The sequence below is a fragment of the Oryctolagus cuniculus genome, chromosome 12, assembly GCF_964237555.1.
Source record: "Oryctolagus cuniculus chromosome 12, mOryCun1.1, whole genome shotgun sequence".
NCBI lineage: Eukaryota > Metazoa > Chordata > Mammalia > Lagomorpha > Leporidae > Oryctolagus > Oryctolagus cuniculus.
Genome location: NC_091443.1, coordinates 80,438,112 through 80,570,767, shown reverse-complemented (window position 1 = coordinate 80,570,767; position 132,656 = coordinate 80,438,112). Strand labels below are relative to the sequence as shown.

At 45.3% G+C, this 132,656-nt stretch overlaps 1 protein-coding gene across 4 annotated transcripts; it reads right to left on the bottom strand.

The window, feature by feature from the left end:
* Nucleotides 1–31,246: 31,246 nt before the first annotated feature.
* MYZAP (myocardial zonula adherens protein) lies at nucleotides 31,247–131,986 on the bottom strand. 4 transcript variants are annotated; one of them, XM_008268955.3, is made up of 14 exons: nucleotides 131,775–131,986; nucleotides 125,486–125,563; nucleotides 121,421–121,507; nucleotides 102,089–102,244; nucleotides 97,751–97,843; nucleotides 94,356–94,469; nucleotides 91,172–91,324; nucleotides 88,222–88,347; nucleotides 86,767–86,895; nucleotides 83,707–83,786; nucleotides 78,507–78,612; nucleotides 54,292–54,375; nucleotides 40,735–40,835; nucleotides 31,247–32,213 (listed from the first exon to the last, which is right to left on the bottom strand). In XM_008268955.3, exons 1-14 carry the CDS (start codon nucleotides 131,847–131,849, stop codon nucleotides 32,117–32,119), a joined length of 1,479 nt encoding a protein of 492 aa, XP_008267177.1. In that variant the 5' UTR covers nucleotides 131,850–131,986; the 3' UTR covers nucleotides 31,247–32,116. The 4 variants fall into 4 exon arrangements, with proteins under 4 accessions (XP_008267177.1, XP_002717753.1, XP_008267178.1 ...); XM_002717707.5 differs by lacking the exon at nucleotides 125,486–125,563; XM_008268956.4 differs by lacking the exons at nucleotides 31,247–32,213; nucleotides 40,735–40,835; nucleotides 54,292–54,375 and adding an exon at nucleotides 67,616–71,568.
* Nucleotides 131,987–132,656: the final 670 nt, after the last annotated feature.

Here is a 132,656-nt window from a genome sequence, read left to right as displayed (position 1 = left end):
GCAACAGCCAGAGCTGGGCCAATCTGAAGCCAGGAGACTGGAGCTTCTTCTGGGTCTCCCATGCAGGTCAGGGGCCCAAGCACTTGTGCCATCTTTTGCTGCCTTCCCAGACCATAGCAGACAGCTGGATTGGAAGTAGAGCAGCCAGGACTCAAACCAGCATCCATATGAGATGCCGGTACTGCAGGCAGCGTCTTTACCAGCTACACCACTGCGCCGGCCCCGGAATTGAAGTTTTCAAATGCTCAGATGAAGATTTCAAAATAACTGTTTTAAGGACACTCAGTGAACTTTGGGGAGAACAAAGAACTTTTAATACTCTAACAGAGAGATTTGACAGATAAATGGAAGTAATTAAAGTAAATCAAATAGAAATCCTTTAACTGAGCGGTACACTGAATGAAATTATGAATGTGATGAAAGGCATCAGTAGCAGAATAGATCAAACAGAAAATAGAATCAGTGAGCCCAAAGACAGGCTATTTGAAAATGCACCGTTGGAGGAGAAAAAAATGAAAAAAAAATAATCAGAGGAATTAAAAAAGCTGAGCAGGAAATTTGAGATAACATGAAGAGGGCAAATATCTGAACTATTGGAATTCAAGAGAAACTTGAGAATGACAAAGGGGTAGAAGCATCTTCAAAGAAACAATCACAGAAAACCTTCCAAACCTACAGAAAGACACACCTATCCAGGTACAGGAAAATCAAAGGTCACCAGTCACATATACAACGCAGCCAGGGTTACCCCATGTCATACAATAATCAAGCTCTAAAAGGTTAAAGATACAGAGTGTTCTTAAAGCTGCAAGACAAAAGAACCAAATGATGGATGCATGAAAAGGTCTTAATTCGCCTGACAGCATACTTCTTAGTGAAAATCTTACGGGCCAGGAAGGAGTTAAATGAGACTTTCATGGTCCTGAAGGGAAAACATTGCCAGGGGCTGGTGCCTTGGCATTAGCAGGTAAAGCCGCTGCCTGCAGTGCCTGCAGAGCCCCAGCTGCTCCGCTTCCAATCCAGCTCTCTGCTGTGGCCTGGGAAAGCAGTAGAAGATGGCCCAGCTGCTTAGGCCCCTGCACCTACCTGCATGGGAGACTCAGAAGAAGCTCCTGGCACCTGGTTTCAGATAGGCTCAGCTCTGGCCATTGTGGCCACCTGGGGAGTGAACAAGCAAATGGAGGACATGTGTGTCTCTCTCTCTCTCTACCTCTGCTTCTCTGTAACTCTCCTTTCAAGTAAATAAATAAATCTTAAAAAAAAAAAAAAAAAAGGAAAACATTGCCACCCAAGAATGTTGTACCCAGCAAAGCTGTCCTTCAGATGTGAGGAAGAGATAAAGACATTACCAGACAAACAAAAGCTGAGAAAATTTATCACCACCACACCTTGCTTACAAGAAATACTGTAAGTGGTTCTTCAGACTAAAAGAAAGATGTTAATAGTAAGGAAAAAATAGCAAAAGGTAGAAAAATTGTTGGTAAGAATAATTATACAAACAAGTTCAGAATGCTCTAATACTGTGCATAAATCTTTCATATATTTACTGTTAAGGCTAAAAACAAGACAATTAAGAAAATAATAACTACATTAAGATGTTAAGAGACAGGCAATATAGAAATAGGTAAATTGAAATTTGGAAATTCAAAAAATCAAAATGTGGAGGAGAATGGAGTGCGAGTATAGTGTTCTTTATTCACATCTCTTGTCTCTTTCTGGCTTTTTTGTTTCTCTTTTTTTTATTTTTTTATTTTTTGACAGGCAGAGTTAGACAGTGAGAGAGAGAGAGAGACAGAGAGAAAGGTCTTCCTTTTTCAATTGGTTCACCCCCCAAGTGGCTGCTATGAAGCCAGGAGCCAGGTGCTTCCTCCTGGTCTCCCATGCAGGTGCAAGGCCCAAGGACTTGGGCCATCCTCCACTGCCTTCCCGGGCCACAGCAGAGACCTGGACTGGAAGAGGAGCAACTAGGACAGAATCTGGCATCCCAACCAGAACTAGAACCCAGGGTGCCAGCGCCACAGGCGGAGGATTAGCCTAGTGAGCCACGGTGCCGACCTGTTTCTCTATTTTTATAATCAATGACAAGTTGCTCTCATTTCAAAATAGCTTGTTAAAACCAAAATAAGATTTTTGTAAGCATCATGGTAGTCACAAAGCAAAAATCTATAACTGACTTGCCAAAAATAATAAGCAAAGAACCAAAAACATGCTACTAGGGAAAAAAAATCACTTAATTATGAAGGAAAGTGTGTGTTTGTGTGAGAGAGAGAGAGAGAGAGAAATTACAATAAACTAGAAAACAAGTATCAAAATGCCAGTAGTAAGACTTTACCTACAACTAAATACCTAAAATAGAAATGATTAAATTCTCCAGTTAAATAAGAACTAACTATATGCTGCTTATAAGAAACTCATCACACCTCTAAGGACACTTATAGACTGAAAGTAAAGGATATAATTATAACCCAAAAGAAACAAGAAGTAGCTGTAATTCCTTTGGATAAAATATATTTTAAATAAAAAGCAGTAAAAAGAGACAAAGAATATCATAATATAAACATAAAGTGTTCAGCTCAGTTAGAAAAAATAACAATTATATATATATATATATATATATATATGCAGCCACTATTAGAGATCCCAAATACATAAAGTAAATATTAATAGACCAACAGGGAGAGATAGATTCCAATAAAAATAGTAGAGGACTTTAACAACCCACTTTCAGAAATGAACAGACCATTTTGACAGAAAATCAAGGAAGACACAGTGGAGTTAAATCACACCCTCGTTCAATTGGATACTTGATACTTGATACGTTTTGATACTTGCTTGGAACTACCAAACACACAGTAACAGAACATTCACTCCAGCAGCTGCAGAATACACATTCTGCTCCCTAGCACATGGAATATTCTCTAGGATCCAGCATCTGGTAGGGTACAAAACCAATCTCATCAAATTCAAAGGAATAAAAATTATATCTAATAACTTTTCTGATCACAATGCAAGGAAACTAGAGATTAATAACAAAGGAAAATCTTAAAATTACATATAAATGTAAACTAAACAACTCACTCCTGAAGAACCAATAGATCAAGGGGGAAAAGGAGGAAATTAAAAAATGTCTTGAAACAAGTGAAAATGGAAACCCAACACATCTATGGAATATAGCAGAAGCAGTCCCAAGAGGGAAGTATGTAGCAATCAATGTGTGCATAAAAATGCAGAAAGATCTCAAATAAACAACTTATCACTGCATCTCAAGGAATTAGAAAAATAAGAACAAATCAAATCCAAAATTAGTAGAAGGAAAAAGTAATAAAACTCAAACCATAAATAAATGACATAGAGATTTTTGAAAAGTAGAGTAGCTAATTTTTTGAAAAGATGAATAAAATTGAAACTCTCAGCTAAACTAACAAAGAAGATTCAAATATATAAAATCAGAAATGAAAATGGAGATATTATGACTAACACCACAGAAATAAAGAGAATTGTTAGAGTTTACTAAGAACAAGTATCTAACAACAAATTTGATCAAATAAAATAAGTGGACGAATTCCTGCATACATACAGTTTACAAAAATGAAATCAAGAAGAAATAGAATACCTGAACAGATCAATAATGAGCAGCAAATTAAAATCATCAAACAAAATCTCCCTTTAAAGGAAAGCTCAGGGCCAGGTGGTTTCATTGCAGAATATTACCAAACATTTAAAGAAAAATACCAGTTCTTCTTAAATTATTTCAAAAAAAAAAAAAAAAAAAAAAAGAGGAAGGAACTCTGCCAAACTCATTTTGTGAGGTCAACATAACCTTGATATCAAAGCGAAGAAACAACAAAAAAAGAAAGGTACTGGGGCTGGTGCTGTGGTGTAGCGGGTGAAGCTCTGCCTGCAGTGCCTGCATCCCATGTGGGCACTGGATCGAGCCCTGGCTGCTCCACTTCCGACCCAGCTCTCTGCTATGGCCTGGGATAGCAGTAGAAGATGGCCCAAGTCCTTGGGCGCCTGCACCCATGTGGGAGACCCGGAAGAGGATCCTGGCTCCTGGCTTCGGAGCTCTGGCCGTTGCAGCCAACTGGGGAGTGAACCAGTGGATGGAAGACCTCTCTTTCTCTCTTTCTCTCTCTCTACCTCTCCTCTCTCTGTGTAACTCTTACTTTCAAGTAAATAAATAAACGTTTTTTTTAAAAGATTTTATTTATTTATTTGACAGGTAGAGTTACAGACAGTGAGAGAGAGAGAGACAGAGAGAAAGGTCTTCCTTCCGTTGGTTCACTCCTCAGGTGGCCGCAATGGCAGGAGCTGCGCCAATCCAAAGCCGGGAGCCAGGTGCTTCCTCCTGGTCTCCCAAGCACTTGGGCCATCCTCCACTGCCTTCCCGGGCCACAGCAGAGAGCTGGACTGGAAGAAGAACAACTGGGACTAGAACCAGCACCCATGTGGGATGCCGGTGCCGCAGGCAGAGGATTAACCTAATGCACCACTGCACCGGCCCCAATAAATAAACCTTTAAAAAAAATGGGGAAAAAAGAGGTACTGGCCAGTATCCTTCATAAACATATATGCAAAAATTCTTGACAAAATACTAGAAGATCAAATCCAACATCACAATAAGAAGAATATTCATATGAGACCAGGTACTTTCAGGATGGTATGGCTGTAGACTCAATAAGAATATTCACCATGATCAAGTGGGATTCAGCCCTAGAATCCAAGGATGGTTCAGCATAATTAAATCAATAATCATAATACATCAAATGAACAAAATGAATGGTAAAAAAAAAATCATGTGTATCAACAGCTAGATGATAAATGACATTTGATAAAGTCCAATATTCCTTCATGATAAAAACTGGGCAAATTAGGCCTACAAGAAATGTACCTAAACATAAAAAAGCAAATATACAACAAGCTAACAGTTAACATATACTGAATGGGAAAAAACAAGATAAGGATGCCCAACTTTACCACTTTTACTCAGCATAGTACTTGCAACTCCTAAGCTGAGCAGCTAGGCAGGAGAAAGAAAAAATGAAATAAAGAGCATGCAAATTGAAAGGGAAGAAGTCAAATTGTCCCTGTTTGCAGATGACATGATCTTATATATAGAAAAACTCACATATTCCACCAACAAGCTGTTAGAACTAATTAATGAATTCAGCAACATTGCAAGAAAGGGGTCAGCACTGTGGCGTAGTGGGTAAAGCTGCTGCCTGCAGTGCCAGCATCCCACAGGGTGCTGGTTCAAGTCCCAGCTGCTCTACTTCCAACCCAGCTCTCTGCTATGGCCTGAGAAAGCAGTAGAAGACGGCCCAAGTCCTTGGGCCCCTGCACCCACGTGGGAGACCCAGAAGAAGCTCCTGGCTCCTGGCTTTGGATCGGCACAGCTCTGAACCAGTGGGTGGAAGACTTTCTCTCTCTCTCTCTCTCTCTCTCTCTCTCTCTCTCTCTCTCTGCCTCTCCTTCTCTCTGTGTGTGTAATTCTGACTTTCAAATAAATAAATAAATCTTTAAAAAAAAGTTGGAGGAAACAAAATCAACAGCAAAAATCAGTAGCATAGAATATACCAATAGCAAATTATGTGAGAAAGTAAATCAAGAAAGCAAACGCATTTCCATAGCTACAAAAATAATAAAATGAAATAAAATACCTAGGAATAAATTTAACCAAACAGGTGAAAAGATTTCTACAATAAAAAACATGAATCACTGGGGCCAACACTGTGGCATGGCAGGTTAAAATCCCAGCCTGCAGCACCAGCACCCCATATGGGTGCCAGCACAGGTCCTGGCTGTTCCTCTTCCAATCCAACTCCCTGCCAATGGCCTGGGAAAGCAGCAGAAGATGGCCAAAGTGCTTGGGACCCTGCACCCACATGGGAGACTCAGAAGAAGTTCCTGGCTTCAGATCAGCTCAGCTCCAGCAGTTGCGGCCAGCTGGGGAGTGAACCAGCGGATGGAAGCTCTTTGTCTCTTCCTCTCGCTGTAACTCTTTCAAATAAATAAAATAAATCTTAAATATATATAAATAATTGAAAAATTGAAGATGACATAAAGAAATGGAAAGACATCTGTGTTCATCGATTGAAAAAATTAATATCATTAAAATGTTCATATACCCAAAGTGATGTATAGATTCAAAGCAATGTTTGAAAGAATTCAGCAGTGAAACTGTCTGGTTCCACACTTTTCTTTGGTGGGAGACTTTTACTACTTAATCAATGACATTTTTCACAGAACTAGAAAAAAGAGAACTTTAAAACATATTATCAAGCTTCAGTACATAAAACAGTATGACTGGCTGGCGCCGCAGCTCACTAGACTAATCCTCTGCCTGTGGCGCCGGCACTCTGGGTTCTAGTCCCGGTCGGGGCGCCAGATTCCGTCCCGTTTGCTCCTCTTCCAGTCTAGCTCTCTGCTGTGGCCTGGGAAGGCAGTGGAGGATGGCCCAAGTGCTTGGGCCCTGCACCCCATGGGAGACCAGGAGGAAGCACGTGGCTCCTGGCTTTGGATCAGCGCAGCGCTGGCTGTAGCAGCCATTTGGGGGGTGAACCTGCAGAAGGAAGACCTTTCTCTCTGTCTCTCTCTCACTGGCTAACTCTGCCTGTCCAAAAAAAAAAAAAAAAAAAAAAAAACAAAAAACAACAACAACAAAAACAGCATGACATTGGTATAAAAACAGAGCCATAGACCAATGAAACAGAGACCCTATAAATAAACTCATACACCTACATCCAACTGATCTTTAACAAAGGTAGTAAGAACATATATTAGAAAAGAGACAACCTTTTATGATTTACTTATTTATTTGAAAGGCAGAATTATAGACAGAAAGAGGAAAGAGAGAGAGGTCTTGCATCCACTGGTTCACTCCCCAGATGTCCACAATAGCCGGAGCCGAACTGATCTGAAGCCAGAAGCCAGGAGATTCTTCTGGGTCTCCCACATGGGTACAGGGGCCCATGCACTTGGGCCATCTTCTACTGCTTTCCCAGGCCTGGACAGAGTGCTGGATCAGAATAGGAGCAGCCGAGACACAAACCAGTGCCCAAATGGGATGTAGACACCACAGACGGGGGGCTTAACCTACTACTATACCACAGTGCCGGCTTCGGCTTTTATTTTCCAATGCTCAGTAGAAGATTTAAAAATCTAAATCACTTTGCCAGTGGTACTGGGAATGGCTTCCATTTGTCTTTACACAGTTGAAGAGAAATGTTTGTAACCTGGACACAGTGCTGCAGAGTAGTGGGTAACTGCACTGCCAGTATCACAGATGGGCACAGGTTTGAGTCCGGGCTGTAACACTTCCATTCCAGCTCTCTGCTATCATGCCTGAGAAAACAATGGAAGATGGCCCAAGTATTTGGGTCCCTGCCACCCATGTGGGAGACCTGGAAGAATTTCCTGGCTCCTGGCTTCAGCCTGGCCCACCCCTGGCTGTTGCGGTCACTTGGGCAGTGAACCAGTAGATGGGAAATCTCTCTGTCTCTCTGTCTCTGTAACTCTGCCTTTCCTAAAAATAAATAAAACTTAAAAATACAAAAGTTGGCACCTATTGTAATCTTCAGTTTCCAAGTCATTTTTCTGTTTTCTTAAGTTGGTTCTCAGTGTTGAGGCATGAGTGGCCCCAAAACTGGCCATGATGTATCTGGGGTTGACCAGGTGGCAACAAAAGTATTTCCCATTCTACATGTTCTTCTTACTATGTAAGTTTTAATATTCTACCTATCAAGAAATGGAACAAGTCTTCTCTATCCTGGAATCTAGACATGTTTATAACTAGAGCAAAAATGATTTTTCCAGCATTAGTGATAAAAGGTCATACAGTTTCTAACTTTCATGGAGTACTTATTCTTGGAACTCAACAAGCAAATCACAAAGAAGCCTGAGTTTGTGAGGTGTTTTGGCTGGCAGCCCAAGCTGTAGTCTGAACCAACAAGACACATTAACCACCAGACATGGGTGAACAGACCTATAGATAATTCCAGGCCCCAACTGTTGAGAACGTCCAAGATTTCAAAACTTTCAAGCTGAGGCACCAGACACTGTGGAGCAGAGGAAGCCTCAATAATACCTTTTCTGAATTGCTGACCTATAGTATCTGAAGCATAACAAATACAGTAAGTTCGTATCTTTAAGTTTGAAGAATTTATTTTATTTTATTTTATTTTTTTGACAGGCAGAGTGGACAGTGAGAGAGAGAGACAGAGAGAAAGGTCTTCCTTTGCCGTTGGTTCACCCTTCAATGGCCGCCACAGCCGGCGCATCACGCTGATCCGAAGGCAGGAGCCAGGTACTTATCCTGGTCTCCCATGGGGTGCAGGGCCCAAGCACTTGGGCCATCCTCCACTGCACTCCCTGGCCACAGCAGAGGGCTGGCCTGGAAGAGGGGCAACCGGGACAGAATCCGGCGTCCCGACCAGGACTAGAACCGGGTGTGCCAGCACCACAAGGCGAAGGATTAGCCTATTGAGCCATGGTGCCGGCTGAAGTAATTTATTAAACATGAATAGTCACAGGAACATTACCCAAGATTAATCCCTCTAACTATGTTCTGGATCCCATTTGTCTTTGCCTCCTTGGAGATCTTATTCATTGTTCATCCAATAAATACTTATTGAGTGCCTTTAATATGCAAAACATTGTTCCAGGCAGGGGAGATACATCGATGAATGAGACAAACATGTTTCCTGCCACACTGAAACATACATCCTAACAGATAGTACTAAGTGTCACATAGAAAATTTAAACAGGTGATGCGTTAAGGAGTGACTGGGAGAGGTTATTCTGATTGATTGGGTGCTTATGGTTGTTTTTCCAAAGAGATAACTTGTAAACTGAGACCTGAATGACAAGAAGTATTCAGCCATGGGAAAGTCTAATGGAAAAACATCCCAAGAAGAAAGGGAAAATACTAAGTTCCTTAAAGGAGAAGCAGCTCAGCATATTTAACAAAAAGGCTGGGACTAGATCTTGGAGGGCTTTATAGACCAAGACATGGGGTTTGGATTTTATGCTAAGACAAATAGGAATCTATCAGTGATAGGAAACCTCTAAGATGGTCCCTAGTTCTCCTACTCCAAGCTAATTTCCTCCAACTGAACGTGAACTGCACTTATTGACTCATTTCCAATAAATCGAATATGGCAGAAGTGATGGGATGTCACTTCCAAGATTAGGTTATAAAATATTTGAACGTCCATCTCACCAAAGAAGATGTATAGATGAAAATAATCACATGAAAAGATGATTAATGTTATCATCCACTAGGAAAATGCAAATTAAGCACCAGAAGGTACTAATACACATTTATCAGATTTTCTGAAATTAGGAAGACTTGCCATACCAAGTGTTGGAAAGGATGTAGATCAACTAGAACTCTTCTGCACTGCTATTTGGAATGCAAAATAGTATAGCCACACTGAAAACTAGTTTGGCAGTTACTTACAATACACCATATGACCTAGCCATTCTTCTAGGTATTTACCCAAAAGAAACAAAAGCATACATCCATATACAAATGTTCCTATAAGCTTTATTTGTAACAGTGAAGACGTATAAATGACCCAATGTCATTTATTTATACCCAATGTCAAAAGTGAAAGGATAAACAAATTGTGGTATATCCATACAAAGATAATGATGCATGTGACTCCAGTGAAAATCAATGATACTGAGAAAGCAGACAGAAAAAAAAGAGTATACACTCTGATTCCATCTATATAAAGTTGTAAAAATGTACAAATTCATCTACAATGACAGAAAGCAGGTCAGTTATTCTAGGTGACATGAGTTGTAGGAAGGGCTGAGGGGAAATAAAATACAGGGCAAGAGAAAGTATTTTTGGCTCATCAAATAAAATCATTACCAAGGTAATGCCTTGGTTATGGCAATGATTTTATTTGATAAGTCAAAAAATATTTTAAGTAATACAGTGTCGCTCCCCCTCTTCGTGGAGGAACGACACAGGACCCTGCGCTGTTCTTTTGTCTGCTTGGCCCTTCCCGGGTTTGCTGCTGGTTCTTCCTGGGTTGGCTGCCGACCCTTCCACCTCCGTGGAGGGGCGGGCCCCCCTGCCACTTTCCCCACTTCCGCGGGGGAGCGGCACACCGCCAGCCGGCTCTCTCGGGAGCTGCTCAGATGTTATCCGGATGTTCCCCTTAGATGTTCCTGGTGCATGTTGTCTCTCTCCTCTTTTATAGTCCTCTTCCACCAATCCCAACTCTGCTACCCAGACGCCGAGCACGCTGCTCTCCTCCAATCAGGAGCAGGATCAGCTCCTGCAGGTTATTGGTCGAACTGGAGGCAGCTGTGTGAAAGTTGTTTACTCCTCTCCCAGCGCCATATTGTGGGAGAGCAGATGCATAGAATAAGTCTTAATTCCAGTAACTTAGTCTAGTCCGAGTTGCTCCCCACAATACAGTGAATAGCATATCAATTATACTCTCACAGCATTCCCCTTTTGCTTCTCTCCCCCTTCTTTCTCAGATATAAGCTTCCTAAAAGAATTGTCCACACTCTGGCTCCATTTCTTCACCATTCTTACCAGTGCCATGTGTCTTCTCCTGGCTGTCAAACTCAAGAAATGCTGTTTAATCTTTCTCCTTCTCACTGTACCTGACTTTGTTACCCACTGTGTCTTGCTACGAATTCCAAGACACAAATCTCTCCAGGCTTTTGAGTTTTTGCTGTCAACTGGAGTTAGAGTAGACTAAAAGCCGTACTACCTAGACTTCCCAAAGACTTCTCAAACTCAACTTATCCTGAACCAAACTTACATTTCTTTCTGCCTACCTCACTCACCTTTTTTTTTTTTTTTTTTAATTCCCACTCTTTAAGTGGCATTGCCATCCACTTAACTACTCAGGTCAGAGACTAAGAATCTAAGCCTAACTATTCTTTTCCCTTCCACCTAACAAGTCATGAAATCCTGCAGCCCAAAAACCTTTCATATCTTTCCCTTCCTCTCTGTATGCTCTTCCTTCTGCCACCTCTTTCAGCATCTCCGTATATTCTCATCGTTGTTGCCATTGCTTTTGTCCAAGCCCTTGACTGAAATATTACAATAGCCTAAGTGGTCTCCCTACCTGTAATGTAATCTGCCTTTTCCCTCTAAACTGCTGACAGATGGCCTTTTTCTTTAAGAAATCTAATTTTGCCTCCTTCACTTGGACTACTGATGCAGGAAGTTGATGTAACAAAGACTGAAAGTGTTCAGTTCCACACTTGTTGGGTCCCTCAGTACAAAGAGATGGCCCTGCCCCCTACATGGGATCACTGGAGAGTGGGGGTGGGAGGGTGGGAGTGCTGCAGGTGGACATGCATGCTCAGTTTCTGCACCAGACTTGGCCAAAGCAACAGTGGACAAAGGGGCAGGAAGTTGGGCAGCAGAATACTGACTAGTAGGTAATTTGTACCAAAGGATAGCTGAGAATAAGACTTGGAACAGATAGGGTCACAGAGGAACCCAACAACATCTTTCCATTAGGAAAATCAAGACTTGATGTATGATTAGACTAGGGTTAGAGAACTGACTGAGGAGAGAGAATGTTGGTTTTCACTTTCCCCTATTGTGTGCTGTGCCTTTTAATTACAGTTTATTAATTTCATATGATCTTCACAACAAACAGACCAATTAAACAGAATAGAGAACACCAAAATAGACCCATGTATACGTAAAAACTTGACATTTGTCAGAATTGAGACTTAAGATTATGAGGAAAGACTGAATTTTCATAATTCATGCTAGGGAAATTGATTGCCCACATGGAAAAAAAATAACTTATAACACATGTGAGAATTAGTTCCAGATGGATTAACAAACTACTGTTAAAAACTCTAAAAAAAAGTTCACAGAAAAATATCTTAATGATCACAAGTTATGAAGAATTTCCTAAGGCACACATTAGAAGTTTGTTGCAGAGGCTGGCGCCGTGGCTCACTAGGTTAATCCTCCACCTGCAACACCGGCACCCCAGGTTCTAGCCCTGGTCAGGCACCGGTTTCTGTCCCGGTTGCTCCTCTTCCAGTCCATCTCTCTGCTGTGGCCCGGGAAGGCAGTGAAGGATGGCCCAAGTGCTTTGTCCCTGCACCCGCATGGGAGACCAGGAGAAGCACCTGGCTCCTGGCTTCGGATCAGCACAGTGCGCCGGCCGTAGTGGCCATTGAGGGGTGAACCAACAGAAAAAGAAGACCTTTCTCTCTGTCTCTCTCTCTCTCACTGTCCACTTGCCTGTCAAAAAAAAAAAAAAAAAAAAAAAAAAAAGAGACTTCCCAAGAGAAGAAGAGTAAAGGACCGTACAGTATGCAGTTGGGGGTTAGAGGTGCATGTTCGGCTCATTTGCAGGTGTTGGTTTGTCTGCAGTGCTCATTGTCTCCCTTTGATTGGTCAATGATAGGACAGCCATTGTGTTCTGTTGGAAATTTTGATGACGGCATAGTGGGCTCCATTCACTCTTGGGGCCAGTGCAGGTGACTATTCTATTGTTTGCTTAGGGCCTGTGGTTTCTGTTAAAAAAATTAAATAAAAACTCCAGGATGAAGTCTAATAGCAAGATGTTACCCATAGAGGAGATCTGGTGCTCTGGAACCCCATTGGGCCAACTGGACCTAACCCGTCACTTCCTCCATTCAGTAAGTTAGTCTTTAGAAAGAGATTGATTTGGAATTATCAAAGCAGGGCAAAGAAACTTTAGGGCCGGAAAAGGTCTGCTACCAAGGCACTGTATTGGAGTTCAGTTTCAAGCTCTCTGGGAACTAACTCATAAATCCAATTACATTTAGGCAAAAACATCTGTAGTGTAAAAGGGGGAAAGTTCCTATGTATATAATCAGCAAAGTAGTGCCTAGAATATAAAAAGAGCTCTTACCAATCAATAGGCAAAACAAACAATTCAGTGAGAAAACAGATGAGAACATGCACAGTTCATAAAAGAGGAAACTGGAAAAGTCAGGAGACTTCATAGCAATGCAAAATAAAACAAAAATCTTTGAAATTTTTAAATCTTTATGATAGGAGAAATGGAAACTTATGTATTACAATGAAGACTGAATTGACAGAATCTTTGAAAAGGAATCCAACCAAATCTAGTAAATTTGAAGATGTTCCCACCTTACAATCCAACACACAGCCTTTATGTATGTAGACTTCCTAAAGAAAATCTATATCTACATCAAATCAGATGTGTGTCAGAAAATCCATTACTGTATTATTTGTGCTAGTAAATAAAACTGAAAATGACATCAATTAAAATGAAGAGGGCAGGCTCTGTGGCATAGTGGGTAAAGCTGCCACCTGCAGTGCTGGCATCCCTATGGGCGCCAGTTCATGTCCCAGCTGCTCCACTTCCGATCTAGTTCTCTGCTATGGCCTGGGAAAGCAGTGGCAGATGTCCCAAGTCCTTGGGCCCATGCACCCATGTGGGAGCTCTGGAAGAAGCTCCTGGCTCCTGGCTCCTGGCTTCAGATAGGCGCAGCTCCAGCAGTTGAGGCCAACTGGGGAGTGAACCAGTAGATGGAAGATTTCTCTCTCTCTGTGCCTCTCCTTCTCTCTGTGTGTAACTCTGACTTTCAAATAAATAAATAAATCTTTAAATAAATAAAATGAAGGAACTAGGCCTACATGAGTTCAGTACAGTTTAATCTCCAAAGCTTAAAGTCAAGTGAAAAAAACAAGTTGGAGAAGAATTCCATTTATTTTAAGATGAGTGACATGCCAAATAATTCTGTATATTACTTTTTTTTTTTTTTTGACAGGCAGAGTTAGACAGTGAGAGAGAGAGAGAGACAGAGAGAAAGGTCTTCCTTTGCTACGGCCGGTGCGTTGGCGGCTGGTGTGCTGCGCTGATCTGAAGCCAGGAGCCAGGAGCTCCCTCCTGATCCCCCATGTGGGTGCAGGGCCCAAGGACTTGGGCCATCCTCCACTGCCTTCCCGGGCCACAGCAGAGAGCTGGACTGGAAGAGGAGCAACCGGGACAGAATCCGGCGCCTCAACCAGGACTAGAACCCGGTGTGCTGGCGCCGCAGACAGAGGATTAGCCTATTGAGCTGTGGCACCAGCCCTGTGTATTACTTTTAAGATAGGCTTATTGTGATATAATTTACATGTAGTAAACTTTACCATTTTTAGCATTCAGTTCTGAGTTTTGGAAAATATACACAGTCCAGCAAAAAAACACCACATTGAAGATATATAATAGTCCCATTAGTTTCCCCAAAATGGAGAAGCCCTCTCCACCCAAGCCCATCCCCTGGCAACTATTGGTTTGGTTTTTGTCCCTGGAGTTTTGCCTTTTCCCAAACTGACATGTAAAATGGAATCATATAGCAGTCTTTTGACTCTGGCTTCTTTCACTTAGCATAATGATTTTGAGATTCATCCATGCTGCTCATGCATTAGTAGGTCGTTCCTTTCTTTCACCAAGCAGTATCTTATTGTATGGATGCAGTCTTCAACTGGAAGGGCTTATTTATGCATTGGAGGACATTTGAGTTATTTTTAATTATTAGTGATTATGAATTAAGTCACTATAAACATTTGTGTATAGGTTTTTCTTGAACATAAGCTTTTGTTTCTGTTGGGAGTGGAATTACTAGATCATATGGTATTGAGTGTCTAACTTTATAAGAAACTAATTGTTTACAGTGTTTGTCATATTTTACTCCACCGTGTTCAAGAGTTCCAGTTGCTCCACATCCTCACTGGCACTTAGTTTTTGTTTTGTTCACTTTTACTGTTTTGTTTTAATTTTAGCCCACCTGTCTTTTCTTTTTAAAGTTTTTATTTAATGAATGCAATTTTCATAGGTACAACTTTAGAAATATAGTGTTTTTTTCCCCCATACCCACTCTCACCCACCAGGCTTTTTGCCCAAGTGTTCTGGTTTGGACATTTAAGAAAGAAGGGGGCCAGTGCTGTGGTGTAGCAGGTAAAGCCACTGCCTGCAGTGCCAGCACCCCATATGGGCACCGGTTTGAGTCCTGGCTGCTTCATGTCTGATCCAGCTCTCTGCTATAGCCTGGGAAAGCAGTAGAAGATGGCCCAAGTCCTTGGGCCCCTGCACCCACGTGGGAGACCTGGAAGAAGATCCTGGCTCCTGATTGACGCAGCTCCAGCTATTTCAGCCAACTGGAGAATAAACCAGCAGATGGAAGACTCTGAATTTCAAATAAATAAATCTTCTTCAAAAAAAAAAAAAAAAAGATGACAGAACTTGTACCAAACATTGCTCACAGTATCAATTATGTTTTCTTTATATGTCTCTTTATTTGAAAGACAGTGACAGAGAGAGGCAGAATGAGGTTTTATATCTGCTGGTTCACTCCCCAAACACCCACAACACACAGGGCTGGGCCAGTAAAAAGCCAAGAGCCAGGAACAGCATCTGGGTCTCCCACATGGGTGTAGTAACTTAAGTACCTGAGCCCTTATTCTCTGCTTCCCAGGCAAGTTAGCATGAAGTTGGATTAGCCAGGAATTGAACCAGCACTCTGATATTGGATGCTGGTGTCACAAATAGGCACTTAACCTCCCGCATCACAATGCCCACCCCTCAATTATATTTTCAAATACACACGGAGAATAGTTTCTCCATGAACAAGTAACATGATCCTTGAAGGTTGAGGGGATTGGCTAGGGAGAGAAGGAATGAGAACCAAGGTTTGTATACAAGTCTGAACAAATTCTATTTTCTCTCAGGACTCTACTTTTGAAGCAATCATTTCAGAATGAAGCACACTGACTTTTAAACAAACCAAACCAAACTTTTAAAACAAACCACAGAGATGGCAAATGAAAAAGTAACTAAGAAAGGCACACCTCTGACTTTATTGAACATTAAGGCTTGCTATCTGTGTACCATTTCACCCACCCCCAGTCAGAAACAAGGACTTGATGCTCCTGACTTGACCATCTACAGGCCACTCTCCATGTGGTCACCACCCCAGGAGCCCCTCAGGGCAGAGCTTCACAAACCAATGACCAGGGCTTGGCCAGTTGGAGGACAGAAAGTGAGGGAAGGAGCCAGAAGCTGCAGCTGAAGAAATCAGAGGCCAAGAAATCCAAGAGGAAAGCAGGAGGGAAAAGGAGGGCTGTGGCAAAGAGGGAGACGGAAACGGGGAGGGCCAGTAGAGGAATCACATTTCTCTACACAAACAGCAAAACCACAAAGCTCCACAAGTCCCCAGGAATTCACAGGGATTCTTCATTTCCCTTCCAGCTCTAAAATCCTACACTTCTACCAAATGTCACAGTTCCCCCCTCTGTATATTTCATTGTGCTCCCACGTCAACAAAAGGTTTTCCTCAGCTACCTAAGGGTTTAGGCTGTCAACTGCATGCAGTCCACACTAAAAGTAAATTCTTGCATTAGTTATCCAAATTGTTTGAAAGGAGGACCCAAAGTTTCCACTCCTATCTCCCTTTTTATCAGCAAATAGTAATTTAAAGCCATTTGCGGGGGCCATGGTTCCCGGATGACAGACGGTGGCCTATTAAAATTAATCCAGACAGAAGATCCTCGGTGCTCTCTCCAAGCCCATTCAGGGGGTTGGTTTATGAACAGGATGCTCAGACAGCCCATCCCCGAGGGCTGAGGGAGGAAGCTCAGGAAAATGGCCGCCCGCCTCTTTGTTTGCTCAGCTGCTCAGAAAAACTAGGACTGAGGGAAATGGGATTAATCAAGGGGGCAGTTGCCCATGGAAAAAAACACAAAGACTCTGGTGAGAAAAATCTCAGCCGAGTCAGTTTCAAGTTGGAGGAAAAGACATCTTTCTCTTCAGACCTTCAGATGGTTGAGGGCTGTGTAGTGACAAGTTCTCCATTTCAGGACACTGCTATGTTTTTGTTTTTGTTTTTTTGAAGATTTATTTATTCAATTGGAAGCCAGATCACAGAGAGAGAAGGAGAAGCAGAGAGAGAGAGAGAGAGAGAGAGAGAGAGAGATCTTCTATCTGTTGGTTCACTCTCCAATTGGGCCAATCCCAAGCCAGGAGGCAGGAGCTTCTTCCTTGTCTCCCACGTGGGTGCAGGGACCCACACACTTGAGCCATCTTCAGCTGCTTTCCCGGCACATTAGCAGGGAGCTGGATTGAAAGTGGAGCTGGCGTTACAGGCAGCAGCTTAACCGGCTACACTACAGAACCAGCCCCTCCCACTGTGTTTTCTGATCTTGATAGTGTACAAAGAGTTAATTGAGGGGGTACAAAAGAATTGTTGAATGTTTAGTCCTCTGAAATTTCATGTAATTTAATTTTTAATTACCAAAGTTAATGAAGATTTGTTGGGTAAATGTGTTTGAATAAAACTTTGTAAGATATTTTAAAGAGTGATGATTTATTTAAGAGGCAGAGTAACAGTGAGAAAGGAAAAGAATAATAAAGAGATCTTTCATGTGCTGGTTCACTCCTTAAATGGCCTCAACAGCAAGAGCTGGGCTAAGGTGGGCCAGGAGCCCGGATCTCCATCCAGGTCACTCACATGGGTGGCAGGGCCCCAGGTACTTGGGCATCCACTATTGCTTTTCTAGGTGCATTAGCAGAAAACCTGAATCACAAGTGGAGCCGTCAGGACTCCAACTGGTGCTCTGTATGGGATGCTGATGTTGCAGCACAACACTGGCCCTACAAGATTTTTTTTTGTATTAATAAGCTCAATAAACCCGGGACAGAAGGGCCTCATAAGAGCTCATATACTGATCTTTGGTACAGGCAATATAGATACTGTAGTTAAGACCCCTTCTCTCAGTTTAGGACATAAAACTTAAAGCACTTTCTCCATACCTTGATTTATTTTACTTTCCTTTGACACATTAGCTGACTTTGCACCAATAAGATTATTTGGTTAACAGGGATCCTCCTTCGAGATCACATACACTTCCAGAAGGGTTGTGCTGTGTTAGTCATATATCTATGAGCCTGAACTTATTCCAAACAGTCTTCTCATAAAAGCCTCGCTGGGGTGATGACCTGCGCTGAAAGAGAGGAATTTAATAGGAGAGAAGGGCAAAAATGGAAAACACTTTGAGCGATCTGAAAGGAAAGATAAACAGCAGTGAGTTCAGGGTACCAGGAAGACTTCAGACGATCTCATCTCCAAGATTTGTGGAATAGGCAAGGCATACAACAAGGGAGAAGGTGGGTGTCCAAACCTAATGTTGCTCACGATTGGTTCAAACTCCCTGCTGGAGGACAGAGTGTCCTCCACTTAAGTGGGCCTTGTCTAAGATTTTTCATAAAACATCTCGTACATTGTGTGTTATAATTCTGGCTAGAAAAAGCCTGCTTAATAAATACAATCAGGTAAACTACATTTACACTTCTTTTGTGCTTGAGGAAAGACAGTTTGCAGGGCCCGTGCTGTGGCGTAGCTGGTAAAACCACTGCCTGCAGTGCTGGCATCCCATATGGGCACCTGTTTGAGTCCCAGCTGCTCCACTTCCAATCCAGCTCTCTGCTGTGGCCTGGGAAAGCAGTAGAAGATGGCCCAAGTCCTTGGACCCCTGCATCCGCATGGGGGACCTGGAGGAAGCTCCTGGCTCCTGACTTCAGATAAGCACAGCCCCAGCTGTTGCGGCCATCTGGGTAGTAAACCAGCAGATGGAAGACATCTCTCCCTCTCCCAAACAAATAAATAATTTTTTTAAAAAAAGTTTGCACATGTATTTGTGAGAAATCAGAAAACGAGAAAGGTCATTCACAAGGTCACCACAGCATGAGATTGCATCATATCCTTGCCTTTCAAATTTCACCTGGAAGGAGTTCTCCTTTTAGCACAGGGAAAGAAGAACCAAGTCTCTCCCATGGTGTCAGCACACTGTCTCTCACTCAGGAATCTGATATGCATATCTGAGGTCACGAAATAAGGAAACATGATGTGCAGCCGTCTAGAGTTAGAGAAAATGGACAACCCCTCTTCTCTCACTTGCCATGGCCAGAATCAACTGTCTGGTCACCTTCAATGTCTGTCTTGCCTAAAAAAGGTCACAACTCTGAAGAGCGTCAGCCCAGGGGAACGGGGAAGGGAGGGGTGAGGGATGCCCGTGAAAGACAGTTGGGAGACTTATTCAGAAAAAATTCCTCCTTGATTTTTTTTAAGGTTTTCTTCAACTGTCTCCCTCCACCCCCTTCTTTATTTGAGAGGCAGAAAGATAAGGTACAGGGGGTGGGGGGAGACAGGAGGGGAGACATACAAACAGAACTCCTACCTGCTGGTTCACAGTGCTTGCAACTGTGGGGGCTGGGCTGGGGTGGAAGCCAGGAGCCTGGAACTTGATCTGGGTCTCCCATGTGGGTGGCTGCTGCTTTCCAGGGTTTGCCTCGGTGGGAAACTAGAACTGGGAACCACAGGCAGAAATCGAGCCCAGACACTCCATTGTGGGATGCAGGCATTTTAACTGCTGTCCTAACTGCTGGGCTAAACACCCACCCCCTTCTTGATTTTCTTCCCAAAAACTTGGAGAAGAGTCAAGCATAGTTTATAGGATAACAAAGGCAATCCAATGAAAGAAGGAAGGGGGTGACGGGAAAATTTGACAATGAGTCCCCACTTCTGTTTTTCGGGGAGAGGACTTGTGTATCACCCTGTGGCTAGTTCATTAACTTCTCTGCGCCTCAGTTTCCTCCTGCTTTAAATGAAGGTATTGACCCAGACAAAATCCAAAGTGCTTTTCAACACTTAAATTATATGATTCTAGGATGATTAATGTTATAATGCATTCTTTGGCAACATCTGCATCTATTTAAGCTCATAAATGTTGAGAAGAAATATTTGGTATGCAGTAAAACCAGGAATCAGGTAGCTCCCTCTAAATAAATACTCATCCAACAATGATGAGGTTTCAGGTTTATCAACTTTTGCTAAACTCCCAGTGTTGCCTGTATCTTAGGGGACTGGATAATGTTTTCCATCACCTAAAACTCTTGGACCTAATTTAATTTTTATATCTAAGGGATGACAGCTCTGAGTAATTTAAGATTGTTTATAAGGTTCAAAAAACCCTCATGTTGTCAAAATAACAAAGGACAAGCAATATAATGAACGATGAGGAAGGTACATCACTTTAAGCAGGCAGAAGAAAAAGGTAGCTTGAAGGAATAAATCTTTTCTTTAAAATTCACAGAAAGAAAAACATTAGGAAAAGTAAATCAAGGGTGGCAAATTAAGGGTCTTTGGCTGCATCCAACATATGGATGGATTTGGTTAGCAGCATGGTCTTTCAATATGATGAGCTTGAGTGCCGTTAGAATGGGCATGCACTTAACATTCCAGGGGGACATCCCCTCATCTTCACCCCCCGCCCACCCCGCCCAGCGGCTCACCTCTGTGCTCCAACCCCTCTGTCTCTGTGCAAAGCCCCTGGACACCAAGGCATTTGAGTCTGGGAATGAAAGGCAAATGCCGATGGCAGTTTTAGCCCAACTCTTTGCTTTTCTGAGAGGCTACAATGAATACCATGGAAACCTTTAGATCATCAATGGGAGATAAATACTTGTTATAGTATTTTTTTACCTTTAAACCTGAAAGTTTTTCTAAAACTTTCACATTCTTAAAAAAAAAAAAAACCTTACAGACGGCTTTCAGATAGCTCATGGAATTAATGTTTGATGTTCCTCTATATTACAAACTTTGTCAAGATTGTGGGTTTTTTTCCTAGAATTAAATGTAAAAGACTAAAGACTGAATTTTGACTTCACTTCTACCTTAGTAGTCCCATCTATAATAAGGACTCAGCCGTTTGGGGGATTGGGAAAAGCCAGTCTCCTTGTTTTATATTAGGCTAAAAAGGGCTCTGGTCAAAGGATATAATCTTGTTATTTTAAAAACCTGTCCATAACCATCTCAAACATCATATAGATATTTACAAAAACCTGATTAAACATTTTTTATCCATAACAAAAGCCATTTTTAAAAGGTCAAAGAAAAGGATGAATCTTTATGATCACCATGGAAACATCAGCATCTTTACAACTACATTTTATAACTTAATCTCTATATTGGGAATTTTATAAGAAAAAAGGTCAACTTGAGACAGTCCTAATTTCCTTCCCCATCAGTCTCCCCAAAAATGTTTAAATCTGTGAGTAGCATAAAGATATTTTATTTTAGAGTTGGGCTACAAAGTGACCAATTAGGTTGTTTTTTTTTTTTTTTTTTTTTCTATCTGAGTATGTTTTGTTTAGGAGGTGGCAGGTTAAGAGGAAAGGGGAGAATTAAAATATTTGCAAGATGTCATTAATCTCCAGCAAGAGCCTAGAGTTGTTTTTTTTCCCCCCTCTTCATTTCAGAACTAATCCAGCTTTCTGTTATTTGGCTCAGAAAACTCTTAAATCTGTAACAAGAGAGTAACTTCCTGTTCTCAAGAGCATGGCTGCCAAAGAAAACATTTACAAGAAAAGTCCCAGGGCCAAAAAATTGCCTACTAATTATTTCTCAACCCCCCTCCAACCCCTAATTCAGGAAGGTGAATGCTGTAAACGCTTTATGTTAAAACCCTAAAGTATGTGTTGAAAAATTAAGAGAAAACCCTCAAGAATTGTTTGCCATTTATTTATATTTTATTGCATTCAAATTACATCAGTTTTATGGCCCTTGGGCACAAATGAATGTTTCTTATAATATTTTGTTCGGAATTCCACAAAGATTATACTATGCCTTCATCGACGTGCATTATGGAAGTTTTTACCTAGTACCTTCCCAGCAGAGGAAGAGAAAAGCAGCCCCTGACATTGGGAGCTGACCCATGACTCCCAACTGGCTATAGTGTTGCTCCCAGGTGTGCTTCCTTGGGGATCTGTCTCTTCCACACAATCTCATTCAAAATGCCAGCAGCCCTTTCTTGGTCATTGACAGACTACTAAATCCATGTGGAAATACAAAGGACCTAGAATAGCCAAACAACAGTGAAGACTTCACAGTCTAGGATACAGCGACAGTCATCAAGATGGTGTGGTATTGATGTCCAAATCATAATTAGATCAATAGTAGCAAAATAGAGAGTATGGGAGTAGACTTACGCCAACTGATTTGCAACAATAGCCTAAGAGCAAATCAGTAGAAAATGGGTAGGCTTTTTAATAAATGGCACTAACATATTGAATATCCACATGTAAAAAAATCCTACTTTGATTTATACTTCATGTCATGTATTAGTTACCTAATCCTGGCTAACAAATTACACCACATGTTGGCCCCGGTCTCTCTCTGATCTCTTTCTAAAAACACACCTTCAGCTTTCTTTTGGGCCTTTCCTTTCCTGTCTGAGTTCAATGAGTTCTTTCCAAATTCACATTTAAGAAAAGGAGATATGTTTATTTAAACTCCTGTTAACGCAGCCACGTTTCCCATTTGCTATGATTTGGAAGTGGTTTGTTCTTCCCAAAGGTTCATCCGCTGGATGCTCGGTCTCCAGTGTGATGATGTCGGGAAGTGGTAGAACCTTTAAGAGGTGGGGCCTGGTGGAAGCCGGCTAGTCCACTGTGGGTGTCACCCTCAGAAAGGATCGACGTAGTTCTTGTAGAACTCCACTAATTTTCCATGACAGCGTGTGGTTGTAGAAAGCGTGAGGCTGGCTCCGGACTCTCTCTGGCTTCCTGTCTTGCCACGTGATCTCTTCCTCTCGCACACACTGCCACCATGATGTTGTGATACAGCCAGGAGGACTCTCACCACAGACCAAATACATGAGGCCACCCAATTAGAATTTCAGTCTCCCAACCAGTGAGCTAAACAAACTTCCTTACTTTTTTCTTTTTTTTTTTTAAGATTTTTATTTATTTATTTGAGAGGTAGAGCCATAGACAGCAAAGAAAGACACAGAGAGAAAGGTCTTCCATCCACTGTCACTCCCCAAATGGTCTCAATGGCCAGAGCCAGGTCCATCTGAAACTAAGAGCCAGGAGCTTCTTCTGGGTCTCCCATGCGGGTGCAGAGGCGCGAGGACTTGGGCCATCTTCCACTGCTTTCCCAGGCCATAGGAAGAGAGCTGGATAGGAAGAGGAGTAGCCAGGACATGAACCTGCGGCGCCCATATGGGATGTGGATGCTATAGGAGGGCCACAGCACTGGCCCCCAAAACTCCTTCCTTTATAACGTACCAAGCATCTGATATTTCTTATAGCAACAGAAATGGCCTGATAATTCCCCACACACATTTCCCTTTTGCACAATTTCATTCCCTAGTACTCTTCAAGTCTCTAATACACATCTGGTAAGAAGAAATCTTTGGGTTTGAAAATATCCACGGTAAAGCACCTTCCTCAAAGTAATTCCTGGTAATTATAGCAGGCAGGAATTACTGGCATGGTTCTAATGCATTTCTGGGATATTTATCTATGCTATCACGTGACGGGCACAGAAGCCTATGTGGAGGATGCAGGTCCATTTACTTTGTAGGTCATGCTGCACACAGGGACCCAGAGCCTCAGAGAGCTACAGTGACATGACCAAGGGTATATCATAGTGTAATGACAGACCTGGGACACACTCCAGGCCTCCCACCTGTGTTCTGAAATCAGATACACCTGGATGCTTTGGGCAATTCCCACATCTCTTCATGTTTCAATCACCTTATCCACACCATGGAGTAACAACACCTCCCAAGAGCAGATTCAGGGTATATGTGCTGTGTCTGGCTCACTAATTCCTGGTCTCTGTTACCTCCTCCCAGCTACAACTCTTTTTGAACACTTTATTTGTAGATTTCTTCATGCTTATCAAGATTTGCAATGGACCCCTTCCAAATGCCTATTATCTCTCTAATGGGAAACTATCCTCAAGGAGCTAACATCCATGGAGAGACAAGAGATGGACGTGATGATCGGTCATTGAATTTAAGAATAAAGAGGGGGGCCAGCACTGTGGTATAGCCAGTAAAGCTGCCACCTGCAGTGCCGGCATCTCATATGGACACTAGCTGGAGTCCCTGCTGCTCCACTTCCACCTACTTCTCTGCTAATGTGCCTGGGAAAGCAGTGGAAGATAGCCCAAGTCTTTGGGCCCCTGCACATGTGTGGGAGACCTGGAAGAGGATCCTGGCTCTTAGCTTCAGATCAGAGCAGCTCTAGCCATTACAGCCATCTGGGGGTGAACCAGCCTCTCCGTAACTCTGCCTTTCAAACAAATAAATAAATCTTTTAAAAAAAGAAGGGGCAGAAATAAATACCCCGGGAAGCAAAGATGGGAAAGATCAAGGAGTTGGACTCACTGGGAAAGATTTTGGAGAGGACGTGGTTTGGAGAAGAGGAAGTCCTGAGAATACATCTCTGCCTTCCCAGCACTGGGCATGCAATGCTTGAACTGAACGGGGCCTCTGATAGTGGGTGTCAGGAGCACCATGGCCCAGTGTGGCCTGAGCTAGGAACAGGAAGGAGTCCTGCCCTTTCCATCACCCTTACACCTTGCCATCGTGTACACACCACAGTTCCTAAAGCAGGCAGATGGCTCATCTGGGGAGAAGGTGAATGTTCAGCATAGTCCTACAGACCACTTCATGGGCTGGCCTTGGTGGTGCACCCTCCACTGGGGGGACCTTGTCACATCACCCAACTCCAAGTTTCCCAAATGCCAGTCTTTTCTCTCAGGCTAGTGCTGGTGCACACTCCTCCCTCCCAGAGTCAAAACCGATTGCAGGCATGTGCCCTGAGTTGCTGGCTTCACAACTAACTCTCAAATTGGAATCCTAAGCAGCAGGTGCCCTCTCGCTCCCGGGTCCTGGGGGACACCTGCTTATTCTGAGCATTGTATTATATCTGTCAGGTGCTCAAGCACTCTCTGGGTCACGGGGACACCTCCAGGCCTTCAGTTCATATCTGCTTCTTCCTGAACTCTGGGGTCCAAAAGCAATGTCCTCAAGAATTTTTCTCACAGCTATTTGGAGGATAGGTCTGCCTAGGAAAGCAACTTTATACCCCTCATTTCTCATTCCTGTTGTTGGCAAAGGGGCAGAGAACCACATTCTCATTTTGTTGGTGACAATTCCAATGGATACAAACCTCCACGGACCAAACTGGAACAAATATACCAGAAGACTTAACGTGTGCATACCTTGTGACCTGACCATTCCTCTTATAGGAATTTATTCTGAGAAAATAATTAAGCAAGGGTACAAAGATACGTGTACAGATGCTTTGTCCTAAGATTGCTTAAAGAAGCAGAAAGATGACCTACAAAATTCCAAAGTTAAGGGATACATTGAGAACATGGGACATCAATAAAATGGAATCCAATTAACTATAAGAAAGAATGGTGTTAGCCGGCACCACGTCTCACTAGGCTAATCCTCCGCCTGCGGCACCAGCACCCTGGGTTCTAGTCCCGGTTGGGGCGCCGGATTCTGTCCCGGTTGCTCCTCTTCCAGTCCAGCTCTCTGCTGTGGCCCGGGAGTGCAGTGGAGGATGGCCCAAGTCCTTGGGCCCTGCACCTGCATGGGAGACCAGGAGGAAGCACCTGGCTCCTGGCTTCAGATCGGCATAGCGTGCCAGCCGTAGCAGCCAACTGGGGGGTGAACCAATGGAAAAAGGAAAACCTTTCTCTCTGTCTCTCTCTCACTGTCCACTCTGCCTGTTAAAAAAAAAGTCTGAAAGGGGGCCAGCGCTGTGGCACTGTCGTCTAAGCATGCACCTGCAGTGCCTGGTTGGTGTCCTAACTGCTCCGCTTCTGACCCAACTCTCTGCTTATGGCCTGGGAAAGCAGTAGAAGATGGCCCAAGTGCTTGGGCCCTGGCACCCGTGTGGGAGACCTGGAAGAAGCTCCTGGCTCCTGGCTTTCGATCAGTTCAGCTCTGGCCCTTGCAGCCATTTGGGGAGTGAACCAGCAGAAGGAAGACCTCTCTTTCTGTCTCCCACTCTGTCTGTTACTCTACCTCTCAAATAAATACAAATGTTAATTTTAAAACAGTCTGAATGGGACTAGTATGAAAATATTGATTTAAAAATTATTACAGGATGGTGCTGTGGTGTAGTGGGCCAAGCCTCTGCCTACAGTGCCAGAACCCCAAACAGGCGCCAGTTCGAGTCCCAGCTGCTCCACTTCTGATCCAGCTCTCTGCTATAGCCTGGAAAAGCAGCAGAAGATGGCCTAAGTGCTTGGGCCCCTGCACCTGCGTGGGAGACCCAGAAAAAGCTCTTGGCTCCTGGCTTTGGATTAGCCCAGCTCCAGTAGATCATTGCAGCCATCTGGGGAGTGACCCAGTGGATGGAAGACCTCTCTCTCTGTCTCTCCCTCTCTAACTCTACCCCTCAAATAAATAAATAAAGTCTTAAAATTATTATAGGATATTTTTATTAAAAAATTTACATGGGACCACAAAAAGACCTCAAATAGACAAAGCAATCTTGAGCAAGGAAACAAAGGAGGAGACAATTCACTGACTTTAAAATATACTACAAGGGGCCGGTGCTGTGGCGCAGTGGGTTAACACCCTGGCCTGAAATGCCGGCATGCCATATGGGCGCCGGCTCAAGACCTGACAGCTCCTCTTCCAATCCAGCTCTCTGCTATGGCCTGGGAAAATAGTAGAAGATGACCCAAGTCCTTGGGCCCCTGCACCCACGTGGGAGACCCAAAAGAGGCTCCTGGATCCTGGCTTCGAATCAGCACAGCTCCAGCCGTTGTGGCCATCTGGGGAGTGAACCAGCACATGGAAGAACTCTCTCTCTCTCTCTCTCTCTCTCTCTCTCTCTCTGCCTCTCCTCTCTCTGTGTGTAATTCAGACCTTCAAATTAATAAATAAATCTTTAAAAAATATATACTACAAAGCCACAGCATTTAAAACAGTGTGGTATTGGCATAAAAACAGACACACAGAGCAATAGAACCACAAAGAGAACCTAAAATTAAATTCACACATCCATAGTCAATTGATTTTTTACAAAAGTGCTAAGAACATACACTGGAGAAAGCACAGTCTTTTTAATAAATAGTGTTGGGAAAACTGGATATCCACATGCAGAAGAATGAACTCAGAACTCTATCTTTCTCTAAGCAAAAATCAACTCAAAATGGATTAAAATTCTAAATGTAAGCCCTGAGGCTATGAAACTAAATGAAGAAAACATAAGGGAAAAGGAAGTGCTTCTATACATTGGGATGGGCAAGGGTAATTTTTAATCATAGCCCAAAAGCACAGAAAACAAAAGCAAAAATAATAAATGGGATTTTATCAAATGAAAAGGCTTCTGTACAGCAAAGGAAAAAAATCAACAAAGTGAAGGGACAACCTACAAATTGGAAGGAAATAGTTTCAAGCTATGCAGCTGACAAGGGGTTAATAGCCAGAAAAAATACGGAACTGAAACAACTCACTAGAAAAATAAAAATAATCCAATTTAAAAATGGGCAAAACATCCAAAGAGATTTTTTTTCAAAGGGAGACATACAAATACCCAACAGGTACATGAAAAAATGCCCAATGTCACTATCATCAGGGAAATATCAATTAAAACCACAACAAGATCTAACTCACTCCAGTTAGACTGCCTATTATGAAAAGCACTGGCAAGGGTGTGGAGGAAAGGACACTTGGACACTGTTGGTGGAACATAATGTAGTATGGCATGTGGGAGGCAGTGTGGAGGTTTCTCAAAAACAACAACAACAACAACAAAAAACAGAACTACCATATGATTCAGTAATCCCACCACTGGCTATAAAATAACCAAAGGAAATGAAATCAGCGTGTTGGAGACATCTGCACTCCCATGTTTGCTGTAGCACTATTTACAATAGTCAAGAAGTGGAAATAAGTGCCCATCAACTGAAGAGTGAAGACAATGTGATACCTGTACACAGTGGAATACTATTGAGTCATAAAAACATCAGTCTTGTCATTTGCAACATGAATGAAAACTGGAGGTCAATATGTTAAATGAAATAAGCCAAGTACAGAAAGATATATACTATATGATCTCACTTAAATGTGGAATCTAAAAAAATTGGTGCTATGGAAGTTGGCATAGAATTGCAGTTCCCTGGGGCCAGCACCGTGGCGCACTTGGTTAATCCTCCAACTGCAGCGCCAGCATCTCATATGGGTGCTGGGTTCTGGTCCCGGTTGCTCCTCTTCTAGTCCAGCTCTCTGTTGTGGCCTAGGAGGATGCACCTGGCTCCTGGCTTTGGATCAGCGCAGCGTCTTATTTGAACATTATACAGTATATGCGTATATCAAACATTGTATGGTACCCTACAACCATGGACAACTTTTCATGTTAGTTTTTTTCAAAAAATTAGAGGCAGGCATTTGGCACAGCAGTTAAATCACCACTTGGGATGCCTGCATCTCACATCAGAGTGCTTGGTTAGAATCCTAGGTCCCCCACTTCCAATCCAACTTCCTTCTAATACCCACCCCCCACCCTGGTGGCAGCAGGTGATAGCTCAAGTACTTGGGTCCCTACCACCCATGTGGGAGACTCAGACTGCACTGCCACCTCCTGTCTTGAGCTCAGCTCAGCTCCAGCTTTTGCAGGTACGTGGGGAATAAACCAGGATGGAAGACCTCCCTGTCTCTTTGCCTTTCAAATAAGCTGAAAATAAATTAAAAATTTTAATCAACTGAAGCCTTACATACAGTTTTTCATTTCAGGGAGATAAATGTATCATATAATAGGAGAGTTAATTCCCCCTAATTCTATATAATAGCCATGCTCACAAAGAGTTGATGAATGCCACTCTTCTCAGAGGGAAGTTTAGGGGTCACTAGAGTTAATTTTGGCAAAGGATCTAGAAGGATTACCTCTCGGTTTCTTTCAGTGTTAGTCTGTATGATTTAAAAACTCTCTTTCATCGTCTTTTAGAAGAGTTCAAATAGTGTTCAGAACTCGCCACTTGGTGAAGGCACATTTAAAAACATAAACACCCAACTGTAGAGGGATCCTTGGTATTCTTTAAACATAAAGTTACTAAGGTTTTCTTTGTTTCTTTGCTTGCTTGAGAGAGAAAGAGAAGGAAGAGGAAATGTAGACGTGTTTGCACAACAGTTTTCATTTCTGCCTTGGTCTCATTAAAACTGGCATTCCTGGGCCGGCATGGTGGTGCAGTGAGTTAATGCCCTGGCCTGAAGTGCCAGCATCCCATATGAGCACTGGTTCGAGTCCCGGCTGCTCCACTTCTGATCCAGCTCTCTGCTATGGCCTGGGAAAGCAGTGGAGGATGGCCCAAGTCCTTGGGCCCCTGCACCCACGTGGGAGACCTGGAAGAGGCTCCTGGCTCCTGGCTTCGGATCAGCACAGCTCCAGCCGTTGTGGCCATCTGGGGAGTGAACCATTGGATGGAAGACCTCTCTCTCTCTCTGCCTCTCCTCTCTGTGTAACTCTGACTTTCAAATAAATAAATAAATCTTTAAAAAAAAAAAAAAAAACCTGGCACTCTTAAGTCATTAAGAAACTGCTTCCAGATTAGCTTCTCCAAGGGCATGGGTCTCCTGGGACCCAGTATCGCTCTCTCAGTCCAGCTTCCCTCTCTCCTGGTCTTAAAGCCTGCCTCTGCCCTAAATACTCCTCCTGGGTCATTTCCATAGACCATGGTTTCTTGCTGCTGCAACATGTCCATTGGTGAGGGTCAACGGGGCTTTGAAACCAACCTGGAGAATGACAGCAACCACAGCTTATGTACCCAGCCTGCACCCATCTCTCTGTGCCACTTACTTCATACACCCTTCACATCAGCTATTAAGTGGACGTGACTAGTTCAGGATTTTAGAGAATGAAACTAATAGTCAGAGTTCTCATGACTTGCCAAAGCTCCCACAGCCAGAATTTAAATACAAATTTGACTCCAAAATGTGCATTTTCCTCTTTACACAATCTAACTCATAGTGACTTACTCAATTTCGTTTCTCTCTCCCTTTCTCTCTCTCTCTTTCGGTAGGGGGGTGGAGTAAGGGGTGGGAATTTTGGGCAAAGGAAAGGAGATTTCTCAAAGTGAAAACTATTTTTGTATTATATGATAAAGAATGTATCTTACTCTTTCCAGAAGGTAGTTAACTAAATAAATTCCAGGAATTAAAAAGAAACACACAGGGGGCCGGTGATGTAGCTTAGCAGGTAAAGCTGCTGCCTCCGGTGCCAGCATCCCATATGGGCCCTGGTTCGAGTCCCAGCTGCTCCACTTCTTTTTTTTATTTTTTTTTAATTAATTTATTTTTTATTTTTATTTTTTTGACAGGCAGAGTGGACAGTGAGAGAGAGAGAGAGAGAAAGGTCTTCCTTTGCTGTTGGTTCACCCTCTTCCAATGGCCGCCGCGGCCAGCGCGCTGCGGCCGGCGCACCGCGCTGATCTGATGGCAGGAGCCAGGAGCCAGGTGCTTTTCCTGGTCTCCCATGGGGTGCAGGGCCCAAGCACCTGGGCCATCCTCCACTGCACTCCCTGGCCACAGCAGAGAGCTGGCCTGGAAGAGGGACAACCGGGAAAGAATCCGGTGCCCCAACCGGGACTAGAACCCGGTGTGCCGGCGCCGCTAGGCGGAGGATTAGCCTAGTGAGCCGCGGCGCCGGCCCCCAGCTGCTCCACTTCTGATCCAGCTCTCTGCTATGGCCTGGGAAGGCAGTAGAAAATGGCTCATGTCCTTGGACCCCTGCACCCCCATGGGAGACCTGGAGAAAGCTCCTGACTTCAAATTGGCAAAGCTCCAGCCATTGCTGTCAATTGGGGAGTGAGCCAGCGGGTGGAAGACCTCTCTCTTTCTCTTGCATCTCTTCTCTCTGTGTAGCTCTGACTTTCTTTTTTTTTTTTTTAAGATTTATTTTATTTATTTGAAAGACAAGAGTTACAGAGAGAGGTAGAGACAGAGAGAGAGGTCTTCCATCTGCTGGTTCACTCCCTAGATGGCCGCAACAGCTAGAACTGCGCCGATCAGAGCCAGGAGCTTCTTCTGGGTCTCCCACGTGGGTGCAGGGGCCCAAGGACTTGAGCCATCCTCCAACTGCTAGTCCCAGGCCACAGCAGAGAGCTGGATCAGAAGAGGAGCAGCCGGACTAGAACAGGCGCCCATATGGGATGCCTGCACTTCAGGCCAGGGCGTTAACTTGCTGCGCTACAGTGCCAGCCCAAGCTCTGACTTTCAAATGAATAAATAAATCTTGAAAAAAAGAAACACATAGATCAATTGTGTAGCTTATATATGCTTCTATGAAATGCAGTGATTGAAAAAGATCCCTGTGATCTGACTTCGACACTCATTCCAGAAACTGATCCACTTCTCTACCCCTTCTAGATGGTAATGGATTATACACAGAAACAATACTAGAACAAAATATATGGCTTTTATTAAACATAGGTGACATAGGTTACAATATCAAAGAAGAGCATGCGTGAACAGATTATTCATTCATTTGACAAAAACACAAAATGAGACTGAAAACGTTAAAAGATGAAATATGCACAATGTACAAAATTCTCTTTAAGTTAAAGTGAGAAAGAAAAACCAAATCACAGTTTGAATAAATAGAGTGATGTCAGCTCGCCCAATAAAGGCATAAGGCACAAATTAAACCAAAGGATTAGCGCATGAGAGGGAAGCTTGTCTGGCCCACACAGGTTTCTAACTAAAGCTCCCACAACAGCGCTGCACAGATCCTCAGGACCAAGAGCAGAGAGCCCCGTGCAGCAGGGTATGCGTCCCCCCCAAGTTCAAGTTTTTCTGGCTGCCCCTGTTCCTCATGGTCAGGTTTCCCTGTGCCAGAGAAACACTGTCCCTAATACTTTTATGGGTAAACAAAGCCTTCTTGCTGTAACAAGTGATCCTGGTGTGAATAACACAAACTTTCAAAATAATGCCCTTCCCCCCCTCTCCCAACCAAAGTCACAGAAGAGAAATTACAAGGGAATTTTGCTAAGATTTCAGTGTCCACAGAAACAACCCGTGATGCAGGCCAGCAGGGGCAGCAGGTACTTGGTTGGGTGTTTGACAGATGACCTCGTATACTCACCCATCTTTCACCCACCCTCTCTACCTCCACTTCCCCTCCTGTCTTAGAAGTGGACCAGAGCTTCAGCCATTTCCAATTTGGCTGACACTGGGTTAATAAAGAAACAACAGGCACCCTTTCCTGGTTTCAAGTCCCAGGGTGCCAGGGCCTCTGTCCAGCAGTTCACAGTGCATGTATCTAAGTGCCTAAGTCAGAGTTTTCTTCACGGTTAACTCCAGGACTCTGGTGTATGGGGTGTAGTTCCTGGAAGGCATCACGATTTCGCGAGTCCTGCCTGTTTGGCTGAGGAAAGAGAAAACGCAGATTAGGAAGATGAAACAAGACTTTCCAAACTTCTCACTGGGAAAGGCAACTCTAGGAAATCATACTCTCGGCACTGAAAAAGACCACAATAGTACAGCTTCATATTTCAATTAAACATTTCAAAAGCAAGCTGCTTCATCTGTTGATATCCTACTCTCCAAGGTGATGGCATTAAGAGGTGGGGCCTCTGGGAGGGGTCGTGAGAGTGAAGTCCTTGGGAATGAGATCAGTGTCCTCATGAAAGAGACCCCAGAGAGGTCCACGGTCCATTCTGCCACGAGAGGTCACACTTAAAGGCACTGTCTCTGAACCAGAACTAACACTTGATCTTACACATCTCAAGAGCTGTGGAAAACGAATTTCTAGTGTTCTGCAACAGGAGCATAATTTTCAGCAACTTTTAAAGGCTATAATAGGCACCCATGATTCATAATGTGGTAGCAAAGATGTATACATGGATCATTTTTTTATAAGATTTATTTATTTATTTGGAAGGCAGAGTTACAGAGAGGCAGAGGCAGATGCAGAGACAGAGGGAGGTCTTCCTTCCGCTGGTTCACTCCCCAAATGGATGGAGCTAGGCAGATCCGAAGCCAGGAGCCCAGAGCTTCTTCTAGGTCTCCCACGTGGGTACAGGGGCCCAAGATTTGGGCCATCTTGTACTGCTTTCCCAGGCACATGAGCAGGGATGTGGGTTGGAAGTGGAGCAGCCAGGTCTCGAACCGGCGCCCATATGGGATACCAGGGCTGCAGGTGGCGGCTTTACCCGCTGGCCCCACATGGCTCATTTTAATAGCATGTGTTAGGTACTATACTAGAGACATAAAGAGCTATGCTGAACATCCCCCATGTGCCCATTCAGCCCTCCTCTCCCCCTTCTCCACCCTCTCTCTGTTCTGGGGAGCTGCCGTAAAGATCAGCATCAAAAAGCTCCCTTGTCTTTTAGCTTCCAGTTCCATTTCTGACCAACTGGGAAAATGCAGTAGGTGACCAGAGAATGGAGAGGTCAGGACATTTGTTTGCTCCCAGGCAGGCGGCAGCTTGGTCACTGACTCCACTCCTCTCCCCGAGGCCACAGCGGTGGCTCCCCGCTTGCCATCTCCTACCAGCTCCCCCTCCTTCTCAGGGCTACAGGGGCGCTGTGGTTTGGATATGGTTTGTTCCCCATAGGTGCTGGAAGCTTAGCTCCCAATGTGGCAGGGATGCAGTCATGAAACCTCTAAGAGACGGAGCCCACTGAAGAAGATGAAGTCACGGGGGTTCTACCCTGATCAATGGACTGGCGCTGTCTCTAGGGATGGGTCAGGTCTGGTAGCATTGGATCAGTTTCTCAGAAACCAGGCTGTTACAAAAAGAGCAAGGCAGCACCCCCACCCCTGCCCAGTATCTTGCTTCCTATCTCCCCGTGGGACTCCCCTCTCTTCCACAGGTGCTCCCACCACTGTGCGGTCATTTACCAGAGCAGAGCAGATGCCAGCCCCTTGCTCCTCACAAGGAGGAGCACACTATGAGGAGCACACTATACCTCTTTTCTTTGTAAAATGCCTAATCTTCACAACACAAAACAGCTGCTGTGAGCCTTAGACCCTGCCATTGTCCTTTGTTTTACTTCCCTTACAGCTGCCCAAACATTTGTAAAATAGCCATTTAACTCTCTTCCATCTCCCTTTTGGGCCAGAACCCAGAGCAACACAAAGATGAACCTATTTGGGGCCAACTGAGAGCAGAGCAATTTAGCACGGCCAGGACACTGGTACGCAGAAATTCACACCTAGGGGCCGCTGCCATGGCTCACTTGGCTAATCCTCCACCTGCGGCACCAGCATCCCATATGGGCACAGGGTTCTAGTCCCGGTTGCTCCTCTTCCAGTCCAGCTCTCTGCTGTGGCCTGGGAGGGCAGTGGAGGATGGCCCAAGTGCTTGGGCACCTGCACTCACATGGGAGACCAGGAGGAAGCACCTTGCTCCTGGCTTCGGATCGGCGCAGCGCTGGCTGTAGCAGCCATTTGGGGGGTGAACCAACAGAAGGAAGACCTTTCTCTCTGTCTCTCTCACTGTCTAACTCTGCCTGTCAAAAAAAAAAGAAAGAAAGAAAGAAAGAAAGAAAGAAAGAAAGAAAGAAAGAAAGAAAGAAAGAAATTTCACACCTAGAGAGTGAAGCCGGAGAGATGCCTAGCACTCACCATCTGATACTTGCGGGTTGCTTCACGTACACAGCAGTTAGAATCCTTACCCCAACAAATGTAGTGACAATAAATGCATATATCAGATAAAAGAATCACCCCCTTTCCCCTTAACTTCTCATGTTCAGTCAATCACAAAATGGTTCAGGATGTACTAGAAGTGAATTTGGGGGTGGGAGTGGGGGTTTGGGGGTGGAAGATTTTAAGCTTTATGGATTTTAAGCTTTATGTCTCCTCCAGTCTATTAAATACATCTTCCCCATACTTTTTATCCCCCATCCCACATAAACCTTGGAAACGACTCTTACACATGCTTCCACCACAACGCTGGCCCCATCTCATTGCACCTACCATTCTACACACTGTCTTTACTGTTGGGCATCATTTCTCTGAGGGTTAAAATCACATCTCCATCACCTTCATGGCCTGGTCCCAGGAGGTCACTGTCACTCCACATATGGTGACAATGGACACCAGAGGCTGAGGGATTTTTGAGTAGTTAGTGGCTCCAGTGTCACCTGCCACAGAGAAGAATCCATGGGACCTGACCATCTGGGAGTCCCCAGGGAGCTGACCAGGCAGGTTAGCAGAGTGGCAGGGGCAGAAGCCAGATGGCAATTTGTGCCAATGCCTGTGAAAATTCCACAGAACAGAAGTGGTCTCTGGTGAGAATATCCTGAAAGCCCATAAAATGCAGAAGCATTTATAAAGGTAAGCCTCCTGGGTTTCCAAAACAGGCTCTCGTGTCTCAACCTTTCAAAAAAGAAGCAGGGCATTTTATTAAGTTGATGGCTACTTGGAAACAACAGGATTTCAAGAACACAAAATCATTTCAACCACAGAACTGAAATGCAACCATTTTCCTTAACACTTTCAGGCGATTGTTAACCTTTTATTAATCCATAAAGGGGCAGTTCCCCTGGGGGAAACAATAGAAGAATCAGTAAATAAAGCTTAGACAAAAAGCTACTTTGTGCTCTGGTCTCTACAACAGAAATATGAAAATGCAAGCATTTTAAAGCACTTACTATGTGCCAGGTACTTATGACCATGGGGAATATTTTTCATCAAATCACACCTATTAAGACATAATTTATGAGTTTGCTGGAAGGGGAGTTTCACTACGGGGCAGGAGAATGAAAAGTTGCTTTTTTTTTTCTTTTTGGTTTTCCATTTTTCTCTGTAAATAAAGGCTAGATGACCTGAAACTGTTCTCAGTGGCTTTCATACACTTCTATTGCAGTTTGCACACTGAACTCTGAACTCCTGAATCTTTAAAAAATATGTGCTTAAAAGTCCCTGAACTCACAGTGATTCCCTCCTCACCTTTTTCCCCCCTCCCCTTTCTCCACGATGAGCTGCTTGCTCAATGGAAACTTATATCACAAAGCTTGGGTGAGGAGTGGAAGGAGCTGAGGAGGAGAAACCGGAGGCAGGAGACAGTACCGAGCAAGTTTGACGTAAGGTATGACCAGCCTCAGGTAGCTGCTGCCTGTAGGATGTGAAGCTGCAACGCAAACCATGAAGGAAAGGGACAGGACAGGACGAGTGAACAAATCTAGGAGCAGAAGTGATCGCCATACACCGAGCAGGGAAACCAGGAAAAGCAGGAGCAGCATCAGCAGAAACCTGACAATGCATCTCTTCCCACCACAGCGCAAAAGAACTAGGGATCAGCAGCCAGGAAAACGCTGGAGACAACACAAATGCATAGATATCAGACAACTTACTCACAGGTATCCAATGGATCAAGGAAGAAATTAGAAAGAAGTTTCAAAGTATCTCAAAACAAAGGAAGATGGAAACACACCTACCAAAACCCATGAGATGCAGCAGAGACAGTGCTAAGAGGCACACTTGCAGCAATCAACAAAGCAGAAAGAGCTCCAATAAACCACATAGTGCTGCACCTCAAGGAACTGAAAACACAAGAACAAACCAAACCCCAAATCAGCAAAGGGAAAGAAATGATAAAAATCAGGGTAGAAAGAAATGGAGACTAAAAAGTGAAAAAGAAAAAATGAAATGATGGGCTGGTTCTTTGCAAAAATAAACAAAATTAACAAACCCCTATCTAGACTAAGAAACAAAAGAGAAAACTCAAATACATGAAAACAGAAAAAAAAAAAAAACAGAAATATAAAAATGCAGGCACTCAGGCTGGGCCTGGTAGGGCACTTAGCCTTCTCAGCAAGCTTCTTGGGGAATTACCACCAAAATCTTCCTTTTCAAGGTGAAAAACTGAGACTCCAGGAAGTAGGAGTTGTCCCAAAAAGCTAGCAGGAGGCAGGTCTAGGACTCACACTCAGGTCTTCTGACTTCCAAGCCATTATTCTTAACTTCTCCTGAGAGGAAGTGATTTATAGAAAAAGAAAACGCACTCAGCTGTGGATATGGTGAGTGTGAAGATCAGGAAGACACCAAATACCATTGCCCAGAAGGCAGCCGGGAGTGAAGACATCACCCTGGGATTCAGCCACAGGGAGGGGAGGCAAAGCCAAGAGACTGGCTGCAAGTTTGCAGGGACTGCTGTAACCAAGACAGAACCACAAGGAGCTCTCATGGTGAAAATCTTCTAGGAGGAAGAGGCCCCATCAAAGGAGAGAGAGGGGACAGGCCACAGAGGTCGGGAGAGAACCAGGATCTAATTAGGGAGGATTGTCGAATGCTGTAGGGAGACAGCTTCCATTCAACAAATACTGATTGCCAACTTTACACCAGGCACTGTTCTAAGTAGGTCCTAGCATGACTGCAATTTGTCTACTAGATGAAAAACCCTACCCTTACAAAGCTTACATTCCATCAAGGGCCAGGCCGAGGGACAGGGAGAGAGGGAGGGACACAAACATGTAAACCATGAGCAAGCAGTACTGCTTCTAAAGCTTTCATCAAATAAATAAACCGTATGGCAATACAGATAAGCTGCTGAAGTCCCGTCTCGCTGTGCACTGTTCCTTCATTCATCCAACAGATGTTTATTGAGCATCAACTAAATACTAGACTAGGAAATCCCCCGGCGTTCATGGTGCTGGAAGGGTCAGGGGGAAAATGGGTGAGGGTGGTTTAGAACAGGGGGTTGGTGGTGCTATAGGTAAAGAAAAGGCTGTGTCATTTTCCTTCAAGCGCACAAGAGAACGGAATGGTGTAGTCAAATGCTGTTCGCAGTAGCACAGCACACAGCACTTCAGGTGTAAGGAGAAACGGGTAGGAGGGGCCATGCTGCTCTGCCAGGAGTTGTGTGCCTGGTGCCTGGAACACACCAGGACCACTCTCGTGTCTCAGCAGAGGGAGACCTTATCAACCACTGGGACTTGCAGAGTTTTATGCAGTGTTGAAAAGAGTTCAAGCCCTTAATTTCCAACCCTTAAGTGGAGAGCCCAGTGCATACTGAAACACTATATATTTGATGAGACTCTATTTCATTAAATCACTAATTATCACCAGTAAAAATTAAATCAGTGAAGCTATCTTAGGCACACCCAAATCCATTTATATTTCATAAAGTGTTTTACATCTAAAATCAGGTTTAGTCTAGTTAGTAATTTTAAAAAGCCCTTTTATTAAGTATTTAACTTCAGTCTAGTTACCACGCTAAATGCTTTTTACACATGTTTTCATTTAATCTTCACAGCAACCCAATGAGATGTAACATCCTCATCTTCATTCCTGTTTCAAGGATGAAAGAGTAGAGGTTTCAAGGCGATTAAGTAACTTGCCAGGGCTGCGCTCAGCAGCTGCGGGGCTGGGAAGCCAGGCAGCTGAGAATCCCCGGGTGGACCACACTGCTGAGGATGTTTGCTTGTTTGTTTGTTTGTTTTGTGGGAGAAGAACAGAAAGGAAGCACAAAACATTCTTACATAATTGAGGCTTAACGCAATACTTTTAGTGATCAAAAATATTCTGGAGGAGGCTGGTTGAAAATATTCTGGAAAACACCACGGAATCGTCTTTACTGAGATGCAAGTCAGAAGTTGAAGTAAGAACCAAGAATTTTGTTGGGCTGTACACAACACATTTTTGCAACTTTCTAATGAGCATTGTCAAACTACAAATGTGCTGCACCAAGACTTAGAAGGCCCGGTTCTGATCCAGGTTCACTAGCATCACTTTATCTCTCTACATGTCCATTTTGGTGTTTCTAAAATGTGAGCAGACCAGGGGGCCCAATGTGTTTCTGACCATAGGCCTGTTTATTCAAACAAAATCTTACCTGGAACCCAACATACAAAACAGACTCAACGCAGATTTTCTCGGTTTGTTCCTGCTGTGGGTTCTCACTAATCCTCTTCACCCCAACCGTAGGTGTCCCCAACCTCTCCAGGATCCCCAGCCCACAGCAAGGAGCACCCAAGAAGCCGAACTATTGCCTGGAGTTCTCTCTAAGGAACCTGCGCACCTCACCACCAGAACTGTGTGGCACCTTTCACACAGTAGGCGCTTAATAAACAGCTGAGGAAACGCATGAAACATTCTTCTACCTCCTCAGAAGTGTGGATACGGAGCTTTCATTTCCTCTGCTGATCGACCAGGCAGTTAGAGGGTGAAGATGGATCCTAGGGGACACCCAGTGCTCCATTTACGGAAAAGCTGCCTTTTAGACACTCAAGTGGCTTCCAAGTTCACCGTGGCCATAAGTTAAGGGTCTGTCAGCACTTCCATTATGAAAACCGCTTTGTGGTTTCATAACTCAGCCATAAAAGTTTGCTTCAGGCTATACTTGGGCATACAAATTGAAAAGCCTGTTTTAAGCCAAAATGTGGGAATTAGAAAACAAACAATTTATTGGTTTCAGACATAGTTTCGTACCCAACTTAGTCAAACAAGATTTATTATGTGGGCAATTAGAGTGGACTAAGTCACTTGGTTCTTGAAAAATAAAAATGGAGGGAAATGGCCACGTTATTTACATTTCAAAAGAGGTCCCAAGCATGATCAATCATTCTTTTCTGTTATACTTTCGGCATATCCTCTGCACCACAGGTTGATGAGACCTGGAGTCTGTTTATATTTCCTTGCCCTTTTTATTTTATTTTTTTTTAACATTTTCCACTAAGTATATAAAAATGATAAAACTGCTTTGCTTTTATCAGAAAACAAGCCATGTAAGTGAGAACACTGTCAAAGAAAAAGTTTAATGTTGCTTTCAGCAAATTCCTTGAGAATGGCCAATGGCTGACTTGAATGAACCAAAAGGAAAACATCAGTAACAAACGATAAAAATAAGTAAAGAAATGAGGTCTTCTGTGACGTTGGAGCTGGCAGAGTCCTAAGAAGTCACCTGGCCAAAATGCTCACTGCACGGTTGGGAAACTGAGGCCTCAGCAAGGGGAAACCCACCAGCCCACCTGAAGGCACTCGCGCCAGCTCCCAGCTCAGGGACTGGCTCATCGCTGTGTCCCGCCAGCTGTATCCGCTCGAGGTTCCAGGATTCACCATTTTTCTGGACTACTCACGTCTATCACTGCACACACAAAGATTCCAACGTACACAAGAACCTCCCTCGATAGACAGCACACCGGGTATCTTTGCAACTATGATTATCTAAAGCCTAAATCACAAGTCATCAGCATCCTAGAGGCAAGCTGGTTTTCTGTCTTCTTTAAGCCACACAGTTGTAAACATCTAGAAATGGTAACTGAGTTACCCAAGGGACGTGACTGTGTCACAGGCTCGAGTCTTGCCTGGGAGAGACACAGGCATGGGAGAGGAGAGACATGGGCATGAAGAGGGTGAAGCAATAACTTAGTGATGAATGCGCCAGGCCTCTAGCTCAGGAATGCAACTGAATAAACTAGGCTATAGTTACCACACACACCTGCTAATGACTGAGTCAGACACTTATTTATGAGCTGAATCCACTGCTTGACAATACTCTGTTAAAGTATTGGGGAGATGAATTTTGGTCAAGACTTAGAGCCTCCCCCTTCTGTTACCAAGGTACCTTTGGATGCCCCTCTCATACCGTGATCAGCATCGGTGCAGGAACAAAATCTGGTTCCTCTTGTGTCATAACTATTTGGCACAGGGAAGAGACTCAACAGCTGTTTGCAGAATGAGTGAGTCAATGCAGGCACAAATGCACACACTCACTGATAGGGCAGTGGCTTCTCCAGGTCTCTGCTTTGCTGTCCCCACTGCCCTCCCTACACAATGCCCTGCTCCCACGGGAACCAGTCAGACCCCCTCGGCAGTCACCACTTAGCTTCACAGAAATAGTTTTGGTTGAAAGAATGTAATTCTGTTAATAACAGCCCACTAAAGTATTTCCCTAAGTCAAAGAAGAATTTTAGGCATAAAAACAGGAAATTCCTAAATACCTGGGTAGGAGATCACAGCTCACTCCAACCTCTCTGGTTTCCACTTCAGTCTTGGACTGGATTTCTGTTAAATAGTCCAACCTGCTTTGTAGTTCATTATTCTAGAGAAGAAGAAAAAAGTATATTTAGTAAACCAAATATGTTCCTCTACAAATACACACAATATAATTTGTTCATATTAGCTAATTTCCTCTTGTGACATGGCCATTTATCACAATGTATTACTGTATCTCTGTATCAATGTATTACTGTATCTCACAATGTATTAATTTATCTCTGACATGGGTGTTTTGAAGAAAGGTGTTGACTGAATCTTTATAGCTAGCTTTCTTTTTTTTTCTTTTTTCTTTTTTTTTTTTTTTGACAGGCAGAGTAGATAGTGAGAGAGAGAGAGACAGAGAGAAAGGTCTTCCTTTGCCGTTGGTTCACCCTCCAATGGCCACTGCGGCCAGCGCACTGCGGCAGGCACACCGCGCTGATCTGATGGCAAGAGCCAGGTACTTATCCTGGTCTCCCATGGGGTGCAGGGCCCAAGCACTTGGGCCATCCTCCACTGCACTCCCGGGCCACAGCAGAGAGCTGGCCTGGAAGAGGGGCAACCGGGACAGAATCCGGCGCCCCGGCCGGGACTAGAACCCGGTGTGCTGGTGCCGCAAGGCGGAGGATTAGCCTAGTGAGCCGCAGCGCCGGCTTATAGCTAGCTTTCTATGTATGTACATGCACATACAGCAACTTCACATAAGCGATAAACAAAATATCCTCATCTATACTCTAATCTACTTTTTTCCAAGTCAACAATCTACTGAAGGTATCTTTCCATGTTTATTAGGTTTTCTTTTTCTATGTCAACAAACTATTTTAATTGGTTCACACTATTCCACTGTATGGATATATTTATTTAACTAGTCTCTTATTGATGGGTGTTTAGATATTTACCACTTTTTGCCATTGTAAACTAAGGTGCAGCTCAACTTTTAACACCCCCTCATTAAACTATAAAATGAGCAAGTCTATTAATTTAATTTAGTGGGAAATACCTCTATAACTTAATAATTAGTATTTCATAGGTGTGGAAAATTCAGAATCTCAAACATATAAAGTAGAATTAGCTCTTTGGGATTAAAATTAGCATTCTAAATAGCTCTATTTCAGGCCAGGGCCAAACATTACATAGGTTGATAATTAGATGCTCAGGAATTAGGAATTTGCCCCATGGGGGAAATGAAAGATAAAGGAGTAGGAGAGTTGAGGATATTAAAATGCAAACAGATGAAATGATGGTGCCTGAAATTTAAAACACACAAAAAATTACACACACTTACAAAAAAATTAAAATTTCACAAAATTTTTTTTCAGAAAGAATTCACAGTGGTTATCTCTGTGTATTGATACTTTTGGATGGTTTTAAAGAAGTTCTCTGTATTATAATGCTAGACAAATTTCCATGAGACAGTGACCCATACCTATCTTCCTGGCTGTATTCTCTGAAGCATGGCATGTAGGAGACACATAATATTTACTGAATTAAAATATGCATAAATGCTTCTGCTTTGTTATTTGCATAATTACAAAAACATGAAAGTCATTTTCTTTTCAAGTTGGAGCTGAAGCGGAGGCACTATGCTAAGAGAGTAGACAATCCAGGAAGCAGGAATTCATTTGTTTTTAAAAAATGAAGGGGGCTTGCAGCTCAGTAGCTCCTGCCCTGAATGGATAATATCAAGGGCAAAGCAGCAGCTCTGGTGCAAACCCGCATTCTGCATGAGGTAAAGGTCTATGGATCCCTTGTGATAAATAGGAAATGGTGTAGAGGAAGGGAGTGCATCCCAGATTCCCTAGTACCTGACAAGTTATGACAGATCTATGGGCTCCAAATCTATCACCTGATCCTCACTACGGAAGAAGGGTGCTGGCTTACTGCCAGGAAGATATCAACATTCACACACACACACACACACACACACACCCTTCCCTAGCAATATCTGTACTGTCCCAATCACTAGGAACAAGCAAGACAGAAGCGTGTTACTCTTTCTGGAAGTCCCAATAATTCTAACATCATATCCCTTCTCAGTGTAAAAACTTTAATCACAAGGATTTCATAGAATGCTGAGTCAAGTACCTGTAGTTAAGGGGCATAAAGACAAGGTTAAGGAGCAGAAGTTTAGCACAGTGGTTAATTTGCTGCTTCAGATACCCAAATCCCATATTGAAGTGCCTGGACTCCTGGCTCGGCTTCTGATCCAGTTTCCTGCACACCTTGGGAGGCAGCATGTGATGGCTCAAGAAACTGGATCCCTACTAACCATATGGGAGGTGTGGACTGAGCTCTAGGCTCCAGTTGGCCCAGCCCTGGCTACTGTGGGTATTTGAGTGAATGATTAGATGGAAGATCTTTCTGTCTCTCTGTCTCTGTCTCTCTCTCAAATAGATAGATAGATAGATAGATAGATAGATAGATGAGAGAGAGATATGTACATAGATAGACACGGTTAGCAAAGATACCCTAGTTAGTATGCAATAAATAGTAGAAAAGTAGACTAACATCCTCTGTTCTGTTTCATGCAAATTTTATATCCATACATCAGATATTTATAGAAGCATGAAATCAAAACTTTACACTCATGAAACTGTAATACAGTCAGCAAAAAATTATTGCAAATCTACTATATGTCAGGCAATATGTGAAAATAGGTGAGGGGAGGTGGACATATGGCATGATTTGCAGCTCTCATGGGTAGAAAACGGAACATAACAGAACAGAACAATGTGTTAAGTGCAATTACAGAGGAAACTCAGAGAATATCAGGAGAAAACTCAGAGGGGACATCTAACTCAAAATGGGTACAGAAAAGGCAGTTCCTGGAGTTAGGGAAGGGAAAGAGAATATGAAAAGTATTACAGAATTGTGGAAACATAATGGATTGCACAAAAGCACTTTATCACATTATACAAGTAGGCAGGAGTTAGTTAGGAAGGGATATGGATGCCATTACAAGGAAATAAAATCAAATCCTATTAAGAACAAGGCTAGCACCAGAATTTATTATAATCATTTGGTTCCTGAGTGAAAAGTGGATCAGAAGAAAATAAGACTGAATGCAGGAAGATCAGGCTGGAAGGCCTCTGCAACCACCCAGTTAAAACAGTGAGAGCTGTAGTTCTAGCACGGAGGAGGATGCACTCGACAAGCGGGGCCTTTTTATTCCATGTGTATAAAAGCTATACATTTCGAATAAAAATTATAAAACAACCAATAATGTCACTAGACGACTGAACAAACGCAGGCAAGGTTTGGAGGGAAGGTGGAACTTTGAGCAAGTGACAAGTGCTTCTCTGTATTCCTGAGGTTCTGCGTTTTGTTACTTTTTTTTGGTTTGCAGTTTTGCCCTGAGAGTACCACAGTCATGTTGACAGCAGCACAGGTATAATAAAAGTTTAACAGAAAGTCAATCTTCTGGTAGAAGAAACCACAGAAGGAGCCCAGGGCTACAAGATTAAGATTAAAACTAACAAAACAAAGGATTCAGAGCAGAGGGAAACCCCAAATTCTGTGTATAGACTCAGCTCAAGTCTCTGGTAGACTCCTGAACCATGCATGTGTGGAAGAAACTAAAAGAAATTTGTAAGTATGGCTTAAAAAATTGACTGCGATCTGAGCCATCACCTAGTATAGGCATGACCTCCTTATTCACAGAGCAATGACATAGAATCCAGAGTTTCTACAACGCAGTACCAGAATGTTTAGCTTACAATCCAAAATTACTCAACACATGAATAATCAGAAAAATTTCATCCAATCCCAAGGGAAAAGAGAATCCCCAACACTAATCCTGACATGACTCAGATGTTGGAATTCTCAGACAAGGGCTTTAAGTTAGCTATCATAACTATGATCAATGAGGTAAGGAAAGTATGCTTACAATGAATTAAGTAGTAAAAAAACAGAAAATATAAAAAAGAACCAAGTGAAAGTTTTAGAACTGAAAAGTATACACTTGAAAATAAAAGTAAAAAATTCTCTAGACGGACTTAGGAATGGAGATGATAAAGAAAGGAGTCAATAAACTGGGAGACAAATAAAAGACTGAAAAGAACCAAATGAAACTTCATGGAACTGTGCAATACTGTTTAAAAGTAGGTCCTGGAATCAAAGAGAGGGAAAAATAATGAAAGCAGAAAAAATACTCTAAGAACCAATGGCTGAAAATTTTAAATGAAAGGTATGTGAAGGACATACATTCACAAATTAAAGAAGCTCAGTAAACCCCAAACAGGATAAATTCCAAGAAAAATACATCACAGTCCAATCACTGGAAACCACAATTAAAAAAAAATCTTAAGAGCAACTTGTTACATACAGTTGTATAATCATTTGATTGACCACATACTTCTCATAAAAAAAATACCCAGAATCTAGAAATGGTGAGAACTACAGAGAAAATGTCAACCAAGAGCTCTGTATCTTTCAATTATAAGAGTGAATAAAGACCTTACTCCTACATAGAAAGTTAGAGATTTTTTTTTACCACCAGGTCTGAATAACAGAAAATGCTAAATAAAATTTCTGCAGGCTATAGAAAGCTGACATTAGAGAGAAAATATTAAAAAATCTCTTATCTCTTAATATCTTTACAATAAACATGATTACAAAGCAAAAGTAATAAGGTTAACATTGGAGAGGAGTAAATGAACCTATAACAGTGCAAGCTTTCTGCATGTTACATGGAAAGGTACAATACTGTCTCTATGTATTTAAATAATATAAAAGAAATCAAGAATGAGGAAATAAAACAAACAAAATTTAAAAACCCACACATACCTACAAGAAGCAAACAAAAGAATGAAATGGTAGAACTAAATCCAACTATGTTAACATGATTAAATGCTCATGAACTATAGATTCCAATTAAAATCTAGAGACCCTCAGAACTTATAAAAAGTAGTCCCAACCAAACGTTGTCTACAAGAGATGTACTTTGAATACAGACACAGGTGAGCTGAAAATAAAGTGGATGGAAGAAGATAAACCACATATACAGTAAACACAAGCAGGTAGCAAAGGCTCTATTAATATCAGATAAAAGAGAATTTAAGACAAAAACTATTAACAAAGATATGAACAACATTTCATTATGAAAAGGTCAATTCATCATCAACATATCAAAATGAGTACACACCTAATAACATAGCTTCCAAATACATATAGTTAAACTGGACAGAATTAAAGAAAAAAACAGACCATCTAACATCATAGTAATGGAGTTTAATATCTTTCTTCCAGAAAATGATAGGATAATCATATAAAACCATGGAAAATATATATGTTATGTAAACAATATTACCAAGCACTTAAACTTAATTTAATGGTATTTAGAGAATATATGTATATATACACACACATACATAATACTTAATCGAGCACTTAATGGTTATTTATAGGATATATACATACACAAAACTTAATCAAGAGAAACCATATGCTGGACCATAAAACAACTCTCAATAAATCTAAAAGAACTAAAACATACAAAGTATGTTCTCTGACTATAAAAAAAAAAGAAATAAAAAACAATAAGATAGCTAGGAAAATCTCAAGTATTCACAAGTTAAACATGCTTCTAAAAATACATAAATCAATGAAAAAAATCCCAAGGGAAATTAGAAAATATTTTGAACTGGATAATAATGAAAGCATAACATATCAAAGCTTGTGGGATGCAGCTGAAGCAGAGCTTAGGAGAACATTTACAGCTTGAAAGGCTTATATGAAAAAAGATGAAAGGTCTAAAGTCAATGACCTCAGTTTCTACTGCAAGAAGCTAGGAAAAGAAAACCAAAGTTATGACAAAACAATTAGAAGGAAGGAACTAGTGACTATCTGAGCAAAACTCAGTAACACAGGAAAAGAAAGAGAGAAAATCGACAGAGTCAAAAGCTATTTAAAAAATGTTTAATCCACAAAATGGATACTCTTTCCCCCAGGTAGACTGGTAAAAGAAAAGAAGAAAGGGAGCAGGAGAGAGGGGGCAGAGAACAGGGAGAGGGTGGGAGAGCGAGAGCACAAATCACCACCCTCAGAAATAAAAGGGACATTACAGTGAAAGGCCTGGCCATCTGCGTGGGAACAAAGAATGTCACCCCTCCAGATACAACACAAAAATTAACTCAAAATGCATCCTCTAGTGAAAAAGCAAAAAATAGAACATTTTTAAAGGAAACCACAGGTGAAAATATCTATGATATTGTAGTAGACAAAGATTTCTTAGGACACAAAAAACACAGACCATTACAAAAAAACCAGGTTAACAAATTTATCAAAAATAAAAACCAAAATTCAAACTCTCTTCAACAGGTATCATTTAAAAAATGGAAAAGCATGTGACAGAATGATAGAAAATGTTCAGAATACATATATTTGACAAAGGGCTAGAATACATAAAAAAAAACTCGCAGAACTCAGTAATAAGAAAACTAAAAATTGAATAAGATAGAGCGGTGCTGTGGCATAGAGGGTTACACCGCCACCTGCAGCGCTGGCAATCCCATATGGGTGCTGATCCAAGTCCTGGCTGCTATGGTTCCATTCCAATCCAATCCAACTCTGATCCAATCCAGCTCCCTGTTAATGGCCTAGGAAAAGCTACAGAGGATGGCCCAGGTGCTTGGGCCCTGTACCCTGGGAGACCCAACTGAAGTTCCTGGCTCCTGGCTTTGGCCTGGCCCAGCCCTGGCCATTGCAGCCATTTGGAGAGTGAAACAGCAGATGGAAAAATCTCTCTTTGTAATTCTGACTTTCAAATAAATAAAACAAGAAAAAAAAATCAGTAAGATAGTGGGAAAAATGTTTGAACATAGTTCAAAAATGGGACAACATAATGGTCAATAAGCACAAATGTTCAAAAAAACAATGTTCAAAATTACAAGTCACCAAGGAAATGCAAGTTAAAACCAAAATGAGATATCACTATATACCCCTAGAATGGTTAAATAGACTAAGAATACAAAGTCCAGGTAGGAGTGTGAGATAATAGTATACTCAAACTTCTGGTAGGAGTGTAAAATATTCCAACTCCTTTGAAAAACAGTTTGACAGTTTCTTATACTTTTTTTAAAGATGTATTTATTTGAAATGCAGCACTACGGAGAGGGAGAGACAGAGGCAGAGAGAGAGAGAGTGTCCATCGGCTGGTTCACTCCTCACAAGGATGCAATGGCCACAGCTGGGCCAGACCAAAGGCAGGAGCTTCCTCCACGTCTCCTATGTGAGTGCAGGGCCACATGTACTTGGGCCATCTCCCACTGCTTTCCCAGGGGCATTAGCAGGGAACTGGATGAGAACTGGAGCAGCCAGGACTCAAATCAGTGCCCATATGGGATGCCAGTGCTGCAGGTGGCAGCTTTGCTAGCTACACCAGACTGCTGGCTCCTTGACAGTTTCTTAAAAAGGTAAACCCATACCTAACCCTACAATCCAGCTATCCTAGTACTAGGAATTTATTCAAGAAGAATAAAAAACATATGTCCACACAATGATTTGTATAGTAATGTTTATACTAGGTTTTTTTTTTTAAAGATTTATTTATTTATTTGAAAGTCAGAGTCACACACACACACACATACACAGAGAGAGAGAGAGAGAGAGAGAGAGAGAGAGGTCTTCCATCTGCTGGTTCACTCCCCAACTGGCCGCAATGGCCAGAGCTGCGCCAATTTGAAGACAGGAGCCAGGAGTTTCTTTTGGGTCTTCCATGTGGGTGCAGGAGCCCAAGGAATTGGGCCAATCTCTGCTGCTTTACCATGTCATAGCAGAGAGCTGGATAGGAAGTGGAACAGCCAGGACTAGAACCAGCGCCCATATGGGATGCCAGCACTGCAGGTGGTGGCTTTACCCACTATGCCACAGTGCTGGCCCCTATATCAGTTTTATTCACAATAGCTCCAAACAGGAAAAAACTCAAATATATATCAATAGGTGAATGGATAAATAAACTATGATATGTTCTTACAATGGAACACTACTATGCAATGAAAAATAATCTAGGCAACCTATGTGCATTATAATTCATTATGCTGAGTGAAATAAGCTAGAGAGAAAAAAGCACCTACTGTAGAATTCATTGGTATGGAATGCTAACAAACTTGTAGTGACAAAAAGTGTTTAAAAAATACCCCCCTGCAGCCAGTGCTGTGGCGTAGCCGGTTAAACCACCCCCTGCAGTGCCAGCATCCCATATGGGCACCAGTTCAAGACCTGGCTGCTCCACTTCCGATCCAGCTCTCTGTTATGGCCTGGGGAAGCAGTAGAAGATGGCCCAAGTCCTTGGGCCCTTAAAACCACATGGGAGACCTGGAAGAAGCTCCTGGCTCCTGGCTTTGGATCAGTGCAGCTCCAACTGTTGCGGTCAATTGGGAAGTGAACTAGTAAATGCAAGACCTCTCTCTCTCTCTCTGCCTCTCCTTCTCTCTCTGTGTAACTCTAACTTTCAAATAAATAAATTAATCTTTTAAAATAATATCCTCCTTCCTTCCCCTAAAATAATGTATCATGGGTATCCTGGATGTGAACGGGGAAGCAGAGAAGCTGCCGGTGACTGAAGTGGTGCACCTCTGCGCAGCGGCGGTGGCTCCACAAGTACACACAATGATCAAAACTTCCCAGACGGACATGGTCTCTCTAGATGCAAGACATTTATGTGAATTCATATGCATCAAAGTTGATTTTTAAAAAATGATACCCTGAACATGAGCAATAGGAAGAAAGCTAGCTAGGGAGAGACAGAGTTCAGATATACTTTAAAAATAAAACTAACAAGACTTGCTGGAGTCAAACAAAGACGATTCACTTCTGAGCCTTGCAGAATCACTAAAACGGGCTGACACAAAACAGCTTGCCTGGACTGCAGCCCATAGCAGATCGCTTCTGGGATTGAGAATCAAATTGCAGATTTTTCCTGCTTTCAAACACCACCACCTTGTGTTTGTACGTGTAATGAATACCACAGGGTGGCTTGGGAGGCTTGTGTGCCTTCCAGGAAGGAAGAACCCAGTGCAACAACTTCGGGCATTTTTTTTCTTCTTCTTCTCTTTGGATATTACATCATTCATGCATGGCCGTCACTTCCTCCTCCAACTCCCTCAGGCCCAGGGCCGTGAGCAGCCAGGAGCTGAAGTATGTGCACTCCACAAGAACATGTGTCCAATAATATGTGGACAGGAAACCCTAGTGCCTGGTGCTGCCGCCCCAATACTACACAGCAAAATTAGTAACAGCTTCGAGAATGCACAACAGACATGTTGAGAGCTCTGTGTGCATATTAAACACAGGATGGACAAAGCCAAGACATTTGACGCCTTCCTCTGCTTTCCGAATTCTGCCAACAGTTTAGGATATCCAGCTAAGAGAAACGCAATGAAACCTGTTCAGAGTTCCAGAAAGCTTATCAACCTTATGAAGATACATGCTTGTAATTTTGTTTTAAGAACATTTACTCTATTGAAAATAGGGGACAGGATCTTTCTTCTCCAGGAGGTGAGCAAATAAATAGCTGTTTGGAGGAAAGAAAAAGAAAACATAGACATATTTTTATTAACAGGAAGATTTTGAATTGGCTAATGAAAATGTAGCCTGACAGAGCAAGCTAGAGAAAGTTTTTAAGAATCTGGTGTCTATTTTAATGGAAAAGGGTGTAATATATAAATGAGTTTAAACACAGGTAAGTCTAAATCCAGGGTCCAAAACAATCTACATTTTCTATTTTAATAGAAACAGGTTCCAGATTGTCAGCCATGACCCAGGAAATGGCCTGGATTTTTCTCTGAGCCCAGGATCAGGGATACAATGTTCTCTCAGACTGTTTGCCCAATGTCCTGATAGGATTTGAAAAAAAAAGGCAATAAAGTTTTCAAACTTTAAAAATCAAAGTAATCTTGGAGATGATCTAAGGCTCCTCCTCAGCTGTTAAAGTGAAACAACTGAGCCCAAATTGGTGGCAGTATGATGTGCTCAGGTTCACGCACAGAAAATGATGAAAGGTGGGTAAGAACTAAAGTCTCCATGATGCTGAGCAATCAAGAAAAAACTTTTACATGTGGCAAGCACAGCTCTTGTGTTTCACACACAATATTTCATTTTATCATAAAAAACAGAAATCCTTCCAGGCAGGTATGATTATCTCCATTTTACAAATGCCAAAAAATAAATATATAAAAAATAAAATGAGGCTTAGAAGGATAAAAGTCACTTGAGCAGAATGGTTTCGATTGTCAGTGGAGGTGTCAGGATCTAAACTTAGAAATCTCAGATAAAACTCCACTCTTGGATAATATTTTCACAGTACATCCAGGGAATAAACGCCTTGATTTGTGGTATATGCCAATTTCAGTAGTGAAAAGGGTCCCTCCATAGCTAATTTCAAGCTACCAACATAGGATAACCGGATGTAGACCTGAAAAGAAGGCACACACTCAGCTTTCCTGAGCCAGCGTGAGGCAGCTCCAGTACCCCACCGGACACACCGTGCAGTTCTGAAATCCGTGGCTCAAAGCACGGTTTGAAAAGTCAACATGTTTCTGGAAGACAGGCAGAATTAGACTCAGCAAGGCTATGTCCAAGAAGCAGACCTCACCCAGTGCCTGGGGGGAGTTAGTGGCCTAGCCTCCTAGACTTTTTGTAATTATAACTCGGGGCACCTCCCAGGAACCACCAGTGAAAGTGAGTCCCCACTGTCCACAGCAGTGATCTCCTCAAAAAGTCTCCCCTTCCTGGCTGGCCTCCCATCCCTGTCTTATTTCCCCTCTCCCTCCTGGGGCTTCCTGGGATCACTTCCCAGATAAACTATCTCAACTTATACCCACACCTCAGGGTATAAGTTCCTCAGGGCCTGAGGAAACCCAAAGTAACAGATGAGTTTAATAAATCAAGCATTAAGCCCAACCGAAGGCTCCTCTCTATGCATGCTATCCCTTTGGACATTCAGTAATCTACCAGTAGGGGGCAGGTGTTTAACCTAGTTGTTAAGACTTCAGTTATGACGCCCACCTCCGGGACAGGTGTTTGGCACAGTAGTTAAGCTGCCACATGGGATGTGCACAAGCCATTTCAGGGTTTCTGAGTTTGAGTCCCAGCGCCACTCTGAATTCCTGTTTCCTGCTGATGTGCATCCTAGGAGGCACAGGTGATAGCTTAAGAAGTTGGGCCCCTTGGGGCCGGTGCTGTGGTGCAGTAGGTTAAACTTCTGCCTGTGGTACTGGCATCCCATATGGGCGCCGGTTCTAGTCCCGGCTGCTCCTCTTCTAATCCAGCTCTCTGCTATGGCCAGGGAAAGCAGTAGAATATGGTCCAAGGGCTTGGGCCCCTGTATCCACATAGGAGACCGGGAAGAAGCTCCTGACTCCTGGCTTCAGATCGGTGCAACTCCAGCCATTGCAGACATCTGGGGAGTGAACCAATGGAAGGAAGACCTTTCTCTCTGTCTCTTCCTCTCACTGTCTGTAACTCTACCTCTCAAATAAATAAATAAAATCTTTTTTTTTTTTTTTAAAAAGAAGAAGAAAAAGTTGGGTCCCTGCCACCCATATAGGAGACCCAGATTGACTTCCTGCCTCCAGATTTCAGCTTGACCCAATTCTGGCTATTAAAGGCATTTGAAGAATGAACCAGCAAGTGGGAGATCTCTCTCTTTCTCTGTCACTCAATCACTCACTCACTGTGTCTCTCTACCTTCCAAATAAATGAAATAGCATCTCATATAGGAGTGCCTGTGTTCAATTCCAGGACCGATCCCTGACCCCAGCAACCCTGTAAGGCAGTTGTGATGCCTCAAATAATTGGGTTCCTGCCACCTACACAGGAGACTTGGATTCAGTTCCTGGGTCCCAGGTTCAGGCCCGGGCCAGCCCAGCCAGCTCCTCCTCTCAAATAAATAAATGAATGAATAATCAATGAATCAAGCAGTCAATGTACCAGTAGGAGAGCTCACTTGAGTAGTACAGCCAGAGACAAGCTAGGGGGCACTGTTCTGGGTGACCTGTTGGCTCTCCTGTCAGCGTCTCTTTCCTCTCCCCTGCGACTGCTTTCTCTGGACACATGGACATCGAGCGGGACACTCACTCTTTGACTCTCATTGGACAATGTGTGATTCTTCCCAGAGGATGCTGCAATTTCAGAAGGAAATCTTGTGAATATAAACATCATTCATAAGGCTGGAGCTGGACTCAGTGATCATAGAAGGGAAGACTTGAGTATGGATGGAGAAATGTCCATTGACACAGTTTCGGTAGATGAGATGCTTGGGTTTTAGGACTGCTGTAGCTCCCCCCTCCCCTCACTGCAAACCCGGTAGTTAAAAGCTCAGGGTCCTCACTTAGGCATGACCGACCCAGCTGTAATCTACTGCAGGTCCCCTACCACCTCTGAGCCTCAGTTTCCCCACATATAAGATAGCAGAAATATACTCTCACCCAGAGGGCATCCATCCTAATAATGAGAGAACAATAATTGTTAACAATGACTGAGTACTAGCTATGCATCAGGCACTTGCTATGCAGTCTCCATTCACTGTCATGATTCCCATTTCATGATGATAAAAAAAAACTTCCCCCAGGTACCCAGCTAATAAGAAGCAGATCCCAGGTCTGAAACTTAGGTAAATCTGATTCCACTCTTAACTTCTATGTTATACAAAGCATAAGGAAAATGTGGACAATTATCCTTACTTCATGGTAATCTCTTAGGCAGTCTCACTGGGGAAGGACTACACTGGGAAACACAGGCAAGGACAGGTGCTTGGCAAACCAACCTCTCACAGAGTCTCAAAAAGAAACGGCTCAATGCCAAGGTCTTAATAAATAAAAAGTCTTCAGAGCAAATAGATTTTGGCTTCTCTTTCTATTAATATCTAACTTCTTAAGGTTCTTCCAACTCTATAATTTCCTTCTCTGGAAGGTATACAAAATCTTTCAATGACTTTCAAAAAGCTAGAAAGTCAAGAGTAATATGCATCTTAAAGTTAGGCAAAATTAAGTCACTCACTAAAACATGTTCACTCAATGCTATGAAGAGCACTGGAGTAGTAGTCTTACTTTCAGCCTGGATCTGGCACTCACCAAGATGCGTGACCCTGAGCAAAACCACACACCTCTTCTGTGCCTTTAGTTTTTTCACTTGTTAATGTAGCAATCATAATCCTCATCTTGCCTTTCTTGATGTGAGCTGAGAGAATCGGGTGAGGGATCTATGTGAAAATACTTCACAAATTATAAAGCAGCACACTGATATGGGAAATTCTCAGTATTAGTCAGTTCATCAGTCTAGTGAAGGAAATTCTTGAACAAGACAAACTAAAGCCCAAAGGCGGAGGTGAGCAGCAAGCAGGAGTGAGGAGTCAGATGGGGAGAAAAAGTAGCTGTCAGTACCCCAGTTTCAGGGCTGGCAGTTAACCTTCAATCAATTTTATAAGGCCAGGAAATAACCATATTTTTAATTAAGTGCCAGTGGTAGGCTCCGCAGCATAAAATTTAATGGTAGGGAAGACAGCAACTTAAGCAATTTCTTACCTCTCCTTCTAAGAAAGAGATCTTCTCTAAAAGCTGCAATATTAAGAGCTGTTTCTGCTGCACTTTTTTCTTTAATGACTCAATCTAGAAAGAAACACATTGAGAAATGTTATTCAAAAATGTAGCCTTGTCTGAGTGCAAGTTACTTAACCGGAAGAGAGGATGCTGGTTTTCATTTAAACAGAAGCCGCATACTGACTTCTGTTTTCATGGAATGAGATTCACATGAGATGCCCAGGAAAGCCAGATGCTGCGTTCAGGTAAGCTTGGGATATTGGAAGTGATTTCTGAGTCACATCTCATTAGCTTTGTTAAACTCAACATCTCTCCATGGATGTTGCTTCGCACCCCCTAATAACATTCTATAGACAATCCAAAGAACATCTTCAGGAAATGCTGATACAAGTCTTCAACGAGCTTGGACCGATGAGGCAGCCAGCATTTCAAACCGTCAGCTCTGTCACTCCCATGAATAACTTCACATTTGATCCACCAAGTGTTGTGAGTGTTGATCTGGGGAAAGGATCACCAAAACTGCTAGTGAAACTTAAAGGATTAAGGACTCGTGTGGCCCAGAGTAACCAGCAAAGGCTTCCTAAGTGGACTTGAGCTGGGTCTTCACCTGTATTTTTATAATATGCTCTATCTTGAACTGCTTTTGTTTTTTGTTCACATATCATATCTCCTTACAAACCACACTTCCCTAAAAGCAGAAATCAGGCTACTGTGCACCAAGCCATGTCTTGGACAACACTAGGAGCACTATGTGGGGTTGATGAATAACACACCAACTTTCCATTAGTCTTGTACATTAAACTTGAACATTTGATATATAGTGCAGCACAATCATGTTTGGAACCAAGATGCTTAGTGTTTGAGAAAGAAAAACAAGTCTGAAACAAAATAAGTAAAAAACAAAGTTTTGTTAAATTTAGAGTGACAACAGCAGTACAGACTCGTAATCTTTTACTTGCTTTTGCAAAATAGTCATTCCTAATCTGTCCACTGAGAAAATGTAGAAACAATAAAAACATAATAAAATCCAGATTGTGGTCTCTAAATACTATTCACCACTTTAAAACAAAAACAAAAACAAAAACAAAACACCACACATCTTGGAGAACTGGCCCGCCCCAGGGGGGCAAAACATAAACTAGATGAATCTAAGAAACCTTGTCATGCCTGAAAATGAGGCCATGAAAGGGTATCCCCTTGGACCAAGGATGGGACAATTTGGGCATTAACAAGAATAATGAATGTAACTGAGTAAAACACATGCAATATATAAATATTAAAGAAGAATAAATATTAAATGGTGTCATTGGACACCACTGGAAGTGACAAAAGACACCAACCCCTTCCTTAGATACTTGGCACTTCAGAGGGAAAATTAAAGCTTTATTTTGATTTATTTGTATACACTGAATTTTGAGATTCTAAAATGCTTTAGTTATGAAGAAAAGGTTTTACTTTACAAATTACTTTCAGTTATTCAATGGGGAAAGAATAAAAGAATTAGAAAATCACAATTTTGCAATCTCTAGGCAATAACTGACTCGAGCCACCATCATCAACAGATGAAACAGTGAGGCCAAAGGCTGACAGAGGAACTCTGCACTTGGGATCTGGGGCTGTTACCACCTGGATGCACAATCAGCATCGGCCTCACCCAGGAATTTAATGTCCCAGATGCCACAGAAAATAAAGCGCACAGCACCACCCATTCAGGATTCTTGTCTCCTACCCCAACCCCTGAAACTCAAAACGCAATCTAAAGCTGGCGCCGTGGCTCACTAGGCTAATCCTCCACCTTGCGGCACCGGTACACCGGGTTCTAGTCCCGGTCGGGGCGCTGGATTCTGTCCCGGTTGCCCCTCTTCCAGGCCAGCTCTCTGCTGTGGCCAGGGAATGCAGTGGAGGATGGCCTGGGTCCTTGGGCCCTGCACCCCATGGGAGACCAGGAGAAGCACCTGGCTCCTGCTATCGGATCAGCGCAGTGCGCCGGTTGCGGCGGCCATTGGAGGGTGAACCAACGGCAAAGGAAGACCTTTCTCTCTGTCTCTCTCTCTCTCTCTCACTGTCCACTCTGAAAAAAAAAAAAAGGCAATCTAATCAAGCTTCTGAGATAATAAAGAAACAAAAAGCCAAACCCAGAATGTTAGAGTTTTCACAGCACAATTGACTCAGTTCCTACAGCAAGGCACTGGGAAGGGTGAGGGTTTTGGTCAAGCAGGAAGAAACATGCTCTGAGGAAGGGCTTCTGGGCCATGACAATCCAATGTGACCACAATGGATGCTGAATGGAACAAAGCATTAGTAAAAAGACAGGGACTCTCATTACAGATAAGGATTAAATGACACCAGGAGTTATCAATTTTGTTAGGCGATACATGATCCAAGAAGTCAATGCGCTCTAGAGATACACAGTGAAGTACAGAGGAAAGATATACAGAACACCGAGGGTTTGGGTTAAAATATGCACAGCGGAAAATATAAGAGGAAAAGAAAAGCTACATAAAGCAAATATGGCAAATCTTGCTCTTTGATGACCCTCAGTAGTGAGTTTAGGAGGCTTCAATGAATAGTCTCTCTATTCTGAATGCAATTGGCATTCTTATTATAAAATGTTTTCAGTGCCATGTGATGTCAAAAAATTTCATCTTCTGTCAAGAAAAGTAAACCATATAAAATAGAATAAGAAACACACTCAAGAAAAACTATTCAATATTGATATTAATTAAAGAAATTACCAGTTAAAAATAGGAGCAAACTACATTTTGATACCTATTAAATTTGCCCCAAAACTACTGACTGGAGGAACCAGTGTGGGCAGGCTTGGGAGGGGCAGCCACTCTTGTGTGTTGCAGGTGGCATTGTAAATTAGAATGACCCTTTAGGCAATTTAGCAATAAATATTCAGAGCCATAAAGCTGTTCATACCCTTTGACCCACTAATCCCACTCCTGGGAATTTATCCTGAGGATATCATTCAAACATAGGAAAAAAGCCATATATATAAAGATGTTCTTGCTCCCATTATTTATAATAGAGAGAAAATGGAAATAACCTTAATGTGTAGCACTAAAGGAACAGGTAATAAATTATGGAATATCAATTTGATGGAGTATATTACCTAAACACTAAAAACAAACACACTACAAAATGGCAAAGTGTTTACAAAAAGGCTCAAGGGACCAAAAAAAAAAAAAAAAAAGTCTACAGTGATGAAAGTAAAACCTAGAAAAGAAGTTAAACAAATGAAATAGTTCTGGAGTTGTGGTAAGATTACAGGAAGGGGGGAAAGATGTGTGTAAATTTCCTTCAATATCTGTACAAATAATTTTCAAAAATTATCCTCATGTTCTTTTTTCCATTCCTTCCTATAGTATTAACATTTTTAATCGACTTTTTAAAACTTCTAAATGATAGGCGAAATGGGTATTGAAATTAACCAAAGGTTTCCAAGGAGGTCAGGGGTAATATTTAATCAAATAACACAAAAGATGACTTCAAATGCCTGGTTTCACTGTCCCTGAAGGACTCAGTGGCTTATGAGTGAAGGAAGTGACAAATGTAGTTTAACAACCGCCCCACCCCACCCCGCAATGAACAGCTCATAGTAAGATGCTGAGAGGATTCTACTGGCCTTTGTCCCCTAGATTTTAGTCTAAAAACTACAGCCGGCCTCCATATCCATGGGTTCTGTTTCCAAAAACTCAATCAACTTCAGATTGAAAACATTAGAGGGAAAAGATCATGTCTGTCTTGATAACGTGCAGACATTTTTTCTTGTCATGTTCCCCTAACAATACGTATAACAGCTATTTCCACAGCATGTACTTTGCATTAGGTATTATAAGTGACACAGAGATGCTTTAATGTATACAGGAGGAGATGTGCTGGTTACGTGCACGTACGACATTTTCTACTATGGACTTGAGCATCGACAGATCTTGGTATCCACAGAAGGTCCTGAACTAGTCTTCCAGGGATAGGAGGCGACTAAGTCAGCAACAGGCAAAGATGGCATTTGCAGAGAGGGCTCCAGGGAGCAGGACTCCCAGTTCTTGTGAGAGAGCAGAGGGCTGGAGCTACATTGAAAAGGCACCTGATTCGGGGAGAAGGAACAATCCATCAGAAGGACTTGGGGTGCTGAAGCTTCTGACAGCAGCAAGGAGCTATGGTGCTACTGTGCCAAAGGAATGCATGCAGGCACCTTTGCTTAAGTCCTTGAGCACTTCCTACAGAAGTCCTCTTGCCCAGTATGTTCTGTGACCAGGGTTGACTTGTTCCAACTAGAGAAAAAAACCTAAACGTTAAGGCTTCCAAACTCCGCCTGCCCTGCGAGGGATGCCAGCTTTGAATGCCAGCCTGGTCTCCCTGCAGTCCGCCCTGGAGCACGTCCCACGCCTTTCCCCAGTGAGGCGCCCAGTTCCTACAGAAGAAAGACTCCCACGCTTCTGGATGTGGAAGCACTGCGGTAGTATCAGACTCCCAGGACTCCGGTTCTTTTTTCACTACCTCCGAATCACACAGCTATGTGTGCTATTTCTGACTCCCAACATCAAACAGCCTAGAAATATTGTCTCCTATAGCACCTGGTACTTGAGGACCACTCAAAAGTTAGCTACTGTTATGTGATTCTAGGTATTTCTCCATCCCTAGACTGTGAGCTTTACATTCTCAGACTACAAATAAACAAATCAATAAATCCATCCCTCTACCCCAAAACAAACCATTCCTTAATGTCAGGGGCAAAACTGTCTAGAACAAACTCTTGTATACCCAGTTGAAACAAGATGCCCTTGGTTAACGTATATTCCCAAAGTACCTCCAAAATCAAGGGTCACTCCAAAATCCAGGGTACCAAGAAAGTGAAATCCATGAGGTGCCTTTGCTCTTACTAGCTCCATTTAAGTTTGCAAAATTGGCTTTCAAGAGACTTATTTACCTATCACAAAGCTGCATTTAGGTCTAGCTGTCACCAGGTGGTGGTAAATGACCCAAGTTAGAAAACTCAAATCGGCATTCAGAACTGAGCAATGAGGAACGTTCATTTTCCAGACCTCGGCTATTCGGTTTATACAAGTACGTAATCCTTTACCACAGCCAAATTTAAATGTCAAAAAGAAACCTAGTAGCAGGCATCATTTTTAAAATATGGAGGGGAAAAAACACATTGTGGTAAAATCTGGAACCTTTCAACTGATGTGAATAGAATTTGGTCTAACTTTTGTCTTGATCACCATGTTTCTGTGTAACTCAAACTGAATATATATCTTATAGCCTAACTGATCATAGAGGAAGTAATGTGTCTACAACTACAGGCTGGTTTGATATTTAAGGAGGGAGGAGGGAACAGCAGTTTTAATTTCTTACTGGTAATGACTTTTCTTCACATAAGCCACAATAGAATTACCTTCATAAGTAATTTGAGCTACAATCACCCTCAGCCATAGCTACACACTGAAATTACGTAGGGGCAGCTTTTACAAAATGCAAACATCCGAGTTCTGGCCCTGGAGATGCTTAATATCTCATTCTGCTACCTAAAAAAACATGCCAAAAGTGTGCAGCATCCGAACTCCCTAGTACGGCATATGAGGCCCTTCTGCTGAGGTCCACTCTTCTCTTCCCTGTTGCACTTCATGCCCACCTTGTCCCACAAAAACCCTGTATGAAAGCCTCTCCAATCTCTGGAATGAACTTCGTTCCTCTGCCTCTGGGCGCTTGCAGGCTGGTGCCTCCATTGAGAATGCCTTCCCACGCTCCTTCCCCCTCTCCACCAGTCACCTCCCAGACCAGCACTTGCCAAGCCCTCCAGGCTGGCTTTGTGGGTCTCTTCTCTGTGCCACCTCAGTGCTTTGAACAAACCCACAAGAACAATCACTGTTGTCACCTTTTGTTGACATCTTTCCCTTGAACTGGACTCTTAATTCACAGAAAACAAATGTTCAGTGTATCAGCTATCTTAAATAAGAGGTCGCTTCCCCTAAGAGATGCAATCACACTTATCAATCTGCAAATCTTTATAAACTGCTTGGGACACCAACCACAACAGAGGAAAGATTTCCCCCTAATTCATTTCAAAAGGAGAACAAATGCCAGCGAGACCCAAAATGAAGTTACACAAAAATTTCGTAAGGTTCTTTTCTGGATTCCACACACTCCTGGAAGTAAGGAGGTTTCTAGGCTACCTGGAATATTTTTCCATTAATAAAACACAGGACTTGCAGCATTTCGTGTTAGGTGTCAGAAAATGATACAACTCTGCCATTAGAATTACATGAACAGTCCCAATTGGGCAAGACTCATAAACATAACTCAATATTGAACTCAGGGAGTGTGAAAAGAAATTAATAAAGAGTTATTGCAGCAAATAAGTATTAAACACTAGACAGCAATTTGACGTAGGTTGTTAAGAAATTGTGCTTTGGAGTGTTTTCTTTTACCAGTTGGTAAATGTTAATACACAAAAAATGCTTTATGACATCAAAAAGATGCTCATCAGGCATACTGAACACCAGATGCCACATGTACCATCAACTTTGCACCCTTCCCTCACTGATCTTAGAAGCTCATTAAAACTGATGGCCACACTCAGAGGTTTCACACTGAGACAAAGACAAGTCAGCCATGTGGGTGGCAGAAAGTGTCACATTTGCAATTTCTTCAATCTCTCATGAAAGAGAAGCTGCCCGAAAGGGAGAGAATGTTAAAATAATTAATTGGGAGGCCTTTAGGGTGAGATGGCTCCACTGTCTAGGAGTCCCACCTTAGCAAACTGAAACTGAATGTACAGTGAATTATTAAAGCCTAGAAAAGGAAACTGAAGCTTAGCCAATCAGAAACGGCCAACCAGCTCCCATCAGAGGTTACCATTCAGAAGCACCAGCTCACTTCTTGCTAGGTTAACCAATAAAACATTTACTTTGTCTTGCTTTTATTAACATATTATAGTATTTCTTCCTTCATGACCCCTAGGCAAAGCCCAGAGCCACTTTGATTCTGGTGCTTCCTGATTAATGAATACTTGCTTGCTCAAATAAACCCCAATTAAAAAAAAAAAAAAAGCAAGTAAGAAAACTGATGGTCTCATTTAATTAAGCTATTTAAAATCCTGTAAGGGAAAGAGAGCAATTTTTTTTTTAACTAGACTGTCTAAATTTATGATGTTATCATCTTTAAAATTTTGCTTTCATTTTAATTTTCGGAATAAGCAGTCAAGGTGCATAGACCTTATTTAAAATCTAGGTGTAGGGCTGGTGTGTGTGTATATATATATATATATATATAATTTTTTTTTTTTGACAGGCAGAGTGGACAGTGAGAGAGAGACAGAGAGAAAGGTCTTCCTTTACCGTTGGTTCACCCTCCAATGGCCGCTGCAGCCGGCGTGCTGCGGTCGGCGCACCGCGCTGATCCGAAGCCAGGAGCCAGGTGCTTCCTCCTGGTCTCCCATGGGGTGGCAGGGCCCAAGCACCTGGGCCATCCTCCACTGCACTCCCGGGCCACAGCAGAGAGCTGGCCTGGAAGAGGGGCAACCGGGACAGAATCCGGCGCCCCAACCGGGACTAGAACCCGGGGTGCCGGCGCCGCAGGCAGAGGATTAGCCTGTGAGTCACGGTGCCGGCAGGGCTGGTGTATATTTGCGCACACTTATATGTCACAAAACTCGACTATATGGGGCCAGTGCTGTGGCGTAGCAGCTAAAGCCACTGCATTCAGTGCTGGCATCTCATATGGGCCCCAGTTTGAGTCCCAGCTGCTCTACTTCTGATCCAGCTCTCTGCTATGGCCCAAGTATAGAAGATGGCCCGAGTGCTTGGGGCCCTGCACCCCTGTGGGAGACTTGGAGGAAGCTCCTGGCTCCTGGCTTCGGATCAGCACAGCTCCAACTGTTGTGGCCATTTGGGGAGTGAACCAGCATATAGAAGACCCCCCTCTCTCTCTGCCTCTGCCTTTCTGTAACTCTGCCTTTCAAATAAGTAAATAAATCTTAAAAAAAAAACCTCAATAATATATTACTAAAATTCTCCAACCTCTGTCACCAACATTCCCATCTTATTCCTCTTTCTCACAGACCCTCCTTTACAAAGACTTCCTAATTCAAACTATATGCATGAATAATTCATTTTCCCATTGAAAAATTTATCAGCGACATATAACTGCCAATCAACATGTCTAATCAAAATGAGATTATCAACGTTATGAATTCTAGGGCAAAATCATCTGATACCGTATTGAGTTCATGTAGCACTTCAGGAAATATTATGCTGTTGTATTATTTGAAAATTTGAAAATTCCACAAGGAAATAGCTTGAAGACCCCATTATGGTTTTCAAACCCCTCCCCTTCTCCCACTCAGGTCACAGTGGGTGAGTGAACAGACTATGGTAGGGATAAGGCAGACAGGAAGATCCTTCTTGGAGCTCACTGGGACACCCACTGTCTTCTCCTTTTGCTTCCTCATGTCCTGACATGTGTTCAACTCAACCTCCTGATCCCTCTGTGATCTGCTAAACAGTTGTTTTCATTTCTTTCCGGGAAAAGGAATTGTGCAGCAAGTGTTGTAGCTTAGTGGATTAAGCCACCGCCTACAATGCCAGCATCCCATATCAGAGTACCAGTTTTAGTCCTAGCTACTCTGATCCAAATCCAGCTTTCTGCCAATGCACCTAGGAAGGCAGCAGATGATGGCCCAAGTAGGTGGGCCCTTGACACCCATGTGGGAGACCAGGATGAAGGTCATTTTGTCTTCAGCTTGGCCCAGCCACAGCTGTTGTAGCTATCTGGGGAGTGATCAGTAAATGGAAGACTCTCCCTCTCTCTCTCTTTCTCCCTCTCTCTCTGTCACTCTGTCTTTCAAATAAATAACAAATAAATCTTTCAAAAATATGAATCATGTTCAATCATACATCCCACCATGTAAAAAATGAGAAAAATTGGTATTTTACATGCTTCTCTTGAAAAGGTTTGCTATAAATTCCCTTAATTCTATTTTGGAAGTCTTGTAACACAGTAATTTCACAGTTATTGTGTTTTTAAAGTACACTCTCTTTGATGAAAAGCCACCACAAAAATATAAGAATAAAAATAATAATAAAGCATAGCCTCTTTTTTTCACAAAATAATAGTGCATAGAGAAATAGGACAAGATCAAAATCTGCCCTGCACTAATGCAGCATGAAAGAACAGTTTAATAAGGACAAGGAAAATGGTACATTATCTCATTTTGGGGGGAGGGAAGGGAATGAATTAAGGGCACAACAAAACGAAACTGAAAAATTGCTAAATGAAGCTCTGAGCAAGGAAAATGAAAAATCAATGAAGGCATGGAGGGGAAAAGGTACATTTTTCATCTTCATGATGCTTGATTGGGTTTGTGGAAATTCATTTTCAATTAATGTGTCTTGTGGCATTCAGCCAGGCTAGATATGAAAAAGGCACCTATTTTAATCAATTTTTCCTATTAAGTTTGAAGTAATATATAATAATAGAACTATATCATCAAAGGATCCGTTGAAACTGGCTTCTGAGGTAACGTAATCTCATTTGGTTTGATTTCTATCTTATATGAAAGATAACCCAACTTCTCTTTAAGGAAGGGAAGCGCACGCTGATTCTCATGGGTACCTAAAAGTGACTTGGCTTCATAAATGTTAGGGAAGATGAGAAAACTGGTTTCCCAATCTGAGTCCATCCACTAAGGAGGAAGAAAGAGGGTAGACTGGTACTAGGCATTTGCTGGTTTGGCTCATAATTCCAGGGGAGAGTGTTTGCCACAATGAGTAAGACACTACTTGGGACCCCCACATCCTATGTCAGACTGTCTGTGTTTGAATTCCAGCTTCCTGCTAATGTAGACCCCGGGAGGCAGCAGGTGATGGCTGAGGTAGTTAGATCCTTGCCACCCACATGGGAGACCTGGACTGCCCTCGTGGCTTTGGCCTGACCCACTTTAGGCTGTTGCAAGCATCTGAGGAATTAATCTGCAGATGGGAGGTCTTTGTCTGTCTCTTTTTGCCTTTCAAATAAATAAATACATTTCTAACAAAATAAACAACCCAAAGTGATTGTCCACACTTGAGGAAATTGACGTTCTAAGGTGTGCATCATTTGCTCGTCTTCTTAGCATCATCTAGTCCTTCGCAGAGCAGAGACCTAAACCCAAGTCTCTCTGATGCCAAATCCCAACTCTCACCCACACCATCCCACTCCCAGACATTTGCCAGTTTCCAGCCTCCCCGCCATGACAACCCACCACTGCAATGCTGCCCAGGAATTAGACAAGGCTGGAAGGAACACGGGCATGTGGCCTCCTCTTCACAAAGGATCTGCTGGGCTCCTAAATCATTCAGCTATTCTTTTTCCTCTCATTGACAGTAGAGACAGGTGAAATGGAGAAGTGGGAGGGAGCATATTTATCCCCAAGCTTTCCTTGATAGGTGCGGATAGGAGCCAAAGACATCCTATCCTGAACACTAATATCCGCAGAAAGAATGATTTCAGAACCATACAATGAATACATATGGAAGTAACGAGATCTATACCTGGCAGAAAACTGGCACTAAAAATTTTGAAAAAAAAAAAAAAGCTCCTCAAGTTCAAGTGCTCTGGAATAGGAATCCTCACCAGCACTGGGTAGGACTCCTTTGTTCCCTTCCAGGTGCCCTCCTGTCCTCTCCCCTTCCATTTGCCTGTATCGCCTGCCAGGGGCATCTCTCTCTCTAGGACTCAGATCTGATCAAGCAACAGGAAGCCCTAGAGGACTTCAGAGCAAGGTAACAAAAGGCATTTTCCTTGGCTTGGTGCTGATCACCCACCACAACTGGTCTCATCCTCTTCACTGACCACTCCCTCATACAATCCAGTTACACCAGATTAATGCTCCCTGAACTCAACTATGTGCATCTCCTCTGGTCTCTGTGTTTGCATTGTTCTCCCTTCTATGGCATGACCTTTCCCACCTATCCATTCCCTGCCTTAAAAAAAATCTAACCCATCCTGCCAGGCCTGCCCCTTATGTAAAGACTCCCCACCCACACAGTTAGTTCTTATATATAGGTACTATGCTAAGCAGTCCTCATGCATTCTACCAGCCAGTCCTTAAAACCATCTCTGGAGGAGGTTCCAAGATGATCTTTGCTGCTTTATTGATAAGGAAACAATCTAGGAGATGATAAGCAATTTGCTTAATAAAGAAGCCTAGTCAGAAGCAGAGACAGGATGCAGAGCCACACGACTGTGTTCTCCAGCTTCTGTGTCCAGTATGCACAGCTCATAACTATGCCTGTCACTTGTCACACGATGCATCAGGTTCTTCCCCCCCCCCCCCACAGGCAGAGTTAGACAGTGAGAGAGAGAGAGAGACAGAGACAAAGGTTTTCCTTTTTCCATTGGTTCACCCCCACAAGTGGCTGCCATGGCCAGCACGCTGCACCGATCCAAAGCCAGGAGCCAAGTGCCTCCTCCTGGTCTCCCATGCGGGTGCAGGGCCCAAGGATTTGGGCCATCCTCCACTGCACTCCCTGGCCACAGCAGAGAGCTGGCCTGGAAGAGGAGCAACAGAGACAGAATCCGGTGCCTCATCCGGGGCTAGAACCTGGTGTGCTGGCGCCCCAGGCGGAAGATTAGCCTAGTGAGCCGCAGCGCCGGCCACAGGATCTAATGAGTTCAGATGTGAGCCAGAAAGTCCAGAGAGTCAGAATTCACATCCATTTTTACACTTGGTTCATAAACGGTGCTCCCCAAATATTTACTGTCTGTCCTTCCGAGAGGAGCTCCCTCTCAGCTGCCTCTCAGCTGCCTCTGGCTCCTCCTCAACCTCATTCCTATTCCTAAGTGCTCTCTCTGCACGCGGCGTGAATGGATAGGGAACGCGGGGCTGGCGCGAGGCCGTGGTGCGGATGCGAAGGGGCGTGGAGACCGCGGAGTGTGCGCGCGAAGCCGAGCCGCGCAGAGCCGGGAGCCCGCCGGCGGGGCGAGGCACCGGGAAGCCGCGCAGAGCCGTGAAGCTGCCGCAGGGCGAGGTGCCGAGAAGCAGCCTCGGGGCGGGCGCCGGGAAGCCGCAGGGATAAGAGAAACAGAAGTTTAGAAGTAAAATGAGAGAAATAGGAATGCTGGAAGATAGAAGTAAAATGGGAGAAATAGGAATGCCCGGACATAGAGAAATAGAGAAATAGAAAGGCCACCCCACAACATGGCAATGAGAGAGCTTGGATTCGGTCTGCCTGATTAGTGAGGCGATGAGCACCTGCGGGCGGCTAGCAGCTTATGCGCCGCAGGTCACCGAAGACAGGCACGTTATCAATACCAGTAAGTCTCCCCACAATACGGCAATGAGAAGGCTTGGATTCGGTTTGCCTGATTGCTAGGGCTTGTAAGCACCTGCAGGCAGAGCAGAGCATGCGCTGCAGGGCACCGAACACAGGCACGCATCAGCGCCTAAAAACCTCCTCACAACATGGCGAAGAGAGGACCCAGATTCGGTTTGCCTGATTGATAGGACTTGTAAGAACCTGTGGGCAACTCTAGCAAGCAGAGCAGAGTGTGTGCCGCGGGGCACCGAAGACAGGCACGTATCAACGCCAAAAATAAAAAGAAAGGGGGATCTGTGGGGAGCAACTGGGAGCAACTCGGACTAGACTAGTTACTGGAATTAAGACTTATTCTATGCATCTGCTTTCCCACAATATGGCGCTGAGAAGGGAAACAGCTTCTACACAGCTGCCTCCAGTTCAACCAATAAACTGTGGGACCTGCTCCTGATTGGAGGAGAGCAGCGTACTCGGCATGTGGGTAGCAGAGTTGGGATTGGTGGAAGAGGACTATAAAGGAGGAGAGAGACGGCATGCACCAGGAACATCTAAGGGGAACATCTAAGGGGAACACCTGAGCAGCCCCCGAGAGAGCCAGCCGGCGGTGTGCCGCTCCCCCGCGGAAGTGGGGAATGTGGCAGGGGGAACCGCCCTTCCACGGAGGTGGAAGGGTCGGTAGCCAACCCGGGAAGAACCAGCAGCAAACCCGGGGAGGGCCGAGCAGACGAAAGAACAGCGCAGGGTCCTGTGTCGTTCCTCCACGAAGACGGGGAGCGACACTAAGCCCAAGGCTGGGAGCCCTATAGACTTCAGCAGAGGAGCAGGAGAACCAGAACATTCAAAGACAACAGCACAGCTGCATGGAAAAACTCCTGCTTAACAAAGAGGACAAAAAGAAAATCCAGTAAGACAATGGTGATAGAGATCAAACCTCCCAGGAGTGGAGAAGGATGGGGAGAAGGAGAGACAGAGACCTCTGCATGTCACTTACACACACACAAAAATGCTCCACATCGGTTATTCTTTATTTGTTCGGCAAATATTTATTGAGCACCTGCTGTATGCTAGTGACTGTCTCAGATAGTAGGGAGAGGACCATAAATAAATCACACAAAAGTCCCTGCTCTTGCGGAGCTTACATTCTAATGGAGGGAAGCAGACCCCAAGCCCCACACATAAGCACAAACAGATAGGGAAAGGATACTACAAGATGTTGAGTGCCATGGAGGAAGGCAGTAAGGGAGGGTGCAGGGAACAGGCACATAAGTTGTAACTAAAGACTTAAACATGAAAACCAAAGCTTTGAATTACAGAAGACAACTTTATGACAAATGAACAAGCAACACTCATTTGGCTCAGGGCCAAATGACAAACGACAAAAAGTTAACTTCACACCAAAATCAAAGATGTGTAAATTATAAGATATACCAACAAGCAAACAAAAAACACTGAATAGGAGATGGTAGCACCAAATACTTTTTGATAAGTGATCAATATCAATAACATGCAGAATTCCTACAAATCGGCAGGAAAATGATAAAACCTAACATAAAATGAATAAAGGATATTAACAACCAGTTCATAAAGGCGGCACCCTGAATGCCCAAGAAGACTGCAAAGTTACTCAACATCACAACTTGTTATGAGCAATAATCAGGCTGACGCAAATTAAAACATAAGATGCAATTTCATAAATAGCCAAAATTATAGTCCACACAGTGCCAAGTGACAGTGAGTGTCGGGAAAAATCTGCCCTCCCTACATGACTGACAGAAATGCACACTGGGGAACCATTGGGCAACATCTCGTAATGCTGAAATGGTGTCAACCCCACACCCTAGCAATTTTTCTAAAGCAGCATGGAGACATTTGTCACTGTTTGTAAAACAATAAAAATCTGGAAACAAATGAAACATCTATCCACCAAATAAATTACAATATATACATATAAAAGTATATTACACAGCCATGAGATGACTCATGATTCAGACCTCAATGTGATAACATACGGAAACAAAACTGGGGAGAGGAGTAAGCAGAAATTATATACAGCAACATTTTCTACAATACAAATTATTTTCTACAATACAAAATAAATTTTATATAAACTTTTAAGCCCCAAAACTAAGCTACAGGAGGTGACTTCAAAATATATGTGAAAAATGGGCATTACAAAAAGAAATTATACATGGATTTCAAAAATATCTGTACCAAAATAAACTTATCTTGTAATTCCATTTTCATGGACTTTTTGAAGTCCCCTTGCGTAGTACAATAAATACATATACACATCAATGCAATAAAGGCGTCAAAACATGGCCTGGAACAATCTGCCTCCGGAGCAGGAGTGCCGGTGGAGAGGGAGGGAGGAAACACAGAAGGAGGAAGAGGAACAAAACTGTCAGGCATCAGAAGAGATTCTTTTCTTTATCTGTAATGTCTGCTTTGACTTAAAAAAAAATCAGAAACAAATCTGCCAAAATTGTAACGTGATGATTCTGGAGAATGATACATGCTTTTTTGTTTTTGTCATCCTCTGTAATTTTTTCTGTTTACAACTTTTCCTAATGAAAAAGAGAAGAAGAAAAGGACACAGGCAGCTTCGGAGCTGAAGATCAGGATGCGGATGGAGCACCACCACTCTGCTGAGAGACTGCCGGCTACTTATTTTTTAAGATCTTCAACCACAGTCGCTTGCGCTTAAAAAACTGGGCAATAGTATCTCCCTCAGAGGGTAAATGTGGGAATGCGAAGTCCATGTCATACTCTCAGAAAAAGAGACGCATTCAATAGCTGGTAACGACCCGGAACACGAACTGCTTAGCCTCACATATTTTCTATGGCCAAACTGGGCATCCAGGTTTCTAAGAAACCAGTTCCAAGGCAGTCAGAAGCAGTCCCAATAAATATCATGTGGGTTCAATGACATTTACAGAGAGAAGAATATCTCGATCAAAAGGACAATTTCTATTATGAACACATTAATCAGTATTGTCATAAAATGAACCTGCAAGGGCTCTTCCTAGGCTACGAAGGGAAAAAAGGCTGACAAAATCATGTTCTTTCTATTTCACATCTTTGATAAAGTTATCTAAGGTCTTAAAATAAAGAAGTGAATTTAAAACCATAACATTTTCATTTCTTGTAAGTAAATTCTGCCTCAACTTTTGAGCAGCCCCTCCTTTGGATGGGGACGTGAGTGCCCATGTGACACAGCTGTAACCATAAGAGTCCAGGATGAAGGATCCAATTAAAGGCAGGGTAAGAGGACGGGGATGGAGTGGGTGGGGTGGAAGGGCAGGATCTGAGCACATATCTTGGGTTTGACAGGCAGGAAACCAAGTTCACACCCAATGTCAGTGCAGGCAGGGAAGGGGCAAATTAAGAGACAGCAGCAAAGGCAGACAGGAGCAAGCAGAGGTAGATCCTGTGACGCAAAGGGACTCAGACTCAAGGAGATCAACAGGATCAGGGCCAAGGCTGGGGAAGCTGCATGATGCACCCAGGGCAAGGTACAGAAGGGCCTCTAAGTCTGGGCACCACACCCACCACCTGCTCCGCAGTGAAAAGCTGACCTGGCCTCCAGGCACTGTCCGTAGCCCAAAAGAAAAGAAACTCCAAGGGCAAAGGAGAGTATTCCACTGTGGGAGAGAGTGACCCACCATGTCTAAAAATAACTGCCTTCCTTTCATTTGTGTTATCCTACTTTTTGAAATTGGGTAATTAATCTATTCCACTAGAACAAATGCCAGTGACCATAAAGGCATCCCTAGAAACAGCGAGTAACTACACTAGGGTACTATTTAGATGACAGATGCTAAAATCCGACTGCATCTCCCTTAAAGAATTCTGGAGACCCAGCAGAGCACCCGAGACCTGCTTCTAAAACAAGTGTCATACACAGGTTCATGATGCAAGAAAAATTATTCATCTGCTTCCTTTCCCACCCACTACCCACTTGCTCAAGCCAGGCAGAAGCCCCTAAACAAAAGATCAAAGGCAAGTAATGACAGGAAAGCATCAACATGCCCTCTCTGCCAGGAGAAGTAGAGGAGGAGAGCTAACCCACATCGGAGGGACACTGGGCTTCCCCTCGGGAGCCCAGCCTCTGGCTGCCGCAGGCTAATACTGCCATCACCAGGTGAGGAACCACCAGCACCCGTGGCCACCTCCAGGCAGACCTCTATGCAAATACAGCACACATGAAGTATATTTCACTTCAATCAATTTCAGCCCTTCTCCTTTTCACAAAGTTGGTTGAACTAACTCTATCCATGCAAAGGCCCAAGGTGAGAGAAGCAAACCAAACTCTTCTTAAGCTAACAAGAACAATGCTAAGTTGACTAGTGTTGCTGTTACCCACTCAGACAGGACACCCCCCCCCCCCGCAGCCACATCCCATAAACAAATATAATCAAACTACGTGGACACTTGTCTGTGTCTGTATTTTCTGGCACGCGCTCTGATGGGGAGCATTTCAATCCCAGAGTTCTGATGTTCTTCCGGCTCTCGTCCATCTCCTTAGCAGTTGTCCTTGGCAGTTTTCCATAAGCAAGGATTCATTTTCCAAGATTTTAGACCAGGCTCCACCTGGCACTTTCTGAATTATGTCTTTAGTAGTCTTTTCCATGGTTGCTGCTTTGATGTCTAGGAACCCATGTTGCTAAAAATACTCTGTGGCTCTCTGAGTTTCTTGACTGAAGTCGAGGCTGCACAAGTAAAGCTTACAGACAGTGTGTGGAGGCCCCCAGGGTCAGATTTCCCTTTCAATACGGTGTCCTTACTGTCCTGTTTCTCCGCTCATCAAAGGTGTCACCTCTTCCCAGTAGATAATGAACAAGTGTTCTTCTAATCAGGAACAATAAAAGGAATCACTTCCAACCCACAGCAGGCTACCATTCTATCATCTTCCAAAGAGCCGGAGACTAAATCTGGAGAACAGCTCGTGCGACATGATCTGGAGACAGTCCAATTGAGTGGGTTAGGGTGGTAGGCTCAGTGCTATGGCTCCTTCCCAACCCCCTTGTGGAAAATACAGGTACTCAGAATCCTCTAAACCCAGGGCATTTGGTAAAAGCGTATTCTTGCATGCTGCACATTTCAGCACACCATACAACAGTTTTAAAATAAACTGTTGTTGGGGCCAGCACTGTGGCATAGCAGGTAAAGCCGCTGCCTGCAGTGCCAGCATCCCATATGGGCACCAGTTCGAGTCCCGGTTGCTCCACTTCTGATTCAGCCCTCTGCTATGCCCTGGGAAAGCAGTGAAAGATGGCCCAAGTCCTTGGGCTCCTGCACCCATGTAGGAGACCTGGAAGAAGCTCCTGGCTCCTGGCTTCAGATTGGTGCAGCTTTGGCCATTGTGGCCAGCTGGGGAGTGAACCAGCAGATGGAAGACTTCTCTCTCTCTCTCTCTTTCTCTCTCTGCCTCTCCTTCTCTGTGTAACTCTGACTTTCAAATAAATAAATCTTTAAAAATAAATAAATAAATAAATAAACAAACTGTGTGGCCAGTACATGCCTGAGTCATTCAAAATAGAAAAATTTTTTTTTAATTTTTTTTTTTTGACAGGCAGAGTGGACAGTGTGAGAGAGAGACAGAGAGAAAGGTCTTCCTTTTGCCGTTGGTTCACCCTCCAATGGCCACCGCGGCCGGCGCGCTGCGGCCGGTGCACCACGCTGATCCGATGGCAGGAGCCAGGAGCCAGGTGCTTTTCCTGGTCTCCCATGGGGTGCAGGGCCCAAGCACCTGGGCCATCCTCCACTGCACTCCCTGGCCACAGCAGAGAGCTGGCCTGGAAAAGGGGCAACCGGGACAGAATCTAGCGCCCCCACCAGGACTAGAACCTGGTGTGCCGGCGCCGCTAGGCGGAGGATTAGCCTAGTGAGCCGCAGTGCCGGCCAAAATAGAAAATTCTTAGAATGAATTTGATTTTTTAAATCACTTTATGTATACATATTGTACTCAAAAGACAAGTGGCTAAGCGAGAAAACAGCAGAGAGCACAGAAGAGAAGAGAGAAGTGCACCCAAAGATCCCACTGGGCTCAAGACCCCCAAAGGGAAGAAAGGCAAACCTGCATACTGGTCAGGAAATCAACATAGCTACTTTTGCTTTCAACTCACATTACTTTAGGCATACACAGCAGGAACCCATTCATCAGCAGTAACAACAGTAATAGCAGCTAGTACCTACTGGGTATTTTCTATGTTCCAATTGGTAGGTTAAGTGTTGTATATTCATCATCTCATTTAACTCTTATTAAAAAACACACCCAGGTAGATACTGCTATTTATCCCATTCTAGAGACAACTTCTAACTTCTTAAGGGCCACAATTAGTATTCTTTTAAAGAGGTCCTGTTTGACCAGGTGTAACGGCTCTGTATTGACAGGGAGGCTAATTTAAACCAGGACAAAGTCAGGCATGTGCACATGTGCACAGTGCAAATAGGGTCCCTGAGAACCACTTTGGGTCTCTTTGTTGGTGGTGGGTTCCCAACTCCCAAAGACGTGGTGGATTCTGTCTCTTAAAGTCTCTATTATTTGGTTAGCAAGGGTACCTCATCCTACCTTAGTAGCATCTTATCTCCAGGTGGATCTGGATAGCATCTCTGTTTTTCACAATGGGGATACGACCAAGATAACCCAGCTCTTAGGAGTGAGCTGTCACACACTCCTCCCAGGACCAGGGGCTGGAAGGAGGTGAAGCTCCCCTCCTGGGACTTGGTCTCAGACTTGGCCCAGCTTTCTCACACAGGTGCTCCCAGTCCCTGGAGGCTGCGCACCATGGCTATCTCCCATTGAGCCCTTCCTCCTCTAGATTCACCCCCAGCCTTCCAGCTCAGGGACAGGAACTTCTGAGTCAGGCTGCCGGGCATCAGTTCCCAACCCTTGTTGCCTACTGCACTCACTTACATCATTAAAAAAACAAACACACAAACAAAAATGACCTGTTACCACTCTGCCTCCCACCCCCATCAACCAGGTCCAGGCATTTTTTCTAAAGCTCTCCAGGTGAGTCTAACAGGCAGCCTAGGTGGAACACTAATGAGAAAATCAATTCACTGCACCTACGTGCTGATTAAACATCTAAATTATACGAAGAGAGGAAGGAGAGCAGCTACTTGTTGCAAAAGAAGTCCAAAGAAAGAACGTCTCCTTTGCAGCTGAAGAGAAACTCCCTTAAGGCAGTTTTTGCTGGAAGAAACGTTTCCCAAATCACAAACAGCAATGGGAAATCAGAATACGTGATAAAATGAGAGGTTGCTTAATGGCTGAACCGGAAAATAGCAACAGAACTCTTGTTCAATTGCTGTTTACTCAGATGAATAATGGATCATGACCCCTTGGCCAAAGTGTCAATCATCCTTTTGGCGGGCATCTAAGACTCTGGCTCTTCTCTCCATGGCCGGAAAGCTGCTCTGGTTGGCAGCAGACTGGGCCTTGGTGAGACAGGTGCACAGGCAGGAATGACCCTGCTGACTGTAGAAATCACACTGCAAGATGTGGGAGGGGGGCTCATTGCTCTGGGCTCAGGACCCTGCCTAGCTTGCCCCTCCTCCCAGCTCTCCTGATTCGGCCCGCACCCTGGCAACAGCAGTGGGTAAGATGCATGACAGCAGAAGCCTGGTTGCACGCCCCGCCCCCCCCCCCCCCCCCCACTCAGTAGCCAGCCCAGCACAAGGCAAGTGCTGCTGGATTTCTGATGAATGGATGAATGAATTTTTCCTCAAGTGTGATTTCTTTTCCATCCCTTGATATGTCTCTAAATTTTCTGGTAAACACTCTTAAAAGTCTGTAGGGGTTGGGGGGCTTTGCTTTTTTTGCTTTGGGTAGAGCCAGAACCAGCTGCAAGAACTAGTGACGGGAGGGCAAGACCCAGTCCCTCATGTCCACCACAAAAGGAGACTTACTTCAGTGCAAAGGCCTAGCTTAGCAGGGGTATGCAGTTCCACACTCAATGGAAGACACCGCATTGTCTTTCTCCAATGAACTTGATCCCATAAGATATGTACCAATCCTTCATTTCCAAAAAGGACCTACCCGCCTCCCCACGAGCCCTGCTTACACAGCCAAGTCCTTACTGTCTCACACAATGGAAATCAAGTCGTTACTGAGCTAAAGACTTCAAAACCCGGGCCAGTTACTTGATATTCAGATTAGTAGTCGTATTATTAAAATGATATTCCACTGAGGAGGGAAGAAATACATTGCTTAACGCTTACTGATTACAAGAACCTCAGGACTAATAATACCGGATGTGTTGAGCTAAAAAGAGAAGTTCATCATTGTAATCAACTATGTTTCTGCAAGCCATTTATGATCAAAATGACACCAACAATGGCTGGGGCCTGGATAGGCACCCCTGGGGCAAGCAAGGCTCTGAAGCAGACAACATCCAGACTTCATGTGGAAAAACAAAACTCGTCCCACATCCATCACACTTACAGGCTCACTCCGATGCTAGGTACAATTTGCCTCTTAGTGCAGACAGAGGAACTCAAGATAAAAATCCACTTCTAAAGACATGGTTCAAGATTCCACAAGTGACCAATTCAGTAGCCCACACTTCTCACAATTTTGTCCTAGTGATTGCAAGTGATTTAGTTATGCGTTTGCTACCTCACTTGTTATGCAAAGTAATGATAAGGCTGTGAACACAGTGATGGCGCAGCCTGGTAAACAAGGAGCAACACTGAGCAGTCACCAGGCTGCCTTCGCACAGCCATTCTGATTACAGAACACTGAACTGGGGAGAACACTAGACGACTCGTGCCGCAGCTCCTTATGTCGCAGGAATGTACCCATGACGAAGGGAGAAATGCCTCCCCGGGCCAGCCCATTTTAGCAATATCTCTTCATTTCGAATGAAGAGCTGGAACTTGCCTCTTTGAAAGCGCCACCCAGTGGTTGTGACCCGGCTTTGCATCCCAGTACAAAATACAAATACCTTCTCTCTCCTCCATTGCTTCCTGTGATAAGGAGTCATCTCCCGCCTCTCTCCCTGGCTATGTCTTCCCCAGTTCCCTCACCTACTCTCAGCTGGCCCCACTCCTCATTTTCCATGTCCCTTTTCTATAGATCTAACTTAAAAAGAAAAAGTACTCATGTCAATGGCTACAAAAATTGAAATTTTAAACCAAACTTTTTGCCATGTTAGTTAACATGGTATACTGGAAAAACAATTTTTCCTATCTGATTTTGATAGTTTAAGACTAAAAAGACTCTTTTTTTTTTCTCTCTGTTCACAGTTACAACCCAGCCAGTCCCTAGGTGGTACTACCACTGAGGTGCCCGTCCACATCCCAGCCTGTGACTGCGATCCAGTAACTGGGCCGTTCCGGAGCACATCATCAGAACTTAGAGGAGCTTCTGTGGGAACTATGAAATCACAGGAAGGAAAGGCAGGCGTAGGTGGCAATCTCTGTGTGCTTCCCTGTTGTCCTGGATGCATGCATGTATGTCTGTGTATGAAATATATACATATTGCCGCACTCCCTTCAAATTGCAATGTTTGTTATAATCTGGAAGTAGGTGAGAAAATAAGTGTCTCTGACTTCAGTAGTAGTCAAATCCTTGCAGAGAAGAGTTTAGCTGAATTAAAAGCCAATCTGAGGCGCTGCCATCGTGGCACAGCAAGTAAAGCCACCTCCTGCGATGCTGGCATCCCTGATGGGTGTGGTTTGCTTCCCAATTACTCCACTTCTGATGCAGCTCCCTGCTAATGATCTTGGAAAGTAGCAGAGGATGGCCCAAGTGTCTGGGCTCCTGCCGCCCATATGGGAGACCCAGATGAAGCTCCTGGTTCCTGGTTGGGGCCTAGCTCAGTGCTGGCCATTGTAGCCATCTGGGAAGTGAACCAGTGTATGGAAGATCTCTCTTTCTCTCCCTATCTCTGTAACTCTGACTTTGAAATAAACAAATAAATCTAACATAAATAAATAAAAGCCAGTCTACATGCGGTTTTTGTGTAATGGTTCTCTAGTGTTGGATCTGAGAACCACACAGACATCCCCCTGAGGAGAGGTGAGAGAAATGCCATGCCCGCAGGTAGTAAGTCACATGGGGAAAAAAATGGGAGAAAATAAACACCCTGGCCCCAGACCTCACAGGTATGAAAGTCCGAAGCAGAAAAGCTATGCTCTGACAGCCCAGGCTCACTGAGATGCTAACGACAAAGTCACGCTTTTCCGTGGGCATTGCGCTCCTGAGGTCTACTGCTGCTAAGGCCATGGCAGCATCTCCCTCCCCGGTGCAGGGCTGTCCGTGCTCCTTCCTGGATGGGCGAAGAGCCTGTGAAGGTGGAGTGTGACCTCCTGCCCTGAGCCTCTGCCAGCCTTCCTCCCCTGAACCTCTGCCATCCTACTTTTCCCCACGATGTGTGGTGAGCTAATGAGGACACACACAATTCAGCCCAGTGTGACCTGGACTTTCCATCTGGGGCAAGACCTATCTAATGTATACTGTTTATTCTACACCCAATAAAAAAAGATGATCCCCTCCTCATCCTCCCAATTCCCTGACCCTAACCCCACCACGCTAATATCCCCAACATTTTATGAATTAATAAAGCAGATATACTTTTAATTCCCTGTCCATCTGTCATGTATATGAATTATTTATTAGAAGGCAGATATACTTTTAATTTTAATAATTCATTGGTAAGACAGATAACTTTCAAGAGCAGTGCTTGATATAAAAGGAAAGGTTTTCAGTTTTTCCACTGCTGACTAAATGTGCAATTAAATAGAAATCTTTTCTTTGCAAGTTACAGAATTACGCCCAAAGGAATTCTCATAACCCTGTTAGTAGTGTTCTTTTTCTATCAGCTTGTTCTATCTTTAACTGAGCAAGGAAAAGCTACAATAACATGTGATTAGCTTTACCACAGCGTGGAGTTCCTTCTACTGAGCATTACCATAAGAAAGACGGATGACATTCACACAAGATGCAAGAACTCTTTTTGTCTTAGAGAAACATAAACATCCAACTTACCTTCCTTTTTTATGAGCAAGAAGTGTGAGCTATGCCCAGCAGAGCAGACGTATAAGTTGGTTTCATGTTTCATGTCAGAGACATTAAAAAAGAAAGGGTGGTGGAAGAGAGAAGGATAAAGAAGCAACAGGTGTGGGGGAAAGAATGAGAAAGGAAGGAGCAAAAAGGCAGACAGGGGCAGGCATTTGGCTCAGCGGTTAAGACTCCATGTGGGATGCCCGCATCCTGTATCAGCGTGCCTAGGTCCAAGCCCCAGCCCCACTCTTCATCCCAGCTTCCTGTAACGCACCCTGGGAAATAGCAGGTGATGGCTCAAACATTTGAGTCCCTGCTACCCACGTGGGAGACCTGGGTTGAGTAGCTAGCTCCCAGTTTAAGCCTAGCCCAAGCCTGGCTATTGCACGCATTTTGGGAATAAACCTGTAGCAAATATAAGCTTTCTTTCTCTCTCTCTCTCTCTCTGCCTCTTTTTCTTTACCTTGCAAATAAATTAAATAATAAATAAAAATAATTTTTAAATAAAGAGGAACAGACAGAATAGACAGACACATCAGAAATGGAAAAGACCAGAGAAGTAGCTGGGAGACAGAAGCATGCAGGTTTGGTAGCAGTGCAGAGTCCTGGACTAATACCCATTTCTGTCACACACTTGTGTGTCCCCTGGGGTGTCACTGTTCTTTGAACGTAGGTGAGTGCATTAAATGCACTTCACAGCTCTCTTCCCTGCAACCCTTTGATCCTTTGGAGGGATGCTCATTGGTCCATGGGGCTAAGACAGCAGTGGCCTGGCCAAGCGCTCTCAGAGCCACAGGCCTGAGCTGAGAGCCTGAACTATTCTAGGGCTTCAGTTTGCCCACCCTGGAAGCCGTCCTGGGCCCACGCCTTGCACGAGGACTCACCTCCTCAACCATCTGCTTGACTTTCTTCTGCTGGCAGTGCACCATGTCATCGAGGTGTCTGATCCGCTCTCGGAGGCTGGCTGACGCCTCCTCCAGTTGCTGATACCTAACACAACCAGCAGGAAAGGCGTGTCAGTCCTCAACCCAGGCAGAAAGGTGCAGCTTTGACAAAAAATGGTCACAGACAAGGAAAACCGCACGACACACTCTCATCACTCCACTGGCCTCCTAGGTGGCTAACTACTCATCTGCCACCCACCACAAAGAGAACATTCGAGTCCTTTTCAAGTCACCACTTGCCAGTTTTAATCCTGCAAATGGGGCGGACATTTGGCCTAGTGGCTAAGATGCTCATATCCCATATTAGAGTGTCTGCATTCAAGTCCTGGCTCTGGCTCCTGTTTCCAGCTTCCTGCTAATGTGCATCCTGGCAGGCAGCTGGTGACGGCTCGAGTAACTGGACTCCTGCCGCCCACAGATATGCAGACTCTTAGGGAGGTTAACTAGCTTGTCTCAAGCATCCCAACTTCGGCTCCTTTACTAAAAATTAACATATGGCTTTCTTTGCCTTTTAATTTCTAGAAGAGATGGTATACTACCCCCATATTTTCCAACCAGGAATTCATATGCTTATAGCAAAAGGACAAAGCAATGTTTTACCAAGCAAAGTTTAGAAATAAAACAAAACATATGTAAATGTATATATGTAAATTAATTTCCAGCATAAGTGGTATTAGTCACAGTTGATAAATTTTCTTATCAACAAGATGGAGTTCAAGGTTATGGGGAATATTTACAGACTGCACTTTTGCACTTGCAACAGCCTTGGATATATTCCAGCACACTCACAACAAGCCATGGGCTATAACAAGTGGCTGAGAACTCCTGCCCTGGGGAGGGTATCTGGCCTAGTGAGGTGGTTACGATGCCAGGTAGGATGCCTGCATGCCCCAGTGAAGTCTCTGGATCTGATACCTTGCTCAGGCTCCTGACCCCAGCTTCCTACTACTGCAGACCCTAGAAGGCAGCACTGTTGGTTCAAGTAACATTCCTGCCACCTCGGTGGAAGACCTGGACTAAGTTCCCACCTCTTGGCTTCATCCTGACTGTTGTGGGCATTCAGGAAGTGAACTGATGGGGAACAGCACCCTTGCTCCTTCTCTCCCTCTCTGCCTCTCAAATAATTTTTAAAGAGATTTTATTTATTTGAGATACAGAGACTGAGAGAGAGACAGAGAGAGAGAGATCCTCCATCCGCTGATTCACTCCCCAAATGGCCACAGTGGATGGGGCTGGACCAGGCCAAAGCCAAGAGCCAGGAACTCCATGCGGGTCACTCATGTGGGTAGCAGAGGTCCAAGCACGGGAGCCGTCTTCTGCCGCTTTCCCAGGTGCATTAGCAGGCAGAAAGATCACAGAAGCAGGTGGGAGAGAAGTAGCTGGATTAGAAGTGGGGCAGCCAGGACTGAAACCGGCACCTATATCAGATGCCAGAGTCACAAGCAGTGGCTTAACCCACTGTGTCCCAGGGGCAGCCCTTCCAATAAGTAATTTTTTAAATGTAGGTGCATTAAAAATATTTTTTAAAATATAATGACATACAATGTCAGTACAATGTCATACTTGTACAAGTTTAAGTCTACAATAAGTGATGACCCCATGAATGACAAAACAAGGGTCAACCAAAACTTAAAGGCAGGAATTCTAGCTGAGCCCTAAGTAATTCAGGAACCAGGGCCAGCGCCGTGGCTCAATAGGCTAATCCTCCGCCTAGCGGCGCCAGCACACCGGGTTCTAGTCCCGGTCGGGGTGCCGGATTCTGTCCTGGTTGCCCCTCTTCCAGGCCAGCTCTCTGCTATGGCCCGGGAGTGCAGTGGAGGATGGCCCAAGTTCTTGGGCCCTGCACCCGCATGGGAGACCAGGAAAAGCACCTGGCTCCTGCCATCGGATCAGTGCAGTGCGCCAGCAGCGGCGGCCATTGGGGGGGTGAACCAACGGCAAAGGAAGACCTTTCTCTCTGTCTCTCTCTCTCACTGTCCACTCTGCTTGTCAAAAATTAAAAAAAAAAAAAAAAAAAGGAACCAACACAGCCAATTCTTTTAAAGAGTCTTTTGGTTTTTTAAACTCCTATGATGTAGAGTTACCCTGGCACATGTTCTGGATCTTCTTTGTCTCTCACCTAATACATCCAAATTCCTTTTATATATTGATATTTATTTATTTGAGAGGCAGAGTTACAGATAGAGGGAGAGACAGAGTTCTTCCATCTACTGGTTCACTCCCCAAATGGCCACAATGGCTGGAGCTGGGCCGATCCAAAGTCAGGAGCCAGGAGCTTCTTCCAGGTCTCCCATTTGGGTGCAGGGGCCCAAGTACCTGGGCCATCTTCCACTGCTTTCCCAGGCACATTAGCAGAGAGCTGGATTGGAAGTGGAGCAGCTGGGACTCGAACCAGTGACCATATGGGATGCTGGTCCCTCATATTAACGTACTTTGCCATAGCACCAACCCCCAAATTCCTTTTTAAAAGAAAATTTAGGGCCGGCGCCGCAGCTCAGTAGGCTAATCCTCCACATTGCGGCGCTGGCATACTGGGTTCTAGTCCCGGTAGGGGCGCCGGATTCTGTCCCGGTTGCCCCTCTTCCAGGCCAGCTCTCTGCTGTGGCCAGGGAGTGCAGTGGAGGATGGCCCAAGTGCTTGGGCCCTGCACCCCGTGGGAGACCAGGAGAAGCACCTGGCTCCTGCCATCGGATCAGCGCGGTGCGCTGGCCGCGGCGGCCATTGGAGGGTGAACCAACGGCAAAGAAAGACCTTTCTCTCTGTCTCTCTCACTGTCCACTCTGCCTGTCAAAAAATAAAGAAAAAAAATAAAGAAAGAAAGAAAGAAGAAAATTTAGCATTCTTTCTACATGTCTGTGAGATTTCCCACCCTGTCTCAAGAATTTTAATCAGTATAACAAATGAATTTTATCTTATTCCATTTGCAGATGCTTGGGACACCTGCATCTCATAACAGAGTGCTTGGGTTTCAGCCCCGGCTTCACTGGTCTATCCAGCTTCCTCCTTATGTGCGCCCTCAGAGGCAGCAGGTAATGGTCCAAGTACACGGGTCTCTGACACTCACATGGGAGACCAGATTGAGTTGCTGGCTCCTGGGTTTAGCCTGGCCCAGTCCTGGCTGTTGCAAGCATTTGGGAAGTCAGTCAACAGACAGGAATTCTCTGTCTCTCTGCCTTTCTTTCTTTCTTTTTTTTTTTTTTTTTTTTTTTTTTTTGACAGGCAAGGTGGACAGTGAGAGAGAGAACAGAGAGAAAGGTCTTCCTTTTGCCGTTGGTTCACCTTCCAATGGCCGTGGCTGGCGCGCTGCAGCCGGCGCACCGTGCTGATCCAATGGCAGGAGCCAGGTACTTCTCCTGGTCTCCCATGGGGTGCAGGGCCCAAGCACTTGGGCCATCCTCCACTGCACTCCCTGGCCACAGCAGAGAGCTGGCCTGGAAGAGGGGCAACCGGGACAGAATCCGGCACCCCGACCGGGACTAGAACCTGGTGTGCCGGTGCCACAAGGCGGAGGATTAGCCTAGTGAGCCGCGGCACCGGTTCTGCCTTTCATATAAATTTTTTTAAACAAAAATGTCCATCAGCAGTATATATAATTCAGACACGCAACATTTTCTTTATTACATGTTTAATATAAAAAGGAGTCTGACCTAAGAATGAATGAATCAATAGACATAAATGGAAAGAAAGTTTATAAATATACTTTTATTGGAAACTATTTTTTAAACTATGCTTGCTTTAAAGGTTTCTCTAACATCTTTGATAACTACATCCTTTTAGTTTTATTAAGTTAAAAGAAAATGGCAGATATTCATTAAATATCTAGGCAATTTCCAAATTGTCGCTCCCCCTCTTCATGGAGGAACGACACAGGACCCTGCGCTGTTCTTTCGTCTGCTCGGCCCTCCCCGGGTTTGCTGCTGGTTCTTCCCGGGTTGGCTACCGTCCCTTCCACCTCCGTGGAAGGGCGGTTCCCCCTGGCCACTTTCCCCACTTCCGCGGGGGAGCGGCACACCGCTGGCCGGCTCTCTCGGGGGCTGCACAGGTGTTCCTTCAAATAGATGTTCCCCTTAGATGTTCCTGGTGCATGTTGTCTCTCTCCTCCTTTATAGTCCTCTTTCACCAATCCCAACTCTGCTACCCACACGCCGAGTACGCTGCTCTCCTCCAATCAGGAGCAGGTCTTACAGTTTATTGGTTGAACTGGAGGCAGCTGTGTAGAAGCTGTTTCTCCCTTCTCAGCGCCATATTGTGGGAGAGCAGATGCATAGAATAAGTCTTAATTCCAGTAACTTAGTCTAGTCCGAGTTGCTCCCCACACAAATAAGATAAAATATTCAAATATTGTGAAACACAAGTTGAAACAGATTTAATTTTTGCTTTCTTAAAATTATGTACACCCTGGGTGTATATATGATTGTATGGTTCTGTTAATAAATACATCAAATTGTTCGTGAGAAAACATTTCTAAAAAGTATAAAATGGTATCTGCCTATAGAATACAGGTTTACAATTGCTAAGGATTAAGACTGCAATTAACATATGTATTTAAAACTACCAAAGGGAACAATTCTACAAGCCAAACGTAAATGTGTTTTTGCTAAGAGATTATAAGAGAGGCATTAGGATATGGTTTCATTTGATGAAATGTGATATTGTGGCACAGCAGATTAAGCTGCCACCTGCAGCACTGAGGATCCCATATGGGCGCCAGTTCAAGTCCTGGCTGTTCCACTTCTGATCCAGCTCCCTGCTAATGTGCCTGAGAAAGCAGTGGAAGATGGCTCAAGTCCTTGGGCCCCTGCACCCACATGGGAGACCCAGAAGAAGCTCCTGGCTTCAGCCTGGCACAGCCCTGATCATTCTGGACACGGGGAGTGAACCAGTGGATGGAAGATTACTCTTTCTCTGGCTCTCCTCTCTCTGAAACTTTTCCAAATACATAAATCTTTAAAAAAAAAAAAGTAATGTTATGTACTACAGAGGTTTTTTTAAAGGATATCCAAAGAGGAAGGAGGAACAAAGAATGTTTTAAGTAAAAATAAATGGATATAAAACATTGTGGGAAAAGAAGGGTCAAATGCACCCACAAAAACACAGCATGTCTACCAGCTAAGCCTCACCACAAGGGGCAGCCACTTACCTCTCCTTGTCAGAATCAATTACTTCCCCTGACATTTCTGTCTCATGTTCCAAGAGTTGGAGTTGAAGCTGATGCCGTTCCTAAAACAGACCAAAAGTGATGTTTTCCTCAGTGGATCCCAAGCGCAGCAAGCAATTCCAGCACTAGTGTGTCCAGTCTCTGTACTTCCCCACCCAGGTTTACATACCCACTTACCCAGCAGAGTCTGAAGTTCACTGATAGTGCCAAATCAGCTGGCATGTACCAATACAAATTCATATTTGTAAGCTGAAACTTTGTGTTAATTTTTACAGTAGCAAGAGGAAACATATAGGTGTCAAGTTGTGCACTTTGTACACTCTTGGTATATGTATGCAAATTTTAAAGTTTACACTAGGGCCAGCACAATGGCACAGTGGGTTAAGTCACTGCTTGCGACACAGACATCCTGTATCAGAGGACCAGTCTGAGATTTGGCTGATCTGCTTCAGATCCAGCTTCCTACTGATCCGCCTGGGAAGGCAGTGGACTGTCAGCCATGTGGGAGACCTGGAAGGCTCCTGGCTGTGGCCTAGCCTGGCCGTGGCTGTTGCAAGGGTAGTGAACCAATGGATAAAAGATCTTTCTCTCTCTCTCTATTTCCTAATGGTTCCCGCACCTCCCAGTAGTAACACCCTGAAGAGCAAGCATCTAACACAAGGGCCTCTGAGAGACACCCACATTAATATCCAAACCACAGCATCCATAAAATAAGAGTGGTGAATCTTTCACAAGTGAGCACCCACTTGCCCCAGAAAAGAGCTGCTGTAAAGTTGGACAAGACCTAACTTACAGCACACTTTTAATTTTTCTTTAAACTGAAGTACAAAAAATCCTAAGTGTATACCACACAATAATCGCTTCCATTTGTATACACCAGGATAACCACCCCTTGGATTAAGACACAGAACATTATCTGCTCCTTTGCAGATTACTACTGATCAGAAAAGGGGCTATTTCAAATACAATGCTCAATATGAGAGCATTAGTATGTACTAGGGGAGTCATTCAAAGGCACACAGTTTGTCCTTGCACAAAAGCCAAATCAGATGAGAGCAGGATACAAAGACCGTCTCACTTCCTGCCTACAGACAGGATGTTCCACAGCGCGTGCTGTGTGACAGAGACTTGGCCAGATTCCTGCTCTCAGAGATTTATCCCTGCAGGGAAGAGAGCATAAATTGGTCTATCTAATCTTAGCTAGATAAAGGAAGCATTTCTCTAGCCTAATGGGAAAGGAAGATTTAGAGAAAGGACAATAAATTTTCAATCATTAAAGAAAAAAGCAGCCTGCTTTGTGGAACGTTTTCTATTACTCAAAAGCTGGCAGGGAAGCCCGGTCCTCCACCTCCTCAGCTCCTCCAGCCCCACTCGTGTTGCATAAGGGCTGCCCACAGGAATCAGTGCAGAGAAACTAGACACTTAGGAAATTCCATGGGTACAAAGATCAACTATAAAACGGGCTCAGCTCAGAAAAGCTGACTCTGGAGCAAACCTGTTACAAAATACAAATCTGAGCCGCCGATCACTGAGCTCTTACTGTGAACCAGGTACCATGCTGGATTGGCATGGATTCTCCTCCTTGGCTTTTCATGAAAGCCTTCAGAAAAGAGCTAGCGTTATCAGCATTTTACCAAGAAGAAACTGGGTTTGGAAAAGTGGAATAAATGCCCACAACTAGAAGGAGAAGCAACATTCAAACTGTAGGTCGGCCTGACTCTGAACTCTATGTTCTGAACCACTACCCTATTTGCCTCAAAGATGGTGTCACTGCCCAAACCACCTCCACCATGCTGCCGGCTCACCCTGGTTCTTGAAGCCTCAGTTAGATGCGTCACCCACAGTTAGCCGGCATCTTTCACTGCTGCAAGATGGGAATGTGGGAGAAAGTTCACCCCAGTCCCAGAAGGCACCCGTGTTTCCCCTATCATCACTGTCACAGCCTCCTATCAATGATGTTACCTGTAAATGTGCCAATCTGCTTCCCCATAAAAGATGGGATTCTGTTTTCCCATGGGGTAGAGGTTAAGACTATAACTGACTATATCGTTTGTTCAAAGCCCTCTCACATAAAGATACTAGCTAAACAGGGACACTCCCCCTCAGGCAGCCATGGAACCCCAGGATACTGAACCCAACACAGCTCCCACTCCAGTTACACCTGGGCTTCCCAGGGCACTGCAGACAAGGTTATGCTGAAGACACTGAAGGGTAAGGAGACCTCTTCTCAGAATCACCTGGAAGCCTGGATAGTGACCTTGTACAGGCTGTCATTTCCCCTGCCTCCATCACCACAGTGGAGGTTCTCAGGATCCAGGATGCTAATGATGTCACAGTCACAGCAGGTCACCGCTATGTGCAGGCTCAAAGGCAGCCAGAGAACTCTTCTCTGGATACTTGCCACAGCCTTGGCCCTAAACTCCCAGGTCCTCTCCCAGGCGCCAGCTGTCACTAAGGGTCGTCATCCTTTCTCTTTCTTCCATTCCTCCTTTCCTCCTGCCTCTCTCCCACCCCTTCTTCCCTCTTCTCCACTCCTGGTTTCCTGCCTCTGCTCTTTCTCTAAACTGGCTTCACTGTCTCAGGTGAACTCCTGGCCTCCATGAGTCTCCCTGCCCACCTGTCAGCCTCCTGCCACATGCACAGAGAAATGTGGCCTTCCCCACTCCCCCAGGTGCCAGGCTCCAGACACAACAGGGCTGGGGTATTGATGGGACATCCAAATAGGGCCTGATTACCCAACAGGTGGGCTCAGCTCAGGCAAAGCAGGGTTGCTAACATGTTAATTTTTGTGAAGAATTTCATATGTAATATTTTCGGAAACCATCAAAATAGTTACCATGGGGAAAAATGAGAATTCTGCTGGATTTCCTTACACTTTATTATATAGATCTGGCTCTGTTTTTAATTGCAAACTGGAGGGGAGGGGATGAGAGAGATGTTGAGGGCTTTTTTGATCTTCTTCAGATAGGCCTGCCAGGAAACCTGCGCTAACTCAGGGCAGTGTGGGCAAGCGTGTAACAGGCCCAAGGCTGTGTCCGTTACCTTTTCCATGCGCTCAATCAGCCTGTCCAGCTCCCCGATCCTCTGGTCTTTCTCCTCTAGGCTGATCTCTGCTGCTTGCATCTTTTTATTTGCTTCTTCAATAGCTTTCAGGAAACTATTGGTTTCTTCCTGCAAAAGAAACACCTTCTTCTCAGGACCGGCACGGAGCACCTAGATCCTTCCTTCATCAGGCTCCCAACAGCGCTGACCTTCCTCAGTCATGAGTTTTCTCTAAAGCACGACCCCGCAAACCTAAAAGTGCCTCACGGATCATAAGCCCAACCTCCACGATTCTGGTTCTCATCTAAGAATGCAGACACATCGTGTGGCTTTTTTTAAGGCATCTGGTTAAATTTTCTCCATTTTCCCCCTGGAGTCTTTTTTTTTTTTTTTTTTTTTTAATTTTTTGACAGGCAGAGTGGACAGTGAGAGAGAGACAGAGAGAAAGGTCTTCCTTTGCCGTTGGTTCACCCTCCAATGGCCGCCGCGGCCAGTGCGCTGTGGCCGGCGCACCGCACTGGTCCAATGGCAGGAGCCAGGAGCCAGGTACTTCTCCTGGTCTCCCATGAGGTGCAGGGCCCAAGCACTTGGGCCATCCTCCACTGCACTCCCTGGCCACAGCAGAGAGCTGGCCTGGAAGAGGGGCAACCGGGACAGAATCCAGCGCCCCAACAGGGACTAGAACCCGGTGTGCCGGCGCCGCTAGGTGGAGGATTAGCCTAGTGAGCCGCGGCGCCAGCCCCCCCTGGAGTCTTTATGTCTAAAAATTGTCCAGAAGAAAAGAGCTGGTGAACACTGAAGAGATGCTCAGAGGATCACTGCATTTGTCAACAGTGCAAAGGGAAGCAGGGTTTGATCTGAAATTGAATGCACAATTCCCAGATCTTTCTCCCTACTACCACGCACCAACTCGCACCAAAGAAGAAAACCCCATCTCTGGCACATGTAAGAAGCCTAAAGACACAGGTAACTTCAAGGACTGCATGTTCTTCTAGGGAACTGAAGATCTGAGCAATACAGGCTAACTAGTGACAAGTGTAACAGAATCCCACGGCCAAGGGTGAAGAGACAGAGTGGGCTTTGCAAGGACAAAGTTGCTTCCAGATGCATGAAAGAAAGAAATTTCATGCCTGGAGAAGATAGCGCTCTCAAGGTTTTGGGGAATCAAGGACAGAGAAAGAGGGGCAAATGGAGTAAGGAAGGGCACAGTTGCAGGCAAGCTTGGATGGTGGCAAATGCCCAGATTAGCTAGAGGAAGACGTGCATTTACAGCAGGGAGGGTGATGAGTGAAAGCAGGAAGGTAGGCTGGAAGGGAAGTGAATAGCAAATGAATCCATTCCTGGATCCCTCCGCCATGTCTGAGCCCACTCAGTGGCTTCTAAGAAGAAACCCGACCACTTGAGCTTCGTCGACAATGCCGCGCGTCCCCTCACTGGCAGCTGCGGCGTACGCACCAGGAGGGCCTCTCTCTCAGCGCTGTGCTTCTGCTGCTCTGCCTGCAGCTTCTCTTCATACTGGCTGTACAGCTTCTTGGTCATCTCTCGCAAGACCTCAGCATTGGCTTCTTGGGATGATTCCACCTGCAAAGAGACCCATCTCAGAACTACAGGTTTTGCAGGCTACAGGGCAATCAGCAATTTTCCCATTGCCCAGGGTTCTGTCGTGGAGAGAAGCCGCAGGTAGGAATGGGGCAGGGAGAGGAGGAGGAAGGAGGAGCGGTGAGTGGAGGCACAGAAGAAGAAAACCGCACTTTACACTGACATTGCTGGCGTCTGACAGCGGGGCTCACGTGAGTCCATTTCCAAGTGTCCAGGTGGACACTCACTTCTCTAAGCAATTCCATGAGCTGCTTTGGCTAAGCCAGACTCTAGGCTGAGATGTCAGCTGGGCTAAAATAAGAAATCTGGACTCATCCTTTCCACACTGTTGTGCTTTCCCAAATGTTCTGTTTGGAAACAGTCCAACCCAGCTAGGCAAACACTAAGCAGGTGCCTCCCATGCCCTGGATCAGGTCCAGCTTAGGAGGGAAGAGCAAGCAGGACCACGGATAGTGAGGGCTGATGCTTCCTTTCTGCCTCACTTGTACTCTTCCTGCCACTGATTTGATCCTACTGAAGGTCTGCTCTTGTCCCTTCCTTCCAGGTTATTGTTTGTCTCACAGAGCTGCGGCAAATGGTTGCATCACCACTCAACAAGGGCGGGAATCTTCAACCTCAGGAGGTGATGTGATACTTATGTCAGAAATGCGACAAGTATCTCTTGATGCCCTTTAACTCTCCCTTCTCATCACTGGGCAAGTGTTGGCATCTAGAAGCCACAAAATGGAAAATATCAAGCAGAGGTTATCATTAGCTGAGAGAGGATGGGTGCACCATGCACATCACTCCCAGTGCACACATAGACTGTGAGATAGGACTCTCTCCCTGGAGGCCTGCTCACTCTGCACCAGGTCATGTGAAAATATTCTGAGTCTCTATAACTTTATTTTTATATCTAGGGAGGTGAGGAGTGATAAAATAAGAGGAACACGGCCGGCGCTGTGGCTCACCAGGCTAATCCTCCGCCTAGCGGCACCGGCACACCAGGTTCACCAGGTTCTAGTCCCGGTCAGGGCGCCGGATTCTGTCCCGGTTGCCCCTCTTCCAGGCCAGCTCTTTGCTGTGGCCAGGGAGTGCAGTGGAGGATGGCCCAGGTGCTTGGGCCCTGCACCCCATGGGAGACCAGGAGAAGCACCTGGCTCCTGCCTTTGGATCAGCGCGGTGCGCCGGCTGTAGTGCACCGGCTGCGGCAGCCATTGGAGGGTGAACCAACGGCAAAGGAAGACCTTTCTCTCTGTCTCTCTCTCTCTCACTGTTCACTCTGCCTGTAAAAAAAAAAAAAAAAAAAAAGAGGAATAATAGGGGAAAACCTTTAGCTCTTCTGGTCAGATTGAAAACAAACATCAGTCTCTTTAAGAGACAACTATAGGCTAAACTTAGAGCCTGGACTCAGGGAAGCAGCCAGGCTGCCAGGCTGCTTACTGATGCCCCAAAGTCTGATAAGAACCATTGCACCCACTAGCAATGTACAAGATAGACACAAATAGCAGACTCTCAGTAAGTATTTATGGAATGGACAACTGGATAAAGCTTCTAAGCTGAAAAAAATATTTAAATCTACAATCTCAGACTTATAACCATAAACCTTTGTTTCTCCCAAAGTATTTTTTTTTTTTTAATTTGAGAGGCAGACACACAGAATGAGTTTCCTTCTGCTGGTCTACTCTACTAAATGTCTGCAACAGCCAGGGCTGGGCCAAAGTTAAAGACAGGAATGCAGTCCAGGTCTCCCACATGGGTGACAGGTACCCAGCTACTTCAGCCACCACTGTTGCCTCTCGGGATCTGCATTAGCAGGAAGCTGGAACTGGGAGCTGGAGCTGGGACGCACACACAGGTTCTCCAGTGTGAGACGTGGACATCTGAATCACCAGGCTAAAAGAGGAGCTGACCTATCCTGTGGCTGTCTGGTTCCTTCCCCCACTCCCAGGGTGTTTGTGTGAAGGGCTTGCAGACGGTGAAGGCTGAACCCTTATGGGGTAGCAACAGAGTGTGTGCAGCACGGCAACCCTTCCTCTCCATCTAGCCTGTCTGAAACCCATAGTGAGAAGGACCACAGCTCCCAGCTTGTTTCCCTACTTAAATCACCACCTTTCCTTCCCTGTCATATTCTGGTCTGAGCAATAAATTATGCTATAAATTATAAATTATAACATAGGCCTGCAATGAACAATTTTAAAACTACAGACTTAGGTTAAAAAAAAAGAATACACTTGGGAAATAATGTTTTGAAAGTCGTCCATGAGCCATTCATGGGTCCCCTGTCCCTGGGCAGGAAATCTGTCCACATTTCAAATGTGGGGACAGCACTAACACCTCCAGGGCGCTAGGGGGCCCAGCACAGGAATCTGCACAGCCTGCTGGGCAAGAGAGATGTTCCCTAGAGTCCTCAGCCACCACTGCTTTTGTTCCTGGGGAGACCAGAGTCCAAGTGCCACTGAACTGTGTGTCCCTTACCTCTGTTTTGTTAAGTCAGACAGGAAGATCTCTGGAGCTCAAAGAAAAATCTCAACAGCACAGGGCTATATCCCCAAAACTTCTGAAGGCCCACACCTGTGGGCAGCCCGATTGCCTGCTAAGCAGCCTTTGAGGCCACCGGGAGCCTAGGGAGTAGTGCCCAGCGAAGATGTTTATGGACAGCTGGGACACAGGTACCTCCTCTTGCCTTCAAGACAAAGCCCTGTGGGGTGTGAAAATCTAATGAAGAGGAGAATGGAGAGAAGGAAATGAAAGAGTAGAGGATGGGAAGAGAGAGGCAAAGGGAAGAGAAGAAGGTTTGCAGGGAATCTCGACTCCACCTCCTTACCTTCATTTTTAGCAGCTGATTTTCCACTTGCGCCGCCTCTAACTGCCTCTGCTTCTCCCGTAGCTTCTCCACAGATGCGTCATACGTCTGCTGCAAATTTCGAATCTGATCCTTAATGTTGCTATTTTCCAAAGTAACATCCACGAGGGTTTTCTGTTTGGAGGCAAATAAAAACCAAACGAGATCTAGTGGCGCACAAAAGCAAGGCCTCTGGAGTCAAGCACTGGGACATCTTTGTCTTATGCCTCTGCAGGAGATGTGAGGACCCAGGGCCTCCCATGGTCAAGAGGTCTGCCACCCTATACTCTGATGGGCCAGGGAGCCTCCCCATTGTGTCCCAAAGCCGCTGCCAATACCACTTAGGGTGGACAGAAATGGAGAGAAATGTACTTTTTCCAAGGAAAATTGTTACTAACACATTGTTTCATGTGGAAAAATAGCATAGTACAATTCTATTTTGAAAAGTATGGCTACACACTGGTTCAAATACATATTTATGTACAGAGACAGGAAAGACTAAGGAGAAAATGCAAATAACAGCTTTCACTGTTGGATAGGTTTATGGATAATTATTTTTTCTTTTTTCTGTATTTTTCATATTCCCACAATGAAATATGAGTTTTATAGGATGGAGATAGCTCCCTTTTTTATGAAAAGAGCTGTCACGTCTGTACTTCCAGATCGCCTGTCAGGATAGTGACAACCAGGCTGAGGCTATGCCAATGCCTGCAAATGTCTCAGCTTCCCCCCGTAGGCAGAGAGGATAGTGACAAAAAAAGCACCATGGGATAGCATTTGATACAGGTCTAACATCTATCAAAAGCATGATAACTATTGCTCCAGGCCACCCACTGAAGCAGGAATATTTAAACAAATTGTGTTGCTATTTACGGCTTCAGTTTCTATCTGGCTAACTTTGCTCAGAGAGAAATGGCTTCGAGAACTCCTGCCGTCAGACACTGGGTTGTGGTACCCTCCACGCATCCTCAGGTTAATCAACAACCTCAGATCAGAAGATCCGCAAACTCTGGTGGTGACATTTCTCACACCTTTGTCCTCTTTGTTGAATGATCCATCTGAAGCCTCCCCAGCTCTGCAGCTTCCCCTTGGGACAGTAACAAACCTCTTCTTCCTGAATCTTTTTGAATCAGGAAAGAGAACTTCTAATGGAAGTTATCAGGAATTACAGGAAATGCTGAAGCCATTTGGAAACATGGAATCACAGAACATCTGAACGTCAAGAGGGCTTTAGCAATCCCCTGGCCTTACCACTCCCCTCGCTGAGCCCCACCGCCTTTACAGGAACTAAATCCCACAACTACACAAAAACCTACAATCTGCACCAAGAGGCCAGGAGGCTTCTGATCCTGGCTCTTCCACTAGTTCTACGCCTTGTGCATGTCATGTCTCTCTGTTGGTCTCAATTTGTTCATCCATAAAACAAAGAGACTGGAGATCATCTCAACAGTTCTAGCTCCTACGTTCTATGAAATCTAACCTAGGCCCTGGTCTCACCCTTGATAATAATGACAGCAGGCAGAATGAGCAAGAGGAAGAGGCTGGGATCTTTCACAAATAAGAAGCCAACTACCACCACCTTCCTGACTATGAAACGGAAACTTCTCTCTCCATCTCTCTCTCTCTCTCTCTCTCTCTCTCTCTCTTTTTGTAACAATGGTTTAATCTTTTAGTTTTATATGGCTCCTTTGCTGCCCATGAGTAAGATTCTGAACATTAACTAGAAACCAACCAGGGTTCCTGTGTTGGGGCTGACCTTACTCTAACAGTAGATCTCTCAAATAAATGCCCAAAATATCAATCAGATGGCAAAAAAAAAAAAAAAAAAAAGGCAAGAATTCCCCAGAAAATACTTGCAAGTATTTGTTGTTGTTGTTGTCGTCCTAAGAAGAAACACCAGAAACACAGTACAGAGACCAACCAAGTCTGAACCCAGGTCAGGTAGCGCCCTTCTGGGCTGGCTGGGAGAGAGAAGATACTGAAGGGAAGGAGAGGGAGCCCTGGCAAGTCCCCTTGCTGGCAGGAGGAAGGGAAAACAAAGGCTACTGAATTTGCCAGACCCAAAGTGGGGCTTGGCCTGAGGCCAGGGGAAAACTGGCACACACAAAAGACAGCCAGGAAACAGTGGGGCTCAGAGGCGCCCCCTGAAATGGGCATCCCAGCAAACCCAAACACGGGCCCCACCCAGGCCCACTGTTGGACAGTAGCTGAGCTTTGTTGTTGCTACCAATGCTGTATCTGCTGCTGTCAGAGAACGCGAGCTTCTAGGGGATATGGAGAATCCCAACGTGAAAATGTGTTTGTTTATCCCGTAAATTATTTATATAGGACCAGAAAGAATTTGAAATTGTTTGTGGAACTTTTAAGAGGAGTGTTAAAACAGCAAATGAAGTTGGAGGAGAGGCAAAAACTATTGTTTCTATATTTAGACACAAAAGCCAAGGGAAACATTTCCAGGGAACATAATGCTTTGTTTTGAACATTTTCAAGTTTATTTGCATGTGCAGTAGGAAAGGACAAGAATGGAAAGCATGTGAAAGGTTAGTTCCAAGAATCAAATTCATCACGAGAACATTCTCTCGCACTGGTCTGACGACACACATTTTCACAAAAGGAGGATCGCGGGTCCTTCTGCTTTGCTCTCTGCTACTACCAGACATTCTTTGGAACACATCAGATTCTTTCTCATGCAAACTCCTTTCTACTTTAAGAAAGCACACGCTGCAAGCCTTTGGGACATGCTTGCTATGAATGAGTGCAGACTGCCTTGGGTTAAGTCTGTCTTGTGTGTGTGTGTGTGTGTGTGTGTGTGTTGGGGGCTTTCCTGTAATACTTGAGCTACAGGGAAAAGGGGCCGCAGTGTGCTGTTTGAGGCTTGGCACTTAGGATTCCTCATAAAGCTGGTGGAACAAGTGACATCTCCAGCACTGAACTCAGGACCTGAGCCCCCATTTAATAAACATAAACAAAGGTGTAGTCGCAGCTTGAGAATTCTTCCTCCAACTTCCTTCGTGGTCTCTACCATGGCTATGCTAAAAGGACTCTGAATAATGAGCTGAGGATATTATGTGACTCACTTCTCTCCAGAGGAACAGGGCCTACTCATAACTAAGCTTGGCTGCTCTATAACAGAAGGGGCCCCACCCAACCATGAGCTGATAAATACCTGCAGACCAATGGAGTCCGACGCCAAGGCTGAGTTCATGGCATTAAAACTATCCAGAGCTGATGACTGGGCTTGGATGTGATTCTCTAGGTAGTCCTGCTGAGCTTGGGAAACCTGCACAGATGGAGGAGAAAGTCACACAAAACCACTCCACACATACAACAATCTTCACTTGCCTGGAACTTTCTTCTGATAGTAGCCAAATCCATCTCAATAATAAACTTTAAAAGAAAAGTCAACATCTGCATGAGAGAGAGTAGAAAGGGAAGAATACTCTTCCTTAGGATCCTATGAAGGCACTTCAGAATGTGGGAAATGGAACGAAAAGATGTTTCCTTCGGTGAAAAACTTTTTGAAATCCATACATGTGAGGCATCTTCAAAAAGTTCACGGAGAGCCAGGCATCGTGGTGCTGTTAGTGAGTCCTGATAGGGATGCCCACATCCCATCCCTGAGTGCCACGCCGAATCATGGCTGCCCCACTTCCAATCCAGCTCCTGGGAGGCTGCAGTGTTGGCTCAAGGGCCTGGGCCCATGCTAACCACATGGGAGACCCCCATGGAGTTCCAGACTCCTAGCTTCAGCCTGGCTCAGCCCTGGCTGTTGCAGGCATTTGAGGAGTGAACCAGTGGATTAAAGATCTCTCTCTCTCTCTCTGCCTCTATTCGTCTGTGTGTATGTGTTGTCACTCTGCCTTTCAGGTCAATGAAAATAAACGTTTTTTGAAAGTTCATGAAAAAATGCATTTATGAAAAAATACACATGGATTTTTTTGCACCCAAATACATTTTGTTTACAATTCCACTTTTCCAGAAACTTCCTTAAGTACCCTTGTATTTACACATCCACCCACAGAGCATCATTCATTCCTCGACCCTGTAGCACAGAGCCTCAAGAACACTGTACAGAACTCAAACACTGCTCTTTTCAGGGAAGAAACAGAATCAGAGAGGCTGAGTGGTTTGCACACAAACAGCTCACAAGTGGCAAGCTGGAACCTGAATCCAGCTAGCAAAATGTCTTTTGTCATCTTGCTCTTTCTATTTGCTCCAGAAAGAATGTACTTTGAATTCACTCCATTCTTAAGAGTTGTTTTGTGGCTGTCTTTGTCGGGTGTGTGTGTTTAACATGCTTGAAAAAGTTCCATCAGAGGCCACACTTAAGCTAGACCTTAACGAGGACTGAATACAGAGAGGCGGGGGGGGGGGGGGGGGGGCAGGAGAACTCGAGGTAGGGGTTCCCAGCAAGGCTCAGGGGTGGGCCTTGGTGTGGCCTATGGCAGCCACAGGAAGCCACACAACAGAGCAGGAAGTGCACAATGGGGAGCGGGGGAGTTGGAACAGCAGGCCCTGACCAAGAGCCAGTGACATGCTTTTGTCCAGCCGCATGTTTACAGAGTAGCAGATTAGCGATCTTAATTTGCCTGCAGAGAGTGTGATGGCCTAGAGAAAGGAGAGACTGTGGGCAGAGAGGTGGGGTTCTGGGGAGGGTTCGAGCTTGAGAAAATGAGGACACGTAGGAGATGGTGATGGACAGCAAGGGGTAGAGTCTTGTATATGCATCTATTGCAAACAACCTCACCCTTTGGCTTTGAGAACCGTCATCTGTGTCTGCCAGTGGATGGCCCAGTGAATTTCCATGAATAGGCAAGAACTGCACAAAAGTCCCCCTACATGATACTGAGAATGGGCTGGGTAGATATGCTTAGATGCCGGCATTCCTGTAACCAAGGCACTAGGTCTTCCTTCAGCAGATAATCTCACTATCCAGCCACAAATGGAACCGTGCAGCGTGACTGTTACAACTGCTCCTCTTGCCAGCAGCTTTTGGCCCTCGCAGAAAGTATGTCATACAGTCATATAGTGTGTTGTATGCATGGACTTTTATCTTTGGGAAGAATAACAGATTTTTTTAATGCCACAAGCATGAACTTGGTTACACTAGAGGAAGTATTTTTTTTTTAACAGAGTTATACAGAGAGAGGGAGAGAGACTCACAGAGATGTTCTATCTGCTAGTTCACGCCCCCAAACGCCACAATGGCCAGGGCTGGGACAGACCAACGCTAAGAGCCAGGAGCTTCATCATGGTCTCTCATGTGGGTGTAAGGGCCCAAGCACTTGTACCATCCTCTGCTGCTTTCACAGGTGCATTAGCAGGGAGCTGGATCACCAATGGAGCAGCCAGGACTTGAACTGGCACCCACATGGGATGCATTGCACACTGCAGCTTCACACACTACGCTACAACACCAGCCCTGGTTATGTTTCTTACATTTTTGAATAGGTACTATACTCACATGGTACAAGCATTTAGAAAATGTAAAAGGTACACACTAAAATCTCCCTTTGACTCCTGTCCCTTCTGATTGATAACCAAGCAGTGCACCCCTGTCTCCCAACTAGGAACTACTACTAATTACTTTTTTAAAGATGTATTTATTTATTTGAGAGGTAGAATTACAGAGAGCAAGACGCAGAGATAGAGAGAGGTCCTACATCTGCTGGTTCACACCCTAAATGGCCGCAACAGCCAGGGTTGGGCCAGGCTGAAGCCAGGAGCCAGGAGTTTCATGCAGTTCTTCCACGTAGGTGCAGGAGCCCAAACACGTGGGCCATCTTCCACTGCTTTCTCAAGCCATTATCAGGGAGCTGGATCGGAAGTGGAGCAGCCAGGAGTCAAACTGGCATCCATATGGGATGCCGGCACTACTGGAGGCAGCTTTATCTGCTATGCCACAGTGCTGGCTCCTAATTACTTTCTGAATGATCCTTCTAGCAACTATGCTACATCTCTGAAATATTTCCATATTTCTCTGAAGGGCTTATTTGTGTTTTTCTTTTCATTTATAACTGTGTGTATTATATTGTAGAGATTATGAGGGTATTGTAAAAAGTTCACAAAAAGTAGAATTAAAAATAAGTCTATTTTAGTGCCAAAAATTTTGGGAATCCATGTATAGTTTTTTTCATAATACACATTTTTCATAAACTTTTTGAAGACTTCCTTGTATGCATGGATTTCAAAATTTTTTGCACCATAATTAGCTTATCTTTTAATTCCATTTCCCCAGACTTCTTGAAGTAGCCCCATACAATTTATTTTACTTTCCCCTTTTCAATGACATTCGGATTCTAATATTTTTACTATTATAAACAATGCTATAATAAAGCATGTGAGAGTGTATCTGTAGAAGAAATTCTTAGGAATAGACTTTAATGGGAATGCTTTCATATTACTCTTGCCACCAAAATTTTAGTTTAAATAATAAACTTCATCCTGCAATAACACTCCTTCAGTTCAATGAAAATATGATCTGTTAGAAAGCAGGCCCCAACAGGAAGCTCAGAGCTCTGCCATCCTCCAGGTCTCCCCCACCAGTGACGCGGGACTTACTGAGAGTTCCCGCGTGAGCTGTCGGATCTTCTGTCGCATTTCATCATAGTCTCCATACATCCGCTTCCTTACTTTTTCCAAAGTGGCTCTCACCTGCAGGCCACAAAGATGCTGGTTAGAGATTAAACTGTAACATTTTCATGCAAGAGCTCCAAAACTTTTAAGAAACTCTAATGAGAGAAGGACCCACAAAAAGTAATCTTATGAACAAGATATTTAGAAAATGAAGAGAAATGATCACTCCTTCCATCCAGTTATAAACCAAGGGATTATCAAAATAATAATAACCTTATATATAATTATAAATTATTATAATTATTAATAAATATTGATTATCAAATGATAAAGAAGAAAAAAATGGTTTCTTGAAATTCCTATCACCCTCAAACCACATTTGGTCAACTTTCCCCTTTTCTCATCGTGTAGTTTTATAAGGGGAAATTTTTTAACAAGAGGACTCTATAAACACATGGCCAAGGGGACCACAAAAGCCAAAATGCAAAAGGCAACACCTAACTTTCCCTATCTCTACTCCAGCCACCACAGAACTACTAAAAGTCTGGAACACAAAGCAGGAAATTATGAGCCCCAGAGAGCCTGCAAATGTTAGAGTCTTTACTAGTCACCAACACTCTACACCACCACAAAAAGGAAGGTGATCCCCAAACACTTGTTGACACAAACCCTGTGGTACCAACCACTCAGAAGAGTAACAGGGCCTTAAATTTTTTTCAATAAAACAAAAAACCTTACAAACAGTTGCTTCTTCGGGTGCCCTACGAGGGACAAAGGAATCCTCCAAGAGCACAGGAAGTCTCAAGAGTTTTCTGCAGGTGCACTTCAGAGTTTCTATTTTAGGAAGTGCTGAAAGGCAGCAACTTCATTAGACTGCGATTGTTTAGGGCACAACATTCGGGAGACTTAAGGATGGAGGTGGATTTGCATGGGAACACACTGTTTTAAATTAGACCGCATATTTGTCATGGTAATAGACATGGGTAGAGACTGGCAGACAAGATCCCAAGCCTTGCCCAGATGGATTCTAACGATAGAGTCTACTTTCTGCTATAAATAACTACAATGATTTATCTCTCCTCTAGGCAGGCAGAATGGCTTTCATTTATGGCCCTGAGCCTATCGCTGCATGGCTCATCAGTGGGAGCGGTGCAGTCTCGAGCTGGGTGTTGGTCCCGCTGGCAAACGCTGCAGGAAGTCAACAGGCCCAGAGCGTCTCTCATCAGGGACAAAGAGTAAACAAACTCATAAACACACTGAGGAATGACCACGCCAGGGAGGGATCTGAAGGCAGCTTTAGAAGGAGGAACCTGGAAATTAATTTCAAGTTGCAGATTACAGCGATGTCGGCAATTCCAGGTCAGAACCAGCCCTGCAGCTTGGGCACGTGTCATCTGTGCTCGGTTCCGCCTAAACCTGGTATCGTTCTCTTAGGCAACTGAAAGCTCTGGACTCTGCTTAGAAGGTTCACCTCTGAAGCAATACCGTTCTATTTGAAGCATTTAAATGAGAAAAGTCTGGGGCGGGCACCGCGGTGTGGCAGGCTGAGCCTCTGCTTGCAACTCCTGCATCCCATATTGGAGTGGTGCTGCAAGACCTGGCTGTTCTGCTTTGGATCCAGCTGCCTGCAAATGCACCTGCTAAGCATCAGAGACGATGGCTCAATTACATGAGCTCCTGCCACCTACAGGGGAGACCCAGATGGAGTTCTTGGCCCGGTTCTGGATATTGTAGCCATTTGGGAAGTGAACCAGCAGGAAGAAGATCTTTCTCTCTCTCTCTTTCTCTCTCACCCACGCCCCCCCCCCCCGCCGCCGCCATCACTCTGTCTTTCAAATAAATAACTCTTTTTTAAAATATGCAGGAAATCTGGGTGTCTGAGCTATTCTTGACAGGAAAATAAAGGAACAGAACAGTGTGGATGACTAGAAATTACCTTTGGGAGGTAGGATAATGTTGGGTGGTTGTCAAACCCATTCTGCGCGTATAAGTGTGTATGATGCTTTCTGGCTTTTCCTCATATTTTCTGCTAGGCAATTATTATTATTTATTATTTTTATTATTATTATTTCTATTAATTTTTGAGAAGAAATGTTCTTTTACTGCTCATACAATAGTTTATGGGTAAGCTGACTCTGCATCTTATCCATAAACCCCCCAATAAATCAGGGAACACGGAGCTGGAGGCTTTGGCCTGAGGATCAGAGCTTTCCCTGTCCCACAATCTACACATGAGAAAACAGAAGCCTAGGGAGGACATAAGTGAGTGCTGGCCCATGCTGGACAGAGCTGGGCCTGGAAGCAAGGACTATGAGCTCCCAGGCCTCGGTGCCTTCTCCTTCCCCATTCTGCCCGGCTTCTCACAAGCACTTTCTAAGCCACAGGTCCATCTCTGGGGCCCATCAATGTCAGGGCAGCTCATTTCCTCTTTCACCAAATCAGTCAGGTTTGGGCAATAGTGGCACTGGTCAATGCAGGGGGACAACAGTGGAACAAAAATAATTATAGAAAGGTAGACAGGCAGGCACATAAAAAGATTACGGGAGGCATATGGCACAGCTGTTTCACTGCCACTTGGGGTGCCTATGACCCATATCAGAGTGCCTAGCCCCAGCTTTGGCTTAGCCCAGCCCTAGCTGTTATAGGCATTTGGGGAGTGAACCAAAGAGTGGAAGATCTCTTTTCATCAGTCTTTCTCAGTCTGTCTCTCTTCCAAATAAGATGAAAATAAAATATTTTTTTTTTGACAGGCAGAGTGGACAGTGAGAGAGAGAGACAGAGAGAGAAAGGTCTTCCTTTGCCGTTGGATCACCCTCCAATGGCCGCCGCTGCAGCCGGCGCACCGCGCTGATCCGATGGCAGGAGCCAGGATCCAGGTGCTTTTCCTGGTCTCCCATGGGGTGCAGGGCCCAAGCACCTGGGCCATCCTCCACTGCACTCCCTGGCCATAGCAGAGAGCTGGCCTGGAAGAGGGGCAACCGGGACAGAATCCGGCGCCCCAACCGGGACTAGAACCCGGTGTGCCGGCGCCGCAAGGTGGAGGATTAGCCTATTGAGCCACGGCGCCGGCAATGAAAATAAAATATTTTAATATTTAAAGAAAATGTTCTGGCCAGCACTGTGGCTCACTAGGCTAATCCTCCACCTGCAGCGCCGGTACTCCAGGTTTTAGTCCCGGTTGGGGCACCGGTTCTGGTCCCAGTTGTTCCTCTTCCTGTCCAGCTCTCTGCTGTGGCCCGGGAAGGCAGTGGAGGATGGCCCAAGTGCTTGGGCCTCCCTGCACCCGCATGGGAGACCAGGAGGAAGCACCTGGCTCCTGGCTTCGGATCAGCACAGTGCGCTGGCCGTGGTGGCCATTAGGGTGGTGAACCAACAGAAGGAAGACCTTCTCTCTGTCTCTCTCTCACTGTCTAACTCTGTAAAAAAAAAAAAAAAAAGAAAAGAAAGAAAGAAAGAAAGAAAATGTTCCGAAATGCTGTTCTTACCGAATGAAGTTATGGATAATTTTGTCTTCTTCTTTATACATTTTTGGGTTTCCCAAATTTTCCCAACAGAACATATAATTTAAAAGATAAGAAATACAACATTACAAAGAAATGACACTAAGTGGTTTAGGTTGGGTGTCTACTGCGGTTGGCTTCCCGGCATTCATATCAATCCAACTGACTGGTCTGAACCAGCCATAGTCTTCCTAATCCCCTTGTCAGTGTTGAGTTTGGAACTGGGCATGTGACTCAGCTCTGGCCAATATGACACAAGGGGCAATCTAATGTGTGCAGGAAAGGGCATTCCAAGAAATAACCAGAGATGTAGCCTCATCTCTTCCTCCAAACACTACACATTTTCAGATGATGCCGCCAGTCTGAGTCAGTAGAAACACAGAGAACTAGAACTAGAGCCTAGACACACCCTGACTGGGACCCAACTACCTCCAGACTCATCACCACGTGACATAAATTTGAGTTGTCTTTTCTGTGACTTACAACCAAAAGCATCCACATGTTATAGGTGCCTAAATGTATATATCTGGTATGTCCAATGTAATAAGCAAAACCACTTTAGAGACTCCATAGCATACACAGAAGAAGAAAAGTCGGTGCTCTCCCGAATGTCCATCCACAGAGGTTCATCCCTCATTACAGAATTACATCTGACTATTTAACATTACCATGAAGACACACAGAAATAATTCCATCCAAAATGCTAATCCTAAGAATTCTTTCAGAAAACCTTATTATCTCACACCAATGCTTCCAACTCCACCTCCTTAAATGCTGCAAAAAAATATATAAGCCAGAAATCAAAAATCCTGAAATCACTCACATCCTTGATGTAGTTCATCTCTTCTTTCAGCTGATTGGTGGACCAGCCGTACACCACCATTTCCTTCTGCTGATTTGGATCGGATCTTCGCACCACACCATAAACGACTCCCTGAGGAAGTTTCCTGGTAGGTTCTGCATTGCTTAGGTCAGGAGGCTAAAAGTAAGTGGCAAAAAGAAAAACAATAATGACTCTTTAGCGTTCATGAAAACAACCTGATAATGGGCCCAATGAGTACGATTATGTAGGTTGTACCCTGCACTGAGCACCTGGCAGCAGGGACAGAGGGGAGCAGAAGTCCCTCCTGGCCACCACTTACCAAGTTGCTCCTAGCATGTGGCCTCCCTCCTTTTGTCCATCTAGGACTTCTCCCCTACCTCGTGGCCCATCTGTGGGGTCCCATCTCTCCAAAGGAGGCACCCTTTTCCGGTTCTCACAAAGGTGCCAGAAGGAATCGCGTGATCCCTGATAACAAAAGCAAGTGCTTGAAACTTCCTACTCTTGGTAATGCTGTTCCCCCTTAGCTCAACTCCTGTGTATGGCTTCAACCTCATAACCCAACATGTGGCCTGAAATGCATGAGGTTGAGGTTGGCAATCATCTGACAGCCAAACTGTCCTCTGAGAGCAGAGCTGAGCCTAAGGTCACATTCTGAGCAAAGCAGGGGGAACCAGTACACATCTCGCTGTGATGATTCATGAAATCTTCCAGAAACATCAGGCAGAGACAGCGTGACTTCTGTCTGAAAGAATCTTCCTGGGACTGCCGGCTGATCCTTAATTCCTTCACTTAAAGCCTTGATGATTGTTGAAATAAATATCCCTTTGAGAAAGGGCAACGTGCCCAAATTGTAATACCGCTTTATAGACTGAAAGCCCAGGTAGTAAGAAAAGGGGAAATTAAGATTTGTTGAGCACTTCCTGTAAGGTAGGAATGTTCCTTAGCACACTTAATGCTCACAACCACTCTGGGGCACAGCAATTGTCCTCTTCACTTCACAGCCAAGAAAACTGAGTTCAGACAGGTTAAGTGGTTCGTTCATGGCCACATATCCAGATTCAAGTGTTAAGTACATCTCCCCGTATTATAGCTTTTGCTAGGGATAGGTGACAGGATAAGGGCCTCCATGACATGGAAGGGACAGAGGCAAGAGAAAAACCAAGACCAAGATTTGAGACTTCATAGACAAATCCACCTGCTCCTGCTCTTCCCTGGGGCCAACACTGAAACCTTGACAACTCCATAGCACGGAAGCCCAGATTCCACACCAGCAACTCTGTCCTCACACCAACCTTTCAAACATCTTTGTGTGTCCCATATGTTGACTAAAAAACTTTTTAGCATAAAAAATTTGCATTTCAAAAAGCACAACTTATGGCAAAACAGAAGTACTTTGATTCACACCAAATATTCAAAGTTTGTAAAATCAAAGAAAATTCTAGAAAGATACAAGACAAGTCATTAACAGTAGGGCCCTTCAAGGAGGAGACAACCAGAGTGCTGGCAATGTGGCAACTCTCACTTTTCTCATTAACCTCTTCTGTATTGTTTGTTTTTGACAATGACAGCTTTTGAAAAAGGAAGAAAACACATTCATCGCTTCCCACCCTTCTGCACACAGTTGGGTTCGGGACGTGGTATTGTTTCCGGTATATGCTTCCTCTTGTATCCCTTACACCTGGGTCCCACAAGCAACGATCCCACCCCTGAAATGTGTTCCTAACTTTAGGTGGCTGGGCTGTTACATAGTCCTTGATGGAATGACAAGTGGGCATTAAATTATTACCAATTTTACTAGACATATAATTAGGAAGAGGAAAAGCTCCTTTGAAACTGCACATACCAGGAAACAAAAGCACGCTCTTTCAGTCCCGGACTCCACCCAATTCCTGAAAAACAAGCTAATGACCACAGGCTTTGGTGAAATGCTTTTCTGCAAGCAAGGCTATCTGAGGTAGACTGGTTTGCACAGAAAAGTAGGTGTCTGAACACAGAGACTCCTCCTCCCAGGCCAGGCCAGGGAATGAGGGAGGAAGACACAAACAAGGCCAAGGCCACTGGAACACTGCCCACAAGGTCTCGGATCTCAAAGTCGTACACATGAGCAGATAGTCCAGAGACACTAAATGATAAACAGTGTATTTTGTATTTTCATTTTTTTATTCTAAGAATATTCACTTGTGTGTGTAAAACATCCAGAAAGGTAGAATCCAAACCTTTAATGAGAGTTTTCTCAATAAAATGATATGCACCTGTGGGGAGCAATCCGGACTAGACTGAGTTACTGGAATTAAGACTTATTCTATGCATCTGCTCTCCCACAATATGGCGCTGGGAGAGAAGTAAACAGCTTCCGTGCAGCTGCCTCCAGTTCAACCAATAAACTGTAGGACCTACTCCTGATTGGAGGAGAGCAGCGTACTCGGCGTGTGGGCAGCCGAGTTAGGATTGGTGGAGGAGGACTATAAAGGAGGAGAGAGACGGCATTCACCAGGAACATCTAAGGGGAACACCTGTGCAGCCCCCGAGAGAGCCGGCCGGCGGTGTGCCGCTCCCCTGCGGAAGTGGGGAATGTGGCCAGGGGGAACTGCCCTTCCACGGAGGTGGAAGGGATAGTAGCCAACCCGGGAAGAACCAGCAGCAAACCCGGGGAGGGCCGAGCGGACGAAAGAACAGCGCAGGGTCCTGTGTCGTTCCTCCACGAAGAGGGGGAGCGACATGCACCTTCTCCTTTATACTCTTTTGTACTTTGAATTTAAACCTTTTTTTTTGTTAAAGATCCAGTATTGAGGGCCAGTGTTACAGTGTAGTGGGTAAAGCCACTGCCTGTGACACCGGCATGGCATGTGGGCACCAGTTGGAGTCCCGGCTACTCTGCTTCCAATCCAGATCCCTACTAATGTACTTGAGAAAGCAGTGGAAGATGGCCCAAGTCCTTGGGTCCCTGCACCTATGAGGGAAACCCATATGAGGCTCCTGGCCTCTGGCTTCAGCTCCAGCTGTTAAGGCCATTTGGAGAGTGATCCAGTGGATGGAAAATCTCTCTCTCTCTCTCTCTCTCTCTCTCTCTCTCTGACTCTGCCTTACATTAAAAAAAAATCCAATATTATTTTTGAATGGATAATTTGCATTTCCATTAAAAAAAATAAAAAGCTGGGGCCAGGGTTGTGGCACAGTGGGTTAAACCACCCCCTGTGATGCCAGCATTCCACATGAGTGCAGGTTCGAGTCCCAACTGCTCAACTTCCAATCTAGCTCCTTGCTAATGTGCCTGGGAAGGCAGCAGAAGATAGCTCAAGTGCTTGGGCCCCTGGCACCCACATGAAAGACCATGGAGTTCAAGGCTCTTGGTTTTGGCCTGGCCCAGCCCTAGCTGTTGTGACCATTTGGGGAGTAAACCGGCAAATGGAAAATCTCACTCTCACCCCCTCTCCCTGGAACTCTACCTTTCAAATCAATAAATTAATTTTTTAAAAGCTAAGACTGAACACTGTTAAAATCTCATGATGTAGATAGAAGACCTCCAGGGAAAGGCCCGGCCCTGGACTGCGCTCAGGAGCAGGGAGCACTCCACAAGGACAGGACTCCTGGGCAGCTGCACCAGCTGCTCGGCTCCAGCAGAGAAAGGAAAGGAACAGTTATGAAGAAAGAGGAGAGGGAAACCTTTACTGTCTAGTGATTTCATTATGTAATTTATTACTTCTCACAATATTCCCACTATGTAAATAGTACTAGTTCTTCCAAAATGGTAGTATTCAAGTGTCTATGTCTTTGCAAATCCAACGTCTTTCTCTAACTATGATGCATCCAAACTAGCTAAGAGTCAGGGACTTGTATCTCCCAGTGGCATCCCAGAGTCTAAAGGGGGCAGGGGAGCTGAACCCAGGCCTTGGGTCCTGGGGCCATTTGGAAAAGACAGACCCAAGATGACAAGGGGGCTCTTCTCCAGGTTCCCCCACACCCCCAGTCCCACCACAGCCACGCTGCCCCCACTCTGCTCTTCTGGCGGCCAGCCCCCTTGAGGCCTGCGGGCACTCACACAGGCTGGCCCCTCCACCTGCGCTGCCAGGCTGAACTGTCCCTCACTGAAGACCATGCCCCTCGCCCTTCACACCACCTCCATAGCACACCCCGCATGACCGAGGGATTATTCACATCCCGCATACGTGAGGCCTGCTCCCCTGTCCACTATGAGCACCACGTTAGGGCCTGCCTGTTGCTATTCTACTGTAACCCCCGGCATCTCAGCACAACGGACTCGCAATGACAGTCTCAATAACTATGTGTGAATGCGTAAGGAGCGTCAGAAGTTAGATGAGGCTCTAGCAAATTCCTGAGAGTCTGTAAGTCTGACCTTACACACTCTGCAGAACACCCTTTGCTCCTCTTGGGTGGAAGGAAACACAGCTGATGTCCACACACTCACAAGAAGTACATCTGGAAGACTGCAAAGGAGCAGGCATTGCTATCATCTTTACAAAATATAAGTGTGCTTGGGGTCCAAAATTAGAGAATTCGGAAAAAAATGTAAAAAGCTGATATAGTTGGTAATGTATGTATGTCTGAATTTTTAATCCTCCTGTGTCCCTTAAAAATATCTCCCTGTGAGATAAATATTAAACTTTACACATGATAAAAGCATTGTGATAACACTGAGATATGGTCTTTACTCTTGAGAGAAATATGCTGAAATACTTATGATGGAATTTATTTATTCATTTATATATACATGGTGGAGGAACCGGGGGTGCAGGCATAACAAGACAGGACTGGCCAGGAGCTGAAGGTCACTGTAGCTGCACAAAGGATCAATGAGTCAATGAGTCGTTACACAGTAAGTATCATTTTGCATACACTTGAAACTCTCCATAATATAAATGATTTTTATGAAAAATACTTATTTATTTAGTTATTCATTTATTTGAAAGGTGAAGTGGTAGAGAGAAAGGGAGTGGCAAAGAAACAGATCTTTCATCCACTGGCTGACTCCCTAAATGCCCACAACATCCAGAACTGGACCCAGGCTAAAGCCTAGAATTCCATCTGGGGCTCCCACATGAGTAGCAGGGACCCAAGTACTTGGGCCATCATCTACTACCTCCCAGGATGCAAAAGCAGAAGCTGTATCAGAAGCGGAGTAGCCAGGACTTCACTAGCACTCTGATATGGGATGCCAGCATTGCAAGGAGGCAGACACTTAGCCCACCGTGCTATAACACCTGTCCCAGTAAAATTGGGTTTTAAAACCTCTTTATAATGCTTCTTGGTGTTAAAAAAAAAATCCAAGTAAACCCACACACACACTCTACTAAAAAGTCTCCTGGGCATGAAATAAAAATAGACAAAAATCTCCTTTGAGGGGCCGGTGCTATGGCGCAGCAGGTTAACGCCCTGGCCTGAAATGCCCGCATCCCATATGAGCGTTGGTTCAAAACCCGACTGCTCTACTTCCAATCCAGCTCTCTGCTATGGTCTAAGAAAGCAGTAGAAGATGGCCCAAGTCCTTGCGCTCCTGAACCCATGTGGGAGGTCCAGAAGAAGCTCCTGGCTCCTGGCTTAGGATTGGTGCAGTGCCGGCCATTGCAGCCATTTGGGGAGTGAACCAGTGGATGGAAGACCTTTCTCTCTCCCTCTCTCTCTCTCTCTTTCTCTCTCTGCCTCTCCTCCGTGTAACTCTTTCAAATAAATAAATAAATAAATCTTTTTTAAAAATGTCCTTTGAAAACAAAAGCCATAATAAATGTTGTAATAAAAAGAAAGGTATTACCAAAGGAGCAAAAAGAAAACAACCAATTGAAAGGGCATTCCGGCCGGTGCCGCAGCTCACTAGGCTAATCCTCCACCTGCAGCGCTGGTACTCTGGGTTCAAGTTCCAGTTGGGGCGCCGGTTCTGTCCCGGTTGCTCCTCTTCCAGTCCAGCTCTCTGCTGTAGCTCGGGAGTGCAGTGGAGGATGGCCCAAGTGCTTGGGCCCTGCACCCAATGGGAGACCAGGAGGAAGCACCTGGCTCCTGGTTTCAGATCCGTGCAGCACACCAGCCGTAGCGGCCATTTAGGGGGTGAACCAATGGAAGGAAGACCTTTCTTTCTGTCTCTCTCTTACTCTCTCACTGTCTAACTCTGTCAAAAAAAAAAAAAAAAAAAAGGGGCATTCCATAATCCCAACGTGAAATATACCAGAATTAACAGCAGGCACAGCCAATCGATAGCACATACAGACACTCTCTCTGCTTAATGCTTCCTGTGAGTATCTATAGCTTACAATTTACCTGCAGGTGCATACTATGGCTGTTCTCCCTGAAGATGGACTTAGCAGCAAGCATCTTGGGAACTCAGAAAGAAAAAGAAACTATGTAAAAGTGACCCAGGACAAATTCCTGCTATACAGGATTTACTGGTCATTGGTGAGTTCGGGTTAGTAAGGCCAAAGATAGAGAATCATATTTTCTAAATCTTAAATCAGAACATAGCTTATGACAATGCAATAACTTCTGCAAAGGCAGGGACTGTGTCTGCCACACCCACTGCTATCTAGAGACTCAGCATAAATAGATGCTCACTAAACACATTTACTAGGAAGGCAAACAGGTGAATTGAGGCTATGTCAGGATATTTGGAATAGCTGGTTCTCCTAGACACTAGAAATCAATTTCTGCAAAGGATGAAAAATCTTTCGGTCAATAAGACCCCTTAGGAGATAGCAACAGAGACACAGCTTAACATAAATGAAAACTGACATGAAGGATTGCCACCACCAGCCCCAGCCCCAGAGGCCAGGACAGGCAGCTGGCCATGTGCTCAAGCTGCCAATATAACTTAGGAGGGCCATGACATGAGCTGAATAACTTGCAAAGCAGAAGATGAGTTATTTATAAAAGTTCTTGTGCGAGACCTCTTCTCTCCAGCCAGAGGGAGCAGGCGAGCTGGGACCACAAGTGTTGGCCATAGGACGTCCCATCCAGGCAGCAGGCAGGGGCCAGTTCCATCAGGAATGTGTGCAGGCCTGTCTGACCTGTATGTCCAACTCAGCAAATCATTTGTCTCACATCTGACACTGTTTTGCCTTCTTGTGACAGAAAGGAACGTTACGGCTGAGCCCAAAAGGGCTTTTCCAGAACCCGGAAGAGAAACAGCGAGCAGGTGGGCAGCCTCATATCCTCAGAGAAATGAAAACCTTTGATTCATTAAAATACTGGTTATTTGGGGCCAGCGCCATGGCGCAGTAGCCTCCGCCTGCAGCACCAGCATCCCATGTGGGTGCTGGTTCTAGTCCCGGCTGGCCCTCTTCCAACCCAGCTCTCTGCTGTGGCCTGGGAAGGCAGTGGAGGATGGCCCAAGTCCTTGGGCCCCTGCACCTGCATGGGAGACTGGGAGGAACCACCTGGCTCCTGGCTTCGGATCGGTGCAGCTCCGGCTGTTGCAGCCATCTGGAGAGTGAGCCAACGGAAGGAAGGCCTTTCTCTCTGTCTCTCCCTCTCACTGTCTAACTCTTCCTCTCAAATAAATAAATAAAATCTTTTAAAAAATAAATAAATAAGTAAAATACTGGTTATTTTTTTCTCACAGACTGAATAGGGAATACTTTCTCAATGAATCCCTGCTCAAAGACTGATCATCTTAAATGCTCCAAAGAGGAAGGGGGTTAAAAAAAACAACCTAGCCAAGCACCCATTCCTGAAGCCAGGGACAGTTCTAATGATGATGTCCCAACAGGAGACCACTCCTTCAAGACACTGCCTCACAGCTTCTAGGCAGCCAGGAGCTGCTTCAGGCCAAAGGGAAGACTATCTGGGAGAAAACAAAAATAGGAAGTATTTTTCTAGAACCTAGGGGCATAGTACACACCTGGACTGATAAAACGGAAGTATCCTATCAGACTTTCACTGATAGGAGAAGGCCGGCAAGTCCACGTTCCCATGGCAACGCAGCCAGTCACAGACCCGAGTTAGCTATCTGCTGGCCACAGAGATATCTACCTCACTGAGCTCCACAGTCCTGAGCAGCCTCAGGGGACGGTGCCCCCAGCTTCAGGAGGCAGCCTAAGGGACACACAGAGAAACACCAAATACCCCAGTGTACTGCTGGGCATGCCAGCAGATACGGCAGTTCCAAGTCGTGGAGGCACGGTTTCTCAGCATTTCTGAGAGTCTGGGTCCCTACAAAACTCCACATGTCCACTGAAGGATTCTGTCTCTCTGACCAGTCCTCTCTTCTTGGGTCTTTTTTCACAGCCATCAAATCTGTTCTGACAGCAAAATGGCCTTGGTTTCTGTTCATAGGGAGAGAGCTACAAACTCTCAGAAGGTTAGAAATTGAAAAGAGTTGTATAGCACAGAGGGTGTGCAAACAATTTTCCCAGGGAGGCTGGGCCAGCCCTGGTCTTACTTTAAACCACAGCCAATGCACTTTCACCGGCTTCCCAGTGGCTCCTCCGTGTCCCAGTTTGAACAGAGTTCTACAGCTACAGAAATGCTTGGAAAACACTGGCTCTAGCCCAACATTTCCATCTGCTCCAAGAGGAAAACAAAGCTCCTGAAGGTGCCTTAACTGCCCCAGCCACACTGTGGCTGGTGACAGAGCCCGGACTAGAGCCCCAAGCCTCTTCCCTCCTCCCAGGGCTGTTATCTCCGAGGAGCATAGTCCAGCAGGCTATCCCGGGGCAGCCCAGCCCCCGTCACAGGCTGTGAATCATGGCAGCAAACCCCATCCTGGCAACAGCGTGAGATGTTGTATAAACAGTCCCGCCAAGGAAGAGAACGCAGCAGGCTTATGCACCCAGGGTTGCTTGAGGAAAAGGGACTATAAACGCTGATGGCAAGGGATTCCTTCTTTTAAACCTTTTACTAGGCTCTGCAAGTTCCCAACTCTGCATCCATGCCCAAAAGAGGATACTGTATGTTCTCAGAGATGTAGAGTTTCTCTAAAAGCAACAGGTCCGTGAAGGATGCCTGCAATGCTAGGATGTGAAAAACACTTAATATATTGTCTGCTTCCAGATTTTTTGTTGGCCGGAGCCACAGCTCACTAGGCTAATCCTCCGCGGCGCTGGCACCCCGGGTTCTAGCCCCGGTTGGGGCACCGGATTTTGTCCCGGCTGCCCCCCTTCCAGTCCAGCTCTCTGCTGTGGCCCGGGAGTGCAGTGGAGGATGGCCCAAGTGCTTGGGCCCTGCACCCGCATGGGAGACCAGGAGAAGCACCTGGCTCCTGGCTTCGGATCAGCGCAGCGCGCCGGCCCATTTGGGGGTGAACCAACAGAAGAAAGACCTTTCTCTCTGTCTCTCTCTCTCTCTCACTGTCTAACTCTTTCAAAAAAAAAAAAAAGATATTTTGTCAATTTGCAAAGAACTTTGCCATCAGAAGGACTCAGAATCTGTTCAGACCAGATTCCCTGAAATTCAACAGTCCAGTCAGTCCCTGATTCATCGTGATAAATCTGCAATCACTGGTGTTGGTTCTGTCCTTTATTTCTCTGTATGCGTGTGTGTGTGAGTGTGTGTGTGTATGTACGCACAGGTACCTGTGCCTAGAAATGCTGCATATAGATTTGGATAGGAATGTGGATGCATGCATTCATAACGTTCTTGGGTCCCTAACTTTGCAATTGTCTCCTATGGATTTTTTTTTTTTTTTTTTTTTGACAGGCAGAGTGGACAGTGAGAGAGAGAGACAGAGAAAGGTCTTCCTTTGCCATTGGTTCACCCTCCAATGGCCGTGGCTGGCGCGCTGCAGCCGGCGCACCGCGCTGATCCGATGGCAGGAGCCAGGTACTTCTCCTGGTCTCCCATGGGGTGCAGGGCCCAAGCACTTGGGCCATCCTCCACTGCACTCCCGGGCCACAGCAGAGAGCTGGCCTGGAAGAGGGGCAACCGGGACAGAATCCGGCGCCCCGACCGGGACTAGAACCCGGTGTGCCGGCACCGCAAGGCGGAGGATTAGCTTAGTAAGCCGCGGTGCCGGCCTCTCCTATGGATTTTAATTCTAACATTCAGTTTCAGAAGGAACACAGCCCAGCCAACAGCTGAATCCCAGTCCTTTGGCCTCCAGCTCTGGTAGGGAATGCACTTCTATTGTATAAGCCATCTGGTTTCTGCAGCTTTGTTATGGGAGGTCTAGGAAACTAACGCAAAACTCTGCCAGCATAATCAACACTCATTCTTGCACCTACTAAGTGCAGGGCAAGGAGCTGGACCTTGAGGAGACAGACTAAAATGACATTGCCTCAATTCTGTAGGCATGTGCCTATGCCCAAGTGAATGTTACATGCAAATTTCACAGAAATACAAACCAGACATGTGGGGTTCTTAGGAGCAGGTGGCTAGGTATCAAGTAAGGAGGGGGTGCAGCATGGCTATCCTGGATTTTTAGGGAGGGGTAAAGCAAATCACAAGACTGTCTGGGAAGGTCTCAGAGGAGAAGTGAGCCTCTGTGGAGACTGCAAGGACACAGATGTCTTGGATAAACTGAGAGGAAGCGGGAAGGGGCTCCAGACATGGGTTAGGGCCTCAGCAAGGGCCCTGAGGAGGAAACAGGTGTCTCACGTCTAAGAAGCAACGAGTGGACTTATCCGGTGCAGGCAGAGCAACCAATTTGTGAAAAAGGGAGGGACATATTACTGAGTTGGTTTTAGATGTGTTGAGATCGCAGAGAGAACCTGCCCCGTAGGTCTGAGTCCCACATCCCAACCAGCAGTGCCACACTAGATCGAAACAATCACCAACATCTTGGCATTTATTTGGTGGGAACAAAATAGTTCTTTTACTCAAAAGGAGAAATACCATCTTATACACCTTGTCCTAATTTTCCAGTTCACATGACAGAGGGCTGAAGCCTAGGACTTGGGTGGATTATTTGAGGGAGAAGGTCCCAGGAAAAATAAATGATCCCAGAGGAGAGCCCAGGCTCTGAGCAAGCAAGCATTAAGCTCTGGGGGAAATAAGAGGAGAGGGACAGCCCAGGAATCTGCTCAGGGAACAGGTGGCAGACTCCCGGGGAAGGGCATGGAACTGGGAGCAGGCATCTGCCTCTCCCATTCTTCTGCCCCTTCTACCTCTAATCACCTCACCTCCTCCTGTCCTGCCTAATGACCACAGCCCCATATCCAAAATGCCTCCATCAGGTCCCCTGGAAGTGTATGGGACCCAAAATGGCTCCGGGGAAATATATATGGTGACTAAACCCAAGAAAAGATACTCTTTCTCAATGGCAACCAGGAAATAGGCATGTTACATGGGCCTTACGGGTCTCTTCAACAGCAGAAGGACATGTTCAAAACATTTCTACACGTGTGTGCCTTTGTCCCATTCCACATTTTAAGGCCGCTCAGGACTTTCTGGGTATCACTTCACATAAATGATCCAGATTTCATAGTTGTTAATACTAAAATAATGACAATCCGCCAATAAAAGACCAGCATTCTGGCATATAAAAATAACATGGAAAATCAGCAAAGGCAACATGAGGACAGGCTCAGGGGACAGAGCTGACATGTGTGCGTGCACCCGCCCTGGAGAGGCCAGACCCAAGCCATTTTAGGGTGAGTGCTTGGAGGTTAGGTCAGTGCAGAGAGACAAGGCAAGGGCCCAGTATACCCACAGAAAGACACTCAGATTTACGGGGCAGAAGGACAGAATGACGTTGAAAAGGATGCAGAAGGCACAGCCAAAAAGAATGGGAGAAAAGCAGGACAGGCAGTGTCAGGAAATGGAGAGCAGTGAAGGTCAAGGGCCGCTGGGCTCGGCCTGCAAAGGCAAGAGAGCTGGCAGTTAGTCGTTGCCTCCCCAAACCATACTACAGTCACGCACTGCAGGGGGCCCCTGGCGTAGAGTAGCTCACGCATTCTTTGCCACCAGGCATTATTACGCCTGCTCTAAAATGTGGAAGCCCAACCCAAGCGCTCACCTGTGCCCTGCAGAAAGCAGTCACAGGGCTGCTGACATCTTTTTTTTTTTTTTTTTTTTTTTTTTTTTTTTGACAGGCAGAGTGGACAGTGAGAGAGAGAGACAGAGACAAAGGTCTTCTTTTGCCATTGGTTCACCCTCCAATGGCCGCCAGCGGCTGGTGCACTGCAGCCGGCGCACCGCGCTGATCCGATGGCAGGAGCCAGGTACTTATCCTGGTCTTCCATGGGGTGCAGGACCCAAGTACTTGGGCCATCCTCCACTGCACTCCCTGGCCACAGCAGAGAGCTGGCCTGGAAGAGGGGCAACCGGGACAGAATCCAGCGCCCCGACCGGGACTAGAACCCGGTGTGCCTGCGGCTCCAGGCGGAGGATTAGCCTAGTGAGCCGCGGCGCCGGCCAGCTGACATCTCTTAAAGAGAACTCAAAGAGACAGGCAGCCGGGGCATCCGCCTTAGGGGCTGGCAGCCTCCCAACCACACGCCAGGAATCCACAACTCCATGAAAAGACGCCGACTCAGTTTTAATTGCCTGAAACAGCCTCCAAGCATGGCTTTGCGGAGCTGGGCAGAATACAGCATCTGTGACACACTCCCAATGTGAGTGACTCCTCTCTCGGGCGATCGCCAAGAGTTGACAGAAGAATGGCTGACTGCTGGTGGCATTTGTGCATGGCCAGCTGCCCCAGGCCATCCCACTTCCTCTAAACAGGTTAAATGTCTTCCAAGAGAGCATCAGAGGCCTTGGCCTGCCCTCAGCCAGCTGTAGCTCTAACAGGGCCCTGGAAGTCCGGAGATGCTCCTGCCTTTGCACCCCACAGGCCCCTGAGTCATCTGACCAGGGAAGGTCATCCAGAGTTTCTGGTGCCTTGTGATTTTGTGGGTCCCGGAGAGGGACAGCCACTCTGAAACCACATCACAGGAAGTGGTCCTTCCAGAACACCCCTGCTGGTGCGTGGCCTCTGGTTCCCAGTGACTCAGGCTCAGGAACCTGGCCAGTACACAGTGATGAAATGACCCAGAACAGCCTCATTGTTACCAAGGGCTTCCCCCACCCAGAGGACTTCAGTCCTGGGGAAATACACAACCCCACCCTCCTCCTCTCTACCCCAGTTCTTGTGCCGTGAGTCACCAACGTGCTGCGGGAGCCACTTCCACTACACACCTGGTCCAACAGGGTCAGAGGTATCATGGTGCATCCTCTACCCCGCCGGTTTCTCTCCTGTGCTCCTCAGAGCCCTGGAGTTCTCAGGGACACACAGGCTCCCTGGGGGTGGAGGAGGGAAGGAAGACTGGAAGGACCATGGTCTCCACCACCGCCACTTTCACCTGGTTTACGGAAGAGGGCTCAGTACACATTTTGATCCTTTAAAAGGTGTGGGAGGGATCATCCTACTGCATTAACAAGTTTGAAAAGCACTGTTTAAGACAGCTAAGCAGGGACTCGCACTGTGGCATAGGAGGTTAAGCATCTGCCTGCCATGCAGCATCCTGTATGAGTGCTGGTTCAAGTCCCAGCTGCTCCACTTCTGACCCAGCTCTCTGCTATGGCCTGGGAAAGCAGTAGAAGATGGCCCCTGTGCTTGGGCCCCTGCACCCTACAGGAGACTAGGAAGAAGCTCCTGGCTCCTGGGTCCTATCTCCTGGCTTCCGATTGGCCTAGCTCCAGCTGTTGTGACCATCTGAGAGTGAACCAGCAGATGGAAGACCTCTCTTTCTCTGTCTCTCCCTCTCTCTGTCTGTAACTCTGCCTCTCTTAAAAAAAAAAAAAAAAAAAAAAAAAGGCAAATCAGCACACCATCCACTGGGCCTAGCTAAACACAGGAACCTCTCTTCTGGGAATACCTGCTTCTTCTTCAGCAGTGACAGGCCCTACACAGGCCTCTCCCTTCCTGGTTTCAGTGCTCAGAAACACTTCCCAGCACCCAGCGTGGGGCTACTACAGACCACATTCCCCAGTCGCTCTGTCATTGTCATGCCTACTGCCTGTTGCTTGCTGCACTTAGGGGCCCTTTTCTTTCTTTCTTTCTTTTTTTAATTTTCTTTTGACATGCAGAGTGGACAGTGAGAGAGAGAGACAGAGACAAAGATCTTCCTTTGCCATTGGTTCACCCTCCAATGGTCGCTGTGGCCGGTGCGCTGCGGCCGGCGCACTGCGTTGATCCGAAGCCAGGAGCCAGGTGCTTCCTCCTGGTCTCCCATGCAGGTGCAGGGCCCAAGCACTTGGGCCATCCTCCACTGCACTCCCGGGCCACAGCAGAGCTGGACTGCAAGAGGAGCAACCGGGACAGAATCCAGCGCCCCGACCGGGACTAGAACCCGGTGTGCCTGCGGCGCCAGCCTGGGGTCCTTTTCAAAAAGTGTCCTAAGCAACTATGTGCTCCTACACACAGTGCAGGCCCACTTCTCAAACCAAGCCAAACAGCTCAAAAAGGGACAGGGAGAGGAGCATAAGGCATAAAAAGACACACACACACACCAGAGGACACCACTTGCTCCTGGCCATCAACAGAGATCCAGTGGCCAAAGCCTGACCATTCCCACTCTCCCTGAAGATTTTACTTATAAACATTTTCTCTGGAGAATACTCAAAGCTCCAGAAAAGTAGAAAGAATAGTTCGGGGCTGGTGCTGTGGCACATTGGATCAAAGCCCCAGCCTGCAGTGCCAGCATCCCATATGGGCACTGGTTCGGGTCCCGGCTACTCCACTTCTGATCCAGCTCTCTTCTATGGCCTGGGAAAGCAGTGGAGGATGATTCAAGTCCTTGGGCCCCTGCACCCTCATGGGAGACCCAGAAGAAACTCTTGGCTCCTGGCTTCAGATCAGCTCAGCTCTGGCCATTTCAGTCATTTGGGGAGTGAACCAGCAGAATGGAAGACCTTTCTCTCTCTGGCTCTAACTCTCTCTGTAATTCTGTCTTTAAAATAAATAAAATACTTTTTTTTAAAAAAAGAAAGAATAGCTCAACTATGACCATAATACCATTATCAGAAGAAAATTAACCTTCATTGCATAATAAATAAGATAAGCCCATATTCAAAACTATACAGTTATCCCATGTGTCTTTTATAGATACTTTTGACTCAAGACCTAATCAAGGTCCACTCATTAAATATAATACTTGGTCTCCATCTACAAGAGATTTTCTTATTTTTTTAAGAAAATAACAGTGAACCAATGCCATCTTACTAGTCAGAGTGATTAGTTTAAGTTCATAATTGATCATAATGATAGGATTAAGTGTCAAAAGGATCACATAAACAAGATCAGTGTCTGCTAATAATAACTGATAAAATTAAAAAAGTAGAGAGCAATCCAACATGGGAAGTGGGTTACACAGCAGACTCATAGAATGGCAGATGCCCTAAACAGCACTCTGGCCTCAGAATCAGCCCTTAAGGCATGCGGATCCAGCTAAAAAGCCCTTGAGAGTTTCTCAGGCATGGAAAGCCAAGACACTGTGGCAAAAAAATGACCCAAATGAAAGATCTCTGTGAGTGAGATCCCAGTGGAAACAACAGGCCATCAAAGAGGGAGGTACCTTTCTCTGAAGGGAGGAGAGAACTTCCACTTTGAACATGGCCTTGTCTAAATAAGGTCGAAGTTTGTGAACCAAGAAGCTTCCATAGCTTTGGCAGCTCATGACAAGAGCCTCGGGTGATTACTGACATCATAAATAAGAGTGTCAATTGTTAAATCAACAATGGGAGTCACTGTGCACTTGTTCCCCATGTAGGATTTCTGTCCTTAATGTGTTGTACTATGCGAATTAATAATAAAACTAGTCTTCAAACTGTACTTTATACTTTGTGTGTCTGTGTGGGTGCAAACTGTTGAAATCTTTACTTCATATATACTAAGTTGATCTTCTGTATATAAAGATAATTAAAAATGAATCTTAATGAAGAATAGGATGGGAGAGGGAGTAGGAGATGGGATGGTTTGCGGGTGGGAGGGAGGTTATGGGTGGACAAACCACTATAATCCAAAAGTTGTACTTTCGAAATTTAAATTTATTAAATAAAAGAAAATAACATTGAATTTGCTTAGGGGGTTAAGCCCATTTTTTGGTAGAATATCCCGCCTTCTGGATGTTTGTTAATAGATACAACTGAACAAGTGTGCATGCATGGTACACAAGAGACACTGTGTGCTACTTCATCACATCACCTCAGCAGCCCCAGAGCACTGGGCTGCCCCAGGTGCATGATGTTCGTCTGCATCACTTGATGAAATGCTGGCAGCCAGACTGCTGCACTGTAAGCTACACTGTCCCTTCAGAATCCATACACAGACTGCTGAAGTGATACTTGGAGACCATATGTATTTCCTAATACTCCATGATAACCTTTTGCTAACTAGTTTTGCATCCACTGATAAGCCTATCTGGCAGGCACAAAATAAATTTTCTAAATTAAGGACAGGCATTTGGCATATCAGTTAAAAAACCGGTTGGGATGTTTGCATCCCATTTTGGAGTACCTGGGTTCAAGTCCTTGGTCTGCTTCCAGCTCTAGCTTTCTGCTAATCCTTGGAAGCAGCAGGTGGACAGTTCAAGCAGTTAGGTCCCTATTACCCACATAGAAACCCTGGATTGAATTAAGTTCCTGCTTTAGTTTAGCCTAGCCCTAGCTCTTACTTTATTTTTGTTAAGATTTATTTATTTATTTGAAAGTCAGAGTTACACAGAGAGAGAAGGAGAGGTAGAGAGAGAGAGAGAGAGAGAGAGAGAGAGAGGTCTTCCATCTGCTGGTTCACTCTCCAGATGGCTGCAATGGCCAGAGCTGTGCCAATCTGAAGCCAGGAGCCAGGAGCTTTCTCTGGATCTTCCACATGGATGCAGGGGCCCAAGGACTTGGGCCATCTTCCACTGCTTCTCCAGACCATAGCAGAAAGCTGGATTGGAAATAGAGCAGCCGGGTCTCGAACCGGCGCCCATATGAAATGCCGGCATTGCAGGTGGCAGCTTACCCGCTATGCCACAGCATCAGCCCTCAGCCCCAGCTCTTACAGGCATGCATTTGGGGAGTGAACCAATGGAAGGAAGATCTCTCTCTCTCTCTCTCATCCCTTTTGCCCTTCAAATAAATAAAAATAAATTTAAAACTTTACTTTTTTATAAATTAATTAGCTGGCATTCTATAAAGTAGAGCCTTCCCTTGGAGCCAAATAGCATCCCACGTGGGCACTGGTTCGAGTCCCAGCTGCTCCAATTTCAGTCAAGCTCCCTGCTAATGGCCTGGAAAAAAACAGCAAAAGATATTCCAAGTATCTGGGCCCCTGCACCCATGTGGGAGACCTGGATGAAGCCAGTCTGGCCTGGCCCCAGTCACTGTGGGCTTTTGGGGAATGAACTATGGATGGAAGATATCTCTCTCTCTCTCTCTCTCTCTCTCTCTCTCTGTGTGTGTCTTCCACTTCTCTCTTTCTATGTAACTCTTCCTTTCAAATAAATAAATAAATCTTTGGGGAAAAAAATAGAAGAAGAGCCTTCCCTTTCCTCCACTCTCTGATTATATACACATGGAATATTATTATTATTATTATTATTACTATTATTTAGTGTGTTATAACCCATTACTGTCACCTTTATTTCAATGCTCAAGTTGTTACTCTGACCAGTGAGAGTCCTCCAAACCAGGCTCCTCGTTCTTTGCTCTGACCCCACTTGTCTCGGTACCACTGTCCGGCCTTCTGGCCAGGTCCCCCAGGCCTACCATGATGCTTTGCTGCTCCAGCCTGGGTGGAGCCATTCTCCTGGACTACTTTTGGATCTTCTCTTCTCAAGTAGATCAGCAAGTTTACCTTCACCCACCTTCCTAATCACAATTCCATTTTCCTTCCTCACTACTTCCTTTCCCTGACATTCATCATTTGCAACAGCATCATTTGTTGAGAAAGTGGGAAGACAAAGGGCGTAAGAGGAGGGAAGGAGACACAGGTTTACAGAAAACACAGGGATAGTACCAACCACTTACTGGTCAATGAGACGCTTCTTTTATTTACGGCTGAGAACATGATTGGTTAACTCCAAAGAAATTTCTATCTCATGGGGCTGGCGCTATGGCTCAGCAGGTTAAAGCCCCAGCCTGTAGTGCCTGCATCCCATATGGGTGCCAGTTTGAGTTCCCGCTGTTTTACTTCTGATCCAGCTCCCTGCTAATGTGCTTGGGAAAGCAGTGGAAGATGGCCCAAGTGCTTGGGTCCCTGCACCCATATGGGAGACCAGAAGAAGCTCCTGGCTCCTGGCTTCAGATAGACTCAGCTGCAGCCATCACAGCCATTTAGGGAATGAATCAGCAGATGGAAGATCTCTCTCTCTCTCCCCCCTCTCTGTAACTGTCTTTCAAATAAAAAAATAAAAAAACTTTTTAAATTGCTATCTCATGATTCCATGTATGAAAGTTTACTATGAAATCTATATTCAACCACTTTATTTCATATTCATATAAAACACATGTACAAGAAAAAAGTACTGCTGACTCCCTTGTTCCCTGGTTCTCTCCTCCTCTTCGTTTATTTGTCTCCATTAGCACTTACTACCGCCTAAACTCTATAAAATAAACTTAATTATTTTGTTCATTTTCATTCTTGTCCCACTAGAATAAATTCCATGGAACTGCATGTGTATGTGTGTGTGTGTGTACATACTGCTTTGTTCACTACTACACTGCTAGTATCTAAAATACTGCCCAGAATACAGCAGGTGCCCCATAATTGTTGGTGAATAAGTAAAATGACTAGGCCAGGACCACAGGCCTAGAGGTAGGCAGGCGCTGCAGTTTATCCTTGAAGCCTCTGGTTCACTGTCACCTCCCAAGCAGTCAATGATGTCCTTTCTGGGCTCTCAGAGCCCTTCCTGTATCAATGGATCCCAGCACTCAAAATATCATGTCACCACTGTTTATTTACACGCCTGCCTTACCTGAAAATCCGCAAACTCCCCTAAAGCAAAGGCAGCCTTATCTCCCCAGCACTTAGTACCGGAGCAGGCACAAAGTGTTTGCTAAACTCCTACCTCAGGCCAAGAAGGTGCCCTTTCTCCAGCCCTGGGCTACCTGCTGCACTTCTCCCGCTTGCCCCGCCTTCTGCCCCGAGCACCTGAGACAGGCTCTTGGCGCAAAGGCGGCTCACAAAGGGCCCTTTGACTCCACCACATGGGTCTATTTCAGGAAAAACCACAGTCCCCTGCACCTGTTACTAAGGCCAGTGTCCCTGCAGCCTTGAGGCAACACAGAGCCACAGTGTTCACCAGGAAACAGGAGCAGGAACACGGCACTGGCAGAGCCAGCTGGGGAGGGCCGAGGGACTGCGGGGGAGAGAGGAGAGGCAGTGGGAAGGTGGAGGGGGCAGAGCTGCCGAGCGTCAGCATCGTGAGCGGCCCAGCCAGGGGCTGCAGGAACAGCAGGTTACAGCCCTGCCTCGAGATCTCTCACCTGCTCTTTTCTCTCAATCTTCTTTTCACTTTGCTCAGGAACCGGACTCTCGGGGGGCACAGTCAGCCGCAGCCTACAGACATTTGCCTGCAAGAGGTGGACAGGAGAAGCAGGTTAGCAACCATCGGTCAGGAAGAAGGGGCCAAGTGACCTTGAGCTTCGCACAGCCTGTTCCTCCCACCAGGCCATGGGAGCCACTGTACCAATCAGGAGAGGAACAACGAGGAGACCAGCCCGTGCCTGGCCCTGCAGAGTCTGCTGCCCCAAACGAGAGAACAACCGAGGACTTCAGAGAACTCAAATCTCTCTTAAATGCCCATATTCCATTCAATGATCTCACTTCACAAGTGCCGACCAAAACACACCCGGAAGGCCAGGTGCCAAAAGACACACAGCGATTATCTCTACAATGGTGAGATTTCAGGTGACTGGGGTGAAAGGATGTTTTCAAGTTAACAATTCAATTTTTCTACAGCAGACATGTACACGTTTAATTGCAAAGCTTAGAAAGAAAAGTCTGTATTCACAGCAGCATTATTCATACTAGGCAAAAGGTGGAAACACCCAAATGTCCACGACAGGTAAATGGATAAATGCAAACTGCCAGGCTGTTGCTAGGCATCTGGGATGGAGGATCCTGTGCATGGGAGATCTATCTCTGTCTCATCCCTTCTAACCCCGTATCTCTAACTCTACCTCTGCCTCCCTCTATAACTCTACCTTTCAAATAAATAAGACTTTTTTTAAAAAAATAAAATGGGGGGGGGGGGGTAGCGCGCTGTGGCATAGTAGGTAAAGCCATCATCTACAGTGTCAGTATCTCATATGAGAGCCAGTTCGAGACCTGGCTGCTCCACTTCCGATCCAGCTCTCTGCTATGGCCTGGGAAAGCAGTAGAGGATGGCTCAAGTCCTTGGGTCCCTGCACCCACATGGGAGACCTGGAAGAAGCTCCTGGCTCCTGGCTTTGGATAGGCCCAGCTCCGGCTGTTGTGGCCATTTCAGGAGTGAACCAGTGGATGGAAGACTTTTCTCTCTGTCTCTTTCTCTCTCTATGTGTAAACTCTACCTCGCAAATAAAATGAAATCTTTTTTAAAAATAAACTAAACTGAACTTATGAAATAAAACATTTGACTCCAAGGTTGTTTGGCAGTTGCATTAAGGTCCTGTCTTAGGCAAGAGAGGGGCTTTGATGGAGACACAAAGGAGCACGAAGGAGCCTATCCACGGATGGGCCAGCTGTCCAGGAGCAATGGAAACCCAGCATGAAATAGAATCACACTCCCTCCTGCCAAGATGGCCACAGGGATCATTATAGCAGAGAAAACAAATTACAGAACAAAATGTGCAAAATTCTGCTTTTGCTCTGAACATCCTGATAATTTGTGCAGATTAAGGGAAAAATATTATCAAGGAAACACAACCAACTATTGATGGCATTTATCTCTGGAATTTCTGTGTTGTCTGCAACTGTTTCAAGTATATGTTAGTTTTTAAATTAATATAACAATATAGTGGCAATGGCAAAAATGAAGAATAAGAATGTGTCAGAAAGAGACAGTCTGCTTTGGGAGCAGCAAAGAGGACATACTAGACAAGGTCTGGAAGGTTCTCTGAGTTCCTACGGAAGCACTATGGAAAGGAACCCCTGAACTCACCTATCACATTGACCCCACAGAGTGCACTTCCCTCTATGAATCACCTTCAGCAATCTTCCCATGGGAAATTCTCCCCATGTGACATCAAGGCCCCATAGCTTATCTCTGAGCGTTATGATGCCGATCACCATGGCTTCCTGAAAATTAGATATATAATACCCAGAGCCACCCCAGGCTGGGAAGCACCTAAGAGTTAGGTAAGGCACTTTTTTTTCAGTGGGTTTCCACGGCTGGCTCAGCCCTCGTGCTCTGAACAATGCAGAGAAGGGCATCTCACTTACCCTGACTGCTACAGCTATTGGACCAGCCATCCCTGCAAGCAAGCATCCTTTCGAGTGGATCAGAGCAGGAAGCTGGACTCAGCAAAACTCATTACTCAGCTACTAAGCACCCACTACATGTAAAGGACCATGAGGGTACCTTGATGACAAAGAAATGGCTGTGCCCCCCAGGAACTCACACTCTAGAACCATACCCAAACAAGGCAATCAGAGACCCTTAGCATAACCAATGCAAGGCCCCTGAGAGGCAGGGTAGCTTGTAGCTAAAGCCTAGTGGAACTACACTTCCTGGTTTCCAATACAGTCAGTCCACATAAGCTCCTCATCTGTGGATTCAGCAAACTGTGGATCAAAAATATTCAGAAAAAGGGGCAGGTGCTTGGCCTAGCAGTTACGATGCCACTTGGGATGCCCATATCTCATACTGGAATACCTGGGCTTCAGTTCTGGCTCCACCCCCAATTCCAGCTTCTTCCTGCTAAGACGCATCCTAGAAGGCACATGATGATTTAAGGATTTGGTCCCCGCCACCAACGTAGGAGAATGGGATTGAGTTCCTGACTCCAGGCTTCAGCCTGGCCCAGCCATGGCTATTGCAGGCTTTTGGAAAGTGATCCAATGGTTTGGAACTCTCTCTCAAAAATTTTTAAAGATATATTCAAGGGGCCAGCATTATGACACAGCAGGTTAAGCTGCCACCTGTGGCACCAGCATTCCATATCAGAGCACTGGTTTGAGTCCTGGCTGCTCCCACTTCTGATCCAACTCCCTGTTAATGCAGCTGGGCAAGCAGCGGAAGGTGGCCCAAGTACTTGGGTCCCTGCCATCCAGCTGAGAGACCTAGAGAGAGTTCCAGGCTCCTGCATTACTCGTGGCTCAGTCCCAGGCTTTGTAGCCCTTTGCAGATTGAACCAGTGGGTGGTAGATCTCTTTCTCTCTGTCTCTCCCTCTCCCTGTCACTCTTTCAAATAAATAAAATACACCTTTAAATATATATATATATATATATATAAGAATACACCCACACACATGTAGATTTAGAATAAAAAGTTGCATTCGTACTAAAGTACAGATTTTTTTCTCTAAACAACACAGCAGGACAACTGTTTACGTAGCATTTACATTTTATTTGGTAATGTAAATAATCTAGAGATGGCTTAAAGTATACGGGCAGATGTCCATAGGTGCTACACAAAGATTATACCATTTTATATAAAGGGCTTGAGCATCCCCAGATTTGGTGTCCACCATGGGTCCTGGAACCAATCTCCATAAATTCTGAGGGACACTGTACATCTACTAGCATGAAGCCTTCAGAAAACTACCTGATTGTCAGTGTTTCAGCTACCTTGGTTGTGCAGCAGAACCAATGGTACTGTATCTCCTTGGGATTAAATCAGCTACTATGTATAACAGTGCAAGTTTTCTGGCATGTATTAAGTCCTCTGAGTTCTTTATTATCAGGAAGGGGACGCCAATCTTAATTAGAGCTGGGACTGGATGATAAGGCTCCTAGAGATGACATCCGAGCTAAGTATAGAAGGGCACCAAGGACTCTGCAGGACAGTGAGGTTGGAGAAGCTATCGTCTCCATGGTAACATAGACAACTACCGAGCAAGGCAGGCCAAGCAGGCCAGAGGTACAGATGCTGGTGTGTTCAGAGAATCCTAAGAGGACCTGCAGCCCAAGCTAGAATAGGAGACGAAAAGGAACACGTAGGCAGGTGCCAAATTCTAGGGTGCAGAAGCACGTGTTCTAATGAGAAAACAATGGAGAACCATTGAAATCCAAGTTCCTTTCAATACTGACTCAACTGACGGTTACTGAGCACCTCCTATGTCCCCCGCACTGAACAGCCTCGTGGTGCTTGGCAGAGTCTCAACACGTAAGGAGTGCTTGCTTCACAAATGTCATGTAGGTTGAACTGAAACAAAGCAAGCAGATTATACCTGAAACTCCCTATTATATCTTCCACTTTCTTCAACCCAAGCCCCCTGAGAGCTATGGATAGCACTCAGGCTTCCTCTCCAAGAAAGGGCACAACCAGGGCACCCAGGGAATTCAGCGGGCTCCCAGGGCCTCCTTTCTGACCCCTCTGTGGAAGCAAGGGGTCTGGGCCTCTCACCTTGGGAGCACCCGGGGATCCACATCCATCATGCTCTGAGCTTCTGCACCTGGGCTCACTCAAGGGAAAAACATCCACCTCAAATAAAAAGGAGAGGACTTATTTAGTCAAGGCCGTATCACAGTGGAGGTTCCTTCCTCCCTTCAGAGAAAGGTGCCTCCTTCTTTGATGGCCTGTTCTTTCTGCTGGGGTCTCATTCACCGAGATCTTTCATTCAGGTCATTTTTGCCACAGTGTCGTGGCTTTCCATGCCTGTGAGACTCTCGTGGGCCTTTTAGCGAGATCCAAATTCCCCAAGGTTGATTCTGAGGCCGGAGTGTATATAAAGATAATTGAAAATGAATCCTGATGAAGAGTGAAATGGGAGAGGGAGAAGGAGAGGGGATGGCTGCGGGTGGGAGGGAGGTTACTGGGGAAAAAGCCACACAATGCAAAAGTTGTACTTTGTAAATTTACATTTATTAAATAAAAAAAAGGAGAGAAGAAGATGACCCAGGGAGGTGACAGGGATTTGCTTATTGGTTTAGAAACATGGATTTCCCTAAGGAAATTAACCAAATGTATTTACATATCTCTCAGGCCTGCTCAGCTTGGTGACTGCAGGTCACTGCCCAGCATTCCCTAGGAACAGGAGGTGCAGCCCCTCCCTGTGGGTGTGGCCAGGAGGCAGACCACACACACACTCTGATCAGCAGAAGAATCAAATCAGCAGATTGTAGGCCAGGTTGTGTGGGGAGTGGAGCATGACCCATCTAGATTAGGTCTCTGAGCTCCTGTGGCCGTGAACTTGCACTCTGATTATCTACATCAGGGTGGGGCAAAATTTTTCTGTAGAGGGCCAGGGCGTAAATATTCAGCATTTGCAGGCCTGTGTAAAAACAAAAACAAAAACAAAAAACAAACAAACAAAAAAAAACAATCCTAGCTCAGAGGCACCCAAAACAAGCCAGGGCGAGGTTTGTTCTAGGGGTAGGAGCTGGCCGTCCTCAGATCTCCATCCTTGGACTCTTGTTCCAGGTGGTATAAGTGTCCTGGAGCCCCTCTGTCCCATGCTGAGGCTGTTTCCAAGCAAAATTCATGAATAGGAGAAGAGTAACCACGCCCCTCCTCCCTGCTCTCTGGCTCACTCCTGCACAAAGCACGCCACATGCCCGAAATGTCAGGATCCAGAGAGGAAACAGGTGGATGAAGGCACACAAAGATAGCAGTGTGAGTTGGAGCAGTCTGACTCTGGCCCTGCTCCTACCATGACCTTGCCCTGTTTCCCACAAGGCCCCCAAGGAATCTTTCCAGAGCAATGTCCTAAGAGTGTCAGGGGGGAGCAGTGCTTAAGAAAGCGTGCTCATCTCCGGCTGCACCTACCTGGGAAGCATCCTGATACTACTCTTTCAGATGCTCTCAGGGAATCGGCCTTGGCTTGGCTATTCAAAGCTTCCCAGCGACTCTACGTGGGACCAGGGCTGAGAACCACTGCCTTAACTGTGCAACAGGATGAGACAAGTGGAACATTTGGAGCCCTTCCCAGAAGTGTCAGTCTCCTCACCTGCGGCAGCTTTCCCAACCATTTGTCACCTGTTTCCTGCCCATAGGTGATGAGATGGCTCCATTCCAAGTGGCTTCCTGTTTTCCCATTTGTCCATCCAAAGCTCGGTGTGGCTTCTTTTGAACCCTGGTGAGACTCCTCATTTCAAGCACCTATCCCACCAGGCTTGGGTGAGAGGGTCTCTAAACCTTCTCCTCAAGTAGTTAATCACAGGTGACACAAGCAATGGGGAGAGGGGGGCACAGGCTTCTGGGAGAACACAGGAAGGAGTGTTCAGGGCAGACTTCTTGGAGGAGATGACCCTCATTATAGGAGAAGTGCAGAAAAAGTCAACGAGGCAAGGCATTGGAAACCCAAGGAATGGCAAGTCATCTGGAGTATCTCAGAAGAGCATAGAGGGAGACGGAACAGAACAGGCAAGGGCCTGGATGATAAACTAAGGAGTTTTCCTGGCGTGGCGAGGATGTCCTGAAAGTAGAGGAGGCAAGTGACTGGGTTTTGCATTTTAGCAAGATTGCTCTGGTCTTAAACAATGAATAAGCATCAGCAGTGATTGGCATTTAGGGAACATCACTCATCTAAAGAGGGAAAGAGGTCAACACTGCTGTATTACTCCAGTGTGATGGAAAAGTACTAGTACAATTTTTAAGACCATAGCACGTGCAATGGCTGAAAGCATCTTAGCTTGAGTCATTCCAACAGGTCTCTAGTTAGACTGCTCTGGGTCCACAGCTCCTTGTATTCAATGGGCTGTCAACTTTTGAGATTTACAGACCTGAAAGGGTTTCGCAAGTTAGCAGAAGCCGGATGGTACTGTAGCCTTCTCTTGTTGAGACATGCGAGCCCAGTATTTATCATATAGAAAAACACAATAGGAACCTCATGTATTGCCCATCCTCAGTGCCCTGGAGATGAGGAACAGGTCAAAGTCACAATCCACACCCTCTGCAGGACATCCACGCTTTCTTTAGAAATCAGGATCCCTTAGGAGTTCTGAGAACTCAGGTCTGTTCATCTGCATGGATCACAGCAAGACAGAACAACAGTAGAGTCTGGGACATTTTATTCATTATTTATTTTTGAGCCTACAACTGTCATTATTTTTTTCAGTGGCCGAGGCTCTTTGGCTAAGCCCACAACCTGACCTGTCGGGGGCTGGCTCCACAGGGCCCTGCTGAGAAGCAGGCCTGTTTTCCGGCCCCCTCCCCTGAGGGATGCTGCAGCCGGCTTCCTTCCACGAGATGCCGAGGTCCCACAACATCCTGCGTGCCTTCCTCAGCGCTTATGTGCACAGATGTTTCTATCTACTAGGAAGAGGAAGTGAGGTAAACACCTGCCAGACCCCTTCACAAGCCACCTCGGGAGAATTCCTTATTTTGCACCAATGGCACAGTCACAGATGTGGGGAGGGTGGAGCACTGGCCAGGGAAGGAAGACTGGCAGGCCTGTTCTTGTTTATTTAGCAGAAGACCCTGGCAAACAGAACAAAATACCAGTAAAGGCAGGCTAGGAAATGACCCCATCCTGTGGCCTTGTTAGGCTTTGTTTTGTTTATGTACCACTGAGCAGCCACGATACCAGCCACCCCAGCCAGCGGCTTTGTTATCTACAGAGCATGGTGCTGGGAGAAAACTCTTGACAGGTCTAGCATCCCATACCATCCTAGCTGAACAGCTTAGCCAAAAATACTCAACTGCACAAAGCAACACGTGCCTTCCCCCCAAACCTGGCCACACGTTTGACCTTTCCTTTCAAAGGCTCATTCAGCAAGATTGACTCATGTTTACAAAATCAAAATCATGAAGCTAAGTCAATATTTTAAAAATTGTTTCCCCCAGTCCCCAAGGTCATCATTCTGGCCGTGGCTATTCTGCAGCCAATTTATCTTCCTGCTGTTGCCATAGATAAAACTATTTTTAGTGCACAACTGGTTGGAAAGCAGAGGATTTTTTTTTTTAATTTCACAACTCCTGCTGGTTGGCACCCATAATGCCTCTCAGAGCTTTGTTTATCAGCTTACAGAAATTACCCTCCCACCTGTTTTTTTCCCCTTGAGAAATGATTTCAGATAAGAAGGAAGTACAAACTGCAGGTGGCAGCCATTGAACAAAGGCCAGCTGGTGACAGTCTGCTCAGCCACACTGTCCTTGGCCGCTGACTCAGAGAACTCCCTGCTCAGCGTCCGCCGTCACCACCATGTCTGGTTGGCTTGAACATGTGGACAAGGATAGCCCCTAATTTGAGAAGCACTTTGGATGAAACAGAAATATACTTTTTTTTTTTTTTTGACAGGCAAAGTGGACAGTGAGAGAGAGAGACAGAGAGAAAGGTCTTCCTTTGCCGTTGGTTCACCCTCCAATGACCGCAGCAGCCGGCGCGCTGCAGCTGGCGCACCGCGCTGATCTGATGGCAGGAGCCAGGTACTTATCCTGGTCTCCCATGTGGGTGCAGGGCCCAAGCACTTGGGCCATCCTCCCACTGCACTCCCTGGCCACAGCAGAGAGCTGGCCTGGAAGAGGGGCAACTGGGACAGAATCCAGCGCCCCGACCGGGACTAGAATGTGGTGTGCCGGCGCCGCAAGGTGGAGGATTAGCCTAGTGAGCCGCAGCGCCAGCCGAAATATACTTTTAATGGCTGACATATAGTATTCAGACAAATGACATTTACTTTCAGCATCCCAATGGCAATCACCCTGTGAACTCCAGCTCACCCTGCAGAGCTAAACTCAACATCCCCTACAGCCCAGAGCCCTTTCTCACATGCAGCGGAAAGATCTTTCCTCTAGATTTCACTCCCTGGCCCATTAGAACAATCACCACTCCACGCAATGGAAATCTACGACAACGTCAACGTCAACCTCCAAAGGCAGAGGAAGCCCCAAGGCCCAGACATCCACCACACAGAACTACAAATATCTAATAAATCAACTAACCAATTGATAAATCTCAGCTTCCCTCCAATCCATCTCCAGAATGCACACACACACACACACACACACACAACCTACGACATCTGCCAGTCCCAAGCAGCATTGGAAACCCTATAAACAAGGAGAATCCTACGACCTTCAGCTATTTCTTCCCAGAGCAAGCGTGAATGCGCCCAGGACGGCCACGCACGGCGTGATTCAGAGCTCTGAGGGCCACAGTCCAAAGCACCTCCCCTGTCTTATTCAGAAGGTAGGGCCTTTGCAAAAGCATGTCACGATGTGCCAGACACCAAAGCACCTGTAACTAAAAATAAACCTCGAAAGTAAATATTTGAGAAATAAATCCTCATAAAAGTTATCTGGTGTACTAGGCACATGGGTGTCCACCCACAGTCTCACCCTCGCACCCCAACCAGTCGCTCCATCTGGACAGTAACCCAGAGAAGTTCATGCAATCTGGTCACACGCGTACCCTGTGTAGGTTTAGGGCCAGCTTTTCAGTGACTTCATTCTTTCTCAATGGCTACTGTGTTCCAGCACAGAAAAATTTCCATAAAAAAAAAAAAAAAAAGGAAAATGCCCATCTTGGAGTTGGGCCGGGCCTGCGGTTGGAAACCCCTTGGACATAACAGGGATCTTGCTCTGGGAAGCTAACAGGGACAACTAGAGTCCTCCTGACCTTAAGTGTCTGACGTGTACAAACACAACACACCCCAGAACCCACGCCTTTCTTCCAGAGCTAAATAAAGATAAGTTATAAGGGAACCACCATCCCTTGGCTGAGGTCCTGAATGGAAAAGCAAAGAAGTTTGTCTGGGGCCAGCGCTGTGGCTCACTTGGTTAATCCTCCGCCTGTGGTGCCGACATCCCATATGGGCGCCGGGTTCTAGTCCTGATTGCTCCTCTTCCAGTCCAGCTCTCTGCTGTGGCCCGGGAGGGCAGTGGAGGATGGTCCAAGTACTTGGACCCTGCACCTGCATGGGAGACCAGGAGGAAGCACCTGGCTCCTGGCTTCGGATTGGCCTAATCACGTGTTGACCCCCCTGGTGCGGGGGAGGGGGGGACTCATCACTACAGTCTCAGTCCTTGTAAAGAGGTGCCAAGTGGTAAGTATGGAACATCAGGATAAACGGGAGAACTGAGACAGCCACACATCAAGTCCCGAACAATATACTCGGAGGTGCTGATCTGGGAAGAAATGGGGACTATGAAAGAGGTAACTTGCACCTGCCGAACATTTCTTCACAGAGCATCGGGAGAGATGGACAGAGACACTACTAAGACTGCAGAGCACCAGTATCTCCACGGGGAAACTTCCCTGGGGAGGGGCCCAGGGCTTTCAGAGCTGAGGCTGCTGCCAGTGTGCCAGGATTCAAATCAGAAAGTGCTCTGCATAGTCCCACATCTCACACTACCGTGCTCCTGCGAGTTTGAAAAGTGGGCACCCACCTTGGCTAAACTCACTCCGGAATCACCAACGATAGCAACAAAGTTTAGCGTTTAAATACACTCATTACTTTTGGGTCTCTGCAGAAATACCGCCCCTGCACCTTATAAACCTGGCTTGACAGAGGAGGCAGGAAGGGGAGGAAGTCTCTGGGAACTCCAGAAAATCCCTAAATCCTAGCCCTCCAGCAGTTGGGGCGGCCATGAGGTGTGCAGAGCGAAGATGGTGACCCCAAGCTGTGACAGAACTGGAAAGTTGGGCCCAGGGGGAAGCGTCGGGGCCAGGGGTCAGCTCCCGCGCGTCGCCATCCCCAGAGCCCTCCAGATGGAGGAATGGGGCGGCGGTGGTTCCCCGACCCCAGCCACTCACCCTCCTGCTGGGCGTCCCGGGCGCCCTGGAGCCGCTGCCCGAGAGCAGGGTGACGGTGGACGTGGAGCGCAGCATCCCGCAGCGGCTGTCGGCGGCGGGCTGGGCAGGGCGCTCCTCCCGGGCAGAATAAGCGTGCGGGACCCGCCCTGCGTGGGGGCCAGCGCGGGCCACTTGCGGCTCCGGCTGCTGCGCGGCGGGAGCGGGAGCGGGCGGGGGCGGGGCCAGGGGCGGGGCCGGGGCGGGGCCGAGCGCGTCGGCCGGACCCGTCCTGCTGCATTTTCTTCCCGGGACGCAGAGTGAAGCGACGTCCCCGCCCACAGCGCTGCGCCGCCCCCAGGGTCAGTCCCGGGGCGGGAAGCGGCCCTAGACGCGCAGGAGACTCAAGGTCCCTGTGTCGCCTGCAGAGTCGGAGTCCGCCTGCCTACTTCAGCCTCGCGGCCCGCTGCTGACCGCCCACTCCCTCCCCCGGCTTCCCCAGCACTCTCTGCCGCCCCCCCGGCGGGGTGGGGGTCACTGGGACCTTCACCCTTGTCACTCATTGAGTATTTATTGAGTGCCTATCATAAGTCCCTCCCAACAGCCAGCACAATCAACCGGCCCCCTGTCCTTCAGGTGTTTGCAGTCTGGTGGGGACAGCCTGCAACAGCAGGTGCAGGTGCTGAGAAGAGATACTATGTGCCGTGGGAGACCACACGTAGCCTGACAGCCAGAAAGGGGCTCCGAGAGGAAGTGATGACGAAGCTAAGACCTGAAATGCAAGTCCGAGTAAGGCGGACACAGAGGCCGTCACAACTGCTCCTATTGTTTATTCAGTGATTACCGTGGGGCCTGGCTGTCCAGCACCTGGCAGTCATGACGTCATTTAATCCTCACAGCCACCCT

Coding starts and splice junctions, on each gene's coding strand:
- MYZAP (XM_008268955.3), bottom strand. CDS start 131,849: ATGCTGCGCTCCACGTCCACCGTCACCCTGCTCTCGGGCAGCGGCTCC. Junction 121,508..125,485: donor GATCCCCGGGTGCTCCCAAG/GTGAGAGGCCCA, acceptor CACCTCTTGCAG/GCAAATGTCTGTAGGCTGCG. Junction 78,613..83,706: donor ATTGATTCTGACAAGGAGAG/GTAAGTGGCTGC, acceptor TGGTTGTGTTAG/GTATCAGCAACTGGAGGAGG.